Raw genomic sequence first — 144,179 nt, 5'->3', positions numbered from 1 at the left:
AAAGCATACGTTAAGTAAAGAAAGCTTTATTAAATAATCCATTTCACACTGGGTGGTGCTTGGTGTAAAGGCTGCCTCTGTGTCCAGCTGGAGGGGATTTAAGGCAAATCTGGAGCCCAAAGTCTTCCAGTTAAAACAGACAGTTCGTGGATTCCCACTTAGATGCCACTTGGATGCAGCTGAATGCTAAATTGAGATATTTATGTACAGTTGGCCTGTGTTTACATATTGTGGTGTCTGCACTTTCCAGATTTTGAACCATATTTGTCGGATCAACTAATATGTGGGTTCAAAAAATAACTTCTTGCTGGTAGCAAATAGTCGACAATTTGGAAAATGCTTTTACATGGATATATATCTGTGTCATCTAATTACAGACTGAGGCTCACTGTGAGCTAAAGAATAAATAAGCAATGATTTGACAATCTAAACTTCAAAACTAAGATACAGATATTCATGGTGCCCAGAGGATGAGTCCTAAAGACTTGTGGTTCCCCAGCTGTTACTGTAGCACCACCAGTATGTCAGACTTTTCACTTAGCTTGTGAAATATCTCAACACAACTTACCCAAATAGTGACTAGCATTATACATGCTAAACATTATGTTAGCATTTATCTCAAACCACCGCTGTGCCGAAACAGTCTCACGTTGCCACTAGTGTGGCTGTAGACTTACTGTTTTGTTGGAATAAATCTCCAAAAAAACGTATTAAACTATATTGCTGATACTCCTTCCTCCTCTCCTCTGCTGTCACACTCCATGAACTGATGTTTTAAAATTAATTAAGCTTCAATGCCTTTGGCACAATTAGGTTTTTACACTTTAACAAAGAGATTAGAATATCACACTGCTAAACTCTTTTCATCCTAGTTAAAGACCTGTATATTGCATGTTGAGATAATTATGACAATTAGCATGAGCAACTCAAGAGGATAAGATGGGATAGTTGATAACAATATTTTTGCCTGTATTTAAAGGTATAATGTGTAACATTTCTGCATTAAACTGTCTAAAAAAATCTAAAAACTCCATTTGAGAAATACATTGATGGAGAACATTGATATCATTCTTTATATGGTAAATATGAAACTATAGCCAGTAGCCGATTAGCTTAGCTTAGCATAAAGTCTGGAAACATAGGGAAACAACTAGCCTGGCTCTGTCCAAAGATGACAAAATCTACCTATCAACACCTTTGAAACTCACAAACTCATAATTTTTCTACTCCATACATCAAATAAACTTGTAAATATGACATGTTGTAGTTTTACAGGCAAAGCTAAACTGGCTGGCTGTATAGAGACATTAGAGTTGTATTGATCTTCTCATCTAACACTTTCTAATTCTTACCTCTAATATATACCCCAATCTGGCTGGCTCTGCCCTCCCTGAAGTGAAAACTAATCCAGCTGGTGTCTGATTCACGGAAATTTGGTGACTCAGACTTTTACCATGCATTCAGAAAACCCATTGAAAAAGAAAAGGATATTTTTGCCAACTGATCTCATTGACGAACTTTAAGAGTAGGTAATGTTACATAATTCGTTGAGCATATGCGTCCTCACAACACTTGACGCCATCTGGACCCGTGTCCAGAAAAAGACCACCTTTTCCCTGTGATTTCTCCTGCCAAATATGAGAGAATTAGAGAAAAAGTCACTGCTCCAGATTGTATCATCGATGTCTTTACTGTTTTTTGTTTTTTTATGGTGACTACAGCTGTTTTTGGACATGTCTCTTCCTCACAAAGGTCACCGGTGTTGAGACCACCTCTCTCTCCTACCAACCTCAATCACGGCAGCTGACGCATCCTGACATGTGAATGGAGTGCGTTTGAGAGAGCACCTGTTTTTCTTATTGATGGGCTTGTTTATACCATCAGCGTCTCCACACTTGTTGGACTGGATTTTGAGGAAAGTTCACAGACTGTGTTATTGGCACAGGGGAAATGTAACTAGGTGAGAAGTCATTCGATAGTGTGGACTCGCTACCCATCATTAGAAACACACCGCATTGCATGTAGATCTGAATGACTTTCACAGAGGCTATAAAGCTTTAAGAAGGGAAAAGAAAAATCGTCTCTCTTACATATAACACCTGGTAGTGTTTTAGGTAATGGATTTGATAATCTGCGAGTTTGCATCCGTCAAAAAGGCCACAGTGAAATATGGAAACCTCTTTTTAAATAGAAACTATTAAAGGCAAGCGTGGACATAACCCTAAATATTCCACAATCCATAATACTTAAAACTTCTTTGATCACTGGTTTTACTGGGATTGGACGACCCTAGAATGTGATTGAAAGTCGAATTGTGGTGATGAAGCTCTAACGGCGACGCCTTTCCTACCACAGACTCCCTCCATCTGGAATCACTCTGCTACTGTGTGTCTGGGGATAGAGCACTGTGGGTCAGAGGGCAGAGAAAGGTTTGTCATTACAACAGTGCTGAGAAATACCTCGGAAGGACACTGCTACTCTGCTGAACCGTGGCCCATCCAATAATAACAATAGAACTAGAGGAAGGGGTGTAATTTTAGCTGATGGGAATAGCAGTCACTGCGAACAATGTGCTAGAATAAAAACATGATCTCAGTTAACAAAAAAACAAAACAGAAGTTTTCACACCATCAAAGAACCACTGTGAAGGAGAATAGCATGCTCACCTTTAACTTAAAGGTTCCTTATGGAGCTTTCTTGTGAACAAAAACAATGTAAACCATCAGTGGTAACTTTTGGCAAGAAAGCGAATAAGCAGACAGATATTTCCCCCAAATGTCAAACTATTCCTTTAATTGCATTCATTTTACATTACATTTATTTAGCTGACACTTTTATCCAAACAATATCCAGTGAGTTTTTTGGCCACTTGGAGGCAGTGGAAACAAGTTATAACCCAACACTGACATATCGCTAGCTTTTAAGTTGATATGCCAAGCTGAGAACAGTTGCTTATTATGGTGTAACATGATCTTGACTCAAGTTGTGTTTCAATATATACTTTCGACTACCTCTGTTTTCAGTTTCTACCATCTTCTGAGGGAAATATCTGTCTCTTTAGCTGCTAAGTACTCTATTATGTTCGTTAGCTGGTTGATAACTGTGTCCATGTGCCATTTGGTGCTTTGCAGGTAGTGTACAGTTTGTTTTTAATATGAAAAGAGCTACGGACCACAATGCTGTAAAACTGAACTAAAATAATAAAGTTATGGGCCAGACTGTCTCGCTGCACAATGATAATTCCTTGTAGGTTCATCACTACGAGCAGCCATTTCATTTGAATATTAAGTCAAGTGAGGCCAAGTTTATTTGAAGCCCAACATCACATACAAAGAGGGTTTTACAGGCCAACAACTGCACCAGGGTGTGTGGTATCATCCTGGTGAAATAAACTGAAGTTGAATGAGCGCATAAGGAAAAAAAATGGAGGAAACCGAAAGAGAGGAAATTCAAAAACCTAATGTTAAAAACTTTAATAAAATACCTCCAAGGAACAGTCATTTCTTCACATCATACCAAGTCCAAGGTGCCAGGTAGGTGGGGTAGGGGTCAGAGGGAAGGGTCAGTGCACGGGGAAGCTTGGAGGATGTGCTGGGAGACTTCTGGGCAGGAAAGCTTGAAATATGGTGGAGGCCCAGCTGTTCCAGACACACACAGAGACTGGAGATGCACGGGGTTCTCTAACCTGGAGAGGAGGAGCCATCAGGGTACATGGCAGACAGGGGTAGACCAGCAGATCGCACTTCAGGACACGGCTGAACTTCACTACCTTAATGTGCATTTTATGACAGGCATTATCCTGAGGTGACGTCTAGTGTGTCCCAGCTTCATATAAAGACCATCCCCAGTAGAGTACTATATAACTGCTGGACCCTATGACTTATCCACTAAGCTTAAGTATTTCAATTCAAATACAGTAAGAGGTTATCAACATTCATATGGAAAGAATCGATATTTCAAAATATTTGCGCTTAAATTTAAACATCATACACAAACCAGCCTCCTTAACAACAGCTGGGAGTATATTCCAAGGAATAAACTCACTACTGCCTGAGGATGTTGTATGAATTCTGGCGCTACTGAGATCTTAAAGCATGAGATAAAACATGAGGTTAAGGGGGTGTTATGTACAGCAAAGTAAGATATAATATTTCATATTTACATATGCACATTAGACTTTAAAACTTTTGCGTAGATGGGACGCAGTTCAAGCTGATTTCCTCAACTTAAAGGCGGTGTTACAAAAAAAATAATGCAATACACAGTCAGAAGCAAATGTAAAGTGACTGTAAGTGTGTGTGTGTGTGTGTTGGGTGGGGCAGGGACAGTCACAGCATCAGATATCTTGATGAGCTGTGAGGACAGTTGTGGATATTTTGGCGTTGAGGGAAGGAAATCGCTGTTTCACATCTGTCAACGAAATCACCATAAGTTTTTTCTTCTTTTTTGTCATTTTTGGACAAATATCAGCTTATAAACTGACAGTCACGGTTTGATTTAATGCAGTGAAAAATGAGCATGGCTTTGAATTCTCGGCCTTTTCATATTTCATTGAACCCTATCACTGTGAAATTTCTCTCATGGAACTGACAGCTGTAGGTTTTTCAATACATTCACGCTGCTGTTCCAAGGACTACAAATTCTTCAGTTTCCTTTGCCAGCAGTCCCAGAAAGCGAAGTATCTGCAGTATAAGTTTGCTCTATTTTCATTCCTCTTGCGGCCTCAATTTCAGTCTTATATTCTGAGATGATGCTCATCTGTTTAAAGGCAATAAAAACAGACAATAAGATAAGAAAATACCTTGCACTAATTGTAACCATGTGCAGCTCGTGGGAACGCTGGCCACTTGTGCGGCAGCAGTGTCTCTTGATGAGTCTCTATAGCACTTTGATATTCAACAGGAAACAAGGACAGGAAATGTGCATTGGCTTGGGGATGCTGGGATACATCTTGCTCATTCTCTACCGACCAAACCAGAGCAGAAATCCAGCAGCTGGTTGGATTTGTTTTGGCCCTAGGCTGACGAATCCAGGGCCTAGAATATCCCAGACAAATTTCCTGGTTGATAACAAGCAATTTCTGTCAAGCAGCAGAGCATTGGGAAGACTATGAATGCTATTTAAACATTTCAGAAGGGTGTGTAAAGGAAATGTCCAACCTTAAACAGCTATGAGGAGACCATGTGAAAAAATGGATGTGACTATAACACCTTGAAGTTCTCTCACATAAACTTTGTCTCTTGATACGTCATGCATGTATAGTAAATGTTCAAATCATTGTCTTTCTATCAACATGAATGTGTTATGTGAAAGGACTCACATGTAGTTCCAAACTTTGCAGTTCCACGCAGCTCTATGGAGCGTTTCAGCATGTTTGAACTTATTATTTTGGTTTTACGGCTCACAAATTTGCAGTTTTGATTCACTCTCACTGCTCTTAACAACATTTTAATTTTCATCCGCAGCAGGGCGCTCTTTTCAGCAAAAACGGCCTGGTAAACACAGTATATTTCAGTACCTGCCCAGAACCCAACGGCAGCCAGATAATGTTAGTGACTAGCTTGTAGCTTCTTTTGTATTTTGTATAACACACAATGATATTTCAAAAAATAGTTATCGGAGCCTCCATTAATGTGATTTCACTTCACTGATATTGAAAACAAGACTGTCTAAAAATAAGTCCTGTAGGTAGAACATGAATAATTCTACAACTTGTTCACACAATAACACCTGGAATAAATGGGTCATCACTTACTGATGTCATATAGTAGTTTAAGACCATCTAAATGTGGGACTTTACTTGAACACTGATAACACACAAAGAGGTTAAATCTCTTGCCAAGCACATCAAAGGCAAAAAGTAATACATTAAGAAGTAGTGAACACATTGCGTAGGTCAGGTACAGGGCTAAATTATAGGAGCAGCTTTCAGTTATACAACAATGACGTGAAAAATAATAATGACCTCTGGATGGTCTTCCTAGTAATCTGGCTTGGTTTTCTTCAGATATGACGAACTTTGGATGTTCAGTACTACTGCAGAGAAACATGTGAATATCTGCCGCCAGTCTAACAAATAGGTCAAAAGCTGGAGAGGCTTCATAAGAAGTGAAGTAATAATGTGTTGTTTTCAAGAGTCCAAGTGATCATTTGCATACACCGCAGACTGCATGTCAGTGGAAGGGTCAGGCATCTGATAATCTATACATGTGCATGCATAGGATGATTTGAGATTGGCCCAATGCTTTCAGTTGATTAAACCTCACTCTGTGGTGTGTGAAACTATTTGGCAGATGGGATCAGCGTGACGATGAATGGGAACGCTAGAGAGAAACGAATTGGAGCGCTACCAAGCTGCAGAGAGGAGTCAAAACACTTGCTGATGCAAAGCAGGTTAAAACTACCACAACAATCCACAACAGCCAGACACACAGCCGCATATTTACGCCACATGGGTCAAAGGTTTATGGAAACAAAGAGAAAGTTTACTATGTGGAAAGATTCAACAGGATAGAGTTACAAAACATGCCTCATATGATGTAAGGGTTTGAATGAAAGTTTGACAGAGCTCATTAATATTAGAAATTTTAACCCAGGTTCAAGACGATGTTGATTATATTCTGCTGTGGTTCATACTCATGTAAACAGCAGAAATGGGACGAGAGAAAGAACCTATCTACACAAACATGACAAATGGAAGGGTTGATTGATTTTTATGAGGAAAGGAAAATACAAAATGCGATGAACTCCCATCACTCACCCGTAGACTTACAAGCTGTCAACATTCTCAGCTCTCTCGTTACTGGAGCAGCTTATTCCTCTGTGCCATAGACCTTTGTTGTTGTCCAAAAACTATTAGAAACACAGCAGTGAGCCACACTGCTGCGCTGGATGGCATGCCATCTTCATAAACGAAGAGCATGGCCACTGTAATTTATTTTGAGTCAGTTCCAAATACACGTCCAAGGGCATTGAATACTCACTAGTACCGCAAATCAGAATTAATCCACAGCAAAAAGTAATTCCTCATAAATGAACCATTTTCTCCTGTTTGAGTAGTAGAACTGCAGTGCCCAGCTTTTTTTGGGGGATATTATCCTGCCTTTTTGAAATTAAATGAACAGAATGTGTCCTCAGTGCTACAGACAGGAAAGTTGGAAAATTTGATTGATGGACTACAGCATTGGAGCAGTTGATCAGAGAGCTAGGTTGAGTAGCTCCGCTAGCTATCTATCCAGCTGCAATGAGGGAATGCAAAATGTAATATATGAATAAACGTGATTGTTTCTCACAATGAGTTAAACTACCTGGAAAACTATAGTTTGGAATTTCTGAAAACATCTCACAGGTACCACCGGATAAATGAAGCCACGTTTCTCTGTCATGGTACAATCAAACTGCAGGGACCATTACCTCTCAGTATTTGCTCCATAAAACTTGGTTTGTTTGCACTGAACCAGAAGAACCAGGCTGTAAATTCTTACGAGGGATGCCACCTGCCGCAGCGGGTTCAAGCCTCACAAAGGGGGGTGCAGTGCAAAACATCTGAGGTCACCTTGTTTGGACCAAAACAGTCTGAGAGAGAGAAAGACCAAGAGTGAGTACCAAGTCTCAAGCCACCACTAAACCCTTAAACGATTATTTTCAATGACTTATCAAATAAATACAAGACTGCGACATTTGTGTCTCCAGCACTGACCCCGAACGACAAGCGAGTTCTGGCCCAGTATTTGGGAAATATTCAATAAAGTATGAGACGCTCTGACCAGTCTCATCGACCGCAGTTGGGAAAAGTTGGGAAAACCTTGAAACAACACAAAGCCAACTGCAAGGATGACGGAGACAAGAGGCCAAAAGGGGACTCCCAGAAACCCACAGAGACTTTGCTTCATCTGAACTTAAAATCCATCACATCCATGGAACACAGTGCACAAGAAAGCTTGAGCTTTTCTGATAAGTCGGATCCAACAAAAACACTGATGTCACCATAAATACGGCCTGGGCAAGAGCCTTCTAATGACAGATGGCTGATTATTCACTCGACGTCATTGACCCAAACTCAAGTGAGATAAATACTCAAGAAGCCAGTCTGATTCTGTGCATCATACATTTCTCTTACAGTGTGATATCATATTACTCACAAATCAAATGTGAGAGGCTGTTTAAATCCCAGTGTTATTGCTGTTTTAGTACGCAGCCTTCTGAACTCTCCTTGGACTTTGAAGCTTGATTCCCAGATTTCGGTCCTCGACAAGGCCCAAATCAAGAAAGCAAACAACAACTATGGAAGAATGGCAGAAAGAGAGACAAAAACAAGAATAAAGATTTCAGTTTTTACTCTGTTTCAAGTCTAGTTGCATCTGTTTCTGTGCCAATACAACAGATTAGCACACACCCAGCAATAGTGTCTATTGGAAAAAACATTAATTCATCACACTGCACAATATTTTGAAACGTTTGGCACATCCAATAAACTCACAACATGCTTAACACAATAAAGTCTAAGCTTTAGTAACATCTTGTTGAATCTACTGCCAAATCCATAGCGCAGAAATCCACTTTTAAACTACTGTAAGATGAAGGTTTCTGTAACAATAGTGTCTACTTAGATCATGAACGGAGCAATCATGAGTGTAACAATGGTATCATTTGTGTTATTGTACTTTGTTGCATGGTTTTCTGGCAGGTAGCTGCTTGAATGGGCCCTAATAGGATCAAGGAAGAAAAGCTGACATAAAAAATAATCCAACATAACAATTTGCATATTCTTTAACGATGAATGGTACAGTTCACCAGATGTCACCGCTGCACTCTGGACGCAAATTCTGCAAGTTGCAGCCCTCGCCTGTGCTTTCCAGCCACACAAAAGCTCTTACCAGGTGCCAAGCGAGCAAGGATCAAGTCTTAAACCACCCACATAGGGATCGAGACTGAAGCTTTTCTTTCACTTTGTGATAATGGCCACTTCTTCAGGAGCAGCGGCGAAAATTTCAGTCAAGTCATAAATCCTGGGAAAAATTTGACTATAGGAAAAACAGATTTCAGAGCAGGGATCAGATGGTATCGGTATAAAGTTGTTTGTAGTAGCTTCCTCCTATTAAAGATCATCCATTGGAAGCATGTATTAGAATTACAAAGCCTGGGATGTCTCATCCTCAGAATAGTCCAGTGCATGTCTTATTTACGTCAAGGACAAGAGTCCCAAAGGCCCTGCCCTGCCCTACCCTGCCCTACCCTGCCCAAGAGAGTTCCAGCCACAGGGCGTAAGTGCCAGGGCCCAGCTCATTGCTCATCTGCTGTCTAGACTGCCTGCAGGCCTACCCAGCCACAACCTGATCCGGCCAGCAAGCATCTAACCGTCTCTTTTGCTCCCAACTAGCCAAGGCAGGTCGCAAGAAATCGACCTTTGTCAGAAGAATCAGCAACCAATCTGCAGTGGACAGGTGTGACTAGTTTGCAAGAGTGTTAAATTTGTACATGAGTGGACTGCAGGACAACTTCAAAAATACTTCTACATTTTGGACCTTTTTTTGTTTCAAAGAGTCTGTATAGGTTGCTTCGGTTTGGCAGCTCTCTCCTGAGTCCCAGGTGATATTTTTTGTTACCTGCTGTCATGAAGATACATCATAAAACGTCTCAGTTCTAACTTTAGGCCCTGCTGGATTTTTCATGTTTGCCTGTCTCTCTCTCAGCTGACACCTCTGAACCTCTTGAGAAATGTCTGTGTGTGACCACAGCCCCGTCTCTGTCCAGTCTTACAAGGCCTGAGCATCAAAGATGGTTGTAAATGTCTTATAGATGGGTGAGAATATCTGGGAGCAAAGGAATGTAACATGTCAAAAATAGATACACAAGCTGAGCAACTTATTCCTGAAGAAAAGGTCCCTCCTCTATAATCCTTCAGGTTTTTCCCACAGTCTGTTTCGGGGAAAAAGGGTGTTTAATTGTGTATGTTCTGCTGACATAATGTTTGTCAAGATTGTTTGAGGCACTTTACAGGCTCTTGCATAAAGCTGATGGTGCAGCAACTTGCTAGCATTTCTACTTCCCCTTACGTCTCATAACTTTTTCATCTTCTTCTAGGAACTATCAACTGCAGCCGAGGGAAAATTGTTCTTTGAATTCTGCTGAATCATTTTCAGTTTACTCTTCATGTTGCCTTAATGGTCTTCACTGTCTGCTTCCTTCCTGTGACCGAGGTTAGGGACAAAGTCACCTTAGATTCCAACGAGCGGCCAAACAACAGCTGGACTTGTATCTAGACAACAACAGGGGGAAAACATCCAGTCTGGAATAGATTCTCTATGGTCATGTTTGGGGAGGTCACTATTCGGTAAATACAAGGCTATGTGCCTTTGGTTTATATTGGGTGATCTGTCAGCAATAAGTACTGTAGTTACAGTACCAGCTGGCATTGTAGCCAGTCGAGTGATGTTATATTAGCACCTCGGTGTATATACAGTCTAAACACAGCAGGAATTTAATTTTGAATTAAATTGAAGCTCAGCAAGAGCTCTCTTTGATCAGAGGTCTTGGATATTTATTGACTTAATTACTGTGCTTGTTACTCTTTGGACAAGGGAGGAGTAATAATCCACTCCTGAACTTCTGACGGGGACACAGGGTTGGAGCTTTCTCACCCGCAGGTTTCTTCACTGTCAACAAGCCTTAACCCCGTTGTAAGTTAGCAGACTGTGTGAAACATACAGTATTTGCTATGTAACTGCATATGTCACTGATACAATGTTTAACAGCTGTGTGTGGAAGAAAGCAGCCTGGACAGCATGAAGTTAGAGACTGGGCTCCTTACCAATGTAAACCACTCTTGAAATGTCACTATTTCTTTTTGCCCCCCGGCCAACAAAAACCAACATCAGCCATCATGACATCACAACTTCCCAACCCCAAAGCTGCCCCAATACAACTGCCTTTCAAACAAGCAAATGCTGGCACGGCTGATTAAAAGAATGGTTTGGACAGGTTGGGAAATACGATTTGCTTTCTGGCCAAGAGGTAGATGAGAATACTAATACCTCTCCCACGTCTGTACGGTAAATATGAAGCTCCCGCCAGCATTCATTTAGCTTAGCTTAGCATAAAGACAGCAAACAGAGCTAGCCTAACTCTGTCCAAAGGAAACAAAGGCCATCTGCCAGCTCACTAATTAACACCTTATATGTGATTTATTTAATCTGTCCATAACCGATGTGTAAAAAGTGCATGTTGTGGTTTTAGGGGGGAATCCCAGAACATCATTGTCACCAGTGATGTTGCCAGGCAACCAGAGGAGAGTCCAGGAAGTGACTGCACTTGGCCAGGAAATAGTCCTGCACATGACTGAGCAAAACAAACCAAGTTAGCATCTAGTCTCTGCTGCTAGCTAAGCTGTTAGCGGTATTGATCTGTATTGATCTCATGCCTGTACACAAAATATGAAGGTGGAGCCAGATGGTGGTTAGCATAGCTTGGCTCAATAAGATGCTCCCTGTATATAACCACAATCTGTAATTTGTACGCTTGTTTGAAAAAAAGATATCCGTCCGTAATAACATGAGAGGGAAGTCAACCATCTAATCTAACTCGTAGCAAGACAGGGAATGTTTCCCAAAATGTGGAGATACTCCTTGAAATCAGCTGCATGAAGTCACAGAATAAATGCTCATCCAAATACAAATCATCACAACAGCCCTGTGAACAACTTCCTAGCTCGTCTTTCAGACTGTTTCTAAAACCTTTGGTTTTTCAAGCTGTATTAGACCCTTTTTCATCCATCCATTCACAAGCTGTCGATCTCTTAGTGACTTTCCCATGCACGGTGGATTCTGCCAGCGCAGTAACAATAGCCTTGGGTGGAGTGCACAGCAGAGCTTTGATTGCTGGACTGACTGAGGAGCCATCCTTCAGGAGATTTTGTTATTCACTGAATTGTCTAGGTCAGTACGCTATTCTCCAGACCTGGATAAAAGACTGTCCAATAACACTCATTTGCTTTAACCTGCATGAAAAACAGATGTTTGGTTGTTTTGGACACTTATTGCACCAATGTACATACCAGTCAAAACCATGTGAATTATACAAATTCAAAATCTTCCTGCACTTGAGTTTTGAATTCTTCTGCCTTGATTGGATGCAGTTAAAAACATAACCAATGCGACCCTTGTTGAGTCTGTCTATGGTCTGTAGGCTATTCCTCTTTCCTGCTTTCCCTTTTGCTCACCACTGCACCTCATTCTCTCTGCTGTACTGGCATCAACACTGGGCTTCGAGAGGCCTCTGGAGAGGGGGGAAGCATGGGGGAAACTTGGAACAATATATTGTAGGTAAATAAATGCTCTGTCTGAAAAAGAATGCCTTTCCAAAACAGACCCAAGGCCCCTCAGAGCAGCATGTGCCCCAAATAATGCCCTAATTACTCCTCTGATAATATGATAATAATGCTTCGACCTCTTTCGAAGTCACTGGGTTCACTGCGCAAACAAGTACCAGCACTCTGAGACTGAGGGAATATCATCTGGGGCCTTGAGGAGACTGCACGTGAAGAAACTGTGTGTGTGTTTGTGTGTGGGTGAGAGAGCGAGAGGGGGAGAGAGACATGCAGTGGAAGTACAGTATTCTCTTCAATCCTGGTTCCAGCTTTTCCACAATGAAACTAAACTTTTGACTCCATTGTTTAGTCTTGGATCAGAAGTCTAAGGCCAAATAAACATAAAGATAGTGTGAAATGTGGTGAAACAGGTGTGTGCTAAGCTAATCTGATGATATGGACTATAATATGGCTATAAACCTGGGGATAGGATCTCAGCGCTGTGTCGATCAGAATCTTTGGCTGGCGGGCCGTGCTGGCTGGAGAGTGGTCCGGCTATTGATACCAGATGAGAGGATGAGTCAAAATACTGAGCAGATGGGATGGTGCATAGTCATAACAGAAAAAAGAAGACAAAATCACATCATGTATCAAAATATAGTGAATGGGTCAGGTAAATATATAGGTTGTTGGGTATAGTTCTATGGAACTGGCTTGAAAATATTTGCATAAAAATCAAGTTGTATGCCCCATATTATCTTACGTTTTATTACAGGAGTTCAATCAGAGGTAGCTGATGGTCTGTTTGAGTCTATTTGAGTTTACAGTTAATGCTGCAATTTTCTTCTTTCTCAAAATGTACCAGCATTTACTTTCTCACTCTGTCAGCTGTGCTGATTTTGCTAAAAATAAATAAAGCCAGCATCACATCCCCAATCCTCCATTACCTTTAAATATTTGGAGTTTTCCCCGTTAAAGTCAAGATTAAGAAGAAGAGCTGGAAAAAGATATTTCTGCTTAGTGTCCTGGCATTAGGCAGCGCACAGGATCATATCTAGGAAGAAAAAAAAACAAGAACTAATCTGTCATGATTTATCCTCTAACTCTGACAACTTTCCATCCCAGTGGAACTTCGAGTATGTTGAGGAAGAGCAGCGGTGGGGAATAAGAGCTGAAATGTACGGATGGAGTGAAACGGTGGAGGAAATCTTTGCTGTGCACCACTCTTGAGTGATATATGCCTTCCACCAACTCCAGCACCTGAAAGATCCATCACTTCCAAGAGGATTTTTGGGAAAGCACCACTCTTCGGCAGCTAGAGAAGAGGAAGAGAGAAAGAGCGAGCAGAAAATGGGGGAGGAATATAGCTCCTGCGTCACGTTTCTTTAATTTGTTCACCAGCTGCCAATGAAAATGATGACCTGCAGAAGGTTTTTTTTTTTTTGGTTTTTTTTCTCTTGGCTCTGCATCTGCACCAGCAAACCACACAGCTGGAGCCACACACTGAACAAGTGTAATCTTTATAGTATAATGAATACGACAAAGAAGACTGATAGGACACATGGACCCAGCTCTCGCACTGATTTGACTCATAAAACTGCTGGCTTCCTCCCACCCACGAGTTTATGTGGATGTCCTGACCAGTGATCACTGGAGCATGTGGGAAGTGCAGATTTTATCACCTGCATATGGAGCTGATGTGACTGCTGTTAAACACTGTAATCAAGTCAATTCAATCATTATTGTGAGTTTTAAAATTTCAAACAATAACAAACATACATCACACCAACAACACACATGATAAAGACTTGTATCCTAATTGATCTTTTCCTTTTGAGAGCCCATAAAAAGTCATTAATTTGCTCCATTCTCCTCTGTGTACTTTATTAATCAAACACTGTCCTTCCACATCCTGCAGCTGCGCAAACCTCGAGCAGATGTCATGATGCAATCGGGCAAGATTTGCCGGGAATGAGTTAGGAGAAACCAAACACAGCGTCTCCAAATTATGCAGTGTTTCAGGTGACAAGGAGGGGCTGCGTGTCTACCTCCGAGGCAGGCGCACTTCCCGCAACCTCCACTGCAATATATAAACCCGCAAAGACGGACTTCTCACATAGTTTGCAAAGCCCTCCCTCTCTCCAATCCATTACTGAGGCTTTAGAGGTGATACAGCCTTGGCAAAGGCAGGCGCAAGGAAAGGTAGGACCAGTAGTCGTGTGAAAGAATGTCACTGTTATTTCTGTCCTGTAATGTGAAGTTTGAAGTTTAAAGCATGAGTGAATTGTACTTTTGCGCACCGCGGCAGTACTCTCACTTCGTCTTCTCACTTTCTTTTCAGATCAGTCCAAGACTCGGGATATTCTGTCTGCATTTCCCTCAAACCAAACATGAAACCTCAGTTATTTGCCGTAGACCTAATACTCCTGTGCATATCTTGCGGAGCAAGTGCATTGGCAACGACTATTCCTGCTGCGTCCACGTCTTCGCCAGTCGCCAATTTCACCAGTCTTGGCGCAGCGCACAGCTATGGAACAGACACCACGACTATTTCTAAAGCGAGGAGGAAGCGTTACATTAGTCAGAACGACATGCTTGCCATTCTTGATTACCATAACAAAGTGAGAGGGAAGGTGTTTCCCCCAGCATCCAATATGGAATACATGGTGAGTGAGAGCTTTCATTCAAACTTCATTTTTATCAAGGTGCATGTATTTCCACTGAATGTCTGATATTCCTGAAGTCATGTACTCAATATTAGATTTTTTTTTTAAAAAATGATCATATTTGTTCTGTCAGTGACCAGACTGCATGCACCAAGTCACATCATTCGTCATAATAAGTGATGAAGAATCGGATTTTAATGGATTTTAACAGATCTAGTTTAGTAAGGAAGTAAAGTGACAAATGTCTCAGCTGTTCAGCAGATTGCAGTAGACCACCAAAGTAGTCACTTCCAAGGAAAGGAAGAGGGGTCATGTATGGTACCAGTGGACTGCTGGCAGCATGATATGTGTGGTCACTTGTTAGACTTGTCACAAATTATAGCAAATTGTCCAGAAATGTCCATATCTGACTTTTAATTTTATCTATAGCTACAAAATAACAGTATTTCTAATGGATTAAGGCAGTGTAATACTCATATGAGTACTTTGTTGACATGTTTCACTTTAAAATTGGCTGCATCTCCATGCTCTATAGTTCCACAGGTAATATAATACAATGAAGGGATCTCTGAGGAAGTCTCCCCTCATTCCTCCAGTCACAATCCATTCCCAATTAACCCGTGCATGAGTGTGGCTGTTGATAAGTGTGGATGCTGGCTATCCAGCCTCCTGTCTGTTCAATGAAAGAATGACATGGGACTCCGGGTGACTAACTTACCCCGCTTATGTAAGGGATTTGATGGATGACTTTTCCATGGTAACACCTGTAACAGCACTATGAGCTCAGAAAGTGCAGACTCTTATCTCACATCTCACTGCCGAATGAAGATCTGGTTTTCCATCAGTTATGTAATGGGTCTCCATGTTCCCACCGCATCTGTGTGTGTTTAGGTGTGGGACGACACCCTGGCTAAGACGGCCGAGGACTGGGCTCATGCCTGCCTGTGGGAGCACGGGCCACCTCACCTCCTCAGGTTCCTGGGTCAAAACCTCTCCGTCAGGACAGGACGGTGGGTGACCTTTAACTCCCCTCCCCCTCCCCGACATCTGCTGCTCTCTCAGCAGTCATGGTCGTTGCCTTGCAGCTCCCTTCTTCTTTCTCCAAAGAGTTTTTGCACTGTGACCCGATGACTGCGTGAGGAATGCTCCTGTGACCCTTCAAATAAACAAAAGTTGTGTTTTCAGCCATGACCCATGAGGACAAAGGCGCATCCCTTTAGTGGGTCTTGACTTTCCATTTGGAAACACAGGGCACCTTCATATATTCCTACGCTTTTAGATTTTATTGTGGAATGACATGAGACTCAAGGGAACACAGCTTATTCTGACTTTTCCTTGTGACCCGCTGAGAGAGCTCTATAGTAAGGTTATTTTCTAAAAAAAAAACCACACTAGGCCTACAGCAAGTAGTAATACCACTCTTCTGACTCTCAGAAAACAATGCAAAGAGAGTTGACTTGCTGGAGCTCAGATGTTCAGTATTGTTCTGTGAAATACTCATATGCCACAGAAAATGAATAGTGTGCACAAATGGGCGTATATTTTTCAGATGATACAACTAAATGATTCAAGCTGTTTGTAGTGCAGAGAATGTTTGGACATCTTACAAATAAACCTGGCCATTATGAAAACAATCATGAGAATTCAGTCATTGTTAAGGATTAAAATTGTTGCTGTTTGGCTGCAAACTCTGGTTTGCGGCCAGTGTGTCACTCGTAACTGTGGTTTTGAGTGCAGACAGTGTATATTGTATTTCAGAACCGTGGGTCATTTCATTGTTATTGTGGTCAGAGCGGCTTGAAAAATGTAGCAGAATTCCACAACAACAACCCTTCATGGTAACTCTCAGTATTTGATGGCCCAGTCCACAATGTGATCAAACTTTTAGATATTCCCGTTATCTGATCTGCATTTGCTGAAACACATTTAAATGACTGGGAAATACATTTGAAGAAATATCCAATCAAATTCTCAAGGAATGCAAAAAAAGTTGGCCACAACGTACTAGATTTTAATAACTCTGGGGATGCACACAAACATGGAACTACTAATGATACACACATGTCTGCTTGATATCTGTTGTGATGAGTACAGTGTAGTTTACTGAACCTGTGTGTCTTCCGTTCACAGCTACCGATCCATTCTTCAGCTGGTGAAGCCATGGTACGATGAGGTCAAAGATTACTCTTTCCCGTACCCTCGCGACTGCAACCCTCGATGCCCTCTCAGATGCTATGGACCCATGTGTACCCATTACACACAGGTACACAGACAGCAATTAAAATTGTTATTACATGGAAAACTGTTGAAATTAACAACGGCATTAATTGGCTGCTGTTCTGTCTGTTTTGCAGATGGTGTGGGCAACATCCAACAAAGTAGGCTGTGCCGTTCACACGTGCCATAATATGAACGTATGGGGTTCAGTGTGGAAACGGGCAACTTATTTAGTCTGCAACTACTCACCTAAGTAAGTTTACTTGGTAAACTGTATGGTTTCCTTTAGACCATCCTGTGTAGTGCTAATGACATGCTGTAAGGAAGCCCGTTAATTCTAATGAACCTGTTAACCTGATGACGATAGGGTGACGACAGGCTTAATCCCGACACAGGCAGCTCTGTTCTGTGCTGAGTTGTGAAATGCCACCCATGTTGCCTGGAGATTCAGATAACCTCGATACAAGCCCGTGAACCGGTACTGCATTACTAAAGCTCCGGAGACCCACGAAACAGAAGAAAAGTTCTCTAAAAAATTCCAAGAATCAAAGCCTGTTTGGACTTGTGACTGACTTGTGACCTAGGTTCTTTAATCCCACTGGTTTGAGACATATGTAAGAGTAACAAGCTCAAGACACTGATGACCTATTTGAGCTTGCTAATTGAAAACGTGGCCTCCATTTTGGATCGTGGCAAGATAGAATTTACCTGGTTTCTAATCTAACCTTATTGTACAATGTGTCTCTGATACACATGCTGAAGTCTGATTTCTTCAGTAAGTGTGTGAGTCTCTGCTCTTGACAAGACAACCTCATGACATTTTAATCTCATCTCAAGGTCCATTTGGTAGCTGTTCTGGGGCTTTGGATCATATCACATGATCTTCATCAGCAGGAAGAGTTTGCTCAGTTGTTATGGAGTTCTAGATTTAAAGGCTTTTGGGCAAACTGGGCAAACTTTGTTTTCAGATGAACATCATGTGATATGATTCAACAACAACTACTCAACAGACATTAAGGTGACATTGCTTAGTCAACGATTACTTCCAGTGTCAAGAATGACCTTTTACCATCAATACATTCATCTTTAAATGGACAATTAACAGTTTTTCTAACATTTTCTTTGTGCATGAGAATCATGACAATCCACAGTTTCATGTTTCCTATGTGCCTGTTTGATTTCCTATCTAAATCTTTGGAAGACATTCATCTTTGTTTATGTATCTACTATCTACTATATCTTTACTTAAAAGAGGCCTTCCTGGTCACTTCTAACTCCACTGGCACTGTGCACGTTACTGTCTTCCAGGGGGAACTGGATCGGAGAGGCTCCCTACAAAGTAGGCGTACCCTGCTCCGCCTGCCCTCCCAGCTACGGGGGCTCCTGCAGCAACAACATGTGCTTCCCTGCTCTCAAGACAAACTACCTGCACTGGTTCAAATAAACACAGGTTTCCTCTCGACATAAGCTGACAACCTACAGTACCACAGAGACATTATTTTAATCCCGTAAGGATTTGCACAACAATCGTGGACCACACTATTTTGTATATATGGGCTTATTTAAAGACACAAACATACATTTGAAGGCAGCAGATGATTTAGCGTTGATGACTTGTACATAAACTGTAAATTAATTTCATTTTGTATTATCTATTTTCATTGATGAAATGTAATTTATGTGTAGAGTGGGTCCTTAAACACAGTATATACTGTATGTGGTGCTGCATATACTTTTGTTTTCACTATGTTAGTTTTACCATTGACAATGTGGTAATTAAGGACATAAGATCATCGCTGCTCATACATGCTCACTTTGGTGCTATGGGCATCACACCTTCATGTTGTGTGCTCTGCCTTCCCAGGAATGTTGTGATATAAAGATCAAAGCTTTTGACCTCAGAGGGTAAAACCTACACTGGCAGTATCAGCTGTGTTGCCGCTGAAGGTACAACAGTGTCTTGTCCTGCAATGAACTGGCAAAAAAATGATTGACAAAAGTGCACTTATTGTAAACTGAAAATATACAAGAAAAGGAATATACATTTATATATTCCAAATATACGTTATTTGAAGGCCTGTTGACACGCCTGTTGTCAAAAGCTTTGTTTCTCCATTAACACAGTGCATTTGCAGTTTTAATCGGCACTGATTAGATTGCGTTTCATTAAAGCTATTCGTACTTGGAGGCATTTGACAGGTTTCACTCATATTTCTTTTAATATTTATGCAAAAGAGAGCACATACAATAAACCTGACCCACATGTCTGTTTTATAATCATATTTGTACACGGTGTATTGGTATATTATATACCAATGTATTGATATATTGGACAAATCCATTGTTTATATTTTGCTATGATCACTGATGTAGTTTGCTTTTTTGAGTTAGGCACTCAAGTGCACCTTAATTGTTTGTAAGTTTCCGAAATACCAGGAAATTATTATTTTTTTTGTACATGTAGATAATCATTATACCTTGACTATCCTAAAACAAGTATTCTGTAAGTTATTCATTTTTATATGGGAAAAAATATTTAAATGATCGTAATTTTATATTGTTTTGTAAAAGGATTGTAAATATATCTAAGCGATTAAAAAGTACTGAATATGGTTCATTTGCATGTCAATTTTTATAATGTTGAAGGAAATTTACTATAATGTAAATTGACTTGGTACATTTCTAAGAACTACGCACTAGCATAATATTGGCAAGCGAATGCCTCAACATCATTTAGCTTGGCAAATATCACAGAATTTCTGTTCCAATCAGGACAGTTTCTCAGTACTATCCTAACACTGAGAACGGCATATCGTCAGCGTAATGGAGACATATACAAAATAAGAAGAAAAACAACAACAAAAAACACATTGATAAAACTATTAAAAATAGGAAAATAGGCAAACATTTTCCGCACTGACTCTATTTAAATCAACTTAAACAACAAGCTATTTATGCAATGAACTGCGCTTTTCCTGTTGTGTTTTGTATTTGTAATAAAATGGTCTATTTTGATTGTGTTGTTTTTTGTTTTGTACAATTGACTCCATGTCTCCCTTCTGGCCAAAACAATATCATTGTTCATTGTCTGTGTTGAGTTGTCTGAGCTCTTCCTCGTGTCTGTTATTAATTAGAGGTTCTGCCCAAAGTATTAATCCCTCTCTTTGATTCTCAGTTTTCACTTTCAATTAAAACAGTGCCATCTGCAAAGGCCTACATCCTGCGTATCAAAGGCTGAGAGGGAGAGGAGAAAACATGGTGGGGCTACATCTGAATGCTAATAAGTGAAGGTTGACTTTGGCCTCGTCTGTCCATGTCTACACAAATGAATGGACAACTGATAGGGTTTCAGGGGACCCTCTTGTTTGAGTTTGTCCAATGAAACCATTGACCTTACTGAGAGGGAGAGACAGGGAGCAGAGTGGAATGCTAGAAGCAGAAAGAGGGAAAACGTGTCACCACCAGACATAAATACATAATCAAAGAGCAGGCAAGGAAAAACACAGCGCAATCCAAAAGAAATGTATGTTTTCTTGCTTTACAGCTGTAGAATTTTGTATAGACGATGATGAAAAAGTAGGAGAGGGTTGGTCCGAGGTGGGGAGAAACAGAGCCATAAATTTTCTGATGTGTTGGGCAGATGCTGCAGCTTTTGCTCTTTTCTCCAGCTGGGACTGCAGGATATGGTTCTGCGCCAGCCTTCATCAAAGTTGTAAGATCAACAGGCTATCAAGCAAACAAATTAACAAACAAACAAGACTGTAACGTGTTTTATATTTTAGATAGACATCTGTGGCTGTGACTGGGCTGCAGAGTACTCTTTTTAACTTACTCCAGACAAATGAAGGCAGGAATTCAATGCCTCACATTTTCATGCTAAACTTTGCATAGCGTGAGGTTTTTCAAACCATTTCCTGCAGTTTATTAAGAATCATCTACGCAGCCAGCCCTAATAGACCAGCGAACTCCCTGGAACGAGCCGGCTGAGAGTTTTCGAGGAACGCATTAGTATGCATGGGAAAAATCCTTCCGTCTGAGCAAATGCCGGACTGAGAGCCAAACAGATGATTGGTGGATGTTTAAAAGGCACATCAGACGGATGAGGAGCAAGATGCTATGATGAGTTAGACAACCTGCTGCTGACATTTACCTGGCTTATCCATCAGTGGCAGAGGTTAAGCAAAGGTGAAGGAATGACTTTGGTTGAGGATGAAAGCAGTCTGTGCTGGTTCTGGGAAAAGATCACCTGCAAATGGAGTGTAAATTAGAAAGGAATAACATTACTGTATAATTCCATTATTAGTGTTCTCACCTTCAGCTATGCCTATATTCTGCTCGTATTCTTGGATTTTTATCTTTATTATCATTCCTCTGGCCACTTTTTGTGTTTTTCTTAATTTTTGAAATATCATTGTACCATTCAAATGAGTGGACGAGACATTTCAACTGCTTTCACTCATCAAATGCCGAGTGAAATTTATTTTTGTTGTTCTCCTTCAGATCCTACACTTCATATTACAACTCTTAACTCACACAATTAACACTGCTCAAACGCCATTTACCTCAACTGCTTTCAGTTAATACACTTGAACAGTCATCACTTCCACTGAAATTGTAACTTCTTTGCCACTTACACGTCAACAGCCGTTTTAACTGCTTTCATCCTGTACTCTTCAACCGACAGTTCAGCTGCTTTCCTCACATTTCATTTTAATATATGTCTCATTAATGTGCAATGTTAATGAAATTTCAAGCGTTTTCATCACCTACACTTCAGGTCTAAGCGCTTTCATCACTTTCATCACTAACACTTACACTACTTTCACCTGTTAGATGTAAATGTGACATCCCCATTGCATTCATCTCTTGGTCTCCAACTGACGTTTCAACTCCTTTCTGTGTGTACACATCAGCTGACACGTCAAGCCCTTTCAATTCTCAGTTCTTCAACTTGGACAACAACAAAACAGTTATCCAGCTCTACTAACTCACAGCCCTTTTAGATGGTTCTCTATCTATTGTTTTATGAATTAATTAATCCGAATTGTTTAAGCAATCCGGATAAAAATCTTTGCTGAGCTCACTCAAAGACCAAGAGGAGGGAGAGAGAAACACAATCAGACAGACAGAGAGAAGAAACAGAGATTTTCTGTCTCCAGTTGCTCTAGCAATAAATCCTATTCAACTGGCTTATGTTATCCAGTGCCAACACCTACTGAGGCCACGATGACGCATCTGTAAGCTCATCCGAAGGTGCGCCGCTTTCCTAATAACACACTTGAATTACTGACCTGTCAGATAAACTGTTATTGCTAAAACAGTTTCGTCTCCCTCAAGTGTGAAGGTGGTGAAACGTTTATTTGAAGAGAAGATGGAGGCTTCATATGGGCCACAGCAGGGTGATAGATTATTAACAGTGAGAGGGTGAGGCTGGGGGAGTCAGTTTCCAAAATGTGCAAGCAGCCATCCAACTCCAATAATGGTAAGAAGTATGAGAAAGAGTTTTAGTGAGCACAATACTGAAGAGGGGGGATAAATCTTATATGGCGGGAGCTTGGTAATGGTTTCGAGATTTTGCTGATGTTTGTGGTGCAGCTCCTCTCCTCTCCTCTCCTCTCCTCTCCTCTCCTCTCCTCTCCTCTCCTCTCCTCTCCTCTCTGCACTCTACAACCTCTCTGCCCTCCCTGACTTTGTGCACTGAATGGTTGAAAACTTGGCATCCCTTTGCCTCGAGGGGGAAATTGGGAGAGGCTTCGTTCTAATCCGCTGTATTTTTTCCTTCTTCTTTCCCTGTTGGAAGCACAACAACTGTGTTTATTAAGCACCCCTTGCAGCTCAGCCATCGGAAATGCAGCCTGTGCCCGGTCACTCGCTCTGTCCTCAAACCTCCCAAAAATCCACCAATGCCACAGCAGCTTGAGGCCACCAGAATGCAGCTGGAGTTAATTCTCATTGTAGAAAAATGATACACAAATGGGTTATGGATGATATCAGTATTCATGATATTAACCAGGCATAAACAGTTCAACTGAAATCGACTGTAGATGGGCCTGCAGAGGCTGTGAGTCCTAACCGCCTGTGCTCGTCCAGGCAGGAGGAATTAAATGAGACAGTCAACAGAAGCTCATTCTCAAACAAACATCTTTCTTCCTCAGGAGCAGGGAAGGCTGTCATTGCTGCACATAGCACACAAAATTATGAATCACCTTAACATAACAATCTCAACTCAAGGTCCAGTTACTCCTTGTAAAACTGTAGGTATTGAATCGTTGCATTAATTTGTGAACTTTGAGGCCTTACAGTTGACCCTGACAGTTCAATATTGATCTTGGAAACAGCAGATGACAATAAAATCTCAAACCAAGTTCCACATACTTGCTTGCTCCAGAGCTTTTGACCATTTCACACAATGTCATATGACCTAAAACCGCCTGAACAGTTACAGTCCCGTGACAGCAGAGCAAACACCATGAGCAGATGAAGATCAAGTGATTCACTCGAAAAGCTCCAGAACAAGCCATTAAGTGGACCCTGAAATTAGATTTTTTGTTTGCTGCTGTATCTGAGGTCAAGAATGCAAACTCAACACAGTAACTGCATATTTATATGATAATTGTGTGAAAGAAAAAAGGGGGATGCTTATTTACTATTATTATGTTCACATGTATATATTTAATAGGGAACAATTTTAGGAAACTGCATCAGACATACACAGTAAGCTACCTTCACTATAATCGTTTACACCTGCTGCGGCAAAACCTTCCACAGATATCTGTATTCTAACTTTTGAACTAAGACAAAGTTGCTGTATTCACATCTCTGACATGTGCACAGGTCAGACAGGACTATGTTGACATATGTGTTTCCCAGAGACTGATGTCAGCTACTTGAAGCATGTTTTGGGATCTCCTCAAATGTTGGCATGTACATGTTAAAACCCTTTTGCTACCATAAATCTCTTGGGGCAGCGGAGTTAACTGCAGGCCACGGTTTTGCACTACTCCCTCTTTTGAGTTGGATGCCCTTACTTCAAACATGGAGTAAAAAATACAGCGTTTTAGGTAGACAAATCATTTGTGGTGTCTCAGGTGTCTATTTTGGTCCATAATGCTGTTTGTTTAGGACGGTGCCGTCCTAACATGTGGAGAGATGTTTCATTTCTCCCAGGGTTTTCGCAGTTGAATTTACATGTACTCCCTACTTTAGCAACACAAGCAAGCTGTGCTGACGTTTAATTCAATCAGCCACAATGAAATAAGACACCGCCATAAGTTTTAGCTGAATGGCTTATGTTATGGTCACTTTTCTCGTCTGGTGACTTTTCCTTGGCAAAGTAAGCTCCTCACATGGTCTAGTAAAATACAAATAAAGCATATCTGGCATACCTCAGTAGAGATATTCCATTTTATGACAAAGGACATAACCTGGTGTTATATCATAAAACTGTATAGTCTATATTCACCTCATATGTGACATTTAAAGTAAATAACATGTTGTGGACCCAACATGTCAGACAGTGGCTGTAAGAATAAATCTACACTATGTCCAACCCTCAGATAGACTAGACTTGACCCCTCTGGTTCAGTCTAAGAACATAAACTGAGGCAAAGGTGGCCCGTGTTCTGTGTTTGCCCTCCATATCCTACTGTAGTCTTTGTCTTGGATGGGGCCACGGCAGCCTCTTTGCGGGGCCTAGCGGGGACTTCAGACGAGCGACGTCCTGCAGCTGCAAGATCAGGGCCAAAATCAATGTCCTCTCAGGAGCACAGTACTGGGAAAGTGCTGCATAATCAGATGGGCTTTCCTCCTCCACGCTAAACTCTCTTTTATACCTGTAGTCAACAAGCTCACAGAGGCTTTGATGCTTCTACTGGCTTATAGTGCACTGACCTCTTTGCGCTCCTGATGTATTGTAGCATTATGTGATTCCCACTAATGGGATAGTCTGCACAAAGCAAAATATGTGAATGTCTTTTATTACCTCAACTCATAAAAACAACTCTGGAAAGGTTAGGACAAAGTCAAAGAGAAAGTGTTTTGACATTCTATGTGGCAAACCAACCCACATATCAAATCCAAGAAAAAGCAGGATCGCTGCACTCTCTCCAGAAGATGATATTAGATCACATTAGATTAGACTGCATTTGGCATCATCGTGAAACTTCTTGGTCTCAACTGGTCCATGAAAGATTCAGCACAGAGGAGCAAAGCACTCCGAAACAGTATAATAGGAGTTCCTGGTGGAATTTCTTAATTGGAGGCTTCATAAAATTTGAAATAAAAGAAAGGGAATTTGGGTACCCACAATTCCCCAGCTCCTCTGCTCACCTCTACATTATCAGTTCACCCAAATTTTAGTTGTTTTGTTTGCTCAAGATCTTATTGTAACAGACTGGGAGATGGAGAAGTCAGACACTGACACCTGGTGGTTTTGTGAACAGTCCATGAGACATTTCCTGAGAAATTTCCTTGAAAGCCTCACGTTACAGTAATATCATGTGGAATCCATTAAAGACAAAGCCACTGCTGTTCAAGAGGAAAAACATGATGACACTTTGGATTGAAGTCAATGTTATCAGCTATTGAAGAAAGAATGAAAGACCCTTTTAGACTTATATCCACTGCAGCAATGATAAATTACTGGTAGATCATAGATTAAAGATTAAAGAATATTGCCTGGATATTGTTTGCTCATGCAACATAGTGTCTCTCAATTCAGGCTTATCTAGACCTTTGTTTACAACAACGTACTTAATTTATATGCAAGTCTTGTGCCCCATGTTTCTGTATATATAAAGCATATGGGGGAACATATGGAGGACGTCATGGAGGTTTTCTTCAAGTTGCGACAGACAACGCAGTGGAAAAAACACAGAATTGTACAGGCTAAAAAAGGCTGTGTTACATGAAGGGGATAATGGGTTGAAAGAAAGACATGATGCACAGCTACAAGCAAAAATGGTCCACAGAAAAACTTCTGATTCAATGCTCAGTGTTAGTGTAGCCTATTAACAGCTTACAGTCCTGTCTTTCGTTTGGAATCATTTCAATAAAAGTCCTGCATTAAGCAACTCTGCAGCAGTGCCTGAGAGCCAAACAGAGAACAACTTACAATGCGCTGTTTGCAGTGCTCACAGATGCATTGGCATCTCTTCACCACAAGGGGGTAGAGGCTGACAAACTAAGCCAAATTGACCTGAGGTGGGTATCTGAGGCAGCCTTCTGCTGAACACTGCTGATAATGTCACAAAAGCAATGATGCAGAACGTCTGCCAAATGACCTTGATGCTCTTTACTCTCATACTCACCCCGACACCGTTCCAACGCTCTGACCTCAATTCAGCTCAACCAGAACCATTAGGGAGCAATGTGCCAGATAACGTGGGCCAACAAAAAGTGTTCTTCGAGAGTGTTTGTGTGGTTGGTCGTTGTGTCCAGAGGCTACTGTTGTGTGGACGCGGGGCCTGGCACGGCTGATGCATTCTGCCAGGTTCATGGGCTTTTCTCGCAAGACCACAAGCTGAATGGAGGAGGCACCGAATGCAGCATCTGGACCCGTGGCTTAACAATGACTGTGTGGGTGAGATAGAGAGAGCAGTGGGGGAAAGCACAGCAAGAAGAGGGAGAGGAAGACAAGCGGAGGAATGGAGAGTGAATGTTTATGTGGGTGAGATGTAAAAAAATAAAAACGGAGAGAGGGTGGAGTGTGTGTGCACATGCCAGACACAAACATACAGGTGAGAGGAGGTCAGATGTGAAAGACAGGAAAAATGTGAAGAATTAAGACAGACAGCACAGCGGGAAGCAATAGAAAACAATAGATGCATTAAGAAAAAGAAGGGATGACAGAGCTGCTAACTCAAGAAGCCCAAGCATGAAATCATTTATATTGCTGTACCGCAGGCGCAAATAGTGTATATTTACTGGCAGGCATTGTAATAAACATTAATCAGAGAATGTCTTGTCTGTTACAGATGGCTTGACCTAAATTACCACACTGTAAATCATAGAAATCCCTGAGCAGTTGGTAAATATTTCCTTTATCCACACAATTTCATTTTCATAGTCGGGGTCAGAGACGTGCTCTTACAGTCAGTCTTTGTGTGTTTCAGCCATAACCCCAATGTAATATAAGTCATTTCATATCCCAGCCCTATAAAACTTATTTTGAGTGTTTAAAATAATTGCATGTTTTATGTATTGACTCATATATTTATGTTATGAAGGCATGTGTACCAACACACATGCACCCTGTCACTCCATTGCCTCCTCACCTCTCACTCTCTTACTGTCAAACAGTAACACATATACATACACACACACACACACATGCACTCTCTTCATCCCTGTCACACACACATCTAAATGTAGAGCAGCATTAATTCTATCGCAGATGAATGAGTGTTTTCGGCGGTGCTTCCCTCCTGGGAGCTGTGGGCAAAGCGAGAGCGTTGCTATTTCAGCTGCGGTGTGTGTGTATATGTGTGTGTGTGTGTGTGTGTGTGTGTGTGTATGTGTGGGGGTGTTCTGCCGGGCCTGACCGCAGAGAGAGGGCCGTTGCTGGGGCTGTGGCCGAGGCCCCTGCTTCTGACCCAGGGAGCAGACAGTAAACCCTGAGTTTATGGAAGTTCAGAATGCGGTGGGTCCCCAGTGTGAGAGCGCTTGTGTCAGATTGTGTACATATACAGAAGTAGGTTAGACAGCACAGGTGCCCTGGAGGGGGGGGTGGGGGGGTATATTCATCTATAATGTTTTCATCTGGTGCATCTTATCTAAGGGCAGTGATGGAATGTAACTGAGTACTGTTGCTTAAGTACTGCACTAGAGTATTTACAATTCATGTTACTTTATACTTGTACTTTATCTTATCTTGGAACGTAATATTGTCTATACTTGTTCATACAATTGATATTGTTTAGTTTAATTAACTGTTTGAGGGCCAAAGAGGTCAACTTATCCAATAATGTATTTAAAAAGGCAACGATCAGAGAAATTCCCCAAATATGAATCCAAATCTGTGTTGCAGAATCTATTTTTTCTTATTCCATCCCCCATCAATCATCTCACAGCCCCTCAGATTTATCTTGCAACCAAGTGGAGGGATTCCGACCACCAGGTTGGGAACCGCTGGACTAAACTAACTGTAAATAAAGTAGCTAAAACTAGCTCTACCTGGACCAGCTACCACCATAAATCATAAACAGTCTAAGGCTGTAATATATGACAATCTATCAGTCACAGGGGCCATTTATCTGTGTAGTGAGTGCCTCTGCTTTTGCTACTTTAAATACATTATGCTGTTAATTTCTCTGTATTTTTACTCATGTATGATTTTCAGTGTAGGGCTTTTACTTGTAAAACTTCTTTCAAAACTGAGGATTGTTCAGACGTAGACATTATTTTGTTTTATTGTAGCACGTCCTATCCTTCCACCCCACAATCAACCAATCCGTTTCTACCCCACTTTTCAGTGACTATGTTGGTTCTGAAATCTGACACAGATTATGAATCTTAGAAAGCTTAGAAATAATTGAGCATCACAACAGTCCCTGACTCGCCTGATTTGTGAGGGCTAAAACAAAAACATCAGGGAGTCATGGAAACAAGGACAGACAGAGCAGAATCACTGCTGGCACGTGGCTGGCCTGGCCAGGGTTTAGTTTATTATGTTTGTCAGGTAAAATACAAGACGATTGTGTCTCTTGCTGTAGAGAGTACATGAGGCAAGCGCACAGAGGCCCGGTGATTAGCTACTGTTTCCACATGTGCCACAGCTCGCAGTGAAAATGACCAGATGACAAAAGACATAACCTGCCTGTTTCCATTATGGAATTTGCTCTGTGTTGCAGCGGGAGGGGAAACAGTGACGACGAGTTCAGGGTTTGGAATTAACACAGTTAGTTTGTGTTTTTATCCCCCCAAGGAGTCACCTGCGAACAGTTCGGCTCCAGAGAAAGGGGGTTTACTGCCAGGCCCCCACAGAGGAGGCAGATCTGGTTAAAATTAATGTATTTTTGACCAAAATCAGTTACCAGATGACAGGCCTGCAGTCAGGTAACAGGTTATTAGTGCATGTTACTGTTCTGAGAAGGAATAACAGAAATCCTGTGTAAAATACACGTCATAGAAAAGTATTAGAATATTTAGATAAAAAGAAATCTACAGAGATTCTTGGAACATCACAGAGGCTTACTGAAGACCATGCACCATAACCAAAAAATACAATAATGTCACTTATAACCTACTATTGGGAATAATACATATTAAAAGCATTTGCAGAAATATTAAAAAAATCGACTGTATGCTGGAGATTAGAGGCTTTCTGTGGCTTTCCAGCTTGCAATGCACAACACTGGAGAAATAAATCTGACTGTGTACACGCACGACCCCGGACGCGCACAGAGGTCTTGGCACGGAAGAGTGGGCAGTTTCCAACCTTTTGGAGAGGCGTGGTCAGGGGCGGCACTGTCGAAGCGCAGCCAAGTTGAGGATAAAATGTGGATAAGTGATGCTTTAGCGGCTTTAGTGCAAGAATCCCGAAAGAAGAAAGAGCCACTCTCCCCCTATTTCCAAAGTGACGAAAGTGAAGCGACCACATCACATCTTTGATTTATGTCAGCAAGGGACAGCCATCCCCACCGCTCCACCTGAGCTCTGCAACTTACTTTGAAGGCGGATTTTTATTTTATTTTAATTTTTTTTTAATTTTTTCTTCTTGCTGCTGAACTTTTTTCACAGCCAGATCTCTGTCAGGATCTCAAGAAGCGGGCTCCGTTCCCATTCATTGAAGGTAAATTATTTCCAAAGTCTACATTAAATCATAACACTCCATTCCTATTTCAATGTGCATTGCTCCTCACATTTTCCATTAGGTATTGGCACATTTAATCAGCTTCTATCAGCGCTGCAGCATGCATACCAAAACTGGAAGCATATGTGCACATGCAGTATTGTGAATGCATTAGCTACATTATGCATCATTCTGTGCACTTAACCAGACTGTTTTTATTACAGCTGCACTGCTTAATGTGATTTGCAGCATTTATTATATAGGGCTCCCAAGCTGTCAGTCCCTTTTTGTTTAATCAGGAGAAAAGTAGCAAAAAGTTCATCTTCAATCCACACACACACATTAATGTCCCCCAGTCTCCCTGTTTACCCCCAGTTAAACCCCTGTGACATGGTTACCTGTTGCCCTGCACCAGACCGAGTGTCTGCAAGCCAACACAGTGTCCTCACCAAGTGCAATATTGACTCGAGTTATTCAGCTAATTTGATACAGAGCCCCAATTCTAGTTCTTCCAATAATCCTGTTTTGGTCTCTCTGCTTGGTTCCTTTGCCAGCTCACATTGTAGACTAAGAAGAGTGTTTTTCTGTGCTGGCCCGCTCCCCATTTCGCCCCATCCGTCCTGCCTGAGTTCGAGAGGATCACCGCCTTAGTTGTCTCCAGCGCTTACCAGGATGAGGCATGTATCTCCGGGCTGGCTGAGGGGCGTGCCCCTGCTCCTGCTCCTCCACACCGCCACCTCCATGGTGATGCTTCCAAACTCCACAGGCTGGGAGCGGATTCTGGACAAGTACCTGGATGAGGAGGGGGACTGGTGGGAGGCCAAGCAGAGGGGGAAGAGGGCCATAACCGACAGTGACGCTCAGCTCATCCTGGACCTTCACAACAAGCTCAGAGGCCAGGTTTACCCTCCTTCTTCCAACATGGAGTACATGGTAAGTGGATGAAGTATTCCCAGGAGCAGTGCAATGATATGTCACACAGTTTACATGTGTTAAAACGCTTTGACCCCACTCTGAACTCCCTTGTACACTTGTGGACCATATAGCTTAGTGGCCTGACCCAGTCACCAGACTGGCTGGCACTTGTCCTGCTTGGCTCACACACAAGCAGCATGCCAGAATCTAAGCACCTTCACACATGAGCCCCCCGCCCCCGCCTCCCCACACACAAGTCTGTACCCATGTGACCTTGATTGTTTTGCCGGAAGAGAAGAATTCCACCAACTTGCCAATGATCACATTACTACTGCGTTTTTCTTACTCTTGCTAAGAGATTTGTTTGACTTTATCCTTTGGCCATCACGTGTGTGTACAGCGCCAGATCACTTTTCACAGTGCAATTAGAATCAGAGCACGGCACCAGGGCTTGTTTTACCAGCTGTCTACCCCCCACTAAACACACACACACACACACACATACAGGCATGCCACACCTTCTGAAAGTCTGTGCTCCACAGATCTGGAACTTTTCCAAATACACTACATGTGTAGGCACTGCTTGACCGCCACATTGTGTTACCACCAACAGTACTCTGGAAGTTAAAAATCAATACAGTGTGCAGGAGGTAATGTGGTTTTATCTTCCTTTCATCTCTGCTTAAAGAGCTACAGAACAAAAGGCAGTATTATTCTGTGGTAAAGGCAAATAAACAGTTCCTGCTGGTGGCAATTGCTGGACTGTGTAATTGTATAATTGAGAGGTTGGACTTGAGGACCCCTTGTGTGTGTGTGTGTGTGTGTGTGTGTGTGTGTGTACGTGCGTGCGCACATGTGTGTGAAAGCACCACTCTGCCTGGCAGGCTTCTGGTTGAGGCACACTCTAGTGGAGAAATGCTGAGCCAGCAGCGCACAGCTCCTTTCTACTGTCTCCTGTTACAGTTGGCTGTTCTTTTTTTTAGCTCCAGGGGCACCCAGGGGTGAAATATGGAGAGGCATGCAACAAGAGGACGTGAGGTTAGAGGCAGAGTGAAAACTAGCAATGACTACAGTAGGTAAATATAAATAGAGGTGCAAAAATGATAGAGGAGAAGGCAAGGACAGACCCATAGAGGGAAAGACAGAGTAGCAAAAAAGTTGTTAAAATAATTGAAAATGAGACGAGGTTGAATAAGAAATGGGAAAAAGAAGGTGGGCATAGTTGGAAAGTAGAAAAGAGACAATGACTTCTTAGACTACATACTGAAATCTTATTTGCAGTTCTGTAAATGTCAATATCTTTCAGGCGAGAAACTGTTCAGGTCACATTTAAAGTGGATTTTTAGTGATTTTCTGCGCTTTACTTTGAAAGGGGCTCCATATTTCTCAGATTTTCCTCTTGTCTGTGTTGAACCGCTGTCACCTTTCAGAAACCTCACAGCTTCACTGTACTGGAAGACTTCATAGACATGCTTCCCTGCTCTCCCCACACACCCATGCATGCAGACGCACACATACACTCGCACAAAAACCTTTGTGCACATACATAGCCATTTGCCCATCAGCTCTGTTATTGTCTGCCATTGTATTAAACCATAACCCGACTGACCCTCTGTGGCAATCATCACAGAGACTCAGAGATAACATCAATCCAAATCCCTCCCATCTTTCCTCCCCCTTCATCTGTTTCCTTTTCTTGCCCTCTCCCTCTGCCTCCCTCTCCCTTATCCCTGTGGCTCCGTTCCCATTCTGTCATTATCCAACACAGAGGCCCAAAAAATTCCCCGGATAAGCATTCACACTCTGTAGCGATCCAGAAAGCTTCAGTGCTTTTTCAGTAGGGGCATGGTGGTTCTGCCTCTCACTCAAATGTTGACCCACAGGTATAAACAGAGAAGTGTCAGTGTTTGAAGTGCTGCAAGACAAACAGATGGCATCTTGGGAGAAAGGACCCCACCTGCCTTGATGTTTGACTTGGCTTTGCTGGACTGCACTCAGGTCTGAGGTGGTGGTGATGTCAGTGGTTTAAGATAAAGCTGTATTGACATTTTTCTGTGTGGGATGTATCAGAGTTTTGCTGCAAGCGTATGCCATTTTAATTTATCGTTAGATAATGTGGCTGTCCAATCAGACAATCATTAAAGTCTAGACTGCAAAATTGCCTTGAATTAACTTTACCCACTATGTTTGATTAAGGTAATGTGGGCAATGTGAAGCAGTATTTAGACAGCTTCAATGTGAGGAAAACTGGTTTAGATTGATACAAATGCCATTTGACTGCAGTGGATAAAGATTAAGCAGAAACGTCCAAAGGTTTTTTGTTTTTATCCCAGCTTGTACTGCAGACTACCTCAGAGCCTAGAGGCCCGCTAGGAGAAAGAATCTCTCCAGTGTGTCCTGGGTTTTCCCCCGGGTCTGGTCAGCTGGTTACGCCCAGAAAACCTCCAGAGAAAAAGGGAAGTCCACTGGTTTCTCTAGATGTAAAGAGCAGCGGCTGAATACCAAAGTATGAGAAAATGTAGGTCCTATGGATTCACATACTGTAGATCCTAAGAGAGGTCCAGTCCACATCCAAAGTCACGCTCCAGTGAAGCTAGAAGGACAATATCATCCCAAAATAGCAGAGATGCCATCTTAATGTCACAAAGCTGGATACTCACCTGCGCCGGCTGTATTCTGTCCACAAATATCACAAACAGGAGAGGCAACAAGGCGTACCCTTGTGGGAGTGCAGTGCCCACACTGAACATGCTTGATTTAATGCCAACAATGTAAACATACCTCTTGCTCTAAGTGCACTGAATATCTCGCAATAGCACCTTCTGCGAATACTTCAGGGAACCTGGAACTTTGTAGAATTGCAAAACAAATGTAGATCAAATGATCAAATTCCAAGACGCCCACAATTGTGTGCAAATCTTTATGCCCAAGAGGACAGTGCTGTCAATCTGAGGCTTGACACTTTCCTACTGCCTTCTTTACTTGTCCTTGTCTTACCCTCATCCCTGAAAAATACTTTCTGGTTCCAAGCTTGAAGGTGTGCCAAAGACATACCAGTGTTTGCTGTACGTCAAATCTGATGTCCTGTCCAGACGGGAATGTCATTTGGGTTTAGAAGTTCCTCAAAGTCTTGACTTTCACTAGCAAAGTGTCTCATACGTGGATTTTCACTGCAGCCCTTTTAGTCTGTTAATGACTCTCTGCTGATTCTGGAGCAGCCTGTGCCAACATGGCTCAGAAAGGACTTCCTCTCCATCTTGCCTGGATTGCAGCCACGAGAACCACTAACCACCATTATTGATCAATGAAATGTGAAAAGGAAATGTGGAAAAAAAGACTGCCTTTGTGCAGCTCTACTCAGTAGCCCAGTATTTCAGTAGCTGATTGATAATTATTTATTACTGATAATGTGACTGCTATTATTATTTCCAAGACATTATACAGCATAATATCACACCAAATAAAAAAATCAGGCTAAGCTGTTGTTTAGGCTCAATGTGTGATGCCCATTAAATGAGACAGCTTCCTCTTCAAGTATAGCCTACATTAACCAAACTATGTCCCTGTTGTAACATGATAATGGCAGACAATGGTATTCGCTGGTTGACAAAATTCAGACAATAAGCCACAGGACCTCTAATGTGAGCTGATGTGGAATGCACTGCATGAAGTCCTGTATACTCTATATTGCTGTGGGAAATTATAGTAGTTGTTTTGACAGGCAATTCAACATAAAGTCATGGGACCTAAGCACTTTTCCTTAATGTCATGTACAGTAATGATCACTTTTCCTACATTTGAGCCTGTTATTACGTCACCTCTTTGTCTCCTTCTTATCACCTCTTCTGCTCTTTTGTCTGTCGGGTTTCTTTTTCAACTTCAATTTTTTTCTCAACTTCACTGTCACCAATTCCCACATCTCTCCCCTGCTTTTTTGGTATTTCCCCACGCAGCATTGATTATGAACAGGAAACTCAAACTTGCAAAGGAAATACACCTCTGTACCTTTTGGAATGCAACCAGATGACCGAGGAAAAAAAAAAAAAAAAGACGGCCGCAAATGAAGTGTTAAGTGAAATACACAATGCCGTGTGCACAGCGCTGAAAGACCTTAGCAGGGGAGATGTTTTTCTTTACGGGCCCCCTGCAGGAGTGCGGCGAGGGTGGGTGGTAGGTGGTGGTGGTGGTGGTGGTGGGGGGGGGGTTGGTTATGAGGCCTCCCCTGCTGGGCTAACTGGGCAGACAACAGCAGCTTGACAAGCCGGCTGCACTCTGTACCAGATTCAACAGCCCAAAAATACGTGTCACTGTCGACACTTTCTGAGCCTGTTTTCCCTGCAAGTTTGCGGACGACGGGATGAGTTCCCCAGTTGGAAGAGGGCTGATTCTGTTTATTATTATTTAAGACATGCTTCATGAGCATCGCAAATAATGTCTTTGTGATAGAAACCATATTCAGCAACATTCTCCTCCAAGACACTGTGGCCAGAATGTTGGTCATTTTTGGCTTGAAAACCTATCCTGTAGTTGTGGCCACAGCTAAATGTTTTCAGACCCATAACTGTTCATTAATGGTCAAAAACATCATGTTGACCCCGCTCAAGTACAGAACATCCTTTGTGCTATGGTTTGGCACTTACCACAGCTCAATCCAGTGTGTTTCAGGCTACTTATCGGTGTAAACATTGGTTATATTTTCATGCAAGGAGGTGTCATTTGTCAAGAAAATGGAAGGGGGAGACCAAGGTTATAACTGAACAGCTTCTACTGGGGATGCCCAGGCTTGAATCTCTTCAGTGTTTTTATTTCAGCATCTTCATCTCTATTGAGATCCCCATTAGCTAACGCCTTGACAGCAGATAGCCTTCCAGGAGTAGCCATCGTAAGCTATTATAGTGGCAAAAAGGCACAACCAGGGATTACAAATAGATATGACAATACTAATATACTGACACTTAGTTGCAGCACGCTGCCAACAGAGGTAGTTTCTGTGCAGAGATAGAGTTTCAGGTAAACACATTCTCAGGCTGTTTCAGCCCTGGCTGTCAGTCATCATTTGGCCTTATTGTGCAAGACAGACCACAGGCAGCTACACATGAGGCTGTTGTAACACTGATACACTTCCTCTTCGCAGGTGTAGAGATGAATGAAACATATAATGCACACATCCAGGTGTTTATTTGCTCTGTGTAGCAGTTATGTAATGTTGCTACAAGGCTTTGTGCTGAAATATGACATAACACACAGTGCAATAACGGCAGAGTTAGGCGATATCACCTTGGTGTTGTTGATTTAAACAAATGCGTCCGCTCGACAGCCAACAGGATTCCCAGAAAGAGCTGAAAAAACTGCTCAGAGTTAAGAGTTAATTTACAGCGCTGCCAGACATCCTGTTGTTAGGTAGGCGTGTGTTTGGGGAGTAATGCAGAGAGCAGCAGTTGTTTCTGGTGGGACTGGAAGTGGGTGACGGACGATGGAGGAGGGAGGTGGTGGAAGCGGGGGAGTTATTTTAGTGTCTGTTATTGGATGAGATTTCACTGAGGGTAAGCTATAACTTCCAGGGCCCAAAGTGTGAAATGTAAAAAGTTCTGACACCTCCGCTGCTACACGGTACTAAAGCATGTGCTCACGCACAAACACACATTTATGCACACTCACATGTAAACTAATTGACTTTCTTGTAGAAACCTGTTAATATCCCACGCAGAGGGTGAAAGGGAAGGTGTGCAATTAAAGGAACATACAGCGTCCTTCAGAGGAATTACAGCTGGTGTTATTCTAACTTTTTTTGTTTATGGTAGAATGTAGGTCATCAGAGAGGAAGGACACTCTTTGCATTCCCAGAAAACCCCAGAATGGGAATATGATCCTTTAGTACCCAAGCAGAGCCAAACTTGACTGAGAGGGCAATTCAGATAGAGGTAAAGGGAAACAAAAGCCTGCGCTCAGACATCTCACCAGAGACATATGGAAGGTATTACTTAAGGAAAGACAGCTTTTGCATTTTTTGAATAACACCCAATCCTACAGGAAAACCCACCTGGGGAAAGTCAGCTGAGCAGCAATGAGAAAGTGTAAAAGCTCACATCAACATAGCTCTGCGTTTAGCTTACAGATTACTGCACTAGCCACAGCAGTTCCTAGTTTCTATGACTTATAATAACATATGATAAGTAATGCCTGTTCAGTATGTGTTTGAATGCAACCTCACATCACAGACACCACCATATATCTCATGGTCCATTAGTAGCAATATAGCAGTTTTGTGTTGCACTTGATCGCCTTATTTCCACTTCTTATGAAATGTAATGCAGAAAGTGGCTTCTTACCTTTTTTCTATCTCATCTCCTGTGCAGGTGTGGGACACGGAGCTGGAGCGCACTGCAGAGGAGTGGGCAGAGACCTGTTTGTGGGAGCACGGTCCTGCCAGTTTACTGCCACAGATCGGACAGAACCTGGGAGCACACTGGGGAAGGTAAACAATAATTCAGTACAAACAGTTTCTGTATTCATAGGCTGTAATTTTGTCAAAGCCTGAGGGTAAAAATTGCCCTGCTGAAAACATTAAAGCTGTTTAAAGTCAACATCTGCGTGTATGTTACGTGATGACAGACACCAAGCAACCCCTTGATCTTGCCTCTGTGTTGTGTTCAATTGGTTAGATGTATAGGGGCCATACAGTTGGATGGCTACAGCTGGCTCAGACCCAGTACACATAGGCACATCTTTCATGAACTAGCCAAGTTAAATGAGAATACATGAAAATATGTACGTGGGTAGGAACAGAATACAATGTACTGGTGAGTCATACAATTAGGTGGTCACGGTAGGCACAGACCATTTTTTTAAAAATAGTTACGAATTGTTAACTTCTTTTACTACATGACGTTGTTAAATACTCGATTCTGATTGGTCAATTAGAGAATTCTACAGTCTGTTATTTGCTATCTGATAGCAGAAGCAATAGAAAAGTTTTTAAATAAATAAAATCATTCTTTAATCAATATTTTGGGTCAAGTTATTGATTTCTTTACTAAGTAGTCGTGTATAAAGCAGGATAATTCTTAGCTCCATTTTACTTTATAAGACGGATTTAGCGACATACACTGCGTAAAATTCACTGTTACATTCCCCATAAAACGACAACGTTTTGTTTTTAGATTTCTATTTTTGTACAAATTAAACAAACAATGTAGAACATGTTATACAGAACACTGCTATACATGACCAATTTAGCACTGTTAAATGCATTGATTCCACTCATTATATTTGGTAGCAGCATTTAAATAAGTCCAGAAACTCACATGCTCCTATAGAGGACATAACGTGTTGCATTTGTGCAAAAGTGCATTTACATACCTTGCCTGCCCTCCTGAGCCAATAAACCTGCACACTACTGCATATATGGCAGGTGGAATCGTATGCAGTATAGACTCTGTTACATGTGTTCATTTGTTCGCTCATCTGTTCGCTCAGTCCTCCGTAAAGCACCTGAGCAACAGCGCTGCTTCACATAAGAGACTCTTGTTCCACATCTAATCATATCACTCCGCAGTCAAGATGTCCGTTTGATTTTAATCAGATTAACTAGCAGCACCTGGTGCCAAATTAGTGCCGTGATTACTGCAATTTATTGGGAGAGCGCAAATGTTTGTTCGCCAGCTTGAGGCTTAAGGGCAGTCTGAACACATGGGTTTACATTACTGTGGTTACCAATGGGGTCACATTACAGATGATATGTGTAAATTACTTTGCACTTTACTCTTTGTTTTGTATCTGATATCCTATATCAAATAAATAATTGATTTCTTGGTTTGGTATAAGCAGGTTAGTGTACAATGTTCTCTTCCATTTACATTTACAAGAGCTGCTGTTTTTGCACTAATAAAGGACAATTATTTAAATATATTCTAACACTGAAAGGTCACTTACTGTATTGGTGTGATGTATATGCATGTAGGTTCTTGAAAGAGGACTTGCAGGAAGCAGGGATCAGCTTTGATGCATAACGCCAACTCCTACACCAATAGAGACACAAGATAATAGAAATGTTTGTGAACAGTGTCATCACAGGTACACTTACTCATCTCTCCAGGTACCGTCCACCCACGTTCCATGTGCAGGCCTGGTATGATGAAGTGAAAGACTACTCCTTCCCTTACCCTCAGGAGTGCAACCCCTATTGCCCTTTCAAGTGCTCCGGCCCAGTTTGTACTCATTATACACAGGTAGCTAGGTCTGGATCATACCATTTTATCAGGTTTTTGGAGACTTTATCCCTTAGTGATTTAAGACTATACTGTATCATCAGTTTTTCATGGTCTGTCCTGTCATCCTTTTGCAGCTGGTTTGGGCCACCAGCAATCGGATTGGCTGTGCCATCAACTTGTGTTACAACATGAATGTGTGGGGACAGATTTGGGCCAAAGCCGTCTATCTTGTTTGCAACTATTCACCAAAGTAAGCACATTTGTTTTGATGTTCTTTCGCAGCTGCATGACTGATAGACAGGCTGCAAGAGAACAAGAATCTTAAATAACACATATAAGAAGTTGGAAAGCATTGTGTGTCATTAATTTTGCTTGTTCTGTTCAATAAGCCATGCTTGTTATATGACCTGAACAGGGGAAACTGGTGGGGCCATTCTCCTTACAAACATGGGACCCCATGCTCTGCCTGTCCTCCCAGCTATGGAGGAGGCTGCAAGGACAACGTCTGCTACAAAGGTATGTGTGGGGGAATATATACAATATAAAAGAGAGAGAAGAATTGGCTTACTATACCCTGTTTTTGTGACTTAACTTGAAGATGACAGCTCCAACCCTCCACAAGAGGAAACGGAAGAAAACAACTTCATTGAGCCAGAGGCCCCCCGTACTCCACAGAAGCCCCGGTCTAGGGCCTCCAAGCCCGAGCCTCCCAGTCTCCCCACCCCAGCCCCCACCAAGCCCCCCACAGAGGACGTGCAGAAGAATGAAGTGGTCAACACACAGCAGATGTGTAAGCTGCCATTTAACTGTTTATTCTGGATCTAGTTTCATCTCAAAATGCGGGGTGCAGATCTGTTTTAGGGTTGGGAGGTGCACAAAGTGGAGTATAGGATGCAATCTAAATGAAAGAAGAAACTTTGTTTTTAAAAATTGGGTCAAAACCAGAGAATTTGTGAATAGCTGTCTGCTTAGTGTTGAACAAGCAATAATGGATAACAAGCGCAAAAAATAGGCCTTGACCGGAAATGTTTTTCTTGCAATTTATCTTAAATTGCCTTGATGTTCTGTAGCCTTTATCTGTCATCCTCCTGATTAACCCTGACAGTTTCTGAAGTGTACTTAATATTGCAAGTCACTCGTAGGAGCAGGGAGGGGAGGTCTATTTTAGCATGATCCCCTGAGTGTGTGTTTGCTTTTGGCCGGCTGAAAGGGGTTGACGGGTGAGAGGGGCTCGCTGTGGTTTTTAAATGGCTTCCTCTCTGCAGTGCAAGGGGCCTGTGCTTGTAAGCTGAGACACTTCCTCCAGTATTGCTGACCACCCTGAACCTTGTTGCAGGAATTTCTCTCTTCGGTCCTTGAAGCATCACAACCTTCACTGGGGTTTCACTCAACTCAGTCTTTTAGAAACTAGTCATCTGCATCAGAGCAGCCAGCTCATGCATGCTGGTTTCTGTACGAGCGCTGAAAGGCCTTTATGTCTATGTCTTTCAGCTCAGCTTGTGACCTGTGACACTAAGCTTCGAGATCAGTGTAAAGGAACACCTTGTAATAGGTACAGTTAAGATAAAGTATAATAAAAACAACAGTACAGGAGCATACAGTACACTTCACCTTATTTTTCCTGTATTAACCTACAGGTATGAGTGTCCAGCTGGGTGCCTAGATGCCACAGGAAAAATAGTTGGAACAGTATACTATGAAATGGTGAGTACACTAGTTGATGTAGAAGTCATCAGACTGAGTTATCCAAATAATGTGTGACTGTGTGGGTTAAATTAACATATGTGTGTCCTGCCAACGTGCCCTTGAGCAAGACATTAAAGAGCTACATCCTTAAATCTGTGTCAGCAAAAGCCCTTTAATGTAGATCATAGTTGTAGTCAATGAAATGTTCTTTTTGCAGCAATCCAGCGTGTGCAGGGCTGGTCTACATGCTGGTGTCATAGATAATGATGGAGGATGGATGGATGTAACAAGACAAGGCAGAAAGGAGTTTTTCATCAAATCCAACAAGAACGGAGTCCAGTCTCTAGGGTGAGGAAATAATATTAGAAACAGTGTCGCCATGATTTTTCCCTGATGATATTTGATTGCAAGATACACTTTTACACAAAATATACTCACAAATGAAAATTATGTAGTTTCATGTCAATGCTGCGTGTTTCCTCTTGACAGAAAATATCAAAGTGCTAATGCCTTCACAGTTTCCAGAGTAGCAGGTTAGTGTGACAAAAATGCGACGCTGTAATTATAGATATGTCACATTTTGTATTAAATTACTCATTATAAGTGCTGCAAACGTAACTGTAATTATTTCTTGCAGTCAAAGCCATTACATGTGAAACCACAGTTGCACAGCTGTGTCCATACCAAAAGCCTGCTAAACATTGTCCAAGGTAAGAACCTGACTTTATGTCTGCCTGCATGTCTTTTTCATAGGTTTAGTTATCCAGTCTAATGTAAATTTAAGTCATTAACCATGTCCATCTGCTCTGTTTTTAGGTTATACTGCCCAAGAAACTGTTTAGAAGAGAACCCTCACATATCCAGAGTAATTGGCACCAGAATATACTCTGACGTAAGTCCGTATTTTTGAAGCTGATTATGTTATAAACTCATTCATCGCCAGAGTCCTCAGTGTTTTTCCTAAAATTATAGACTGAAATGAATCAACATTTATTATGTTACCTTTCCTCTTGCACACCTCTGTAGAAGTCCAGCATATGCAGAGCAGCGGTCCATGCTGGAGTAATCAGGAATGATGTGGGTGGTTACATCGATGTGATGCCAGTGGACAAGCGGAAGCACTACATTGCGTCATACCAAAATGGCATTTTCTCAGAGAGGTATGGTATGCTTAATCTACAAATTGCCAAGTGCAATTTTTAGGGAAAATACTAATATCTTTGAATTTTTAACTTTCAGAGATTAAAACCCCTCAGATTTACACAAAATCACCCCAATTGTAACAGCACTGAAGATAGTGGTAGAAACAACAGCTCTATAGATAATACCACAAAATATTCCATTTCAATTTATAAAAGATTCTAAAAAAGATATAAAAGATTATAAAAATCAAATGTAAAACACAAACTATAAAAAACATACTAACATACTGTCATAGAATTAACTGTTTAGGGAGATCTGGGTCAGCAGTCTGTCTTACAACTTGGTTGGAAAGCGAAAGGGTTAATTTGCTGGGGCTCAGAAAGACGGATGAGAAATCAATGACTCTCAGGTAGAGAGAAATTTATCCACTCTGCCCTCCCTTGTGGACCTAATCTTTTCAAGATGCAGGCAGTTTGTTACATCTCTCATGCAGTGCACATGGGAGGGTGATTAGCATGCGTCTAGTTTAAAATAATTAATTGCTTGGCAATTAGTGTAGTGAAGATGAGTGCATCTTAATGCAGTTCTGGGACGGGTTTGTTTTTTGGTAGCAATTTAAAGAGGGCAATCGGCAGACAAGGGTCTAAAGCTTAATATAGTGGCTCCGATAAAGAAAAAACAAACAAACAAGAATGCAAAGCAGTGAAAAGCCATATTATGCATGGAGGAAGAGGGATCCTGCCAACATCTAACACAAAGGGGATCAATATATGGTTACATTTTTGACGGTTTCAACTTAGTCCAACCAAAATGGTGGATAAACCAAAGCTGGACAAGGTTGTTGACAGCACATGTGGCGAAGGAATGGATTCCTCCTGTTGTTTTTTCTGAAAAGGTGCATTTCAAATCAGCCTCCCTCGACTGTCTCATCAAACATAATTGAGAATGCATACAAATGAGAAATCAGGAATATCAGCAGAATAGAGACAGTTTCTTTGCCTGGACATTATAGTCTGATGATTGTTTAGTTAGGTTGAGGAGGAAGTTAAACTGTATTAAACAGTGAACTACCTTTAAGTTATTGTCATCATTGGAAATGTGTGGAAAGATTAATCCAAGGCAGGTTAAAATGGTGATATTTGGAAGTTGAACAGCTGTAACACTGCCATACTTCTTGTTATACACAGCTTGTTACCGTAACCTTGAACAAATTATCAGCGATGGCTTTAACAGAAGGCGTGTAGGCATTGCTTCTGACCTAAAATGACCTCTAAATTGTATCCAGGAACAGTTTTTAATTGTTCTAAAACATTAAGAATTAGTCAATAGTAGTGGGGAAATGGATGCTGAGAATATTTGCAAGTAAACAAAGTACACCTATAATATAAATTATATTGTTATAGCTTTGTGAGAGATGAAAAAGATCAAATACATGTAACACATCCACCTTCACAGACATGATACAATTTTACAGGGAATATTTAATCCTTATTTAACAATGTTACACTCAAATACAGCACCAAATATACTCTCTGAATCTCAAGTAGGTTTCTAAATGGAGTGCTGCATCGTCGGCATAGAGGTAGATTTTTGCTTATATCAGCTCACATTTTTTTAATTTCTGCTCTGACAAGGAGGGGTGAGAGCAGAGAACCCTGTTTGGCATCACCCGCTGCTAACACAGTAGGAAACAGGAGACATCATTGGTTTGTACGGTGGCTATTGGAATTTTAAGAAGCTTAAACCAGGCAATAAAATAGCTACCCAATTCAAATCTATGCAGAGTGAAAAAATGTGCCTCTTTAGGAGTCTTGTATCATCATATAGCTCTTCTGCCTCAAGAAGACAGTGTGACTGAATTTTGAATTACAGAACATATTAATAATGTTCAATGCCGGTCTCTGATATTGAATAATATTATAATCCTTTGGTCTGTATTTCTGGTGAGATGGAATTAAGTTATGAGTTAATATTTTAATGACAATTTTGTCATTGTTGGGGCAAAGACAACAAGGCCCATAATTCCCACTGTCAAGCACATGGCTGTCACCATCTTCCTACATAATGGGTTCTCAGTGACTGAAAGAGAATAATTACATTTATGTGTTAACAAAGAAGGGAGCTTGTGATTGCGTAAAAAAAGACATTCTAATGCCGATGTTAATAAATTGAGTGCATGTGCCGAAGCTACGCTGTACCACTTAACAGCATTAGGGTCACAGGCCCGTACCAGCCTCTGTTTAAAGCTTAAATGACCCACATACTGTAAGGTCTGTTCTAGTTTTTTAGAGATATTAAACTGCACCAACTTTGTACTGTTCTGTCGTCAGCAGAATAGCTATTAACATGACCCGTGTAGAGAACAAGCACACACACAGTCTCATTTATCCTGTGGCCTTCCCTCTCTCTTTCTGTCCATTCCCTCTCTCCTCTTGTCTCTCTCCACCACATTTATCTTTGTCACTCTGCTGAGATGCCTGACATCTGTTAGTATCTGCCCGTCATTTATCTGTCTCCTTTAACTTCACAACATGTCTGTCTTTGTTGGATTAACACATGAAGTCCCCTGTGTTTGTGTAAAAATGGGTGGTTTATCTGTTTTCTCAGGGAGCTTCAACCTCTATCTGTTTGTGTCCTATCTGTCATCAGAGTGTCAGACAACACACTGACATGCACATTTCTCCGTGAAAACCCCAAATGTGTCTGTTTGTGTGTGTATGTCATCTGCGTCTCTCTGCAAAACGCTGGGACATGTTCTGTCTCTGACACATCCAGACTGACTCTCCCCCCCTTGTTTCTCTCTTCCCTGCAGCCTTCAAAACCCTCCTGGAGGGAAGGCGTTCCGGGTGTTCGCTGTGATTTGAGTGCCCCAGAGGGCGGCTTCACCAAACAGAAAGCGCACTTGGGCTGTTGAATAGGCGGTAATCAAGCCCTGTTGTCAAACTCAATGACTGAAATGTTTCTGGCTCTGCTACACTCCATGGGTTAGAGGTCGTCTCCATGACAGCGTAAACCCAGCAAGACAAACCTGACACGTACACAACGAGAAAGTTGTCAGTATTCACTCACACGGAGTTTTCATTTTATCATCTTTAGTGGGAAATTGTATGAACTGTAAATATCTCTGAATATTGTTGTACATATTTGTTAATAGTATTACAGGTGTTTTTGTCTTTGTGCCATTGCCTTGCCTTTTAACATATAGCTTTGTATGAATATTGTTGATTATAGAAATCCTAACATTATAATGGCACTTAAGGATGAATATCATTTTTAATGTATTAAGTCTGGCACATTTTTACTGGTGCTCTTGAGAGGTTTGTTGTCATATTTTGTACTTTTTTTTAATGATTGGGGAACAAATTGCTATGCATTTATTTTTATATGATTATGCTTTTTATCAATATGATTTATAAAGTATGCTGCTATATGTCTTTGTATTGTTATTGTAATGTGCCAGTGTGATGGGCTTTGTTTGGTTGTTTTTTTTTTCCAGATAATGTGGTTTAGTTCAAACTCCCCGCAGGTCGGGAAGTACACTCAATCCCTCACAGTTGTCGTTCTCTCAACAAAACCTATGTTTAGTACCCGACTTTATCATACATTGCATTTTACTGGAAGTCCCTACCACAATTATGTTTTCATGCCATATCTATTCATCTCCTTTTGACATTAATAAACAGAAACAATACCACACAACAGTTTTATTTCATACATTATGTAGGAGAATGGTGGTTTTAAATCAATATGTATTTGTTCGCATTGTTATCGGCTCTTAGCTTTGTTTCAGAGCTGCAATCCATATAACGCGCAATTCATTGTATTTTTGTCACTGTTTCTCTGCGCATTATATATATTTTCCTACCTCAGATTGTTAGGAAAAGTCAGTTTTGCAATAAAATATTACAACCACCACGGTTCTCTCTTGCTCAAAGTCAATGTGATATTTCTGAGATGCTTTTGCAAGTGCATTTTAAAATTTAACTGTATATACGTAAAACCTGCATGTAACTGATTATACTATTATTGGGTTTTACTATTAAAATCAATATCTAATGTTTTGCTATCAGCTTGCCTTTAAAACTAATAAATCAGTCGCGTTAGATTGCAATAAATAGTATTTGCTTTCGAGCCACAGCCCAAAAGTTCCATGAAATGTAAAATTTATCTTAGGAATTGTCTCCTTTAAACTTGTATTAGCATTGGATTCTCGACTGTAAATGTGTGGTGGCTGTGGCGATAGGGTGGTGCTCTGTGTTCCCATTCTTGAAGATTTGTTGTGAGTAACGTGATCATAACTCAGACGCAAGTTTACTTGTGCTGATTTTTCCCAGCCTCAAACACCACACTGCCTCAGATTCATTTCACCTCAAGCACGGTCAAAGATATATCTGGGATGAGTATTTTGAAGTTGCAGACTTAAACAGGAAACATTCTCTGAATCGTCTCCAAATGAAAAACCTACACATAGCATATCTAAAAATGATCAAATATTGGCACTCTGAAACTGGGAAACCATTTCCACAGAAGGCTGCTACTGGTTCTTGAACAGTTCATCTGATAATAGTCATAATACCCTCACATTAAAGCTGACAATCTGCTTCAAAAACCCCATTGGCAATGACTCGTTTCACATTTGCTCTAACCCAGTGGATAAGCATGCAGAGCCAAAACACCAAAGATAAAAGTACCTCAGGGAGTCACTGAAGTGGTAGGTTTTGTGGGTTGAATGAAGACTGAACTCAATCCCCCAGACTTCCAGATCCATTGCTCCACTTGAGGGAGAAGCCCGCACTATTCAGGTGGAAGTCTCTCAGGATGTGGCACCCTTTCCCCAATATCCATACCGGTTACTCACTCAAACCTAAGAGGGCGGGAGCATTTAAATGTCCTAGCTTTCCTCTTAGGGTTCGTCACCAGGGAGCAGACTCGTCACTCCTCATTTGCTTCTGAGGAGCAATAGAGCAAAATGACCAAACTGTAATGGCTTCCACCATATCCATGTCCGACAGTGTTATGATGTCTGGAGGGCTGCAATAGGTTGTGACTCAAGCTGCCAGTCTTTGTTATTCCCCCTACTAGTCCTAGTAAATCTTACATGATGGGCTGAGTAAACAGCTACTGCTACAGCTACCCTTTGACACCAATGTGACACAATATAAATGCAATCTTGTTAAAAGACTATTACGGGTGTACATGTGTGGAAATAGTAATTGCATATTTATCTGCATTAGCCGATTTAATTGCACATGTGGACGATACACGCTACATTTACATTGATCCTCACAACATATGGAAAACAGCTTACTGGTTGTGAGCCACGGGAAAAGGTAGATAACTGCTGTGTGTGTGTCTGCGGGGATTTGACAACTTCTATTGCTTCATTCAGACCGAACAGTTGCCCCAAACACACACACTCTGCATGAAATACATCATGTTCCAAAACGTGTGCACGTGCATGTTCACACATTCATGCGTGCGCCTCATTTACGCTCTGACACATCATTTTTGATTAAACAAAATCTCTTGTGATTGGCTGAAATCTGTGGGAGAAGGGGCTGCGGAGTGATTGATAGGCCGTCCATGTGCACCCTGGTCCTGTGAGAGAAAAGAGAAGCATACATCAGACAGGTGTCAAAATTCACAGCGGGCTGTGGTGATAGATGGTGTTCAGGGGCTCTGAAGAATGAAAGGCAGGAGGACGGGGAGGATAGTGAAAGGGAGAAACTCGGGGACACAGGAGAGGGCAGAGAGATAACCCAAAGGCTAGAGAAAACAGCGTGAAGTTTTGATTCTCTGACACCTTCATGAGTATGACTTTGGGATACCATCTGTAGAATTTCTCATCTTTTCCTAACTTTCAGAGTCATGAAAGAGTTTTGCAGGAGCACTTTTCTAACATTATTAGGCACTGTTAGTTAAACAAAATGCTGCATGACTTCAAATAATTAAGGAAGCGGTGCAACACATCAGTTGATGGTGATAGATTGTTGTGAGCCTTCTTATGCGACCCACCGGACAGACAAAGGTGCATTAGGAGCAAGCTGACAGAGCGACAGCCACAGGCCCATTAGGACCAAGGAGACTGAGTGGCGTGAAGACAGATGGGATGAAAGACAAGCTTGCAGCTAGCAGGGTCTGCATGGTGCCACCAGTGTTTTCAGACTGTCGTTTAAAATAAGGAAGGCCATTAATAACCTCCTCACTGTGCTCTGCTCAGCTGCAGTCTGGCGCTTCTTGCAGAGCTAAATGTGGCACTGCATGGCAGCAGACTGGCAGACTGTGTCAAAGAGACCATATACACCTGAGAGGGGAAAGAGAGAGAGGCAGGCAGACAGAGTTTGTATGTTCTGCTGCATTTGTTTGTGCTGTATGTGTGTATGTGTGCTGTGTATTTGGGTTTAATTGTATTTTTTTTCACTCGCTCACCTGTTTGTTTATGTGCCATGTCTGTGCCGACTATCGTACTATGGTTGGATGGGAATCAGATAGCAGTGATGCAGTCAGGGAAGCCGTCAGCACCGAGGTGAAAAGTTATGGTTGCCAGTGGTAATGACTGTGTTCCTTCTTGTCAAACCTTTACTTTGGCAGATGAACAAAACATAAAATTTGACAGGGAGTGGGTTTTTTCCCCTCATGATCCAAAAATATTACATGTACATAGCCACACTGTGAATGTGTTTTCGCAAAGATGGAGTGGGTACTTTGGTGGAGAAAAAATAAGCTTTTCCTGAGTGGCAAGGTGACTCATATAATTATTGAGTTATTTTAGGCATCTGTACTTTTAAAGCAAACCTCTGACAAATCTTAGACATTTGATTTATAATAACCATTCATTACCAGCTGGCTCTCCTACGACCAACCCACCCAACTACTTGACTTAAATTGAAAATCTTATATGATTCAAATCCACTCAGTTGGGGGATTCTACCGGAAGAAGAGATACTCAAACTGATATTTTACATACATATTTTGCACATCATGGTCTAACAACGGATGACGGAAGATTTTTTAAATGCTTTCTGTGTATGAGTTCTTGTGTGTGCTCACGTGAAGCTTGGTTCCACCTTGAAACAAATAATCCTCCCTCCAGACCCAAAATTCAAACGAATATGTTACATGGTTCCCTTATTGGACTGTTTTACTGAGGTGTGAGCAGTGTGACCTAATAGTGTCAAACCAAAGGTTACCTTCACGTGAATGGTTATGGTATGCTGGTGTAATGTGAGCCTTGGTGGTCCTCACTGAATCCGGATGCAAAATAGTGCCACTGCAGAGTGCTAAACTTAAAACAGACATACAATGTCAACAGCACAGACTTGGCCAATGTGTTGCATCAGGTTAATCGCAGGAGGATTTAACAGATGAAATACTGCTTCTCTTTTTCAGTCTAATACAAATAAATGAGGCTTTCCAAAAACAAGATTAATTTGTTTGTTGAGCTTTCGGCCCTATGAGATTATTTTGTTCACATATACTCAGGTGAGTAGAAGGCCTGGTTAAGAACAGCTGGCAAAGTTACGCCTTACAGATTATGGTAAACTCAGTAAGGTGCTTCTACAGATTTACATGTTAGCTCAATGTCTTCCTCCCTCTTGTACACAGGCTTTGCAGGCCTGCAATACCTGCAATATGCACACAGTGATGAACCTACAGTCGTTTTGCTTCTGTCATGACAGGCCCGACTGGAGCCATATTTCAGTGCTTTATTACCCAGAAAAACTGCAAATCAGATGATTTATTGTCAATAAGTTGCGCACATAAGACACTAAACCTGACATTCGTTCCTGTATAAACAGGTGTCATAGAGGCAGTTTTATGCTCTAGATGCAGATGTGGGCCACATGTTAAAGCCTTTCCTAAAACAAGCACTGTGGAGTAGGGAAAGTTGTGCTTCTTGTACCTCTCCAGGAGGGGCTGGCTGCCTCCCAGACTGCACTGCTCTTAGATCTACCCCTCAGAATAAATAATGACAAGTCCACATCATCTGGGCACTTACAGAAACCAACTTATATCTCCTCTTTGAAGGAGTGTAAGTTTTATTGCCTGAACCAAATTTTAAGCCTGTTAAAGAAGTTATCTTTGGATAATTTATCAGTGTTTCATAGCAATCGCAGTTTTGCACATTTCTACAAGTGAGAGGTCTAAATCGGAGGAGGTTTCCTGTTTATCCTCGAGATGTGGGTCAGTTGGGATTGTATTAACGATAACAATAACAACAAAACTATATCTCAGAAATGTGGCAACAATCTTCACACACAAAGCCATGGATAATGGAGGAAATGGATTGAGTTTCAAAGAACCCTGCTTACCCAGGGCGCAATCAGATGACCTGCATGTAAAACAAACACTTGTTTGCAAAAGAAAGGAAAATAAATGTTGGGAGAGAACTGGAATTGCTATAAGATGCCTGGCATGGCAACAAGGAACAGTCTGAAAAACAATACACAGCACAGCTGAGGGTCACGGCCAAACAATAAGGCCATGCATGGCAGATGGGTGCACACACTCCTTTGCATTCAGACATAATACAAGAAAAAGGAAGTGGGAGAGGTTCTGGGTCGAGGCCTCGCTGGCTCATGGGTAATGGAAGAGGAGCACAGCATGAAAATTGAAAAAAAAAAAACACATGAAAAACTACAGTTCATAGTAAACTACATCAAAGGGAATCCCAGAATAAGTTTGTTTTCAAGTTTTTGAACGAGTCAGCAAAAGTTATTCCTTTCGTAGCTGCCTGAACATGGAACAGAAGACAGACTTATAAGCAGTGGGCGATACACCAAACACAATTCTATGACAGATGTGTACTAGAGTATTTACACTGGGATCATGGTCAGTGAACACAGAGTGCAAAATATAAAGAGCTGCAACGAATCAGGCGCCGATGATGGCCCGCAAAATCACGGAGGAGGCTGTCCCTGGACTCTGACGTCATCACTGACCTTTCGTGTATTTACAGAGGAGGCTTGATTTCCACTCTTTTTCCATGCTCACACATGAGCCGTTGTGAAGCGGGCCCTGGAGGTAAAAGAGTAGCTTTGTCCCGGCCTGGACGGTGAGCGCTAGAGTCATGTGCTACTGCCAATCCCGAAGAAGGGCCCACAAGCCACGGCCATTGAAAAAAGCACAAGCATCAGCTGTTTTATATTAAATCTGTCAGATTAAATAAGGAAGCCAATAACCTGCAGCTCTCAGGGTGCAGTTTTAGCCAAATTTGACCCTCTGCTCCTCTGATCATACTTGTTTTCAAACTGAGTTAAGGGAAATTCATGAATCTGCTCCTTTTATATTAAAACCGTTGCTCTTCTCCTGTATTTCAAGCAACAAGAAACCACTGAGCATCATGGCTTCTACTTGGGTTAATGCAACTTGTGTATTTAAGATTAATATGACGAATTAATACGACTGATTCTTGTTTTTGTGCAGCAAGATAAATCTTCTGTTACACAACTTCCATGTTGCTCATTCATCACCTCGAGCAAGTGCAGCGATCTCATTATCATACAGTGGAAACATGAAGACATTTAAACAGCCCTTTCAAGGTAGTCCTCCTGACGCAGCAGACAATATTGCCCTCTACAGGGCATACATATTAGTCACGCTTGTCTGTTTCCACTCTTTCACTCATTTTTTTCATGGCTGTGATGAGTTAAAGAGACACAGCACAACATGGGTTGGTGAATGTGTGATTGCACACTGAGGAGGGAGATTCTCCACCCACCTGAACACCCTGGATTACACCCTCTTGACATTTAGCCTTGCTGCCTTTAGCATGAATCCCTACTGGCTTCATGTCCGAATCCTACGTTTGACCTGACTGTGGAGGGTGCAGGAACAGTATTCAAAAGAAGTGAAAGACTAAGGACACCTACAACAAACAAGATGCTACTCTCATAACTTTAAATTAGAATAACTAGAATAGAATAACTCCAAAGGACCTGATATGAGTTAAACCCAGAAACATGGGATCTAATTCATCAAGGGCCTCTGAGTATGAAAGACAATCAAAACGAATGAGATGGTTGCATTGGAGGACATCGTCAGCGATCCAAGAACAGCCACTCTTTCACTTACAAAGTTGAGGAATTCAGCCTCTGGTCTCCAAATTAGCTGGCATGAAAAAAGAAGAAGGGGAAGAAAAAAACAGAGTCTCATCAGTCTTGTTAGAGTGGGGGATGGCACCTATTTCATTCCTCTATCTTCCACTAGGAGCTGACTGTGATGAACAGAGGATTCAGCCTCCCCCAGTTGTTTTCTGTGAGAAATGCCAGAGCAGCAGAACAGCTACGTCTCCAGAGATCCAGCCCAGGGTTCAGCCTCACCGCGACACAAGATGGACCCCAATTTAGGACACAAAGACTGGGTCAAACCAGCAGGAGGCATAGCGTCTCCCTGAGAATGATCCATTCCTTTTCTATTCATTGTGACCAAGCTCTTGCAACTCTTCTTGCTATTTTTGTATTTTCCCCTCTGCTTCACCTTCATCTGTCTGCATCTCTTTCCTCCCCATTCACTTTCCTCACCATTCATCCTCCCCCATTACCATAATGATTATTAGTGCACCTACGTAGGTAACTTCTTAACTTCTTTCTCTGACTAATGCCCCTCACAATAACACATTTTCTCTCAACGCAAATGTACACTTTATCTCATTTTAGGTGGCCAGGAGTTTAAAACGGACAATCGCGAAAGGTAAATCTCCAAATTACAAGCAGACATGCTGCCGCAAATTAAATCTTATCCCCAGCCCTCCTGATAACATTTTTGGTTAATTCGCTAATGTGAAGAACCCTCGTAATAGGCTTATACGTTCTGCTCATACACTCATCTGTGATTGAAGCAAAAGACCCTCTTGAATCGCCCACTCTCATGACTCACCTTCTGGAGAAGGACAATGAGGCCCTCCAACCACTTCTACTTCTAACTGTTATGGAGTAAATCACAAACATGTCATGGCTTGATCCTCTGGGACTGTACACAACCTTTGCTGTCCAGCACTGTGTGACAAACCAATGTCCTCCTCAAATGGCCAAGGACCCACCGAGTCCAGAACAGCCCACATCTCTTATTCTGAGAAATAAGCTTTTTTTTTTCTCTCCCCTCTTTCCACACTAGCCCTTTTTTCCTCCAGGCATTGACATTTAATCAAACCCAAATCCCATTGTGCCTATTAACATATCAGGCTGATACGGGTTGCTGTAAAAAGCTTGAGTACAGGAACCCGGAGCAGAACATTACCATAACTCTGCCTGTGTGATCTCTATTTCCTCTCCTCCGCCCACATGTAAAAATGCTTACCTGGCAAACAACTAAGTATGGAGAGCCATCTCTCTCTCTCTCTCTCTCTCTCTCTCTCTCTCTGTCTCCCACTCTTCCACTCGTTCCCCCCTGCTTATCTTTTTAGAATGTGTTAATTATTTAGCTGCTTGTGCTCGTGTATGTTTGCCAAATAGCACTGAGACAAACTACGCATCTAATGCAAAGGCAATTTTATTATTTCACCAGACCATCAAAACCACATAAAGTTTGCTTTCCTCTCGGCTGTGACTAAATAAACGTTCCAGGGGCTACTTTTTCTCTTTTTTTAGAAATTCTTAAGTGCTTTAATGGATGGCATGGTTTCTCTGTGAGCAGCTCAGTCCTCTCAGTATTAATCATCATAGACGTGAAGGGACTTGGATACGTGATGCGGAACGTCAATGAAAAATGGTGATGATTATAAGGTCAATACCTGATAAATTGCTGTATTGGACAAGAGTTGTTTTCTACAGCTCAGCAGATATTGGCGGCTTTGCTCGTGACCTTGATGAAGGTCTCTCTGCTCTTGAGTGACTCTCAACACATCTGACCCTTTTGGCAGGCGTTCATGTATGTCAGGGCCATATGCTGGTCTGCGAGGCGGCCCGCACGCTGAGCACACAGCCTCTCTACCTGCAACCAAACTGGGGCCAAACTGGTTGTTGGACTTGCATCATGGCAGGCAATCACTTCCCCCAAACTAGGACAGCTCTTGGTAATAACAGTCACCAGAGCACAATATTTAGTGCAATGAAAAGATATTGTTGCTGTCAGCATTGTTTTCTTAGAGAGTGGATGACGAGGCAGTGGGAATGGAACGGGGCCATGTTGTACAAAGAGGATTATAAAGACAAAACAACTTAGACAAGTCTGAAATTTGAGGACACTTCCAGGGAGACATGAAGACTATCAAAGTCAAGCTGTTTGTTGGAGGGGAGGCAGCTTGCTGTTTTGTGCGCCCTTGTGATGAGCAGAACAGAAAATACAGACACTGAGTTTTACCTTTGGACTCAAAAGCTGACACTTGATGGAAACGTACTACTCAAAGTGGCAGCCCTCTACGTACACTGAACAAAGCCCCCCGCCCTCCTCCTTCCTCTCAGCGGTGCACACATTCTCTCAGTGCAACACAACAAATGAATAAATGAGTATGAGCAATAGGATAATTGTGCCGAGCAAGAGGAGGCGAGCTGCGCTGGAACATTTGTGTCCTCATTTATAAAAGGAAATCTGTTATCTGATAACTGCCACATTAATCTCTGGTGCCTTCTTCTTGTTAGATTGAAGAGTGTAAAATTAAGGTATTCTGGTGGTGAAATACTCTGATCTTAACTTAATCACAGAGTTGTTTATATAACTCTATTGCATAAGCCATCTCTCTTCTCCACGTTTTAATCAACGTAAGTAATGGCAGCCTCTCATATCAATATACCTGAGCCATCTGCTACCTAATACCAAGGATTTCACTCTCTGCGATTTGCACAACCCGAGCTACGCCTCTCACTACATCCCGATCAGGATTATAGCTTTGGCAGGGATCAAAATTTGTGTCTGTGCTTTTATTCGCAGAGCTTTTTGATTGTCAATCTGCAGCATTGTATCTACAATGTACACACTGCAGGCGGCGGATGCACGCTTTTGTGCACTGCAGTTCCCTTACAATTTATTGGATCCTTTAATAGGGCACTGGACTATCCGGTTTTATTATTCACCAAATCAAACAACATCAATTCAAGGCCACCCAATAATGACAAAACATGGTGCTCGCACACTGGCAACCTCAAATTGTATTTCCTTTTATTAGGAAAGGCTGTCTGGTGAAAAATATGGAAATGATATTCATACTTAGACAGGTAATAACCAAAAGGCAAGGAACAAAGTGTGTTGCAAATTAGTCTGAACACTAAGCCCAGTTATACATTTGCATACTTTCTTTGAACATGTTGGGGGGGGAAGGAATGCAAAACTTTGATTGGTTACTTTGGCTTTTAAAAGTGACATTAAAATTCCATTAACAAGTGGTCTTATTGAACATGTTGTGGGTTGGAAACGACAGCCCTTGATCTTGTCCTTGAGCACTTGCTTATTTATGATTTTTGCGATCAGATCAGATGAAAAGACCACAAGTGGCCAAATTAATTTGCTTGATTCATCTACAAAAATCATGACCACAAGAATTAAGTAAATACTACTATGACGGCTTGAGATAAAAAAAAAAAAAGCTAAGTAATCGTGTCAAATTGTCTCCTAATATAGCAACCTTTCCACAGGAATATAATAGTACACTTGTTTAAACTAATGGGCTAATAACCCCATTCTTCAGTGACTGATAATCATAGACTGTCTCCAACTAATTGCCTAACTAAAAAGAGTCTATAATTTCTGTGTTAAATCTGTAACTTCTAGCTTTTGCTCTAAAATGACCATTATGGGATGAAGCTAAATAAAGCTAAAGCTAAAACATGACGTCACAGTAGCAAAGATAGTCACCAAACTCACTAGCTAGTTAGCATTAGCAACATTAGCCACCGCTCATGAACTCAACTTTTCACCTGTAAGAGGAAGAATGTGTTATTTATTCCAAGCTTAAGCTACATAACGCTGCTTTTAGAGTCACAGTATATTTTTAAAACGATGTTATTTCATTAGAGATATGCGGCCATTATTCTGACTAAAATGACCACTCCTGTACAAAATGCAGTCGACCAAGACGAATAACGTCGACTAATCCACTATAGACAACTCTAATTAGTTTCCCCAATGATAATTTAAAAATAATAACGCTATCTAAAAAAATTAACTCTCCACCTGAGAGCATTTTTGTCAAATGAGATACTTAAATTAGATTAAATTAAATTCAGGAGACCCCCTCCTACCCTCCCCAGCAGCTTTCCCCCACCCCCCTCACTCTTTCGGGGATGGTGTGGTCCAGGAAGCGCGCCTCTTCCTCCTCTCCTCTCCTCTCCTCCTCTCCTCCTCTCTCCTCTCTCCGGCTCCGGTCAATCAGCTGACGAATGGTCCCTCCCTCCTCTCCCGGATGGACCGCGCCGCTGAAGCCGGGCAGCCTGAGCGCTGACACAGGAGCAGGTTGCCCACCGCCCGCTCTCCTGTCGCTGGATGTCACACCGACCGACCCTCAAGTAAAAGATTCCGCCAGCCCGAAAAGAGGTTTTCTTTGTTTCATTTTTCACCTCGGGCAGGAAGCTCCCCGCTTCCCCTCACCATGGCTTCCAACTTCAACGACATAGTCAAACAGGGATACGTGAGGATACGGAGTAAGAAACTGGGGGTGAGTACTGTTGCACTTGCTTGTCTGGCGCGGCGGAGGAGAGGAGGAGGAGGTGGAGGAGGAGGAAGAGGAGTTCCAGTTGTTTCAGTGGCGGCTGGATTAAGAAAGAGGCTTTAATTGCTCCATAGGAGCCGTCCTGCTGTGAGCTCTTCAAGAGGAAAAACAGATTAGAGCAGCACGAACAGCGGCCAAGTTTCTCTGCATTAAAAAAGAAAATACTTCTGCACACAGTGAGATGTTGGGAAAGTCTAGATGACTGACAGCTGGTGTCATGTGGCTGGAGTTGTGGATCACCCCCCCCCCAACCCATTGTCTTTAGTTTCTAGCCTGTAACTTCATTTCCATTGAGAAACTTTACATCTCATCTGCTTTTCTGACTTTGTTAGATTTTAGATCAATAACACGCCTTTTTAAACCAGAACTGTAGTTATGAAAGAGGAAGAAAAAAGTGCTCTTGAAGACAAACAAATTTAGCTGTGCTGTAAAAATATATGAACCCCACAAAGAGGTCACTTAAGATTGAGAACTACGGGCTATAAGTCTCTGTATCTTATTGCATGTGGAAAATGAACACGGTGTTTTATGGATTACAGCGCTGACGACATAATACCGTTTATCATTATACAAATTGTCATTAGCCTATTATCAGTCCTATGCTCTAACTCAGTCATGATCAATTATTCCCAGTATTGTAAAGTCTCACTGAAATCCAGCTGATTCGGTGTGACCGCAGCTCTTCACTGCCTTGATAAAGAATGTCCATTGATATCCAGGAAGGAGGGGAAAAAATGGCTCGACTGCTTAAATGGAAATTAATGATATATATTCAGCTATGAGCGCCTTATTGTCTGACTCATAAAGCCATCTGCTTTTGTTCATACTTCCAGCTCATTACGCTAACAGAGCGGGCACACTCCCTCTGCTCTGATGAAGTGTGATGATGGAGGCTAATGATGTCTGCCTCCTCACATCATCACCTGGCTTCATCAACACTATTCTACTGTTGTTTGCTTCATGGAGGCTATCTTAGATTGCTCTTTGGGAGTAAATTTTGAGTAAGAGAAGCCTTTACAGCACCTACGGGACATGCACAACACAAACCTGATATTACAAATTAAATTCATGTGCTGTTAACATGCAAATTAGCTTGCCCACAGACAGTTGGCCATGCTTATTTACTTCCTGCACATACGCATTCAGAAAAATAGGATGTGGGTGTGTGTGTGTGTGTGTGTGTGTGTGTGTGTGTGTGGAGAGCTTATGACTTTGCAAAGCAAAGTGAGGTTGCATGCTGTGTTGGCTGTGCTTGAGGTATGGATGCCATATCTCTGCCAGCTCCACATCTCATCCTGCTGTTTGTGGAGAAAAACAGTTTGTGTCCTGATCGCCCACTCCCTCAGCCCTCCACCACTCGCTGCTGTTTCATCATAGAAAAGCCATGCTGCGATGGCCTCAGAGGACCCCGGTGTGGGAAGATAGAAAGTATTTATCTGTCCACGCCGGGGTTAGTTATTCGAAGCCGATTCTCATTCCGAATCAGTCAGAGAGAAAAATTAAAACAACTAAAGGAGCAGGAGTAGGCATGTGTATGCCTGAATCAACAGGCGCTGATACAGTACATCTCTGTGATTACTCCTCCTTTTCTGTGGTGGGAAAGAGACCTCATCAGCGCTAAATGGTATAATTTCAAGTGTTTTGTGTTGTGTTTTGGGAGAGATGAAAATGTGTGACACATACACAACGCGTGGGCTGACTGGAGAGATACACATCTGGGTGGAGGGGAATGATATTTAGAGCTGGCTGAAATCCAAAAAGTGTTGTTTTGCAGCATGATCTCAAATATCACATTTTATTTTTGTGTTTTTTTTGTTTGTTTTTTTTTTTACAGTTGCTGATGACTCAACAGCTCAATAATGTTTATGGCTGTGAAGATAGTCTTGAGACATCATTATCCAGATATGATGCGTAGAGATTCAGAGCAGAAGGATGCCGGATACATTCAGACCCAGACTCAGATTTAGTAACACAGATAGGAGATAAACTGGCCTCTTTGGTTCTTATGGTCCCTCATTACCTCCATCCAATGTTTCAGTAGTCATACTAATATATAATACCTGAGTTTCATCACTGATACCAAAACAGTACCTTTACGTAGAGAAAATATTTTTTCCCCCAAGAATCCCTGTTTTTCTTTTGACAAAATAAACCAATTAGGGCCACAACTGAAGGTTAATTTCATTATCTATTAATCAATTGATTACTTTTTTAAGTAATTGCTCTCATGTTTGGTCAATAAAATGTCAGAACAAAGAGAAAATTGACTGCCACAAGTTTCCAAAGCACAGGGTGCCATCTTCAAATAGCCTGTTTTATCCAAACAGTCCAAAACAATAAAAATGTAATCATTTACAAGGCAAATCTTCACATTTGACAAGCTGGAATCAGTGTATTTTTCTTTTTACATTTTTGGATGAAATTGTTAATTGATGATCAAATTTTTCTGTGAATCCGTTAATCGGTCATAACTGACTCATCTCATCAGCTGTAAATCAGCAAAGTTCTGTCGTGCGGCTGCACAGGAATTCTGCCTAAATCAAAAACAGCCTCAAATAAGGAACCATCTCGTCAAAGGTTGAGTAAACAAGATCACAAATCTGACTAAACGTTTGATGCCAGTAGAGCTGCAACTAACAATTATTTCCATTACGGATGAATCTGCTGATTCTCTTCATGATTAATTGCTTTATAATTTTGTTTTTTCACTGTCACAATTTTTCTCAAAGCCTGATGCGGCATCTTCTAATCATTTGCTCTGTTAACAAACGGTCTAAAACCCAGAGATACTCACATGAGCTGAAGAAAAGCGCCACGACGGAGGAGCTGGATCCGGATGATGTTTGGCATCTTTGCCTGAAAATCGGCTTAAACGATTAATTGATATTGGAATTAATGGCGCATTAACTTTTGTTAACTTTCTGTTACTCAACTAATTGTTTCAGCTTCAGTCAGTTTTCTGTAATGTTTTTTTCATATATTCAGTGCTACACACACATTCCTGCTAGTACCAAAAAAAGTATTAAAGTTTGATGCCAGACCTACCTGTCAGACGATCTGGATGTACCCTCTCAGCTGGAGTTTTTAGGTCAGAAAGGTCCTGAGTGCTTTCCTCCTTGTGTGATACTTTTTTTAAATGTTTTTTTTAGTGCCTTAAAGGTCTCTTAAATATCACATATCAAGACTTTGCATCACAGTTGACCTTCTAATGCTCCCGCCTCGGTCTCTATTGTAATGCTGTGCCTTTTGAAATGTATTATACATTATTTTTCATTAGAAAGTAGTACAGTCGAATGGTTCTCTTTATGGGATATGTATTAAAGTGGCCACACAGACACTAACAGCTTCGGCTGAAGTCATCAGCATCCGTCAGTATGATTGGCTCATTTCCAAAGCCCATCATGTGTGAAGGTTGAGGCCATGAGGTCAGCTCTGTGTTCTGCCGAGTGATCTAAATCACCAAGCGGGGCACTTTCTCGTCTGTGTTTTTTTTTCATCTTTTTCCTGGGACATTTGTTTTCTTTCTCCACTGACATGAATGGCAACGATTTCCTACATTAGCCAACTTCTTTGTCTCTTTGTTGGCTGAAGAGACAACGGTACAGTGTTCCTGGATACACAAGTAGTCTCTCTCTGCTTCCCGTTCTCACATTCCCCTCCTCTTCCTCACCTCTCCACCCATTCTCTCACCTTACGCTCCCCCCGCGTCTCACCTGTACTCCCCGCACTTCACAGCGCCTCATCTCCTCTCCCCTATTTTATCTCTCTTCCTCTTTTCTTCCCCTTTATCCGGCTATCTCCCTCACCTCGTGCCCCTTTCTCTCTCACCTTTCTCTCCTTCACTGGCTTGCAGACAGCTGAGAGACTGAGCACAAAAGCATCCTATTCATCACCCCACACTGCACCCTCCATAACCCCAACAGGCTATTCCCCCTGACACAGTGCAAAGGCACACAAACACACACACACACACACACATTCGCTTGATTCAACATTGAAGAATTGGCACACACATGCACCCGACAAACAAGTAAACAGTCTGCTGCCAGTGAACAGTGTGTGGATTCTCAATTAATTTTAATCCTGTGGCTTTGTACCATACAGTATTTTTTTTTAACTACATGAAGACAAACTAAATGCGCACAAGAGCCAAAAATCAGTGGCTCTGCACAGAGAAAAACATCAAATCTGGCAGTGTGTAAGAAACAGCAGTGGTGATATTGCCGTCACCCGTGCAGTTCTTTCCTTCCCCCCTCCAGTGAGGAATGGCTGATGCTATCTGTGGGATTGACGAGCTGAATAACATGACCTTTGAGTAATTTGTGTGTCAGTCTAAGTCCAGGTACATGTTTCCCAGGTTAAGGATCGCTGTGGTAAATAGAAAAGGTCAGCCCTCGCCGTCTGTCCAACTTTTCTGCGAGTCTGAACAAAAATGGTCAAATTAAGTTTGCTGCCGGTGAGTCGGTCCGCTATTCAGTCTCTCCATTCACAAACATGTTTTGACACTTCAAAGGAGCGGTAGATCAGATGGCTCAGAGGTAGATCTGTAATATTTTAAGAGCATGCAGGGCACTGCACACATAGACTTTGCACTTCAAACTTTATTTCCCACCACAGGATTTCCTCCAAAATAAATGGTTCCCTCAGTAAACTCAACATTAACTTCTTTTACACACTAACAAATGCACAGGAAGATTACAACCATTATTACCGATGACCTATCACATTCCTTTTAGCTCTGTTTTGCATGTCCACTAACTTGTTGGTGAAATGTCTGGCTCTCTAGCTGCTAAATCCTCCTCTATGCTCACCAGCTAGTTGCTTAATTTGTCTCTCTGCCGTTCGGTGCAGAGAAGGTAGCAAACATCTTTATGAAAATGGCTGCCTGTTGTGCCCGAAACAATAAAGTTGTGAGCTGGAAATTAGAGGGAGGACAATGTTAAGCACTCTAGAGCTGAGGGAAACTGCAGAGTTGGGTGATAATTCTCTGTGGGTACGTGATAGCATGCGAAGCCATTCACATTACACGCGGCCATTTTATCGTTAACATAAACATTATGCATAATCCACTTTAAGAATATGACGACATATTTTCTAAGGCTGGACCACCTGAACGTGTACTCATGTGCCTGATTTTGTTTTGGTAGACCATATGCCCAAATTCCCCTTCCAGCTCACTGTTGTTTTTTTTCCTCTAAAAACATAAACAGTGAGCTGGAATGCCTCTTTTTCTTTTAGATTTTGAGGTGCTGTTGGGGCACATACCAGGGAGCATACTTTCATTGTGCTGGACTGCACAGTTGGTCTGACTTTTGCCTGAAGTCCTTTAAATTCCAGCTCAAAAACAAACACACTAGATTAGAACTTGAAAATATAGTACATATATAATACATATGATGAAATGGCAATGTAATTCATAGTAGCAAGAATGAAGCTGAAAGGGACAAAGTAGGACTCTACTGCCATCTAAGTGCAGTCATGAGAGCGCCTTGGCCAAACCAGAAATGTCAAAGCAGAAAACACATTAAAAATGTATTATGTCTGGTCCAGAATTATGAGGAGTGAAAATACAATCAGCCAAAAGTATGAATGTAAACAAATAATCAGTAAACCAATAATCTGGGCTGCATACTGAGAGTTTAACTTAGTCATCATCCAAACATCAGGATATCATTTGCAAAAAGATGGGCTACTCTCCTGTTTATAGATTTACAGAAGTGATTTGGGGTTTTAAAATTACTTTTTTTTTTTTTTATGAGTGAACCATTTCACAATCTTCGGTATGCATACAGCTTGTTTTGGGGTAAATAACCTCCGTAACTGAAAAAAACAACGACTGTCTCAGTACTTATTGGAATTGTGCCACCTTAAGTCTTGCAGAAAGGTTTGAGGGAAGTTTAATGTGTTGAATACAGCACTTTTGTTGTTACAGTGGCCCAAGCCACAATAGAGCAGGCTATAAGGAATAAACATTTTAAGTACATTTCATCATAGCTTTGCATTGCAGTTTCATGCAACAATAGTCAGCAACTTTCAATACCTCTGTTCCTAATTAAAGGTAATCCACCACTGAACAAAAGCCAATATTTCACAAGTGCCTTTTCAGTGATGATGCCTCAACTTGGACTCCGTCTGTTTAGAAACGTTTCATCCATAGAAAGAAGAAAATGTTACAGTGGACACTGATAAAGACATTAATGGGGCAAATGAAGCATTTTCTAGCCATTAAATATTCAGACAAAGTCTAGAGTTATTACTCCTAAAGTACTTTTCTGGACCCAGTGGCGCTGTCTACAGTTATTAACTGTTTTATTCTTTTGTCTCACTCAGCTGTTTTTGACCTACAAGTGGGTATTTGTGTTCGGTGACCAATGGCCTTTACGTGGACAGTGTGCATTGTAATGGTGCGTGGGTATGTTCCCCCTTGTTGGCGCGAAAGCGGCCGCCAAGGCAGAGGCGAAGAAGCAGAGAACAATGTGTCTATTGTCCGAGATGGCACAGCCGTTTAAGATAGGATCTTGCCACCTCTTTGCTCTCACCTATTAACAATGACAGGCCGTCCAGAGTGGTGGATGTCAGGAGATTTTTCACCCCAGGAACTGTACTTGTCAGTGGAGCGTAGAAAAGACAGTCAGCTGTGTCTTGTAGTAATTGAGACTTCCCAACAACGTGGATAAATGTGACTGGGGTTGTGTAAAGAAATCAGATTATATCAGCTGGCAAATCATTAGATTCTTATATCCAGTGGCCACAATTAGCTTTGATGGACAAACAGGAATATAAACCGTAGCGGAAGCCTACTTTTATTAATGATTTTATTTGTGCCTTGTGGCTGCATGTAGCTTATTTTCAGCTCTTCTCGTGATAGATGTATTTGGACAGGGTGCATTAATTCACAGATGTGCAGGGCTATACATTGTGTGGTCATTTCCTTTGGTTTTCATCAGCTTCCTCCATCAGACAAAGACCTGAAGACAAATTACCAGCTCTTATTGGCCCTGATGAATTGCATCTCTAGCAGGATATGGGAACAACAGCCCAACAGTCGTTATTCATGGTGAAAAATGTGCCTCTATTATATAGTCGCTTTCATAAATAAATCTCTGCCTGGACTCCACTTGAACATTTCACATCATTGATTCAGGTTGTTCCTAATTATCAAAATAGCTTTTTGTTGTGAACAGGGACAAATGTTGTTATTAGTAGTTACTATTGTCTAAAACTCAATTGATAAAGTAATGCAACATAAAAAGACTGATGGTTAATAATGCCCCAAAGTATCAACACTCTCTTTCACTTGGTGTCATGTTCTTAAAATAAGAGGCCAAGCTCTATTTTCAATCCCAGCCACTTCTTCTCCCTTCCCCTCTGTTCCTGCCTCCTCTGTCTTGCCTCTGTCCACAAACACATGTCACACCAAGCTGGCACCGTCCATAACAGCTTTGTGTTTCCATTGTTTTCTGATGAGCTGCTTTGTAAAGTGCAAAGTTCCCTAATCCCATTGGGGGAGAAGTCAGAGCTCAGTAGAAGAGGACTCTCTTCATGGCTATTTAATCTTTCCCATCCCCTGCAGACCCTGCACCCTGACAACAGACTAAACACTTGAGAAAGCAACCATATTATCCAACCACAATTTAATTTCTGTTCTCTCAGTCACTCTTTTTTATGTATTTTTTATAAGTATACAGAGAAGCTTTATAGTGACTAGCTCTTGTACATAGCTGGTGGAGACCACAAACAGAGCTAAAAGGAGAGTTAACATGAGACATGACTTGAAATAAGTGCCATTGTTACTGCAGAATGTGTAACAAAAGACAGACTTTCTGTTTTTCTGATTCACTTTCCAGTAATTTGTTTTTGTGGTGTCATTTCTGTTTAATTAATCTGGTAGTTAAATGAAAGTGCAACAATAAGCTGGTTCAAAATTAAACACAATTTCTTCTTCATAGATAAATTGCGTATCTTAGCCAAAATGAATTTAGTGTTACCACCGTCAGTCATGTCAGTGAGTGGGGATTTAGGAAAGAGAGTGTCTGTTCTGAGGCTTTTTCAATACTATCTGTGATGTGGTGTCATTGAGAGACTTTCCTCCACTTGCTTCCCTAACAATGAACTGTGGACAGATTCAGTTGACTCAGAATATTCATTCACATTGTTAAATATTACATTTCTGCAATGTGACAGTCGAACAAATTGGATCTTCCTGTACAATTGCGGTCCCTGTTGTCACGCAGGTGGTTAGCACAGGATATATCCCTCTGTAGTGTTGTACAAGAGAATCATTGTGCCGTTTTCCAGTTTTCAATAAAGTTAGTGAAATAGATTGTATTTTGAAATTGACTCTATCATGTAGCTGAAAAAACTACAGTGTTCTAATAATGTTAAGTCATCGTTAAACAAATTCCCATAATAATGTTTGCTGTGTGATTTGGAAAGGTGAATTTATTTTTGCTCCATATTCAAGTCCATCTGATCCACACATTTCACCGCCCGCACAGGGCTCGGGCTTTACAGATCTCTGTGGTACCGTATTGCTACATTGTGCAGATACACAGGAGACTCACCTATAAAACACCAGGCCTAGAGGAATCTATCATAGCTCCATTAACACTTCTGCTTCATCCTCTCCTCTTCGCCTTCCTCCCCTCATTAATCAACAGACCAACCCTCGGGGCTCTACTCTGCAGCTAAGCTTACTTTCACTGCGTGTGTCTGTGTGCGTCTGTGTGTATGTGGGCATTGTGTTTATGTAAATTTGCATATGTGTACATGCATGGGTATTTCCGTGTGTTTGTGTGTGTGCAGATATGTGTAATTTCCAGTTTCCTGGGTGGTTTTTTTTTTCGTATGAATTTGTGCAATTAGATTAAGGATGGAAAGTCTGAGAAGATCCATCAGCGATTCTCTCAATTATCAGTATGTATAGTCTTGACTGATTGCTCTCAAACAGTTCCCAAATTCAATTGTATCAAATCAGGTCTTCTGAGATGAGTTGTCACACCTGACAATCACATTTATAAGCGCTTTTTCAAAGGGAGACCAGATGAAGTTATTCTTAGAAAAGAAAAATCCCACCTTTTTATATTTGAATCACGATCTATAATGAGTTCTTCTCCTGCTGTTTCCTTTCATCAGCCTGCTTGCCAAGCACATTCAGTACAGTGCACAGCCAAAGATAGCCTCAGCTGTGTGTCTGTGTGTATTAAGGCGCTTGTCTTTGTGTCTGTGTTCTTAATTTACTCAGTGCGGCGCATAGGTAAACATTATTATGGCCTTGCTAAAAAAATTATCAAATTTTACACCTGATCTGCTTTAAATGCAAGCAAATAACCTTGTTGATTAATGTAAATTTGTACGAGTTGTCGACTAAACAAGGTTTTGTTATGTGGCACTAATTGTTAGGCCCAGGATTATTAATGTGTTGTTTAAAAAAACAAACAAACCTTGACCTTGGAAACTTGTTTAAGGGAAAAAAAAAAGCAGCCAGTTCATGTCACCCGTCTGTATCGGAGCTCTGTTTGTTTCTGTTTGTTTGGAGATGAGTTTGTACATTCCACTCTCCTTCCCTCCCTCTTTCTTTCTCAGGGGAGTTCTTTTAATAGTAAGGAGGTGACAGTTTACCTCTCACTGAGTGCTGCGATGACAGTTTGGTACCTGCCCAGTTCGGCATGAAAAGCTACAGCTGACTCGCTCACGTTGCATGCAAAGCTGGCCACTTTTTAGATTCGCACTCCATTTTAATGAGCCAAAAGTGACCCCAAGTGTAGGCCAAGGCAATCTGATCCCCTTTCTATTAAACAGCCTTTAATATTTCCCAGAGAATTATTGTTCAGGGAATGAATTTTGGATAAGGTCTGCCAAGCAAAATGGAGCACACAATAGTAGCCTTGGCAGTGGCACTTTGAGCTGATCATTTAAAGGTCATAATGGAGAAAATAATGACTCTTAAGAGTCATAAAACAACCGAAAACATGAGGTTACTGGAAAAAGTTTTGGAGTGAAATATGTGATAGATGAAAGAGGAGTTAAAGGCTTGACCCATCATGAATTGTAAGTATGCCAGCAGATTAGGGAGGGGCGTTATGACCTAAAATTAGTATCACAATATTTTTCACATTTTAGACAGTGATGATAATATATCACTGTATCACTCTTTTTCTTTTTTAATTTTGGGAGGAGTAGCTTGTGCTGTCCTTTCATAAAGTTAATTGGCCTACTTTGATAATAAAATAAGCAAAAGGAGGGTGTCGTACCATCCATAGCAAACAGACACATTGGAGAGTTTTATACATTTTCACAGCATTTGTTTTGTAAAAAACCCAAAGTATGTTAAATATATGAGTAAAGTAGTCAAAAAACAGATGCAGAACTTTTCTCCCAGAACATAAGTTCTTCTTTCCCGCTGAAGCCCTTGATTTGTATCCATTTGTAAAGTGCTGTTGTTAGAAAACCCTTTGTATAAATTCAAACTGAATCGAATTGAGAAGACCAATGCATGAAGCAGAGGAGGCAATGAATATTTAACCCCCCACCTCCGTCCGGAGGAGAGACAAAAGTCGAGTACCCAGAGGCACACAGACGACGATCAGGGCGTGGCCTCTGTGTCGCACTTGGGTTAAGGTTTGGGATGGTTGGCTAGGCCCAATGGCACTGGACAAGATCCCACTGCCTCTCCTGCAAGTGCATCCACAAGTCAAATTCTCCAGGCAGTCAGAGCATGCTGCAAGTTGGTTTGCACAGGTGGAGCAAGGGAGTTGGGGACAGAAGCGTCCGGCTTGGTCAAGATTTAAAACACGCCACCAGCAGCTCAAGGGAAACTGCCAACCCACCGGCCACAGGCTCCAGTGCAGGATGGCGGGAGGCCCATGTGAAGACGAGACACGGCGCCTCTGGAAACCCACCTGGAGAAGCGGGCAAGGAGAGAGACTGAGGGAAAAGGCTGAGCCAGTCCAGGGCAAAGGACTGGGACTGACCTCTGCTGCGTGCCCTGATGATAATCCCGGCAAGAAAACCTCAGCAGCCAATGAGAAAGGAAAGTGCGACCCGCGTCATACAGCCCTGATGTATTAGGACGAGTATTCAGACCAAATGAAATGCCTTATTTTTTCAAATAAGTATTGATTTATCACGGTGATGATAATATTATAAAATCCATGTCGCGGCACACCGCTGATCTCGCTATGACACCAGTGTACCGCCCGCCCTTACAGCAGATTTGGTTTTGACTAATTTAACAAAGGGGAGTTTGAAGTTGAGAGCACACATTGGGGTCAACATTAACTAGTGTTACCCCATTCACACACACACACACACACACACACACACCTCCCTCCCTCTTGCTACCCTCTTATGTTCCTCGTTGTTCACTCGCTTTTCAGAGAAATGTCTGTTGGGCAAAGTGATAATTGCATTCCTCGATGATTTCATGCTGAGACGCACAGTGACACTGAATCACAGTCCACTTGTTCCAAGGGAGTGTGTTTCTTTGGGAGGAAATGAGACAAAAACAACATGACCAACTCCATTGGACCCCATTCTTTGACACAGAAGTACACTTCCACATTTCCCTCCTTTGTGTACACACACACACGCACGCGCACACACACGTGTTTATGCCCCAGCGTCCTCTTTGATTTGCAGACCAAATGCGGCTGAGTCAAGTTAGTTCCAGCGAGCACAAATCTCTGCTTTCTGCTTGTGAGGGAATAGTTGTTGCAGACACAGAGTCCGCTGCTTTCCCAGCTAACCGTATCAGAGAAGCAGCCCCGAACATCAGTGAGCTAGTACCTCTTTAGAATTAATCCTCGAGGAGGGGGGAGGTGGGGAGGGGGGCGACTGCACCAATGCATGAGGATTATTGCTTTTAGGGCTTCTGATGAAATAACAAACACTTGCACAAAGTGTCCTGGAAAACACTGTGCGTTTCATAATATCCTGCTAAACATGCAAGTATTTGCTAGAACAGTGCAAAGTGGTTTGTGCCTCATTCGATTTCACAGTCTTTATTGATATGATAATCAAGTGGTCAGCTAATGGTAATTAAGCTAGTCAACTGGTGGAGTTGCATCATGGTTGTGAGCAGGAGCTCCTTTCATCCTCTCACTTTATATTGTATTCCCAGAGAGGCTAGTCGGCCAGTTCTGAGGCGTTTTATCTGGTTTCCATGTAACTGCCCCTCACCTGTTGGCCTAGATGCTAATTTTGCTCATCTGGAAGCTGCCGGCAATGCAAGCACCAACATACTAAAGTGAAAAATAAGGCTTTGCCTACATTACAGCAAGACCTAAATGGAGTTGTGAGCTTTTGTGCAAAGAGGCCGTACTCCTTTTCATTTATGGATTTAGTTCAGTTTAACATTCAGCCTGCCTTGAGGATACACAGTGGTGGACAACTCATTCCAGCCTTATAAAGAAAATAACACTGCTCTGTATTGTTGCTTCCTGTCTATGGTGGTTTCAGCATGCTTGTCGATGAGGGTATTCTGCCATAGTCAAATCCTTCTTTGTCTGCGTGTTATTGTCTGTGAACGATTCAGCCTTGTACATGGATTAAATGGAAATGGCTCCGTGTGAGTGTGTGTGTGTGTGTGTGTGTGTGTGTGCGCGCGTCTCTGTGCAGAGGATTGCTGACTAAAGCTGTAGTGCATAAAGAGGTTTGGGTGAGGGATGGTTTAAAGAGCAGGCAATTGTCATAATGATGACTTAAAGCAAAATTGCCCCACCGTAAAAATGTTTTACACATGCATGCCAGTCCTGTAGCCAACAGCGCTTGCCAACCTTCAGTGTCACTAGAATCAATAGTGACTAAAATATACGATGGAATGACTTTGCAACACTGAAGTAAGCAACATTATAAAACTGTATTGGTAGATTATGGGGTTTTGATTGCGGTGCACTCCCACATCCACTTACATTGTTTTCTTTCAGTTTGACTCGGCCCATTCCCAGAACCCCATAGTCTAAGCGGACACAAGCAATACACACACATTTCCTCCTCACTCCTCTTCGCTCCCTCACACCTGAGAGAGAAACTTCAATATTGACCTATATCTACTTCAGAATAATTTGGCTGCTATTTTTGTGCTTTGCTTAAAAAGAGATGCTCTGCTACGGTAGCTGTGATGGCTGGATCTGCAATGTGTGTGACATTTTAACTAATGTTTTCCCACTCAAGGCAGCGCTGCCCAGCCTGGGTCAAACATCTCCCTTGTCTGCCCCGCTGTAATAAGAAACAACAGTGGGAGAACATCCCCTCTGCCCAACAGTGCTATTTGCATGAGAATGGGATGTGTTGTCATGGCTGAAATTTAGGGTAGGAGGGACTGAAAGACACAGAAAAAGGTAATCATCATGACCTATGCTCAATGCCCTGACCACAAGTCCTATTTAAAATGTATCATGAAATTATCATGAATCCTGGTGCAGGGCTGAAACCAGTCGCCTCTTTGACTCGCTCTGGATTTTCAACAGCTGCTCTCACCACATCATTACCATTTTCACTTCTCTGGCCTTTCTCTTTAGCAAATTTTCTTTTGTTTGGACCTCTTTCAATTTCTTTCTTTCATACGCTCTTTTATTCATCATTCTTCTTCACTTTCTCGCGATCTCTCCATAGCGCCGGTTTATTTCCACCACTACATGGTCATTTTAATACCACCTGCCCTTGCAGTCTTTGTCATATTGGCTAGATGGACCCTTGGCTTTTGGGCAAGGAATCAGCTGGAACCTGTTGTCCTTCATATTTCATGCCACATTGTGACTGTGCTGCAGTTTTCAGCTATGTACACTCCGTATGTAATGCCACCCAGTCACAGCCCAGGCCTTAACAAGTGAAAATAAGGGTTACTAATACTATGATATTACATTTCGGGACCAGTTTGGCTCATGAATGTTTGATGAGAATGTCCAATCATGCATAGACACAAGAGACAGATGAGGAATGGGAGAGGAGAAATTTAGACGAGTGAGGGTGACGACAGAAGGGCAGGAGGAGAGACATAGACGAATCAGGGTAGGAGAGAAAGTGAGGAGGGGAAGTGTGTGTGTGTGTGTGAGTGTGTGTTTGGGATGGAGTGGGGGGCAGTGATTACTTGCTGCTGAGGTAGCACTGCATTACACACGAGGATTTGGAATGGCCCAGATAAAGTAATCTATGATTAACTGGGGTGCGGCTGGCTCGCTACCCTGCCAACAGCTGTAGTCAGGGGCGAATTATAAAATTATGGGATGTCTAAACATTTTAGATGCGGCGGGAAATATATTCAGCATGGGGGCAGGGGTTTGGTTGGATTGGATGAGAGTTATGTATCAAGTCAAAGGTGACAGCTGCCGGCCAGGGAAGAGTGTGACAGAGGGAGCAATGGTGCAATTAAGACAAACTTTTGTAGTTGTCGCATTTGGTAGAGAATTGCTGAAATGGTGGAACAGGCCTTGGAGGATTTGGGGAGGGGAGGCCGGGGTCGTGGCTGGCGGAGTGATCGCTGCAATGATTGCTGTAACAACTGTCCAACCCGATAACAAATCAAATTATAAAGATGGACACCGTGGCACAGACCCCGCCGCCATCTGAAATTGATTGCCAGCACTGGGAGCTGATACTGCCGGGTCTGGTCTGTCATAGTCCATCAGGCGTCATTATCACCGGGGGAACACTAAACCTTATGCAGAGCTGAATGAGGAAGAAGACCTCATCCACACTACTTTTAGGAGTTTGACAGAAAAACAAATATAGATAACATGTTTTTTCTGATTACAAGGTTAAAAGTCCACCTCCTTTGTTCTGAATCCTGTTGTAAAAAAGCTCTGTATTCTACATGCTAAGCACCAGCTAAATCCGGTCTGTTATCATCATGTCTGAGTGTTGCAGGACTACCTTGATTGAAGTGCTCTCATGTCTTGTATTGCCAGTGAGTGCAGCAGTAATCATCTTTAAATCATACTTTGTAGGACACATGAATCATCGAGAGGGTGCAAACCCTTCCCACATTTGTCCCCCTTTTTTTTTTATATCAAATATTCGCGGAATAATGAATGCATTTGTGCCTCTGAGGTATTATGGTTGTGTTTCAATATTCACTAGTGCTCCTGAGAATCTAACAGGCAGCTATTTTTATTCTGCCATGTGATTAGTCATTTACCTGAAGCGGGCTGTCATTGGAAATCATTTTCATGTCTTTAGACAGTTCCTCAGTTCATCCAAATGACAAGTGATTTTGCCTGCGGGGGAAATAGGGCCCATATTTTATTGAGAGGTGAGACAGTTCTTTAATAATGCCAGAAGTTTGATAATGTTCTGTGAAGTGAATAGACTAGTGTTTGAGACCACTTACAGAAAATGACTAAGGCTTCAAAGATGGCTCATTACTGAGGTCCATGAGGTGTCTGACTTCCAAAATTCTCTGTCAGACCTCTCAGTCATGGTTTTACACACTCTTTCATCTGACAGTACTACCTGTTAGGAACCCCGTGGTTAAACTTTAAGGCGTGCATTGTTACATGAAATGTCACTGCACCTTCAAGCAAGGTTATTTTAAATGTAGACAGGTGCGTTCCAAGTTTCCTTTTGAGACTTTTATAAGAGCCCATCAAACAGTCTGCTTCCGTCTGTCTGTGATCATACTTTGGCTCTAATCCTTCTTCCGGTCCCCTCCACCAACAGTCTCAGTGTGGTTGTCGTACTAGAGCTGGTGTTGATGAACTTGTGCACCTTGCCAAGTGCCTCCTGAAGTGTTTTCCTTGCCACAGACAGACCTCAGTAAAAGTGAAGGGATTGCCCTTGAAACGTTCTCTCCAGCTCGTTGCTTTTGTTGCTGCCTATTTTACACCCTGCCTTGCTATGTGTGGTGATGTTCTCATTGCTTTTTGATAGTGTGGAATCACACAGAGATGCTTTTCAGAGCTGAAGAAAGAGTTCTTATTCATATCTTGCACAATGTTGTCAAAATGTATTCAAGCCTGTTGACTTTTCTCAATTTTTTAGTGTTTTTGGTTGAATACAAAACGGACTTCTTACATTTTTAGTAACAGTCTACTCAAAATGCAATATGATGACAATTGGACAATTGGAAATTGGAAAATTTGGTTGAGCCACTCCACATTCCTTTCAGTGTTGATTTCACTCTATGCTGGGAGTCATTGTAATCGAAAGATCTTAAGCAGGTTCTCATCAACAGTTTGCCTCCATCCAGTCTTTCCTGTATCCTTACGAGTCCTCCAGTTTCTACAACTGTTGTCACCACCACTGTTCTTCATGGAAGAGAGCTTACGTGGATTATGAGCTTAGCTTTGCTTTTTCTAGATACAGAATTTTGCATGAGAATGGAAGAGTTCAGCCTTTGTTTCATCTGACCTCAAAATGGTTTGTTTTAGGAATCCTTCACACGCTTTTTTTGTAAACTCTTGGCATGTTGTCATGTGGCTTCTTTCTGACCATTCATACATACCAGCCTGGATTTGACTGATGCTTTAGTGATTGTTGTCATACCACTAACTGTATACACTGCAGCAAATTAAATTTAATCAATTGGCACAAATAAAACAAGCGGTCAAGGTTGTAATTGCCTGTTTGCTCAGTTTTGGACAATTGTTCTAGGATAATTAATAATTTATGGGGGATTTATTCCTTTACTAGACAAAATGACAGTGGACAAGGTCCCTGGCTCACCAGACTCACATCAGGGACGTTGTGGTCCCTTACGTGGTCAGCATCTTAAACCCCTGGGCCACCTGGATGCCATTTGTTTTAGGTTTTTTAATGTATTGTGTGCTTATGAGCTTTAAACATTTATATATAGTCTCTATTTCCATTTGTAAAGTAGTGTAGAGTATCGTAAAATACAGAAACCTATTGTACAGTATACTGTGGCTTGAGATGCTCTCCATAATCTACTGTTGAACACTATTAATCCTGTTATCACACCCGTCCTGGTTGACTAAGCTTATAGATTGCATGCTATATAAGTGGCGCACTTTCCAAAATTGCAATGGTTAACATAACACAGCATATGTGATGTGCAACATCCATTTAATCTGCACCGTCATGATTCAGAAAAACATGTTTTATTTTGAATTATGTCCAGTCAGTCCCAAATCATGGAGACAGCACGGACATTTTAAAGGTTTTGGATATGCTTTGATTCTCATCACTGCTAAGCACCTGAATACTGTCTTTCTGTTTTTACATTTGATTGATTGGTTAAATTTGTCAATGAAATTTGGAGTAAGGTGATGCATGTGTGACATGACACTGTTTGATGTTTGGTGTACATACACACATAACGAATACATGCAGAGCATTTTAAACCATAAAGACAAGGTAAATTGTTTTGGTTTATTTTCCTTGCCTTCATTTCTGTTTTTGGTCTGTTTACTTATTAATGAAGAGGAGAGAAATATACATGCACACACACACACACACACACACACACACACACACACACACACACACACCACACACACAATGGCAGTGGACAACTTCAGTTGAAAAAATAATTTTCTTTAATAAATCATGCTAAGATTGTGTTAATGAAGTGTTAAATTTTAATGACCCAATCTCGTTTAGATTCCAGTGGCTCGATGGGTTCATCCCACCTCCCAGAGTTTGAATGAATACACAATAAAATGACATCTCATTTTATGTGTTTTTCGGTGACCTGCTGTCCACCAAAAGTAGGCTGCCATTTTGACTAGTGGTTCAAGTTAATTATTTTTTCTTCACAAGACTTGCATATCGAGGCTATATTTGTCCTGTCATTGTGGAGAACTGCTGAGATGGTGGTGACTGTGTGAGTGTGTTTCTTAGCAGCTACGTGTTGAGTGAGGGGTGTGTGTGTGTGTGTGTAGATGAGACTCACTCATCCATCACACTCATGAGACTGAGACCTGCCAAAAAGGCCTGTGGAAAAGGTACAGACTACAGAATTCATATTTAGTCTTTAAAAAGACCCCTGCTGAGAAGGTGCTTAATTCAGGTAGACATGTGATCAAACCAGTTGCTTACTGTAATCTGTAGAGTTAAATGGTTTTATTCAGAAGTTGATGTATTATCAGACTTCTGTGAGCAAATATCAGTAAATTCACTATGAGTCCAGGTCACCAATAAGTGTAGTTTTGGCTTTTAATATGGTTGATTGTCACATTCTTTTAGATACCAAAGACTGAGTTCTAGTCTGTCTCCTACTTACCCCCCTGACAGAGAGGTCTTTTTTCAATAAAGGGTTATTTCTCAAAACACTCAGATTCTATTTTTGGACCAGTACCTCCATAGACATAACCACTGGTGGAGTTATCAGAAGACAGGGCATCTCTGTCCACATGCTGATGATGTACTGTTTTATGTGGCTGATGACACAAGTCTTCTCTCTTTTTAGATGTATATCAGTGCATAGATATCACAAAACTAACAGCTCAGCCAGATTTACAGGACAAACAGATATATTACTTATATGTTTAGAAAGAGGAACTGGCCATAAAATGTAATTCTGATAGATACCTGGTCTACAGTTCCCCAGGCCCCCAGGTTTTCCGACTAGCTGCCACTTACAGGGCTCTCCCTAGTGCTGTCAGCTACTATTATAAATTCGATTATATAATCGAATAAAAAAAAAAAAAAGAAATAAAAAACCCCAGACGTTTGATTGTGAAAAAACAGCAGCACTATCGCCACTGTCTGCCTCACAAGTTCTCACGTGGGTCAAGGCTGCTGCACTGAATGGACAGGAGAGGACGGGAATAATAATTTTGCTTTTGTTGATTCAATATGAAACGTGGGTCAAGCTGTAGCACTACGCTTCCACTGTAATCAATGAAACTGGCTACACTAGGCTTGAGAACAGTGCGTCATATGCTTTATATTGAGTGAAATAAAGATGTATTGATTGTGAGTAATGGTCAGAGTAGACATGACTTCTGAAAACAAGAAACAAACAAACTAGAATTAGTACAATTTAGAATTACAGAGGCTGTGGAAATAAGGTCGGCTGACCAGTCTCTGCACACTTCAGCAATCAAAGCCAAAGTCAACACTGCTTTTTGGTCACAAGCCTGCCTTTTTGCCTGTAAAAACATGCCAAATTCAATTTTGTTTGTAGTTTACTTATGCATGGAACAGTTTTCCCAGACTCTTAAAAAATCAGATGACAATGCAAAGCAAAAACTGGAATCATTGTATTTTTACCCAAACAACCCCCCTTATCATTACTTTGCTTTTTTTCTGGGACCTGTGAGTTGATTTTCAGTGCCAAGTAGTGTATTCTACACTGTTCTGGCATTAAATTAGTTGCACCAAACCAGCAGAGAGTCTCATTCACATCTGTGTAATTACAATCAGTGTAAGAGTGTCTCTGAATAAGACCCACCAGCAGCCAGAGAATAGAGCTGCCTTGACAAAGCATTGACAACTGTGGAACAGGCAAAATTAAGCCCTCTCCATTCATACCCCCTAGTTCTTATTATGCACAAGCTATCTCACTGAGCTTGCTTTTGTGCTGGTATAATTACTTAATCTGAGCACTCCTAGGGTGAATTACTTTGTGTGCAGCAAGCAGGGGCATTGCTTTGACTCAAGCCCCCAAAGGGGAATAGAGGCTAGCTTTAATTTTACTGTTTAAAAGTTGCAAATGTAATAATGGCCATTGTCAAAAGGGATCCACATTTGTGTGCTTGTGTTTCTGTCAAAGCTGCAGTTTTCTTTTATTTTTACAGGCATTATCATGGAAATAAATACAATATGTTACATTTTGAGCAAGATTTCATCACCCTATGTGTCTTTACTTCCTTTAAGCATTTTACGGACGGTGTGGAGAATGAATCACAGTGCATTAGTTAGTGTGTTGTGCATTATTTTGTGTTGTTTGCTGTTTATAATGGGCCTGGGCAACACTTAACTAGAATGGAGGCCCATCAAGGCAGACTGATAAGGACCTAGGGATCCACTCTAGTCAATTACTGCAAAGTGCCAAGTTCAACTCAGTGGGCCTTTTATGAAGTACACCAGCTGAGTAAACAAATTAATCGTACATCCATGGTTCCCCAACACAACCATGCGGCCCAGGGCAATCATACATCAGACAGAGTGATAGTGGCTGTCTCCACCAGGAAATAGAAGGGTCCCACTATTACAGATAGGCAACCACATAGGACTCATAAGCTATAGGCCATCACACTTATTCTGCCTCTCAACTGCACTGCTCTGTCTGTATTGGCTTTTTATACCTTGACCATGGCTTTGTAAAGAGGAGAGTTACTTTTACAAATGTAAACGATTAGTAACTATTGTGTGGTAATACAGTGGATCAGATAGAATAATATCAACAGCTCATTCTATTCAGAGACAATGCTGTCCAAAGGAAACCGTGTATCTCCAACATTGAAAGCAGAAGCAGAAGACAGGGCAGTTCTTCATATTTACATGGTTTGTGCAGGACCACTAACATCTACAGAGTTACATAGACTAATGTACATGTTCAAAGATATGTGTGCATGCATGTACGTTTTTGTATACAGTCTATCTGTGATAAGAACTAAGAAATCTTGTATTTGCTTGTGGTTTTGTATTTGTGTTAGTGGGCGGATTTGTATGTGTTCGTTTGTGTGCCCCTTTTCTCGATTTGACCTTGAAGTAGCCTGATATACAACACCTTATATTTGTGTCATCTTCAGCCGGTGGATGGGCCATGCTGTGGTCCAGTAATCAATACAATGAACAGTAATCTGCAGCCCAGGGAGAGAGAGAAAGGCAGAGTTCGTGTGTGCCTGTATGTGTGTGCGTCCACATTATGTGGCAAAAAAAGACTGTGTGCTCCACAACCTTTAATACATGGAAGCACACTGCCCCAGGATGAAACTAAGTTATAAAGTTGTTAAGCTCATAGAGCAGTTTGCTCAAAGCTCTTGGGAAAATAAGTTCTTTGGTGAATTTGAAATGTTTTGCTCTAATTTCAATTTTGGAACAATATTTGTGCATGCACATATTCTGAAATGCAGTTTAATGCCTGCAGTTGCATCCCATAGCTGCTTTATTACTTATAAATAAACGAGTCAATTCACTGAGAAATTGGAAAATAAATACATAAATAAATCTCTGAATTAATAAAATATGCAGAATTTAGGATATGAATTAATAACAAAAAAAATGTAAATAAATCAAACTCATTTTTTACTAATCTACATTTCTTCCTTGCAAAATATTTTGACGAATTAAATATCTATTACCCTCATGTACTTTTCATTTTTAATATTCCCTTTAGCATATGCTGTATGACTGCCTGTCTGTCAGTCTGTCTCTCTTTTTGCAGAGAACCATCAATCAGAAACAAGAAACACATTTTTTCCTCGACTATGTGGTTCCAGACAAATCAATTCGTAAAGCCAAGCCCATTTGCGTCTAGATCTTTGGAATTGTCCAAATGTGTTTTTTACAACTCATACACATTTCCAGCAATTGTCACCAAATTGATCCAGGGCATCTCTGGACTAAGCAGGGAAATGTTGCTATTTTGGATTGTTGACATTTCATACAGTGGTGCTTCAGCTGGTCCTCAAAGTTTGCTCAAATACAGTGGGCATGGCCTATAATACAAAAAATACCCTATCTCCAGAACATTTTGTGCTGTTGCAACCTCATTTGGTGGATGTGTAGATATGATGTCTGAGGGACCATGACAAAATTGGTGCCATTTGGCCATTATGTGACACTGTAGCAGCAGCATCAGATATAAAGGAAGGAATCTGTTCGTCTGTATATATGTGTTTATGACTGTCCGTCTGAAAACTGCTCATCCGCTTAACTTCATTGATACTGATGGGCGGGTTTTTTGCTGAGGACCCAATGGAGTACAAGTTGATCGGATGAGCACTTCTTCTCGAGAATACTAAAAGCAGCCAAACCAAACTTTTCTAAAACACTGCAAGCAGCTCTTCTGGGGGCTAAGCGATCGGCCTGCTTAGAATACACACATATAGGAGCTTACTAGTTATCTACATGCATTGATGATGAATATTATAAGAAGAAGCACGCAAATTATAACATTTGAATGAGTTGAATGATATACATTCAAAAAATATAGATTTTTGGAGACATTGCAGTAAACAACCACAGTACACTAATGTCATGAATGAACACTACACCCAATCTATATTTTTATCAATGAAAAAACATTCACAGGTACTCCAAAGTGTTCAGTTGCTTCGATGTTTGGATTGTGCAGAGGCTTGAGTCCTAGGTTGGTAGCTGGCATTGATTTCTCTGCTCTTTGCTTTGGTATAGCATGAGTTGACTTTTCTGCCCTGTTAATATGATGTCAGGTTGAGTTCTCTTGGTCCATTATTTTGTGGTTGCTGGCAGTCAAACTCTCTCGACAGTCAGTTTGTGTTTTGCTGTAGTTTATATCTCCAGTTACCTTAATGTATTTCTGTGCTCCGGGAGAGTTGTGTCTCTGTAACGGCTGCCATCGTCTTCTGTTGGTAGATTTTCCGGAGGTGTTGGCTGGTGTTCAAGAAGGCCTCCAGTAAAGGACCCCGACGGTTAGAGAAGTACCCAGACGAGAAGGCAGCGTACTTCAGGAGCTTCCACAAGGTAAACACACACACCTGAAACAAATTCAAATTCAGTCATTCAGATTTGTCTTAATTAATTGATTTACCTTTGATTTACTGTACTGTATTACAATCAACAACAGAATTACAGCTGAAAAAATTTATCAAATACAAATTATTGATAAATATCCCAATTTTTTCTCTATTAACCAATTAAATATTTCCAATGTGACATCTTAAACAAACAAAATATTAAAAACATTTGTTGCAACTCTAAACAATGTATTATGTTGTAAATCACTTTCCTCAAATTGAAGGTTCACACAATAAAGCCAAATGAAAACACCAAGAATATAAAGGCTTAAGTGTCAGGAGCTTTATGCATCATTACGGATATTTATTTCTTTGTGGAAGCAATGTCTCAGAAGGCAAAAAGGTTGCATTCAGGTCAAAGGATGCTGGTGTCAGTCAGTCCTTTGGTGATTAAGATAATGCAGCATATAGTGACCAGATTACCATGAAATTTAGAATCAATATTCATTATGTCCAATACAATCCTAATGATGTGGTAACACCCTGACCTTTGGTTTAATGCCACCATCAATCATTCCTGTTTGACAAAAATAAAGTCTGATAATGTAACTAATATATTACACCATATATTCATTCTCCTGTACATATTCATGGTCTCCAGAGGATCATGAATCTTAAAGTCTGCCTTTGTCCTCTTGAATACCACAAGGAGATTAAACCTGGCGTGTCACTCCCCAGGGAACAGTCTCTGGCCGAGTCTAAATGCTACTGACATCGGCATGCACAGCACATTCATCAGACAACAGCCAAGGGTTTCATTTTGCAATTTGGCCAACTGGTGGAATTAATTAGCTTTAGCTGATAAAATCTGACGCCAGTGGTTGCCCACCAAAAATGAGGAGGCTGGAATTGTATTTAGGCGTAAGATGTATTCTCTTAAATCAACAGTAGAAATGTATTTTTAAAATGCAGTACTTGTTGTATAAGATTAGGTTACTTGAGATGGGAGTTTTTTTACATTGTATTAACAAAGAAAGGATTTAAGCTGTTTTACACACTCCTACCAAGAACCTAGTTTTCATCTTCATATATAAAGTTCTGTCCATTGGCCACAGATGATGGAGTTAAGGATCCATTAAGACACATTTTGCAACTTTATCTTCTCCTCTGGGCCCTTCTCCCTCCCTTTTTAAAGTAATAATTCAGAATATAATATCTTGCTCTCCGCCTCTTAAGCCCTTTGAAATACTTCAATTATGGCTCATTATCATGGTGAGGGGAGATGATGTTAAAGGAGTAGCACCGTGACCAGTGTTTTATAGTAATGAGAGGAGATAACAGCGGATGATAGGGGACTTTGAAACCAGGTTTCGTACGTGGCTGTAGTCTGAGAGCTGATTAAGTATTCTGTAACAGTCTACTACCATGTATTTATGAATAAGGCTGGGGCTTTCTCAAACACGGTGGACATGTCCCACTTTAGTAGCATCCTCATCTTCCTGGAATGCATGCAAGGACAAGCTAGGTAGATGTTTTGATCCACTTTGTTAGCGTCCTTCGCTGCTACAGTATCAGCCATGTATTGTGAATGAAGCGTCTCTCTGCCCACTGTATCATGCTGTCACAAGGGGCGCCCTGTGTGGTTGTAACCCCCCTCCCAGAGGCATCTCATACACCCGGCGCTGGAGTGAGCGATGAGTGCACACATGCACCAGTGCACCTGGTAATGCATCGCCACAAAGATCAAGAAAGGTCCCGTCTGAGGGCTTCATTCAACGGTGCAGTGCTTTGGGAGGAAATAGGCTGCACTGGTGGCTGATTTACAGAATCAACACAAAGGGGATTGGCTTTCTTTCCCACTTCTTTCTTTCTCTCTCCATATCCCCTCTACTCCCACTCTCTCTCTCCCCCTGTGCCTTTTTCTCCGTCTGAGAAGTGCTGGTCCACACAGTAAAACAATCCCTGAATATTTTTAGCAGTATTTTCAGCTCTGTGAAAAGTTGTTTTTCTGTGCTACATTTCTCAAGCTCTCCTGAGCTCCTGACAGAAGCAGCCAAAGTGGGAAGATGGAGCTGTATTTAAATGTCTAAATACAGTATGTGCATATTGAAGTGGAAATAACCAATAAAGCAAAGAGAGGTGAACGGTTTTAGCCACATTGGTGCTGTCAGTGGGTTGGCCCACTTTGGTCAAGAGTAAAATATCTCAAAAACTATTGGATTGCTATTACATTTTGTACAGACATTCATAGTCCTCAGAGGAAGAAACATAATGGTGATAGCCTGATTTTTTCTCTAGTGCCACTGACAGGTTCACACTTTTGGCCTTGTAGTGACATATTTCAACAAGTGAGGCAGGGACTGATGTGACATTTGGTACAGACATTCATGCCCCCGAGAATGAGCCCATTGTAGCTTCTTTGTCTTTTGTTTATGTTGTAGGGACAGCCACACGTGCATGTTAGTGCATTTGAGCCTGTGAAAAGTTCAGTGAGTGAGTCCGTAGCACAGCGAAACTAAGCTGAAAAATGAGTCAAAGCTGCTGCCCAGCAACTAAACTAAGCCCCTAAACTAACACAGTAGCACAAAAGCTAAGAGAGGCTGTCAGTCAGTAGTTGTGTACAGAATGAACTAGAATGAATGAGAGACCTGGCCGCGGAGCTGTGGCGGTGATGGGGAGGTGCATATTTTCTTTGGTCTGACTTGTTGCAATATTGCATAAAGAACCTTTAACGTTCATCTAGCACCACCATTAGGTCAAAATTTAAATCGTCCAATACTTTGGTTGGGTCATCCGTCAATCGGAGGATCAGCGGTTCAATCCCCAGCACCTCCAGTCTGCAGGATGAAGTGTCCTTAGGCAAGACACTGAACCCCAACTTGCTCCTGAATCATAACTTCGGTGTGTGAATGAGAGTTAAAGAATAATCTCCTCCAGTTTAGATTACTCCTGGATGAAGTGAATGGAAAAGCGCTTTGAACGGTCAAAATAACTAGAAATTGCTATACAAGCACAGACAATTTACCCTTTACCATTTGGTTTACGACTACATGCTTCTTAAACTTCTGACATTTCCATCCGTCAGTTGTACTTTGTGTTTTGTGCTAATTAGGAAATACATAGGAAACATTATTCCTGCTAATCATCAGCATGTCAGCACTGTCATTAGCACATAAGTCAAATCACTGCGGTGCCCAAATACAGCCTCACTGAGCCGCTACCCTTAATGTCTCTTAAAGCAAGATTTAACTTACACCTTTGCATAAATGAGAAGAAAGAAAAAGAGAGGAGACGAGGAATACTCATCACAAATGATTCACTTTGCTCAGACTCTAGCGCCTTAGGCTGGGAATGCACCCAAACCTTTCCCTTAGACACACATGCACAGGAAGAGAGACTAAAAGATGAGAGGCTGGTGGAATTCATGGCTCAGAAATTCCCACTGTTGATGCTTGCTTTGTGTCAGTTATGTGTATGAAAAGCCTGCCCGAGGACAAAATGCATACTGTATCTTCACAGGGAAAAAAAAATCACCTCATCTCATATAAAATATTTAGATACTATCTTTGAGGGGGATAAGAAATAACAAATGAAAAATATCTGCTATCTTTCAATATCCATAGCCCCTTCTCCCTTTTCCCTTTTTTCATATTTCCTTGCTTCATCGTTGAAATACTTTTTTAAATCTCTCGGTGAGACCTGAATTCTCAGAGGAAGTAATGTTATCGCAGACAGAAATCTGTAGTCTACATACAGTATGTTGTGTGTGTTATTAAGTCTGGTCTTTTAACCTTAAACAGTAAAGCTTTACTATACGGGCAGTGAGCCCAGCTAATTCATTCCCAACAGTCTGGCAAAGGGCCCACGGTTAGCATACAATGGACTACAATAATGTAATGGGCCTTATCTCCCAGGCAGAGTGAACACAGAGAAGACTGTTGAACAAAATGGCCTGTAAATGCGGGTGATATTCAATTAAATGTAATCTTCTCTCTGTTTTTTTTCAAAAAGGAAAAAGGATCAATCTCCTGGTAAAGTGATTTAGATGCTTTTGATCGCACTTCTCCCCATTGGCTGAAAAAGCAGTTTCAAGGAGAGGCACTTGAACAGTGGATGCACAGTGTATGCACCAGGTCACATTTATTCATGAAGTACTTTTAAAATAAATAGCAACACATTGCAGCAACCACCATGGTGCAACGAGCTGAAATCGTGTTGAAAAGATCTTTTCGTAATCAGCGGAAAAATGACTATTATTTATTTATTCCTTAAGATCACCCATATTTCTAGTTTACCTCACCGTCCTTTATATGCTAAGCCACTAACTACTATTGCACTTTTAGCGAAGCAGTACAAGGTGGCAATTAAGCCTTGCTGCTGCTGCTGCTGCTGCTGCTGCTCCTGGCTGTGCTCATTCAGAGTAATGTGCTGCTGCCACTCTCTCCTTTCTCTTTAGATCACTGAGCTCCATAACGTCAAGAACATTACCCGGATGCCGCGGGAGACAAAAAAGCACGCTGTGGCGATCATCTTCTGTGACGACACATCCAAGACATTTGCCTGTGAATCAGGTAAGTGCCTTTCCCTCACCATTCAAAATTCAAATCAGTCATTCTCAGCTACAGTAGAGCAGGATTTGGAAGAAAGCATTGAATCATTTTTTGCTTTTAGTATTTGTTCGCAAAGACGTGAATGTGTGTCGGTAGGTTCTGGATGAGAATTGTGAGGGGGGGGGGGTTGCAAAAAGTTTGGCAAGAAGTGGAGGAAGACTCAGAAGTGAGAGGCAGAGAGAAAGAGGCGAAAGAAGCAGTGGAGAATTGGAGTTTAGCCAAGTGATGCTCATTTGCCGCTATATTAAGAAGTGGGAGGTTCTGTTCCGAAATATTGATTTTCATACTGCAGGTATGAAAAACGATATTGGGCATCGTTTGCAATGTGTTTCAACCCAATTATGGGCTGTAACAATAGAGATTGCCTCTAACACGTGGACAGGAAGCCAAAGAGGCACATGATCTGGACATGGCCGGTCTGTTCTGAAGCTGCAAATAAATGGAGCTGGCTATAGAGGAAGCCGGGGGCAAGATAAGGTGGATGCACCTCCATGTGCTTCCAGACAAGGATGAACATCTCAATCTTAACTCCAGCCTCATGGATGGGTGTGTAATGATCAAATGTCTGTTGATGGAGAGGAGCAGGAACCTCAGGGAAAATATTATTGAACTTTGAGCAGTGAACTCTCTTGCCTTTTACTCTGTTTCTCATGATCACTTACTCTTTCTCCCTCTCTCTCTCCATCTCCCTTGGCTCATTTCCATGCCTAGAGCCTTCCCCCTCACACCACCATATGGATGTCTCTATCACCGTGTGTCCGCTGACCTCCCATAGTCCTTCACTTCCTGAAACACCCTTACATTTACACCCCTGACTCTCCTGTGTGCATTCACATGTTGACCACATATACAGGTTGAAGAAATACACAATATTAGTGATTTTTAGATTTGACTTTTTTGTACTGTTTAAGACATCTAAGTTCTGGAAGGAATTTGACATCCTTTTTATAGTACGTTTTTTTCTGCTTTTTGAGCAAAATATATTCCAGAGTTGAATTTGCCAGGTCCATCTGAGCGTACCTACATTGGATGCTAATTTGGCAAACAGCCTCTCCATCACAGTGCAATATCGGTGGGAGTTTGGATCTGAAAATGGTACCTGGCAGCTGGAAAGCAAGCATCAAACTTATTTTAGGGCCGCCATCCAAAGAAGCCAAATAATTTTGAAGGGTTGACTGTTTTTTAATAGAAAAAAAGCGTGCAATTAGGCGCCTTGATGATCTCCTGGCGTTTTATTTTTAAAAACAACCTTTTGATGCCTCCACTCGAGCACTGCCATGTTGTTTACGTGCTGTCAATAAAACAAGGAACCGAGCAAAAGACGGTAATAGATCTTACAGTTTTTGACAGTCGTGTGCTTTGGGTGCATCTGCCAAATATGTACCACAAAGAGATAAAGCGAGTGTGACCTGCAGATTGGATAATGTGTCAACTCCTGATGTCCCACAGCGGAATTCGGCCCAAAGAAATTGCGCATACAATATTATGTATTGTATTCGTCTGCACAGCACGCTGCCGACATCAGGAAAGACAAAGGATCCTGACGGCCTCCTGATTTGATTCTCATATATTCTCTCACTCCAACCTTATTCTGTTTTTTTTTTCTTGCATCCACACACATCCACCTCCATCACACACCAACATCTCCACACACAGAGGCGTCCTCCTACCATATTTCTTCATGCGTGGCACATAGACTACGAAGGCTGCCTCTGTGCTGATGAAGTGTTTGTTTAGCTGATTTTCCACTCTGTGGCCTTAAAAGAGTGGGAGTTTAGAGGCACTTTAAGGCCAGAGTTACTCTGAATGAGGAAAGCTGCATCTGGGGAGGCATGGGCAAGGAGCTAAAGTGCAGAGCTGCTGCCTAAGTGAATGTGTGTGTGCATCTGTATTCCTGCTTTCTGTTGTGTGTGAATGAAATGCTTCAGGCAGCGGCAGACCTTTCCTTCACCCTGCAAAGTTGAGTAGATCTGTCCCAATTGGACGCCAGAGCTGATCTGACAAACAGGTTGTCAGCTATTACACAAGACAGATTGAAGTGAATGAATTGAAATTACCTCCACACACGTATTAAACAAGCATGGGCTGATTTTTGATTATTAGACAAAGAAACATTGTGCCGTTCCGGCGCCTCCACATGCGTCTCTGAACTCATCACTGGCTATAGTAACGTATCCCACAATTCCACAGGGCCTGGAGTTAGGGAGCTTCAGAAAGATACCCAACTCTGGCATTTGCCTCATTTCATACTTCAGTAACTCTCACCCAAAGCTCACACAAGACAATTGGAAATCTTCGCCATTGTAAACACATTTTTTCCTCTGAGTTAACTGGAAAGAAAATTGGTATCCACAAACAACAATCACACAGACTTCCAGATTTGAAATAATTTGTATCCAATTAAAAAGAATCAGTCACAACGAATGCCCTCCACGCTTTAAGTGCCAGCTGTTACATGTTGTAGATATGACACCCTAAACAGAGCTTGGTTCCTAAAAGCAAGACTGCTGCTTTGAAGAATCAATACTCATAACTCTCCTTGTTTAAGTCAAAATTTTGTCTTATAATGAATCCTTAAATCATTAGTTCATCATTGCTTTTTTTTCTAAAAATCTAATGAGATACCATTCTAATGTCTATATGCTGAATACTTAGATATTGCCAATAGCTGGTTAGCTAAGCTCACCCCCTTGTAAAACCCTGACATTTTGTGCTTTGTTTTTAGTATCGATTAAGCAAAGAAGCTATAATGTGTTGATTAGTGAGCAGGTAGGCAGATCTAAAAAGAGCCAGGCTCGCCATTTCACCAGGCTGTGTGCTAAGCTAAAATAACTGACTGGCCTCAGAAGTTACATACACACACGAGTGGTATCACTTTTCTCCTCTTACTTTCAACAAGTAAGAAAAGATGTGTTCCTTTAACCACCTCATTCTGTTGAAATATTCTTCATTTTGTGTCATTCATACATTTCTTCTCCAATTAACGGGCCGCAGCTAAAGCCCTCCTTCAATTTGGAAAATAGCTTATTGATTCTCTGAGTAGATGATCTCCAGTTTCAGTTGCCACTGTGGCCATATTGTTTCAGCAGAGCTACTTATATTGTGCAGCCTGGAACTGAGTATTGGCCAACGAGGGAGGAGAAACCTACCATTCATCTGTCGTCGCCTGTTGCCGAGCCCACCTCCTCTTTTTAATCTGCACCAAATCGATCACATAGATTTTTTTTTCCCCCGCGGTTACTCTTAGCTGTTCTCGTGTCCTGTACGTGCAGCATTTTATTGTGAAATTCCTTGTGTGATTTACTTGCATGTGCATGTGTAAACAAACTAAAGGCAGAACAGTTGTGGTTGTACAATCTGGACAGCATGTTTTATTTTGTCTGCAGTTTACATATGGAGGAGATGTGTGTGTGTGTGTGTGTGTGTGTGTGTGTGTGTGTGTGTGTGTGCTTGATGGTGGACATGCCTTAACACTGTACCGCTGTGTGCAGAGCTGGATGCAGAGGAATGGTGTAAGCTGCTGTGCGTGGAGTGCCTGGGCACCCGTCTCAACGACATCAGCCTGGGAGAGCCAGACCTGTTAGCAGCGGGGGTGCAGCGGGAGCAGAACGGTGAGTGCCCAATTAGTCCCTGCTAACACAGACAGCCATTCAGGGTCAATCTCTCTCACTCAGCCCACCACCATGCAGTTACCGATTGCAGTCCGGGCGTGTATGTGTTAATGCAGCTGAGCCCTCAGAGGGTTAGGGGAGCAGAACAGCCACTGTCCAATTAGGCCTGGCTAATAAGGGCCATTTTTTGTCAATACCTGATCCAAAGTCTGCTGCAACAGTCTTTGGTTACATTAGCACATGTTGGATCAACTTGATAAGTACGTTTTTCATGTGTGTGTGTGTGTGTGTGTGTGTGTGTGTGTGTGTGTGTTGAAGGAAACCTGTGTGTGTGTGAGTTAGAGCACAGGTCACAGGCTGTGGTCGGGGCTCTGTTCCAGGCCTAATGAGAAGTGCTGTGCATCACTGGGTTCCCTCATAATGAAGCTTGTCACAGAGATGGATGAGATTATGGCTCCTAAAGCCATGTGAAATAAATGTGCTTCCCCACATATTTCCACTCACAGGAAATGGAAATGGAAAAGAGAAGAGACAACAGGGCGCTGCTATCACAGTGGAGCCCATTCGCTGTGTAATTTGTAAACTCGCGGAGGAAATTGAAAAGGCAACAGGCAAAAAAGAGCAGTTTAAAGTTGTAAAAGGGCGAGTAATTGAAAAGAATCTGCCGTCATTTCAGCCCATTTCATTTCACTGCAGCTGTAAAGTGAAATTGTATTCTTCAACATAACTTGGCCCCATTTATTTAAGATATCAATACACAAGTTTTTGACCATGCTGCGGTGAGCCAACTCAACTGTAACAACACAATTCCTCTCCCTTCTCCTGTGGCAGAAGTCCTGCTGTGAGGTGCACATACAAAGTGTGTTATGGAGACAAGCTGAGCCAGCGCCTCTCTGCTGCCTGTATGAGTGAACGAAACAAGAGGCTTGGGCCTGCGACCCAATGTTTCAATTAGTAGCCCTCCCCTAGCAGCAGGGGCCGATAATTAGATCAGAGTTCATTTTCACTGTCCCTAAAAATACGCCACGCTATGACATTGCCATTTTCTATCCACTGCAGACACATGGCTTATTTTGACTCATTAAGCGTAATTAGTGAGAACTAATTTAGATTATGGAAAACTCTCTTCTCTCTCTGTCTGCCTCAGAGAGTTGGTCTAATGTGAATGGGCAGATTTTGCTCCTTGTTCTAAATCCAGTTCACCGAATGGTGAGTTAGACCCACTGTAGGTGGAGTCAGGTAAAATACTATTTAAAATCTGTTTTTCAAGAGTTTTTTTACTCTGTTTGCCACATCAGTTAAAAACACTAAGTAAAAGCAAGTAAGGGGTGAGTTAGGAAGTTAGGTAAAAGTCAATTTAGTGTATTGTTTCTATTTCTTATTGTGCCATATGGCTGTTAAAAAAGGCTGAGCCTATCAAAAATAGTGAGCCAAACCCCACTCATTTGTTTCTACATGTACAATGGTAGCCATGTTTTTCATGCCCAAAGCCTCAGAAAATAAAAACTGATGTTACCATCCCTCCAACACTCCATAACCTAGATTCACAAAGTAGAGAGTGAAGAATAATCCATCATTTAAGATAAGAACTGATCCTTCGTCTTAATCTGGCTCTCCCACAACCCCTTTTAAGATTTAAACAAAGCCACATCCCAGACTATTCAGTTTTGTGTCAACTTTAATTCATCTTTATCCCTTTGCACAAATACGTCTGAATTGTGTTTTGCACAATTTGTGAAAATCCTTGCTTCTGTAAACTCTTGTGAATACTTCTTGTTACTGTTCCAGCAGATGACTTCTGATAAACTGCAGCTGAAATATGGAATCTTTAAGGACTGATTAGGATTGTGGGTTAGGATTTGCTGTCAAACGTGGCGTCACCCCCCCTTTTTATAGCATCAAATAACAAATAACTAACCAAATTTATCAGAAAAATGAACACTTGAACATACATCAGTTTGCTAAGAAGCACTAAAACCACCGAAACCATTTCTGGGAAATAATTATTTGACATGTACCTTGATTTTTTAGTCTTTAGAAGACCCGTGTCCCATCTGCAAAAATGGAAGGGGTAGATTTTATGAACTCCAGCCGGCCACCTGGGGGTGATAGAGATGTTTGTTCATCACTTTTGGGGAGCTGTCATGTCATCCATTCATATACAGTCTACGGTCTGCACGACAAATATGAAGCTACAGCCAGGAGACAGTTAGCGTAGCTTAGCTCAGCACAGAGAATGACTGGCAGCAAGTATCCTGGTTCTGTTCAAAACTTCTGCTAACTGAGACATTCAGTAACTGTCAATGTGTCAGCTTTAGAGGTGCTAGTAGACATAATTTATTATCCTTGGAAAGGGCCAAGCTGCCTGTTTCCCCATTTCCAGTCCAGCTAAGCACAAATACATACATAGATAATTATTTAATGCACTGATTGTGGTATTTAGCCCTACAGATAGTTCTGGATAGCAGTTCCTTGACCGAGCTCTGCCCTAATTTAATTGAAACTACAACCGTATACACTGAAAGAAACAGTCAATGTCAATAATTCACTGTGTGTCCTGTTTTTCAAGTTTCAAGTTCTTCATTGTTTTATGCATAACAATTACAGTGACGCAGTCGGTGGCAATGAAATTCCTGTTCTCAGGCTCCCTTCAATAATGCTAATATAAAATGAACAAAAGAAAACTCAATCAAACTGACAGTTTAGAAAAAGTGAATGGAAGACAAAGACATAGACAGTGCGGAAGTTAGAATATGACATTGTATAATGCTGAGGTAGACTTGTGCGCAGTAGTGATAAAATGAATACAGTGTAATAGACAGTGTGTGTGTGTGTGTGTGTGTGTGTATAAGACACACATTACTACATTGCTGCTCAACCATACACACACACACACACACACACACACACACACACACACACTGTAAATATACAGAATACATATACATACACTCATATCTCTACAGATTTAAACAGGTTAACATTAAATAAAAGTGGTATAAAGGTGAAGGATTATCCAGGCTAACGGGGACAGTGTGTCTGGAAGGAAATGTTGCTTTTGAATCTTTTAAATGTCACCTTTTAATGCTGTGAGCACTGCAAATGAAATTCGGAATAGACGCATCTCGAAATGTGGAAAAATGACCGAAAACTATCTGCAAGGCTGCTGTAGATACCACTAGATGTAAGAGAGAAAATGTGTTTTACCATAATTTAAATGAACCGACCCTTTGACTCTGATTGTAAACATTTTAAAAGTGTTCAATTTCTTCGTCACCATTGTGGTCCTTTTTTTTTTTTTTAAAATAAGCTGTGTATAAATCTCTCCAGAACGTTTCAACGTGTACCTAATGCCCACCCCTAACCTGGACATCTACGGGGAGTGCACCATGCAGATCACCCATGAAAACATCTACCTGTGGGACATACACAACGCTCGCCTCAAACTCGTGATGTGGCCTCTCAGCTCCCTGCGCAGATACGGACGAGACTCCACCTGGTTCACGTTTGAGTCCGGAAGGTGTGTGCGCGTGAAGATAAGAGTTTGTGCTGTCTTGTGCGTCCGTGTGATTGAAAAGTTGGCGGTGGGGAGGGGAAAAAAAAAACAAAAACGTAGGAAATGTCATAAAAACTTGAACAAAGCAACTTTGGATATCCAAAACATCCCAGGATATCAACATTTGCCGCAGAGCCCTTCAGGCACTGATGTGACAGGCGCCTCTGTGAATGTGTGTCTTTGTTTGTGTACTGTATCTACTCGCGCATGTGTGTGTGTATGTGTGTGTGTGTTTGACTTCAGTGGGCTATTATATCAATGCGCCTCTCTGTAAGTGCACATTCAACCATGCATATTTGTAAATCAGCAATCCAAGAGTGAGCACGATCAAAGTGTGTGCACTTCTCTCAGTCTCTGTGTGTGTGTTCCTGGCGCAGGATGTGTGACACAGGAGAGGGTCTGTTCACGTTCCAGACGCGGGAGGGGGAGATGATCTACCAGCGGGTCCACTCGGCCACGCTGGCCATTGCCCAGCAGCATGAGAGGATGATGGAGGAGATGGAGAAGAGCTCCCAGGTACATTTTTACATTTTGGTTGTTTATCTGATACCCGCAGAAGCTCACAATGAGGCCAACAGTTTTATTCTAGTGCTGCCAACATTACAAACAGCTAATAATGAGTGCAAGTGTCAACACACCGTTGTTCCAGGAACACTTAATAATTAATGCATGCATAGTGTGTGTTGCCTTCATACAGGGGCTAATGTATCCCATTGGACCTCATGCGAGGAGAAGAACAGAGCTAGAAGCGTTTGTACACAGGTGCACATAAACGCATATTTTCAAAAATATGTGATTCATTTTTAAAACCCGTTTTTTTCTCTAATATTTCTGTGGGTTCTTCACTGTCAGTTTGATTTAGGCTGATCAAACATGCATGTCATCGAGGCTGTTACCAGGATTATTTTTAGAAACCACTGAACACAAAAGCAATAAATCATGATTTTCACACAAGATGTTCACACACACACACACACACACACACACACACACAAGACAAGACACACTCTTCTCTCTGCTGCCTGGTCTCCCCCCAAAGTGGAGCCTTGGACCAGGAGAACTCTGACACCCCACGGTCTTGGCCTCCGCTCCCTCCTTCCATCACAACACCCGTCCATCCCCTCCTTCCTCCCTCCTTCCTTCCTTCCTTCCTTCCTCCCCCCCCCCCCCCCCTATCATCTGTATTCTTTATTTATGTAGGCCTGCCTAGTGTTTGATGGGCCTTGACCATATGGCCATGCTCTTGGACCCCACTATTTGGGAACATTTCCAAATGCAGCTCCATAAATCACACGGATAGCTACACAAAACTGACCACTTGCAGTTGCAGAATGGGTGATTAGCACGTTTACTACTTTATGAATGCAGAGTTTGTCACCATAATATTGACATATTTCATATATTTCAAGCTGTAATCTTGCTCTCAGATGAAGCTTTTAGTTTCACACTGCAAATAAAAAACTAAAACACATCATCGAGTGGCACGGCGACATCATAATCCCAAATGAATCCTCATCTCACCCGCCAAACAGCCATTCAGAGAGGAAACATGCCAACCAGCCAGCAATATGTCGCGCTGTGCACGCTCTTTGTTTACTGACATACCCACAGCAATTTCCCCCGTTGTGAGTGAGTGACTGAGAGTGACAGGAAGTGAAAGACACTGTGAGCTTTCTGTGTCTGTTTCAGATCCACTCCAGAGAGACGCTAACCAAGTCCATCTCCCTGCCACGCAGCGCCTACTGGCAGCACATCACGCGTCAGAACAGCGTGGGAGATCTCTACAGTTACCAAGGTACAGGCATGAAGCTACTAATCATCATACACACCGCGTCGCTATTTCTTTAGCGGCTTGTGCCAGTGGCAATGTATGGAACAGGAGGACAGAGACAGAGGGAGTGTTGTACTCAGCGAAGGAGAAATTGTCACTTCACATACCTGCTAGTGTCACTACAGTCATTTATGTCAGGAATCTGCAAAACAGAGGTCAGTTTAGACAAAAGATATACAACATTATATACAGAGCACTAAATACAGGACATAGATACAACATAACTTAACACTAAGAATATAAATACTTTCACTTGATCTGTCACCCATTGCTCAAAAACAGACCATAACAGAGCTGTGGTTCTCAATATTCGCCCTGTACGTTCACTTATGTGTACGTGTGGAAAAGGTATATTTTTGAACATACACTACTCAGAAAAAGTTAGGGATATTCGACTTTCAGGTGAAATATATGGAAAATGTAAAAAGTGAATGCTACAGTGATATTATATCATGAAAGTAGGGCATTTAAGTAGAAGCATGCAATGGTAATTTTATTCATCTTAAACAATTTATTTGAAGAAAATCTAACAACAGTGGTAGGTATACCACAACAAAAAATGTTCAGTGTCTCAATAAATTGGGATGTGGCCAAAGGACGTCCACTCCTCTCCTTTCTGTGACTCTTCCAGTCTCTGTATCACTGTTACAACCTCCTGATGACACTCTGTGACCCTCTAAGCTCAGTGAACACCTCCGTCTGAGGACTTCCTGTTTGAAGCCTCCAGTGTTGAGGTGCTGCTGATCAATTGTTAGGTGTCGTCTTGGTCTCATGATGTCAGAATGTGAACAGCAGGATGAGGAGGACTGTTTAAATACCAATTCTAACTGAACCAGGAAATGTATTGGTGGATTCATGGATCAAACCTGTTGTGAATGTTGCTGTTAAGCTTCTTGTTAGAGAACAGCAACTTGTGCAAAAAGTACTGAAACACTGAACAGTTGGACATGTGCATTCAAAGGTTTAGAGAAGGTCACATTAAGTTCACCTGGAAAGGTTAGAATGCATTTTAGGTTCATCCTGAAATTTCACCTGAAAGCCGAATATCCCTAACTTTTTGTGAGTAGTAGATCTTTTTTATGGTGGATTTTTGTCCTTTACATTTCTTTTTTCTAATCCTTCACACTTCACACCCATGTGTATGTAACAGATAAATCTTCATTTCCCCTTTGTCAGGCATCTGATTCACAATATGAAACAACATCTGTCTCCTAGACTTGGACTTGAACATCTTTTATTGATAAAAATCACTTATTTTGCTTTGCCTATTTAATCTATCCTCCTCTTTTCTCTGTTTATGTGTATTGTTTGTCTCATTTTAAGGATGTTTTCTTTATCAGTAATCGATGTTGTAGAAGCTCCTCATGTTAACGATTTCATTGGCTGCTGCAGCCTGTGCCTCTCTTTCATTTTGTGAATCTGATTCCTGACAGGTCTGTGACAGAAACATTGTATTACTAATAAACTCTGTGCTGACAGTCTCCGGAAATTCAACTTTTATTTTAAATTTAAATTTTTGTTGCAAAAGGCTCAAAATTATGAAGGAAGTATGACCTTAAACATCTAATAAAAGAGCTCTAGGAGTAGTACTAACAGTTTTTGAACATTTCATCTACAAATGACTGTCACTCATACAAGAATAACATGGACTCCTCAGTGTTTTCAGTCCTGAAGTCTAGACTCGTCTCATGTTAGACCTGTGCGCCTCCTTAGCTTCAGTCTTCAGATTAATCATCAAAGAACTTGTAAAAGTGTAAAACTGAGTCACTCCAGTGTTGTTTTTCTGTTTGTAACATCTCTTTCTGTTATGACAGAGAGAGACAAACCCACAATCTAAATTAGATTTCAAGAGAGAAAATCATTTGTGTGTGTTCTTGAAAGTAAATGAGTTCATGTCTATATATCTGTGTGTGTGTGTGTGTGAGGGTTGATAGATATTGCATTGATATTGCAGCAGGTGCTCTACATCATTCAGCACTGTATGTCCTTCATGAGCACTTAATGTACACATAGAAAGGGTGTGTGTGTGTGTGTGTGTGTTAAAGTCTAGATGTAGACCGGAGGCAGAAAGGTGATTAGTGAGCTGATGAGATTACGCTCTGTCTATATGGTATTCGTTGATTAGTAGACTTATCTGAGGATTATGGGCCTTTTGGCTTCCACTGATAGAGCAAAACAGAAAGCCGGGCAAAGATGAAAGCTTCTCTGGCGTCATACTTTTCTTTTGAAAAGCTAAGGCTGGATTTTGTTTTTTTTCTCATTATCATTTAATTGTGGCCTGATAAGCTTAAAAGCAAAATATGAGTCCTCCATTCCAAACATGTTTTTTAACTCATATACACTAAACAGAGAAGCTTCCACCTCAGGGTCATTATTTATAGGCTCAGTCTCTGTAAACGCTCCTTTTTAAACTCTCCCTCTCCAAACTCTGGTGAGCAGAGGAGCTTCTCTCCCATCCATCACCCTGGCATCTCCAGTGGTCCTCCCACACTTTTTCTGCGCATCTGTCCGATTCAGAACAACCCTCCACCTTCTCCTGCTCATACACATTCAGCGCTGCCATTATCTCCCCTCCTTTCCCATGAATAAATTGAATGCATCAGTGTGTTTGAGGACGCAGCGAAAAGGTCTCGTTGGACGAGGAGGACGACAAGGTGATTCTGGGGAGTGACGGCAGTTTAAGTTCCGTCGTCACGCGGGATGTTTGGACTGTGAAAGGCACTTCAGGAGAACCTCACACACGCCAGGTGCCGACGCTGCGTTCAACATGACTGCAAGCCTTTCGTAAATGAGGAGAGCCATGTGCTGTAATTTCATTGATTCCTCTGTGGCAGAAGGTCTCCACCTGCCTGGAGCTCTCTGACATCCTCTGTTCTCTGTGCTGCACTCAAATTAGCTCAACCTTAAATGTTGCAATGATTTGAAAAAACAAAATACACGCTGCTTTTTTAGAAAAGGATTTAAAAGATTTTTCAGTATTGTTCATCGCCCATCCTCCCATCACTGATGTCTCACAGGATCTCTAGTGTCCACAGAGGACAGATACCCATTCATCTATTAATCATAGAATTTCAGATCTCAGTTTAAACTCATCAGATTTCTTCATCACCAGCAATAATCTGAGTAACATTGTATGTAGAGTGCGAACAGGAAGTAACCAAAGCAGCAAGACTTCCATAATGCACATCTGCCAAATTGTAAATAAATAGGCTATAGGACAAAAAACTTTGGGGTCTAGATGGTTTCAATATCAATATTCAGACATTCTCTGAGGTTTAGCTTCAATAACCGTTCAACAGTTTTCACTGTATTTGTTGCACAGTGGACGATGAAGCTGGCTGAGGTCTTATTTTTACATCATGATCCGACACTGAAGCCCTAGCAGGACTTGCCAGAAGAACAAAAGCTGACAAGCTGAATTTAGGGAGCGTCCTGCAAAACGCCAAGATGGCTTTTCAGGTTTTTGCCAATAGCGTTCTTATAGTTTTCATTGACACTTCAGACCAATTAAAGTACATTTTTCTGCAAGAAAAATCATGAAATATGGCCCAAAGCAATCCTGACAAGTAATTTCCTTCCATTAGAACCACCTATTTCCACCATTCATTTGCTGTCACGCAGCTTTTTTAAACTGGGGTTAAAATATAATGCCTTATTGGGCTATTTGATTAATGTAGATACATGATTACAATAATATGTAATTAAATATTATATTATGGACAGTTAAACTTATTTAACAAAGTTCAAACAGTGAAATGAGGCAGTCTAGAGGATTTCTAATGCATTACATCCTTAGTCTCTAGACACATGCATGTATCTGGTATGTTGGTCATAGCTAGAGGTTATTAACAGGGTAAAATAGCCTAAAGTAGTGGAGTTCTAGCAAATGTCATCTTTAATGAACACCTCGTGAAAAAAAACATTATGTTTCTAGTTTATAGTCGTGGGTGTTTGAGTTCAGAAATAGATACATCAAGTTATTTTTCTGTAATAATGGTTAAATTAGTATTAGGATTTGGGTCCAGATAGAGGTAAGAAATCAGGACTTTGGACCATGATGGCTGGCTGCGTTCGCTCCTTGGCTGCATCACTGCGCGCATGATGAATATCCAATCAGCACAGTCAATTTGCTGAGTCATGCTCGGGTTGCTTTCAAATACCCTGCGGGTCCGGGGGAATAATTAAAGAACACAGTTTCCTGTCCTGTTGAGGTTTATTCACCTATTTGTTTATTTCTTTGCCTCAGTTAACGGGGGACCTGGCAGTGAAGTACAGCACTGTGACTCCTTTCTATTTCTACACATTTTCACATCTGCTTCTTATTTAGCTGGAAATGTCTCAAAAATACATCCCAAAAGCCTTGTTCGATGTAATTGAAAGTAATAATTGTCAAATGTGTTTTGTTTAAAAGAAAAAGAGGGATGTGTCGTAGAACAAAAAAAGAAAAAAGAAAGAAAATAGCACTCAGCCTTGATTGTCTTGCTGTGTGGAACAAAATGCAGCCCCCAAAGTTCACCTTTTCCAAGTAAAACCTAAGATAGATGCTTTAATCTCCAGGAACTATACGCTAAGACAATGTATCTACTCTCTCCCGCGCTTCACCTCCACTCTCCTAATGTTATTCACTCTTTTGCATTTCAGTGAAACTGCTGTGTTCTCCGAGTTTGCTGATGCATACAAATAAGTGCACTTTAAAGTTTTGGAGTTGAAAAAGCAAGGAGCCATGCCTGTCGGAAATGGTTCAATTACCAACTCTAATAGTGGAATGGAAAGGGGACAAGAATACTTGTATTTTTTCTTGGACCTATTTTTATGTTGTTTTTTTTTTGCCATCTTACACACACACACACACACACTCTCTCCATCTCTCTGCATTTCATTGTGCTCCACAGTTTAATGCCGTAGCATTAGCAATTCTAATGGAACGGCGCTGTTCTTAGTTTGATCGGCTGGGAGTGATACGAGGGGATTTTACAGAGAGGGAGCAAGTATCAAAGGCACAGGGACAAGATGATAGGGGAACAGAATGATAACACTATCTTATCTGCAACAGGCGACAAGGAATACACTAGATGTAGATGCAAAAATCTGAATCCCATGAAAAATTCATTACAGCCAGGTAAAACTGAGTTCAACTGATTTGGTGTCTTTCTGGTCGGCGCTTGTAAAGTTTTTAATCTCAGTCATCAGCTTGCAAACTGAAATTAACTGACCCACTCTCCAGGCCGCGTCGGATTAATCTTTTATGCGTTCCAGTGTATTGTCGCTCCTGTGGCTGCACAGAAGACACAAAGCGGGATGTCAGCAGCCTCGCATAATCCAGAGCTTGTGGTAGACGCAGCCGCTCTTTCTCTGGTTACAGCTGTTACTAGGATGCCATCTGTGTTATCGCATCGTGAGGGAGGAAGGTGCAGACAGGTGTGTGTTTGTGTGCGCCTACATGCGCGCATGAATAGCTGCTTGTGTGTCCGGGTCCGCCACTGTATATGTCAGTGTGTGTGTGAGTGCCCTCCCTGCCTGTCCTGTCTGCTCCGGCCCAGCAGCTGCCACCCCAGGCCAGATAGGATGACATGACCTTCCCTGGTAATGAAAAGGCACTGACAAATCACTGTCTGCTTCTCATAGGGATAGGAGAGGAGGAGGAGGAGGAGGAGGAGGAGGAGGGATGCTGACACCATCTTCCCTCTGTGTTTTTATTGCTATTTTTTCTTTTTTTTTTTTGTGCAAGTGTGTCTACATTTGTGTCTCCTGTCCAACAACGGGGCTCTCGTCAGGGGTCTGGCATCACACAACAGACACCGCTGTTTATGACCGAGGAGATGATGAGATCTGCTTCGCCCTCTCTGTCTGCACTGGGCTCCCTGCCTCTTTTTTTTTCTTGCCCAAATTGGCCTTGGTTGAGGGGAGGGATTGTCTTGGCAAAGATGTGAAAAGGATATGCCTGGTTGCGCACCAGTCGTTTCAGCAATCTATTAAGTACAACAGGCAGGGGAGAGAAAGTGTCCCCCTTTTCTTAACCTGTGTTTTTTTCCTATAGAACATGGGCTGAGCCGCATTTAAAACCTTAAGCTGGATCCTTATCTCATTTTTCTTTATTGCAGGAAGTGGTAGAAGGGAAAGACTAGCAGGGAGAGGTGTGTATGCATGTGTGTATGCGTGCGTGTGTGTATGACTCACCTGTTATGACTGGTACTGTTTTGGTCTCATCCTCACACCCACACCAGCCCCTCTGTGCTTCCTCCTGCAAGCTGTTCCCTTAACTCACACAGGGAAAAAGTGCCTTTTCTTGTGATTTTCCTCATTGTCTTTCTCCACTTGTGCATCATCTCTCCTCACACACATTCCTGTTTTTAACTAGACTCCTTCTTCCATCTCTGTGGCACTGACACGCACTCACACAGCCACTTGACATTGATTGCCAGGCTGACTGGGTCATGTTTTATATTCCGTGCCGTGGTGAGTTGGCAGTGCGTCTCGCGGTCTGAGCCCGATTCCCTTTGGTGGCGACATGACTGACGCTGCTGGCTAACACACACACACACACACACACACACACACACACACAGAGGGCTGTGTGTGTATGTGTGTTTGCTCTGTCGTGAATGATTCGCATGATTCATATTTAGTAATGAGCATCGCAGCAGCACCAGCGACAGAGAAAATGATCTCTGTCAATTTTGTCAATGTGGCTGCGAAGGCTTATTGAAAACAAATTGAAAGTCAAATTTTGATTTGTTAATCGAATTTCAATTAACCTCTGCAGGTAAATTGATCTGAAATGTATTCACATGCAGCAGCTTGTCCTCGCCGGCCGTATTAGTAAGCGACGCATATGCTATAGGTTAGAGTTGATTACAGTGTTGTGTTAGGTTTTCCACCTCCTGAAATATTAATCACTGGCCACTTCCTCCTTGTTCGGTGCATGATCAGCAGCCTGCCAGCCACTTTATCCTCAACCCACCTCGCCGAGCACATCTCCAAACAGCATTCTAATATATTATTAATGGTCTCACAGTTGCACAGAACAGCCCTCCACCCACAAGTATCCATTACTTCCTCTCGGGGCAGTTAACCAATATGAACTGCAGAACAAATTGGTCCAATTAATTTGAATTAAGGTAGAGAGAGAGCGGGGATGGAGAGGAGACAGCAGACAGCAGACAGTCCTAACAGATGAGACAGAGCAGAGTCTGAAATCAAGTTGTTTCATTGAGGTGAATTTTTGATTTTCTATCACTTGCTACTATCTTGACTATTCTGCACGACATAAGAACCATCCACATTTAAAAGATCATTTTCCCAGGATTATTCTTGTAATCTTCATTTGTACATTAAAGGTATCAGCATAACATGAAGCCAAGCATCAGCTATACCCTGAATTCACAGAGAAGTTTTCATGTCAGGTCCAGTTACATGAAACAAAGTTATTTTATTCCTCTAAAAAGAAGCGCTCCTTTGACTCTACCTCCACTTTTGTCCCCCCACAGGAAGTGGCCTGACAATGACTTTCATCCCTCGAGCACAGACGTTCCCCAGCTTTCTGTCTGATGAACCAGAACAGGAGGAGAGCCAGCGCCAGGAAGAGGCGCCATCGCCCTCTAGTGGCCATGAATCCAGTTGCAGCCTGAGACCCCTTCAATGACAGAGAACTGCTCCACCAAAACTGGACAATTTCCCCACTACTGTAGAAAGGATGTAGAGATATGTATAGTGACATGTGTAATATATCATTTCCTGGTGATACAATAGTGTCAATTGTAGAGCGAGCGGTAAGTGAAAAGGAACCCGAAAAAGATGATGTCCTTTTTTTTGTATGTTGTGTGACAACAGCAGTAGCTTCAAAAATCGCACCAAAAATCCCCTAAGTGTAGTTTTAAAGTGTTTTATGTTGTTATTATGCCGTTAAAGCCAGTCGGACCCCCATTTTTTTAAACCACTGCACTACACCTTACTAGAGGGTGGAGGTACTAACGCCCCAAGTTCCACCGTAAAACGGTGTTCAAAAAGGCTTTTGTTGTGAAATTGATGAAATCACAGCAGGCTCATTCCACCAATGTGCCGCCTCAGCAACCGTTTCAAGAAGAACTCCACCATTTTTGACACCTAATCCTCCCCGTACTTACTGTACTTCGTTCCCTCACAAGAATGTGAAATTGATCAATGCCTTACACAAAAAGCGCTTGACTTTGATGACAGTGATAAATCAGCTGAAGCCCTTAATCGGTTACTACTACCAGCGAGGGGAGAAAGTCATTCAGAAATGTGCTTCAAGGATACAGGAGTGGACTGTCATGGCGGAAATGATAAAATGCAACCTTCTCACGGCCTCGACTTAAAACTGCCAACCTTACATTACACTAGCAGAGCGATTGGGTTTGAAAAGCTCCCCAGCTAATCTCCAGCTTCATATACGATAACCGGTTCATTAACAAAAGGTGACGAGCAAGATGTTGGTGACCAGATTGGGCAAATTATACAAGGCATTAGTAAATCATGGACATCGTGGGATGGGGGTTGTGGCAATAACACCACATGGTCATTTTTGCCCTGCTGGTATGTTTGTATAATATTGAAATGTAGAAAGAACATTAGCATCAATAGATTTTACTGAGAAATTTTACTGTTTCAGTAAAATACACCAACAGGAAAATGTCTTTAAAGGAACAGTTTGACATTTTGGGAAATGTTTGCTGTGGGTCAGAAGAGAAGAGTGACAGCACTGTCATGTTTGCATGATATGATAAGAAACTACAGTCAGCAGCCAGTTAGCTTAGCTTAGCACAAAGACTGGACATGGGTAAGCAGCTAACCTGGCTCTGTCAGAGGCTAAGACAGCCTACCAGCACCTGTAAAACCACAGCTTGTTGTCTGTTCCCCTACTATCTGTCTGGAAGAAATGGGATATGTCTTGCTAGTTAGTGAGCTTTGGAGGTGCTGCTGGGAGTTTTTGTGCTAAGCTAACTATACTAGCCAGCAGTTAGCAGTAGCTTTAAATTTAGCATAATGTGCAGACATCAAACTGGTATCAAACTTCTGTCAAGAAAACAAAAAAAAAAAGTGTATTTTCCAAAATGCTGAACTACTTCCAATAAAAACTAATAAAATGGCCGATCATAAGCAGAGACATTGTGATTAAAACACATTATTTCTGACCCAGTAGCCTGGCAGATACCTGATATAACATTGTTTTCCATGTCTACTAGCAACGGTGTGAACTAGAAAGAAATGGCAGAGAACCTGCAAAACACTTTCAGTGAATTCTTTCTGCAGCACGTGAGTTAAATCTGTCACTGAGTAAATGAGCGCTGTGGCGGTAATGTTCTCTGCATTGTCCTCCTCGAGTAAGAAGTGCCTTCAGACACAGACCGCAGAGTGTGAGACGCGGCCAAAGCGTCGTCTTTGGGCTTTGAGTTTACCATTGTGGGCAGAATTTCTCTCTGTACCTTCGAAACATTTTGAAACGTCTTAAGTTTCTCATAAATACTGTAGATCCCAGCTGTAAAATGCCACAGCACAGAGCAGAACCAAACCACAGCTCTTTTAGGAAGGTGAGAATAACACTTGTTGCCTGTTGGTGGCACAAATTCATCTTTTTAAATATTTGTTGTTATTTTGATTGTGCTTTTTGTTGCAGGTTTATGTTAAAGAAAGGCAAAGAAGTCTGGAATCCAGTGACAATCAGTTTGAGGCAGCAAAGCAATTCTTTAAAATCAAACTTAATCACCTGTTTTAATATATTTTTTAAATTGTTAATACTTAGAAATGTTCTTTCTTATTCTGTGTTGAAGTTTTTTGCCATCAGTCACTTTATTCTGTATTTGAAAGAGTTAAACTTTCACATTAATTTGAGCCTCAAACAAAGTCCCATGTATAAGATGTGTCGGCACCACAGAGCTGACAGTAACAGTACGTAGACAGACAGCCACACCTCTGCCCCAGTTGTTTTTAGTCTTAGCTCCAGTGTGGTTAATAAATGTATGTAAAATAATAAAAAACACTCCATCTGGACCCTTAGAGCCGTTCTAACTGAGAAGACCAGAGAAAGTTCTAGTTGACCGTGTTTAACATTCACAACTTTTGTTGTTTATTGTAGCCATTTGCTCGTTTGTAGCTATGATGTCGTCATGATTTCTGTTGTCACTATATGATTGTATTTGTGTCCATCGCGTTTTGTGTTCTGTTACTGTTGGATTATATGTTTATAGCACTTTGAATACATCGAGTGTAGGACTACAGTTTTCACTACATGTACATATGTAATGTTTTTGATGATAAAAGGGTAATAAATTGAATGTTCTATCATAATATCAGCATTTGTTTTTATGCCAACGGGACTGTCTAATGCAAGATAAGTAACAGCAGTTAAATAGAATAGTTATACATAGAAACATTTGCTTTAATAAGAAGTTACATAAGAAGACTGATGCGACTGTTAATTATGAAGCTGGAGCCAGACTGGTTAGCTGGTTAGCTTAGCTTTAGCATAAAGTCTATTAACTGGTATAGGGGCACTATGACGGCATATTAGGGCCACTGTAAGTAAAAAGAAAAAGGTTGTGGAGCTGATCAATGGGTAATATTCAGAGGAAATTACTCAATTAAAGTTGTGAATTAATGAAAAAAAGTGGGATTTTTAAAAAAATATGACATAAATATAATTATTACAAAATAATAATGTATTATTAAATTAGTTTTAATGCAGGTAATTTAATATAAAATATTAAATCAATACATTTGTGAGAAAAAAACTCATCAGAGTGAGCTTTGGGCTTACAATTAGTGATGTTACTATTTGTTGGGAAAAGAGTAGTGGAGTAAAAGTAGTTACTTTTTAAGTAAATTATTAGTTAATCATTTAGCTGTATTGGTGCGGTTACCTTCAGACAGAGCCACGTTAGCCGTTTCCTGTTTCCAGTCTTTGTGCTAAGATACGCTAACCAACTGGTAGTAGCACCTTCATATTCACCGCATGGACAAGTGAGTATCAACCATCTCACACCACTCAGAAAGTCTAAGTGTTCTAAGAGATTGTTTTGAGTTAACAGCTCAGTTATTCTTTCCTGTCAGTTTTGTCTTTGCACACCTCCACATCAGAGGAAATCAATGAGGTAGTGGTTATGATGCTGTTTTATTGGAACCACATGCAGCCATTTACATGCACACACATCAGTTTCATTATTGCTGCTCAACCGCAGTATCACAGCCAAATGTTGCAGCTTCTCCTGCTTTGCTGCGAACAGCGAGATGAGAGGATGAAGGCAAAAACTCTACATTGTCCCTTTATGTTCCACATTTCTAGCTTGGCCACATTTGTCTCGCTTCCTAGCAGGATAGCCTGCAAATCCATTACTGCCTCTGCCACTGCCTCCATGTCTATGGAGATAAATGAATCAGATTACACAGAAACAAGACACAGATTAACAGCACTACCATTAACCTTAAATATTGATTTACAAGAGCACGCTGTATAGGCAAGCTTAGAAATAAAATAAACTTAAGAGAACAACTTAGAAAAACTTGTCATGAAACCTTATCATAAAAATTATTTTGTTTTATCTAATTAGATTTTAAAATGCAGAGTAAAAAAAAAAAATCCATTCATCAATAAACAGTATAAGGAGCTAGAAACTAAAGCAGAGGATTAGCTAATTAGAGTTTAGCTTTCATAATAAGAGCGTGCTGTAACTAGAATGCAGCCATCCTAGACAGAGAGCCCTTTGGGGGGAAAGCAACAGTCTCAAGTGATGGTACAATGCTGAGTGACTGCTTTTCTTTTCCGTTAGATGATTAGACACTATTGTCAAGCTTTCAATGGAAACCAGGAGGGATGAAAGTAAAGGGAGAGCAATTACACAGGCTTTTGTCAATCGTTTCACTCGGGGGTTAGGGAAGTGAAAAGAATGATTACACAGGCCTTTGTCTGCGCGACGGTTACTGTCAAATATTGTTTTGCCCAAAACAAATATTTCCTCACCAGTAATTATGAAGTACATACTACATTTAATTAGTGGGAGCGGAGCTTGACTCAGAGAAACCTGTCAGCTTCCTGGGACTTTACACGAGCAGCAGCTTGTTAACTCATTTCAAACCACAGTCTGAATATTAATCGGTGTCAGGGTGATGCCTGCATCCCGTTAAAAGACCCAAACAAATAATTACGACCAGTGCTTGTCAATATTTAGGTTTAGCTTTGCTCATATGTACAAGAATGTGAGGAGAGCCGAGGGCGTTCTGACAGCTGTGACAGGTAAACACTCCACTTTGACATTATGCAGCGCATCATATTTATGCCTGCTCATTTACTATGAAGCTGACGTTGGGCTCTGTGTGATCGTACAGTCTGTAGGTTGGCATAGACCGGGCACTTCTTTATCTGTGTCTTCCTCCGGGGACACACAGAGATGTTCTCATAGAAGTTTGGCTGTGAATGTGGTAGACCTTATTAGTTTATGAGGTGTTAGATGAGGACGTGTGGCAGGTGATAAAGTAATGACTGACTGCACAGAAGCTTGGCAAAAAGTAATAAAGTGTCCCTCTAAATGGGCTCAATCTGCTTTGTATGATTCTATAGTTATTATATTACACTGCTATTATTACATCAAAATGGGAAATACATTCTACTCAATAAAGCTGAATTAACTATAATTGTAAAATTATTCTAAAAAATGTAATTTTTTGATTTAATAACAGAGTGGCCCATAAGAAAAAAAGAATATAACTTTAAAGAGGTTATAACTAGTTAATGTTACAGTTTCAGTTTATATGATACAACATCAGCCATTATTTTCAGCCTATTTGGCTACTTTTTGACAAGCTGCTCTTGTCACATGCAGCCATTTACATGCACTCATTTTACTATTAGTTCTTCTTAAGCAACATTAGTTAAGCATAAACACAGTGTCTCAGGGTAAATTATGGCAGGATGTGCGGCATAAAAAGATTAATAGTGAAGTGTGATGGGTTTATAATGAAGTGCATGTCTAAAGAGAAGGTAAGGGAGGGCCTTAAAAGCGTCAAGTGTAAAAACAAGAGTAGATATGATGAATAACGGGAGACTCACCTGTCTCTGAGACGGGTGCAGTTTGACTCTGTACTCCTCTCTCCTGGTCTTCTTCCTGTGGTGATTATTGGACAAAAGTAAACAGGTAACACTGGAAGTGCAACAAAAATTCACCAGCAATTTCAGATACAATTTCCTGACACTGTTCCGTGTGCAAGTTTCTTCTGAAAACACCCAAAAAAAAAATCACCGCATTTGTAGCCATGCTGGTGGCTAGTTGCTCTAATTCGGGGTTGGAAATCCCCACGTGGGAGCTGTAAGATTGATCGGAGTTCATGTGAGATGACAATGAAAGCAGAAAAAGAAGGTGTATTGAAATGATCTAATTAATTCAAGAAAAACAAAGTGCTCCTTGCTCGATGCGGTGAGAATCAGCAGACGGCGAAGATGGGTCGCAAGTAGAAGTTGCTTTGTTTTAAGGAGTCACAAAGCGTTTTAGAAGCGCTGCTCTAGCACCACCATGAGGTTGACATTTTTTAAATGGCATGTCGAACAACTATTGGATGGATTTGGTGCAGGTATCCCTCATAACTTTGGAGATGCCCTCACTTTTCATCTAGATCCATCAAAGTTTCCACTTATCCACTGAAACATCTCAATATCTCCTCGATAGATCGGCTCAGACTTTCACGGGTCCCAGAATAACTATCCTAACCACTTTGTCGGATTACTTCTCCTCTAGTGCTACCATGATGTTGATGAAATGTCCCAACAGCTGTTGGGTGGATTTCCATGAAATGTGGTGCAGATATTCATGTCCCCCTGAGGATGAATATGAATAACTAATCCCCTCACCTTTAATTTAGCACCATCATCAGGTCAAATGTTCATGTGTCACTTTAGTTTATGACAACATCCTGGTGCTAATTAGCAAAAATGAACATGCTAAACCAAGATAATGAACACGGTAAACATTAACTGCTAAACATCGTGCATGTTAGCATTGTCACTGCGAGCATGTTAGCCTGCTGAGATTAGCATGTAGCCAAAGCAGGCTGGAGACCCTGGCTGCGTCTCATTAGCAGTTCCACTTCCCCTCGATATTACATCACAGCGTACGCCGCACGGAAAACCACCTGGACAGCAGAGGGAAGGAGGGCAGGGGAGGAGGTGGGGGGGTTTAAAAGGCTAAGGTGTAAGGGTGATCATGTGATGGCAATAGCTGTCCCAAAGCTGAAGAACGATTTACCAGTAGTGCTCCACCTCTGCAGACACCTGTAGGACCTTTGTGCGTCCTTGAGGTTTGTGTCTCACTTTTTACCCCTCTGTGTTTTACATTGTCCAACTTTTTTATTGTTTATGCTTGTGCTCATGTCGGCTGCTTATTTGCTGTGTTTGTATTTTATTACTTTAATTTATTCATTCCTATTTTATTGGACAGCACTTTGATCGGCTCTGGTGGTTTTTAAATACACCTTGTATAAAAACTTGCTTAAAATGGAATGCACCTGCCCTTATACACTCCAAACTATCCAAAAAGGATTGACAAAATCTATAATTACAATGCATTGTGGGTAATACACAGGTCTAGAGTGATCATCGTTGTTCACTTGCTCCCTCAGCCCCCCCCACCGAGTGTCGATTTCACCAACTTCCCCTCAGTTTTCCAGAGAAATGGAGCGACGCTTATAACAGCGGTGGGGATTGAACGACCAATGAAACGCAGCCTCTTTGTTTTGTTGATATTAAGGTACTCACTCAATCAAATCCTATTTGATTATGTAACTCAGCCCTTTGCTTCAAACTGCAAAGATCCAAGCACTTCATGTCAGTGAACAGACAGACCCATATTTCTCAACCAAGATTAGTTTGGGAGTGTTTGCTGGAAGATTTATGAAAACACACTGTGGGATCTTACCTGTGCCTGACTGCCAGTATGACGATCACAATGACTAGAATAAGCCCAGCAGCTCCAGCCGCGATGTAAATATACATCATGTACACGGATAGACTGAATCCACCTACAATTTAGAGAAAATAATGAAAAAAAAAAAAAGACCACAACAGCCTGAAATCTGTGGGTTTCCATTGAGCAGAAGAGAGCGTATTTGAGGGAACGTACATGTCATTGTTTGCTCATGACTCACAGGCGCAAAATCACACTAAAGGATACGTGCAGACACACACCTACACAGCCCCTAGTTACAGTATTCACAGGCCCGCCACAGAACGTTGTGGTTTCAGCAGATGTGAGTCTGGGTCTACGGAATTGTTTTAGATTAACATCACAGGCATTGTTTTATTGTACTGATTATGTTTCATCAATCACCAGACTCCGTGTGACACATTTGCATCCATAAATCATTTTAAGTATGAGAAAACCATTTATTATCCAGTCATGAGGTCACATGTGTATGTTTACTGCTGCGTGATGTCTGGCTCTTTACCTGGAGGGGGGACAGTGAGCAGCACCGTGGTGGTCTGCACTCCTGCGTCTGTGCTGAAAGTGCAGCGGTAGAAGCCACCATCCTGCTGCACCACACCCGTCAGGTGCAGATTGATATCCAGGCTGTCTGTGCAGCTGACCCTGCCCGTGTCGCTGTAGTCTTCGCTCACCAGGCCCCCTTCCACCTTCTTACACACGCCAATTATGCCCCAGGGTTGGCCTTGCGGCTTCTTCTCCAAAATGACCTGGTAGACGGTGCCATTGTGCTCGTGGTTACAGCTGATGGTCAGGTTGTTGTCCTGCTCTGCCACCAGCTCTTTGTCCGTGCTGATCGGCTCTGAGGTGGGGGGCTGTGTGGCGTCGTCCTCTTCTGGGGGCTCATCTGTCAACATAAGAAGGCGGAGGACACGCAGGAAATATCTTTTCAAAGAAAGAAAGAAATGTAAATGTGGAGTGGTAAAGTATAAGGTTTCATCTCTGACATCAATTCTTTTATTAGTCATTCAGTAGAAGTGCAGTAAATCTTCAATAGCTCAAAGTTTCCACCTCGGGGTTTCCTGCCATGTCTTTTACCTAAATCTTCCACCTGAATGGTCCTCGTCCAGGGGCCTTGAGGGAAGGTCTGAACAGAGCAGTGGTAAAGCCCGATGTCCTGGTGGGTGACGTTCCTCATGGAAATACTTCCATCCATAGGCATGGTCCTCAGGAACTCTATCCTCTCCCGGTAATGGTGAGAAAAGGCCACGCCATACTCTGGATGGAAAACTGCTACCGGATCCTTGTCTGGTATTTTGGTCCAGGACACCATGCTGAGGTTGCCGGACCAGGGGCACAAACATTCGAGAACCATCCCTTCCTCCAGACGCACTGTAACAACGTCTCTCTGTTGGACAGCAACTGGACAGAGTGTGTTTGTCTGTTTATTCAACTCTTCAGACACTTGACAGAATGACTTCTATAAAGGTGCAATTTGTGAAAACAGTAAATTACATACAAAACTGGTAGTTTGTAGAACTATGACTGATTATGTGTTAATATTTTACATGTATCAAGTCAGAATCCTGAACTCTCACGAAATCACGTTTACACCTAAGAAACAAAGCAAAAAAAGCCATGCTGCCCCCCCCCCCAGTATCTTCCTCTAGTTGAAGATTACCACAGCCATTCACGGTTCCGAGGCCGTCCCTTGGGTAATGGTAATTAGGCTCATTTGAGCCAGTACACATAAACTGACAATAGCTGGTGATCAAGCGTCCAAGTTTTCAAAGCCTTTTGTTCGTGCTGAATGACAACTGATTTCAAGTCCAGCAATGCCCTTGGGAAAGTTCTGGCAGGTTTAGAATAATAATGTCTTGCAAAATGTACAATAAAAAAAAATACTTTTCTACATTCCTCTCAGCCAATTTCACTAAAAAGAAAAAAGTGTAATAAAGAAATGTTTGGTTTTAATAACTGAATAGAAGTTAAGGACTATAAATTGGTGAAATGAAAATAAAACTACTTAAATTAGACTTTTTACAGCACCCTGACAGACAAGAATGAAGGACACTTAACACTGTCCATAAAACAGTTATCATGTGACACAATGACATTCATGAAAATTAGTCTACTAAAAACTTGTAAAAAATATAAATGTATGTATAAATGTCATACCTTTAAGAAAAGGAAGAAAGATGAGTACCACAAAGTACCAGTGGTCCTTTTGTACAGCTTCCATCTCGCCCCTCCGAGGGAGAATGAAAGCTGCATTGATGAGACGAGTGGAGAGGCACCCGAGCAGCACTTCCTGCTAGCTCTCTGGCTACAGAGGAACACTTGAGCTACTGGGGCACACTTCATGGTAGCCCACTGTTAGCTTGCTCCACACAGAGGGGCACTTTATCACCAGGGGCGGGATTGGGAGGCAATCTTATGGCATAATGCTGCATGGAGGGATCCATGCTGAAGTTTTCTAAATTGTACCCACGTTGCCCTTGGTAATGTGCGTATTTACTGTATTATGTTATCCTTAATCACTTGAGTCATTCTTAAATACCACTCACAAGTTAACTTTTATTCTTGTATAAGAAGCATTTATAACAGTTATAAGAGGAGCAGCTGCATAAGGGAAGAAGTACTGAGCGGGGGAGGGGGGGGGGCACAACTGAGCGTGAGAATGCTCTCACTATTATGCAAAGAAAAGGTCGTCATGACCTCAAAACAGGAACCATAGGATTCTTATTTGGGTGAAAGATGATCAATTGTGCAGGCTTAATCAAAATACGTGACATGTGTTGTGCAAAAGATAGGATGTTTGTCTCCCTAACCGTTGAGTTTCAGGTTGCACCCGGGATGTTGCCAAAGAAACGGGGGTCAGATACTACGAGGGATCTGGAGGCCACCAACGAGAGAGGGACGACGCCCAACAGTAGCCAATCAGACAACGGGAGCGCCTTCTTGCACATTTTTGATTTCTGTATTATAAAACACTGGGTCAGGAAGAGACAGTCAGTCAGACTTCGTGAACTGACACAACTTTGTTGCTTGTCAGGGAAGTGTAGATCGGAGCCAGAGCTCTCTATGCTGTATTCTTCAATAAAACTGATTGAAGCCTAAATATCTTCTCCTATTGCTCCCTCAAATGAACGCGCTGGACGAGGCTCTCACATAGACAAAGTAAGGTAGAATGAGCAGCCCAATAGTAACCTGAAATTCTGCAAACTATATGCTTTCCATATTGTATACAACAGTTTTTGTAGTTCATTTAGGACTCTGGAGAAGTTTGTTTTAGGATTTCAAAACATAGACATTCATGCTACTTAAATTCCTTGTACTTTACTCACATTTGATTTTTTAACAGTAAAAAAATCAAATGTGTATGTAACAAATGTGCAAATGTTGGCACAGTAACTTGCTAAACTAAGATTGTGAACATAGTAAACCATCAACATGCTAGCATCTTTATTGAGCATGTAAGCAAAGTACTGACGTACGTCTTGCGGTGTCTGTGAAGGTTTTGTGACCTCGGTTATCACCAACCAACCCAAGGTGGTATAATATGGAACATCGGCCCAAAACTACCAAAACCACAGTTGAGGCGTGTTTTAAAGCCACAGCTGATTCACTGTCTGAGAAACATCATAATTTAGGGAAACACCACAACAAAGTGTGATTTCAATTAGTACTGTTCAAGTGTTCAAGTGAAATCAGACCATACAAGACTAAAGTAGTAGCTAAAATCTGCACTTTAATATCAAAATTAATTAATTGTAGACAATTGTAAAAACATGATATAAAACAATATAAATAAATTCAGTTGTTTAGTAACTGTGAAAGGTTTTCAAGGCACTTCAACAGGTAGGCACTCATAGGCTCCTGCTTGCTCTCTGCATCTGTGGTTCATGGAAAAAAAAAGCAATATATAAACAACTATAAACAATAGGACAAACTTAATGTTCCGATTCAGCGCCGGGACAGGTGCTGATTTGTAATCATAATCATCAGAGTGAAGAAAAGCATACCCTTCTTAGAGACTGCATGAGCCTCCTCAATTCTCAACCGAACAGAGGGACACTTCAAAGTAGTCTTGGCCTTAAAGGGAAAATTAAAAAGACAGACCAGGAAGAGTTGTGTTGATGAGCCGAAAACTAGGAGAGTTCATTCTTTTCACTTTCTAATCAGTAGATTAAAAAAGGTTGGTCATCTCTTCTGTATGTGAGAAGACAATGAAGCAGATTCATCTACAGGACAATACAGAGTGAAGATACCGAAGGATTTCAGTCCATATAAATCACTAGCAAGTAAATGCCCTGTCACTAAAACAATGTTTTAGTGCTTGGATGTGTATGTGTGTGTGTTTGTACCCTCTGATTGTTATGCAGCAACGCCCAAAGTGCAGAAGCTCCCATACAGCGGGGTTCCAGCTCTTTACTGTCCAGACAGCATAGCAATACCTTCATGGCTTTGTCTGGAAGAAAGATGAGCAGAAAGTCAGAGACGTTCGTCGACAGTAGATTAAAAAAAAAAAACTGTTGACCTGAATACGACATTTTGACTTGCACTTATCATCTAGGTCATTTCCTCTCTTTACCTCTTTCATGGGGAAATTTGACAATGACAGCGTATCAGTCATTACATTTGAGATCATGTTGTTTGCACAGCACATACAGGAAATGTCACCTTTCCACAGGAAACAGAAATAATGCCACATGACACCCACCAGGCCCCACAGCTCCCACCTGCTGCTTGCACTGGTCGAGGAAGGGGGGCACAAACTGTCTTTCTCTTTCTCTTTCTCTTCTCTGCAACTTCCTCTCCTTTCTCCAGCTACAAATGTTTACTCTTCATACACCTGCTGCATTCTTCCTACTTTCTTCTAAACTTAAAACTTTTAATTTATGTGAATAACATTCCACTGCAGGTGTTGTTGTTCTGGCCACTTGATGAATTTCAGTCTGTAACTCACCCCAAATTTAGTGCTCCTGTCGAGCTCGCTAGATGTTCGACTTTCTGCATCAGCCCCTTGTTTACTTTAATTGTCTATGTACCCCTGCCGCCTCATGCTCAGCAGACAGCGTACAGTCAGCTTGCCTGGTCATGTGTGCTGGAAAAGACTGCCTTCGGTTTTACATGGAAGGATTTGTGAGAGCCGTTGGGAGGAAACTATGTAGTCTACCTCTGGACAAGGGGACCAAAATAAGGTCAAAGTGCATAAAGGCAGTTAAGTGATTTAACTGTTTATTTTCTGTGAGTCTGGCAGAACTGGCAACCTTCTGACATGACACAGAGCAATTTGTTTTTAAAGGAATAAGCCAAACTAAACTAATCACTTCTTGGCTTCAGCTCCATACTAAAGAACACACACACACACACACACACACAAGAGCAGCATCGATCTTTTCATCTAACTCATGGCAAGAGGGCAAATGTGTTTCCCAAAATGTCAAACTACTTTTTAATTCCAAAACGATGAGACGAATACTGTTTCATATTTCATATTTCATGACTAGATTGTTGAGTGGCTGCTAAAACCACCAGTTGCCTGGACGTTCAACAGAAATCTTTTCTTTGATTTTGTTTATTGATGCACGTGAAACGCTGATACATCCACAAAACAAACTGCTTTTTTGCACGTCCTTTCATACTTTGTTGTTTTATCATGTTCATATCCCTCCCGTTACTCCCGTGAGATCAAGAAATTTAACCCCCGCCTCTTTTCCATACCACTGGCAATGACGTGCGGCTTGTTGGCAGGGCAGAAGCAGAGGTTGTGAAGGGTGATCAGTGCGTGCCGCCGGTGGGGTGCCAGATCTGCCAGCAGTTCCAAGGCTCCATTCACCCTCAGGATACTCTGCTGGCCGTCGTCTGCGAACGAGAGATTGACCAGCAGCCTCAGCCACAGGCCCAGTAGGCTCCCCCCACCAGACCCCACAGAAGTGGCCTTAACACCACCCCCCTTCGTCATGGGTACAGACAGGAAGGCTTGCAGGAAATTATTCTGAGAATGACAGCAAAGGAAACAGTCATGTGTCATGTGAACAGATCATTAAGTGCTGCTCCACAGTTTAGAAAATATATCCCCAGCCAGCATGTAACATTACTGTTACATTCTGTAACACTGAATATCTCACTTAAGTGAGATTTATTTAACTTGTAAATCAGTTTTTCACAACAAGTTAAAATTAACTTAAAGCTGTTGACTTGGCTCAAGAAGTTATACTTGCTGAATAATCTCTTCATATCTCACTCACTAACAAATCATAACTTAAGTCATGTATTAACGCCTTTAGCTTTTGTAGTCTATAATTTGTCCACAATCTTGTGCACACTGTGTACCAGGCTTGTACCTTTTGCAGGAGGCCTCTGCAGTCGCGGGACACGGCGAGGTTAGCCAAGAGAGAGAAAGCTAGTTTCTGGATAGTGCTGTTATCTGGGGCGACCCCTGAGGCCAGCTTCATGACAGAGTGCATTAGAGAGTTACTAAGGGTGCCTTTAGATCCTGGTGCAACACCAGGGCCACCACCACAGAGAGAACTGCATGCTGTAAGAGAGAGAAAAAAACAAAACAACCTTTTTTTTCATTTTATCAAAATTCAAGGTATCACAGGTTTCACACATACATCCAGTGTGAAATGAACTCCGCAGTAATTACATAGCACAGCAGATCAAACCTGGAGTTCTTAACTTTGTGTCTTTAATGGTAAAAAGCATTAATCAATGCATGATGCAGAATCCACAAGCGTGCTCTCTGTCCCTGAGGCAGCCAATCAAGGCCGCTGCTGATTGACATCAATAGTTTTGCATGCTGTTTACCGATATACTAACATTTTTATCACCTCTAAAGTCCAGTTCAAAGACACTGTGACACTCAGCAAAATCTTCTCTTCTTCTTCTTGTTGGAACGAGCTGCTTCTTTCTGTTTATCTTAAAGCTAGCTAACTGTCTAGCCAGCAGGACCAATAGCTGCAAAAATAAAGACTGACCCATCGGGCGGCACGGCTGTCTGCCCGCCACACCAAAACATCTCCGCACGGGTGCATGCACGGCTTGTTTTGCTTTAAAAGCTGTCTAGCCAAACGACAAAAATGCTGAAGAAGAGCGGACCTCCTGTACAACGACAGAAAAAAGCTGCACCTTAGTGGGAGCGTTAAAGATGCTGCTGCTTAGAGGCCAGTTGGAGCGTAAAGAAACCCAGAGTTTTCAGAAGGAATCCAGATTTTTGAAGCAATGAGGTCTCACATGAAGAATCAGATAGCTTTAAAATACCTCTGAAGGTTTTTTTTTTATCAGGCTTTTAATCTTTCATTCACCATGAAAGCACTGATGATGACAACCACCGTCTTCTGACTCTGGGAGGGAGGGAAATTATTCAGCCCTAGGCTATGGCTACAGTTTATTCTACCACAAGGCCATTCAGGAACATAAACACATTAGAAAACATAGAAAATAAGTGATACAAATAAAATCTCTCTTTTGGTGCATCCTTCACTTCAGTATAACTGACTAATTTCTGCTGCTGTAGATTACATACAAGATAGAGAAAATAACAAGCTAAAAACAGAGACACTGACTGATGTTGCTTATTGGAGAACATGACAGCTTGTTGGTAATGCTAATCCTGGAATGGTAACATACAGTTAGCCTGAGGTTATCTCAATACCTGTCAAGAAAGCTGGTCTATCATAGAACTGACAAGGGACCTCTGCTTTATAAAAGATCTACTTCTCTGATGTGAGTCAAAGGCGTTCCCACTGCTGCTACAAATCTCATTAAGTTTTTTTGCAACCATATAGGATTGATCCTTCTATAGAAGTCTAGAAAAAAAGACGTCTTTTTTTCCCCCACTTTGCCTCTCTGTCTGTGGGAGCAAGTTTTTGGGGCTGCTACAAAAATATCTGTGAAAATATGTGTGGCACAGATGAAAACAACAATCTGACTTGAACTAACAGTGCAAACAAAGCTTTAGATGAAGGAGGTAGACTGGAGATGAAACATTCAGTAGAAATGTAGCAGTCTCAGGAGACAAAATGGTAGCCTGAGGGTGGATGGTGTAATACTAAGCCTGGCTGCATGCAGCCTGAACACAACCTGCTGTTCAGTTAACCTTTAGGGAGATACTGTGCCCGACTTCACTGATTTCTGGTGCTTCACAGCTTGAGCATATGAGAGGTCTAAAGCGAGTGAGTTTAGATCAGAGCTTACGCGCCCACTGAGGAACCGGTGCCAATCAAACAGAGATACACATAAAGACACACACACACACACTCAGAAACGTTCATAAGTGTTGCACATGAAACTTCCTTTCCTTCACTGATGAAACTGATTTCCATTGCACAACTACACTAGTCGCACACACACACACAAACAGATCAAAAGGGACCACAAGCCGTTATTCAAAGTCAAATTTCCCAACTGTCTCCTCCCCATGAATCTCGCCTTTCCTCTACTCAAAAAGCTTTTTTCTGCGGGTCTTTCGCTGTTCTGATTTCCAAATACCCAATTCTTACATTTGCATGATGGAATACCAATATCTCAGGCAACAGAGAGACGCTCTGTGCTTCCCAACATCATCTCCCACTGGTCTGAAACCCGCTGCCATACATACAGTGCGACAGCCATGCAGCCTGATCCCAGGATCCTGACACTGTGCCCATTGTGACTGCCAGGCAAGCAGGCGCTGGTCTTATACAGTGAGACACAATGTTGTTCAGTGGTCATTGGGGAGGACAATGGGGCTCTTAGTGTAAAGTGTGTGTGACTCAGTCAGATTGCTAACCACAGACAAGAGGCGATGGGCAGGCACGGGCCAGGCACAGTGCCTGCACAAACACATAGACATACAGACAGGAACACACACACACAAACAGACCTGTGGTGCAGTTGGCCGTATAGACACACAGAAGCTCCAGCGCTGCCTCCATGGTGGGGTCATCCAATAGGAGCCAAGGCCAAAGAGCATAGAGTGCCAGTGTTAGGCGAGCATCTGTGGCCACCACCTACACACATAAAAGGATTACACACACATCACATGCACTTGCATAGGAAATGGCCCAAATACAAGCATGTACATGATTACAGACATAGCATAAATTAGAGAAACCCTGATTTTGAATAAAAGCACAAACACAGCAGGCAGTAATCAACATAAAACGCTACAATATTTTCCTAAATGTGCAGGAGAAACACAAGGGAGGAGAATAATGGTGAGGTAAACACTGCAGTAGAGCCTCCCTGGCTATTTAGTCCAAGGTAACCACCAGTGACAGAAAGGCCACAGAAAATGAAAACCAGCTAATATGCTCCATAAGTAATGCCATTACAGGGTTTAAGAAGCTGAACTTGCTGAGATGTTAGCAGGTCCGTGCACATTTAGGTGAATCTCATTTACTGGCACAGGATTGGTACTCTGAGGTTCCATTAAAAACCTATTAGCAGTGGGGAATTAAAAGGCAGGCACAGGGGCTCACTTTGCATTCATCGTTGCGGTAAAGAGCACTCCGCAGGATCTCCACAGTCAGCTTGACTTCCTTTAAATAGCCTTCTTCCTGATAACGTAGAAAGACAAAACAACAACCAATATGTTTGAATGTTCAAGTTGAAAACAGCCTTTACTGCATCTTTACTGCTGTCTAAGAGACTGCTGAGAACTACAACAGATATTCATAATATTTATTCAAAAAGTCATTCATGTTGAATTCAGATTGTTATTGTAACCAGTGGAAAAAAAACACAGGCAGCACAGAAACGCTGAGACTGGAAATTTCCAGCCAGTCCCCACTCACCTTTTTGCGGTGAGAAGCCTTGCCGGGTCGGACTGACTCCAGGTGGAGCTGGGAGTGAATTTGCTTTATTTGCTCCACACAACTGTCAATTAGACCAGCTGGGTAAAAAAAACAGTTCAGAATGGGATATAACATCATTAGCTTCACATTAAATGAATTATTTGTGTTATTCCACCATAACAGACAAAAAAAATAGCTCTTCATGATGTTATCAGAAACTGAGCCATTGGTAGAAAGAAAACTTTTCCTGTCGAGGACGAGGAAATTTTAGGTTAATGTGAAGAAACCATTTGTGTCTTATGGGGAAACACAAGACAACAAGCTGGTGACCCATTTTACGTTTTCAAAGAGTACATAACAGGTGACAGCCTAACTCTCGTCTGGGGTTTGGGGAATTACCTTTGGCTGCATGGTTTTGAGCTGTGGGACTGCAGGCTAGCAGTGTCATCAAAGCTCTGGCTGTCAGTTTCTTTAAAGGGTCCTGAAGGGTCCTCTTCTCAAAACTCTGGCATCAACAATCAAAAAAGGAGCACAATCGCACACTCGGAAAATAGCAGTAGCAAAGTTTTTGTATTCTTGAAACTTTGTCATGAGCACATACATTATTGTATTTAAAAAAAAAAGTAATCAGGCAAATACATTTTAATTCCCACTATGACCCACGGTTTAGACCAGCCCACCATGTGCCCCCGTCACCTCCACATACCTGCAGTAGCAGGTCACACAGCTGGCTGGCGGAGGGACTGCTAACAATGTCGGACAAAGCAGTAGCATGCTTAGAGGTCAAGGCTGTGACCTCCGCATCCTGGTTCTTCGTCTCCTCTGTGAAAATGGCACAGAGGAACTGCAGAGCCACTGTGGGAAGAAGTGTGTCCGCGAACTTCTCATTCACACACACTGATAATGTCCCTATAGATGGAGAGGGAAAATAAAAAGTGAGTTGACTGTAGAATATCTGTCTTTTAATGAATGGCACAGCAATACATAGTGATAAAAATGGCAAATCCATTTGCTCAAATCCCCCAACAGCTAGATGTTTGCAGACATATCCATGACTGAGGCAGTATGCACTGGTGGAGAAGACACTAATCATTTGAATGTGTATGCAGACGCCCAGATACCATAAACATGTACACAGACATAAACAGACGCACAACGGCTCAGCATTCATCTTTTACTGGACTCATCAGATTTCCCTGCTGTGCCATTAATCACAGAGGAAGTTAAGTGGTAGGGGTAGAGGTAGGATAAGGACAGGATGCAATTATCCCATCCGAGCATCTGTTCAGCGAAGTTAGTACACAGTTACAGTTCAATGAATGTGTTAATATGACAGAATTTCTTTTTTCCTAGTTACAATTACATCTAAAATGCTAATCCTGATTATTTAGTTAGTCGCTGCAATCAGCATAATTACCCTAGTCATGATTATCAGCATTCATGATTAAATAAATGATTTTTCGCTTGCTTACAACTTGATTTGAATCTTAAAATGCAAGGAATCTATTATTATTATTGTTATTATTATTATTATTATCTAGTCTGTTATTATGTAGTATTTGTTATGAATCATTATGAATTGATTCTGCTGCCTAAACCAGAATAATTAATTTTGTCACTTTTACTCACTGCCTTTGACACACACACACACACACACACACACACACACAAACACACACACACACGTATCCGTGTACCTGCAAATATCCGCCAGCATCTCCCCAGCGCAGCAGAGACAGATGGGTACACTGCTGAGCTGTCCCTCCTCACCAGAGTAGCCAGGAGCATAAACACGTCTGCCCAGCACACACAAACCGCGTCCTGGGTACCTGCATCTGATGAGGGAAAGAGTGAGTCACAAATTTTATAGCACGAGGCAGCCACGGAGCCACACACAGATCACACTGTAGCACATACAGCTGGGAGAATTGGGAAAAAAAGAATGAATAGGACTTGCATTTTTGGCATTTATATAATTTATTATAGTATACAGGTATATGAAATATGGAAAACATTTTGAAATGTTTCTGGACTGTAATTACCAACCTTATTTGCTATAAATAAGGACTTCTACTTGAATTTAACATAAGGTTCTGACCTAATCCTTTGGTATCCAGCATGAGGACCCCCACCATAGTGGTCAACAGCTGTTTCAGGAAGTCCATCTGGCCAATCAGCTCCTGGCTCACTGTGACACATGACTGCAGCAGTTTGCAGAAGCTGGACAGGAACTGAAGTAGGGTGATAAACTAGAAACATGCACGCACACACACACAGGAAGAAACTTTAACAGATTAATCACACATGCATGCAAACAGATCACACAAATTTATTGAGCAGCTGAGGTTAGAGAAGAGATGAAAATGGATGTATAGTAAGAATAAGTTATTCTATTTTAAACGCCAATTTTTCCAAACTGCAACAACGTATGCAGTGTATTCTTTGACGTTACGCTTGTTGAGTATTCCACCCACACTAAAATTTGGAGGTGCCCTCAGACAACCTAGCACTGCACTGAAGCATTATACTGTACCAACCCACGTTTTCTGTGGTAAGTCTTGATAAAAAAAAAAAAAGGTGAGAAACTCTTCAGATGTGTCACTCAAAGTGTTGCTCACCTGGCTCTTGATGTCTTCTCTCTCTGCTGATAGGACGTTGGGTGTCTTCAGCTCAGTCAGACATTTCTCGATGGGCCCGGTATCCACGAGACTGAAGAAGAAAAGAGATGTGATGGAAACTGCTTTTGTTTGCAAGAAACTAGCTAAAGGGGAGTGAGGCTGCAAATAACATTAACTCCCTGCTGAATGAAATATACAAATATTTATTTATATCAGTTCTAATTATGATTAAAAAAAGCAGAGCGCAAAGTGTGGATTTTACAAGCTTTATTTACACAGCAAAACCTCTCTGCAACCAGAAAATGTTAAATATTTCTACTGAAAACTAAAATAATCCATCAGTTATCAGAACTATAAATTATTTTTCCATGAATCAACTAACAAAAACCAGCACCAGAATGAATATAACATGTAAGGGATTTATATCGTCTTTATACTGTATATTCAAAAAGGAGATTAAAACAAAACTCTCCCTTTGAGTCTTATTCATGATTAATACATCAGAGCGGTGACTGTGTTCATGAAGTCTGAGCAGGTGGCCTCTTACCTGACCAGTGCTTGGAGGAGCTGGTTGTGTCGGATGGCAGCGAGGGTGAAATCTGGCAGGATGGCCAGCATGTTAGTCAGCAGGCCACAGTGGGCCATCATGAGGTTGGGAGTTACCACGGCAACGGCTTCCACGGCTGAGGGCTCGCCCTGTCGGGAGTCTTGGGAGGTTACTGAGTCGCTGGTGTCTGTGTCACTCTGGCCTGTGAGACATATCAATAGAAATCTAATGGAGACACATCCCTGACGGTTCACATACTGTGTGAATCACGTCTGTCTGCGAATAGAGAGGTAAAACACCAGAGAACAATGTTTTACTTCTTAAAATGTATATGTAAGATAGAAACATAAATACACAAAAGTGGGTTTTAGTTTATAATTATCACTGACCATGATGTGGTTCACTGCTTGTAAAGGAAAATAAAGTGAAGGTTTATATGGTATGAAGAACTAAACAATGATATGCTACTATTACTGTAAATGCACGTGTGCACACACTCGTGCACAAAGACACACTCTTTTTCTTTCTGTTGTACCTTGAGCCATCAGTCTGCTGGCAGGGGTATCTTCTGTGACGCTCAACGGGGAGGGACCCTTAGGGCTGTGTGGCCCTGAGCCTCTAATCTGCAATGGACAACATGAAGATGTGATGATCCACTTGACTTAATGCAGCTGTTTATTTTTGCCATGTTAGTATGTGTCTGAAGGTACAAGAGCATTGCTGACCACGGTGCTGGAAGTGGAGAGAGAGCTAGAAGGTCTGCTAGAGCTGAGAATAGGTGCAGGTGGGTCGTATCTCCAAAACCACAGAGAATTCTCAGAATCTAGATATATAAACACATAAGCATATGTAATGCAAGCAACATAATGACACATACATGCTGGAAACAAGTGCAAAAAAGCCATCACATAAAAATAAAACCTACCCAGTGAACTGGTCTCCTCCTGAAGTCCACTGGTAGCGTCGGCACGAGGTAGCAGGTGTAAAGTATACCTGCCTCGGTAACATTTGGAGGCGGAAAGAGCCACATGTTGGAAGTACTGACAGTGGTAAAGCAGAGCCTGGAGCGCTGGAAGACCCACCAAAGATACACCAGACACCTCATCATGGACACATGGGTGCTGAAGAGGAGAGTTAATGTGGGGGAGATGCAGAGAGATGAGTGTGCATGAAATTGTTATGCTGTCCACGGACTTTTTAAAGGGCAAAAGAGGAAAAGGACTAAATACTGAACGGCTGAAGGTTACATCTGGCTGAAATTAACTTTGTTTGAATCTCACTTGATCTCTTTTTCAGTGTCTAATATTTAACTGAAATCAATCTACTTTGTTAAGTTTAGTTGTGGCACTGATTCAAGGATTTCATTTCACATTTTTAATAAAAGCCCCTGCAAGGCACTCACTAAGTTTTTTTGTTTTTACGTGGTCTAATTTGTGCCAATTAGTACATTAGTCTTGAAATACTTCTTTTGGCAATTACTACAAGATCAGACTTTGAAAACAAGCCTTGCTTTTAGAAGATGAGAATAAATATTCATCTTTCTTTCACCTCTGACTTACAGTTCCCTTCACCAGTAATGACCAATTGAAAACACAACAGCATGCTGGTGTTTTGACAGAGATTTAAACCTAATTATTTTGGATATGAGCGCCTGAGGCCTTCGCCCCAGCAGAATTTCAATTCTAGCAGCACCTCTGGTCTGAATCCTGCAGGGCTCAACAAGAGGAGGGTTGGGAATGGGAGGCGGGGGGACAGAGAGGGGATCAAAATAAAGAAACTGAAAGAGAGGGAGAGAGAAAACAGTTCATGGTCTATAAAAGCTTTTTAACTGGCTGGCAGAGCTGCTGACCTGCCAGTGGGAGTCCTTGGCCTCTTCTGCGTTGGCAGGCATGGGCATCACCAGCAAGTTCTGCAGGATGAATGCAGCCTGGACACACAAACCAAAGAAAAAGACGAATGCACACACGCAACAGTGCCATCTGCCTGTATTTGGCTGGTAATACATAAAAGTCTGGCCACATTTTCTGACCATTGATAGGATAAAAGTGTGTGTAAATAATTCCAGGACAAAGAGATAACTGTTCTGTAGTTTGGCCCAGGACTCAAAAGACAAAAATCTTTCTTGGTTGTGCAGACAGAAGAGCAGAGTTAGAGTTCTAGCATCATACCTCTCTGCGGACCATGCTGCTCTCCTGCTGATCCAGGAGGATGTTGAGCAACGTGCCCCACAGACCTCCACTGATGTTCTGGCAGCTGGCACACAGAGCCTGGCAACCGCTGGGCACCGAGGACAGAGCTGCTCCTAAACCCAAACTGGCAATCCTCACCTGACATGAGAGGGGGCACAAGGATTTGGGTGGAAGTTTAAAGAAAAACAAAAAATGGGTAAAGAAAGACAGAGTAAGTACACCCACAGACTAACAGTACAAAATCTCCAATAATGTAGTTGCTGCTTATGTTATAGGACACCTATATATAGCCATATTTAATGGGCTGGTGATTCATAACACAAGATTAGCATTTAAACTGATGATGGCAAAGACAGTCAACCTTGTCAAGGGAGCCTGTTAGACTGACTTGAGTGGGAACTTATTTTTGGAGACAGACAGAAAATTTGGTACGACTAGCTGTCATGGGCTTCTTTTTGTCTGAGTTCTTGTGCTGCTCTTATGGGTTTCATTTAGTCCCTGAAGTCAAGCATCTAGAAACTTCATTTTATGACAGAAAGAGTTTATGAAGTGGAGCTGAAGAATGAATAGCGAACAGAGAGAGATATATATATACATATATATATACACACGTGTGTGTGTGTGTGTGTGTGTGTGTGTGTGTATGTATATATGTATATATATGTATGTGTGTGTGTGTGTGTGTGTGTGTGTGTGTTTATATTTATATGTGTGTGTATATATGAAGCCAGAGACTGTCCATACATCTTGATCTCGGTCAACCCATAGTGGGATGAGCCAGGCCAAACCGAGCTGGGAAGCAGTAGCCTCCTCAGCAGCTGCCTCATTCCCCAAAGACCACTGGGATATGAAGTCCTGACAACAAAATAGGAAGAAAAACATGTTTTCAGCTGCATTCCAAAACGTTTTAATACTGTGTAATATGATGCATGGCTGTTGAGGGTGAGTACTCAAATATATTCACAAATTTCTTGATTTCCTCTCACAGCAGTATAAACATTGTCGCCTCTTGCCTTGTCCTTGTTCTCGGCCATCATCTCATGGGAGAGGTGAAGCAAGCAGATGACTGCATTCTTGGTCACGCCTTTCCCCATGAAAGACAGGGAGTTGCCACCCCACTCTACATAAAATGAGGAGATCACCTGTAGAGGACACAGATTATATTGGAAATATTTAATTAAAAGAGTGTTTCATTCAAATCTAGTCAAACAGTCCAGATTTCCGGACATAGCTAACCAAACGGCCTGTTGAACTGAACAAAGAGTGCTTGTTTCTGAGTTATCATTACATGCTTGTCATGCAACCTACTGCATCCAAAGGAAAGCTAAATACAGCTGAGACTAATTAGTTTGCTTTGATGTGCCATCAGGATGTGGGACTGCACTGAAGAGCAGATGAAGACATAGGAGCCCAAGGCCCGCTGAGCTTTAAGGCCCTACAGTGCCAGGAGTATCAGGTGAGAGGTGGGTCACAGGGTTGAGATGACAGGGCTCAAAAAGTTTGGTATCTATCAGTGTGATGGAAGTATCCACCAGAGATATGGACTGAAAAGGAAATGAGCCTTCAATCTTTATCTAATTTTAATTCAAGTTTATGAAGAGTGCCCATTAAAAAAAAACCAAATTAACAAAGATATGTATTCTGTAAGCAGAATTTCATAGGGGGCTTCATTCCCAATCAAAAATAAAAGTTTAGACACCTCTGTGCTGAGGACTGCTGCACAAGCAGATAGACGCTGTGAAATGCTATTGTTTTCTGGGCTGTTGAACAACTGAACAGATGGAATAGGCAAGGTTGATTAATCTCATCAGCATCTTCACAATATGGCATATCTAATCAATGAGATTTGTACCTGCTGCAATTCATGTCCCGTAACCATATTTTACTTAATTTTAATTAATTCCTCAGAAAGTATTGTGCTTTTCCTTTTATTGATTTCTGTAGGCAGTCTCAACTCTGACGGAGAGAGCAGGAGGCTTGCATATACCCATGCAACACATGAACATATGCAGACACTGAATTTCACACGCATGCCACATATAAAACACACACACTCACACACCTCTAATAGCCCGCTAAGGTACTTGGAGCACAGGGAGATGGGCTCCAGGTCAGGGCAGTGGGAGCTCCAGCCAGGCAGGGCAGTCAGGCTCACCATGCCCTGCAGTGTCCTCTCTAGGCTGGGAAGTCCATAGAAGCGCGGGGCGTCAGACACCCGCAGGCTCTGAAGCAAACGGACTGCCAGCTGGCTCTTGAAGGGTCCTGCTAATGCCAGACATAGCCTGGACAGACAGGAAAGGACAGAGTGAGAAAGAGTGAGAAACAAACAAACCAGACAGACAGGAGGGTAGATAAAAGGCAGAGAAGAGAGGAAAAAAAAAAAGACAAGATAATATTGACAATTAGTATACCAGTTCTTTATCATAAGCCTCGGCTTTTTACATGTTTGTTATTCATTTTAATGATCTAAATGACTTAGCTAATAGAATTTCCACCATAAATGAACAGAAATAAACACTTCTCCTGCAGTGGAAGTACACTTCAGGATCTTTTTTTCCTCCTGATGATATTAATCAATTTTCTAACCCTACAAGAAGGCTGAATTGCATTACATGAGGGTGCATATACCTTTCCAATACACTAACAGAGAAATAATTAGTTTTTCATTAGAGATTCATTGGAAATGTAAAAAAATATTGTGGCTTATTGCTAGCAGACATACAGAAAGTCGGCTGTGCCTCTGTGGCCCTGAGCTATGCATGTAGTTAATGCAGAATTGAGTGTTTTACTGTATGTTTGATAAGCAGACAAAACCAGCATTTTATAATGTAAGAAATGAAATTATTGTTCAGAATGATTAACAATGTATACAAAAGTGTTGAATTTAAAACATTACGACTAATATTTAAATTGCAATAAAAGATATGAAAATAGACCTGAAACCGTCCCACCTGTCAGTGGTGTATGTAAGTCGGAGCAGTAAGATGTTAAAGAAGCTGGTGAGTTCCCTCTGCAGTCTCTGGCTGACATGGTTCTTCAGTTCCTCTGGCTGCCCATGGCTCTGAGTTGAGGTCTGCGTCTCCACACCAAGCAGCAAATTAAGAAGAGATTCTGTCTCCTGGATGATTGACAGATGAAAGGACACAATAATTTTTTCATTTCTTAATTTCACCAGGTATTTTTTCTTTTTCTTTCTATGCCCTCTTGTACTCTATTAACTTCATAAACATCTTAAAAATACATCACCCGGTTCAGAGGGATTATTAACTTTAGTGGATTATGTGCAAATACTAATAACAACAAAATTGTTAACTGCCAACCTTTCTAAATTCAGGCTAACTGAGCCACTGAGGGAAGATGCAGGGGAGGCTGACAGGTGTAACACCATCCATTTTTCCCTGCAAAATTCAGATCTAGGAATGCCAAACATGCTGAATTTCTTATTGAGCAGTGCGCACAGAATAGAGAGTAAATGCAAGTGTAGAGAGCGACAGATGTTCCTGAAACAGCTCAGTAATTACAGAAAAGCCGGAGCAGTGCAGAGCTGCTCACCCCTACCAGGCATTCAATCTGAGTCTGCTTTAGCTGCCAGGGGAGGGCTTATTGTTTACACACACATTAATGAGAAAACCAAGGTGAGACTGATTAAATCCTAAAAGTAGCTCTCACCCTAAAACAGTGTGGTTATTCTTCTCCTTGAGCAAAAATATGACTCCAGCGTTGTGTTAAGAGCTCAGGAAATAATCTGAGCCGCAGGTCTGAGGTGGTACGCTGTGATACTATTTTTCTGTTGTTATGAGAGAGTAATACGTTTGGCTTGTCTGACGGTGTGTGATTTATTCAAGCTTTGATTACAGGTGTATAACCCTCTGTGTTGGAGACGAGAGCCTAACTAGATTACTAGCTAAAAGAGATGCACTCACACATAGTTTTCAAGCGCATACACACACATCAAAGGCAAGGCACACATTAATAGGAGTATATTGATAAAATGCCTGACTGCAGGATCCATAGGTTTGACATCAATACATCGACACCACAACCATAAAGTAACTTATAGCAGTTTGAGTTCATTTTTTTTAAAGTCAAAACCTTACAGGACTTCATTTGTGAGGTTTTACTTTCCAGCTTGCCCAGAAAGTGTGAATTATTTGTACCTGGTTGAGAAGCAGCTCCAGTATCCAGCGCAGGTCCTTGTCCTCTGGGTCACACACAGACTCTGTGTGCATCTGTTTGAAGTAGGCATTCAAAAATGCAACAATGCCCACTAGCAACCTCTCATCCTCAACACAGGCAGGACGCACCTGGAGAAACCTGCAGGGAGGAAGGGACCATGGCAATAAGAGGAAAGGCAACATGATTGAAAAATACTCAGTAATAATTTTATATTCATTATTTTTCTAATTAGCATACTATACTGCCACAGTAAATGCCTAAGACCTTTGGCAGAAGGGTGGTAATAAACTGATGGAATTAGCTGTAATGACTTGACATATCTGAATGAACTTTGTGGGGGCTTGCTTCTCTTTTCTTCATTATTAGTGAAGCATACCATTTGAATCTTTTACATTTTGGGGTTTAGCTTTAGGATTAGAGTAGTTAGAGGAAACGCACATACATTTAAAAATAGCTGCTATAAAGAATAAAGATTGATTGATTGATTGTAAAGATTGTGTCCAGCTCAACTTCTTTGTCAATGATATCATAAGTTGGTCATACTTCCTCAGGGAAGCTTTAATCAGGCATTGTAATAAAAAAAAAAGAACTGCTATTGATTCACATCAATTCTTCAAAAGAAGACAAAAAGACAAAGCCTTTATATGCTCACTGGGCCATGGAAAAACACTTGATTACCAGCAAGTTACTGTTGGCAACAGCTTCTATTTCTATTTTCTTTGTATTTTTCATTACTTTTTATCTCTAATTTCTATTTTTATTTCCTTTATTGTTAGTTTCCATACTGGGTTGGCTAGTTTCAGTTTAGTTTTTATTGTCAAAAATGTTTAGTTTTAGTTTTATGTAAGTATTAGTTTTCAATCTTTTTATTATTATAACATGGGGGCATTTGTATTGTCTGTCAGGGAATGCCTTCAACCCTTCCATTATTTGCTTCATTTAGAAATCTTATTGCATTTGTATGCAGTGTACCTGGTCACTGCCGTCTGCCAACTGAGGGAGTGAAGAGTGTCTCTGCAGCTGTGGGTGGGAATGTGAGGAAGGGCCAATCTGTCTATCATTAAATAGAGGCTCAGCCTGCAGAGGGCAGAGGTCACTGAACTGTGTCCTGCTGCTGTGACGATGGCCTGGATGCAATCCTGCAGCGCAGTGGGAAGGTGCATCGCCTGCAGCGACAGAACTTGTGCTTCTGACAGCTTTAAGTCAGGATGAAATCTGTGGGGAACAAAATGTAAATGGTTAAAAAAATACATTTCAAAGCAGAATACATGACTATTGACAAGTGTGTTGCATAAGCAGCGACCTCAGAAGCATACTAATGTCTGCATTATGAAACATATTTGATCAGTCATCCAAAGGGAGACTTTTCTGAGAATTACTGAATCAAGCACAGATATGGCAGGCATCATACCAGCCACTATCAACAACAAAACTGTCAAAATTATGTCAAAACAATGTGGGAAGATTTTAAACTTTGTAAGAAAGAAAAAATACCCTTCAAATCAAAAATTTCAGTGATTAATCCAACTTAAACAAACACTCCTCTTCCAATCAAAGCACTGTATAAAATGTAGTTTCTGGTGGATTGATCCATCTATGGTGTGGTTTAAATGTCTTTTCTGTAATCAAGCTGTTTAAAACTGTGTGAGAGACATTCTCATCTGTTTGAATTAGGTCACATTAGAAGTAAATGAAGACAGATGAAACACTAGGTGCCAACCCCCTGAAACTCATTCTTTGCTGCAATTCTCCACTAGAGAGAACATTGTTGAAGTGTGATGTGTTGCAGGATTATTCTTTGATTGAAATATCCTGCTATGGAATTATTCTCCCGGTCAGTTTCTCCTACATCCAACATTTCATTCCTCTGATCAAAACAAACTGTTGCAAAAATGCTCCTCCAACAAACATGAAGACTTAACAAATAAATGAATAAACTGTATATGAACACATAACTATAACTCGTAAGCCTATTTCTTTCTATAATGAAGGACAACTCCGGTTCTCTTGATACATCAAGGCTCTTACTCTGAGACATCGGTAGAGACCCCATGCAGCTCTTCAAGGAGGCTGTCTATCCCAGAATGCCATGCAGTATTCCAAGCTACCTGCAGGGCCTGGCGTGCGGGTGCCAGGGTCAGGAGGTCAGAGGACGGGGGCAGGACACAGCAGTACGGGCTGACAGCGTGGTGAGTCGCTGCCTGGAATGGGATATTGTACCTGGAAGACAATTTGGGGAGAAGAGTAAACAGATGTCAGTATTGCTTGTGGAGGTGAGGAGACAAACGGACATTAAAAGAAAACCAAGTACGACATTAATGATCTTCACAAATGTACCGACCGGCTTACCTGCGTGTTACTGACAGCGGTAGGGAGAACGGGGTAAGGGTCACATCTGTGTTGGATTTGTCCGACCTGATGTGACACAAAAAACAGGTAGTACAAAAAAATATTAAATGGATGCACATTTATGTTAGAGGTATGGAAAGCTCAAACAAACTCACCACATTTCAATGCTGGCAATTTCATCAAACAGCAGTAAGCTCATCAGGACAGCGATCTCACTTCCACTGCCTTTGTTCTCCTTTAATATCAAGGATGCTGTAATGAAAACACAACATATGCAATTTACATAATAACCACATCCTAAACTTTATCACTCAACCTCATAAATACCTTTAGAAGAATTTAAAATTCCATTAGAGGGAGAAACACTTAAGCTGGAGTTGGAAACCCCCAATGTATAAAAAACCTGGCACATATTTTTGCACAAAACCTTCAAATAACACTCCAAAAAGTACATTTCTTTCTAAATCAGACTGTGCAATAACAACCTATAAATACACAGGAAGTCATAACCTAGATGTTATCCTTTAAATTTCATTCTGCATATGAAACGAGTAACTGTCACATTAGCTACAAATTATGCAACACACATGTGAGTTGCTGTATATATTACCAACTACAGCATTGCAGATAATGAGCTGGTCTCCGTAGCAACATGTTGCATCATACTAATATGCCACTTACTACAGTGTGACAACATGGTTAAAAGGTATGCATCAACGGATGACTTGTCATCTTTTTTTTTTTGAGAATGTGCCCCCGGGCTACAAAACACGGCGCGTGTATAGCTGTTACTTAATGAGTTGTCTTGTGAACGTACCCCTGAGCAGAGTGAGGAGCAGGAGGTTGCGCTGTGCCAGGCTGTGCCTCAGAGATGGATCAGCATACACCAGCTTCCTTAGGATACATACACACGGCTCCAGCAGGCAATCTAAGCTCTGGGGAGAACAGCAACATACGCAGTCAGTGTTTAATTGCAGGGAAAACACAAACCAACACACATATTCTCTTTCATTCTGCTCTGTGTCTCTCACATACAAAAGCGCAGGGTCTCTTTACTGTCTCTTCACATAAGCTTAAACCAAATTCTGTGATTGTACTGGTTGCAGGCAATAGACGGTTAGGACAAACACAACCTGCAGGCATCCCTCTTATATACACTTGTTAGCTTAGACAAGTCATTCTCTGTGGCCGTGTTCCTCCGACTCCATGTACTCAGACATGCTGGACGATTACCCCTGTCAGCAGCTTCTCATTCAAGGCCTGGGAATGATCAGCAGACTGCAGTAACTAGAGGGCAAAACTCACTGTTGACCAGGGCCTGTCTGACACTATTAACACAGGCCATTTCATCCTTCTATCATGCACGGCTCAGTGGGTTTCCTCCACATCCGCTGGCAACATATGTACTCACATGAGCACATATAAAAGAGGACATGCACACAAACGGGAGCGCGTGGAACGGCATTTATGAGGGAGAGAGAGATTGTTTTATTTGGCTTCAACAGCAATTCGTTCGGTACACATCTATTTATCACTTTGCCAGAGCAGGTTTGTTTTTACCTTGTTGCCGTTTACACACGCCGCAATGAAAGAAATGACTTTGTCTGTTATTCCAAGACTCTTCAGCACTGGGTGCATTGTTGTGTCTGCGGGGAAGTAAGAGAACAATTCAATATACTGACAATAAACATTTGCATAATCCTCAACTATTTGCTTTTCATGCTTGCCTAAAACATATGGTGGTGGGAAGGCGCAAACTCTGCTGCATTCATTTCAAGTTGTAGTTTTCGCAGGTGGAGTGCTCTCACTCACACACAAACTTTTAAAGTAGTTTTCAAATCAAGCACATAACATTTCATCGAGAATGTTGTTTAGGCATTTCAGCATTCTTTTTCTGTGGTTGATAATTCAGGCAATGTACTTCATCATGGAATATTAAGCTCAATATCCCTCTCAAATGAACTATTACAGGGATGCGAATTGTTAGCAAATGTATGCTGCTTGTACAGATTGCTGATACTTGTGTGAAACAACTAAGATAAAATAAAGAGGATGTTTGGAACCAATTTAAAAATACAGGAGTTGGAAGGGGCCCAAAGTATAACCAGTCAGTGTGTTTCACATTCACATGTGCCTCTACATGTGCACTCTGATCTAAAAGGACTCAGCCATTAGAGAGAAATGCAGGCAGAATTAAAGAGTGGTTTAAAAGTATTAGCCTGTCATACTGATATAATACAATAGCTGCGTTCATAAGAAATTACTGTATATCAGTTAACATCTTTTATAGACAACTCACCTTGTAGCACTACAGACAGCTGCTCTGCTGCCGATCTCTTCAGTGAGATGTCAACCGTGTCTGAGGACAGGATACAAAACAGCTTCTCCACGGACTCCACCTAGCCATCATTAAGCACATTAAGTGAGCACTTATATCGGCCAGTGGAGAAGTGAATCCAAGTGTGCTGGTCTATCTGTGTATGTTGATTTATACCTTAAGGACAGACTTGTTGCTAGTGTCCAGCGTGATGTCTAAAGGGTGTCTGAGGCAGTAGAGATTGGGGAGTGAGGAGATCATGGGTTGATCCAGGTCTGGTCTGGCTGTGTTAGCATTGTCGTCGCTGGTTAGGTGGGGTAGGATTTGTTGCACTGCTGCTATTCTCACACTGGCAATAATGAGCATTGAGATAATGAGATAATAATGACATTTTATGCAACATTTGGACTGAAATAGTTAGATTAAAAACTACCAAGAACATTTATATCTGGGGGATAAAACTATCTATCGTTAGAGCACTACTGCAGCGTTGAATATGTTATCTTCCTTTTTATTTATTTATTTATTTTCTTTTAAACACACCCAAATGCTGATTGATTGTCAGAAAATGGCTGGCAAAGTAGACAAATCTATTAGCGGTTGCCAAAATGTACCAGGGCTCATCTCCTGGCTGGTGCCTGGTGTTAATTTCCGTCTCGATCAATATTCATAGACTGGGACTGGATAGCTGTTTTACACAGGCCTCACAGAGTATTTAGATGACTTGATGAGCACATCAGCTGACAGCAGCAGACAATGCTAATATGTCCATCACATTATGTGTTGTAGAGCAGCATATCCAGACTCTCAGGAGTTTGTCTGGCTCACAAAAAAAAACAAAAAAAAAAACACTCAAAGTTTTTTTCTCAAGTCAACGTCAAACAACTTCACGAAAGCAAAGACACAGAAGAAGCATACCGTCACCGACATATACACACACCTCTGTGTGCACACATCTGGGCAGGCACGTAACACCCAAACAGTCACAGACACAGGCACAAATACAAACACTGACAATAGAAAGATCCAGAGCCCAGACTCACGTGGGTTGTTTAGTGAAAAGGAGTCGGAGTGCTGCTTTTAGCATGGCAGTGCTTGGAAACACGTTGTCTCTAGCCACGTCCGACATGTCACTTATCAGCAAGACACAGTTTCCCAGTGACTCCTCAGTGCTGGCGTAACCCTGCCACATACGCACACACAGAAACACACAATTCTAAGACTGCCTTGGCAGACAATGGAGTGAACAATGGGGAATTCCAGCTAGACATCACAACAGTAAATAAAATATGCATCGCTTTGATTACGGTTGGTTTCATTTCATCTCTTGTTGACATGGCGGGCTCATCTCTGAATGGCCTCCTTGAATTAAATCACACTTGACAGCCTAGTCAAAATCTCATGTATATTCATGAAGAATTTCTAGGCTTTCTGTTGCCTGAAACTGAACAATTAATAAAAGCTTGTTTTTTTTTCATCCAAAAAGGAAACAATATAGCAGAGAATATGTAAATGAGAGAATAACTAAATTCTTCTCACTGGCAGCTCAATATGCAGTCCTTTGTGGTCCAAGAGTGCTAAAATTGCACTTCTGATCATAGTTGTTTTGATTGAACATACACCGCTTCCCCTCGCTCTATAAATATAATGTAATAAGTTTCAAATATGATACAGCTTTATGAGCTCTGCTGTACAAATACAACACAGCCACTACAGAGAGCACAACACCTGTAATATGGGCATGACCGGGTAAAGTGCCTCATTGAATCTGTCCCAGGTTGATGCTGTCATCATCAATCGTCCCTTGAGCAGGAATAGCAGAATATCCTTGGCAGCAGCATTCACCTATAGATCACAGGTAAACTGCTGAATTCACAAATGCACTGCTGATATAAAATTTACTAGCAAGTACTGCAAGTGGCACAAGTGAACCCTGATAGCGTAGCATGACCTTAAGGTAATGTGCAACACCTTTAAAAACACATGCAATACAAAAATATCCCTGTCCTCTTATTCTTATGAGTGTCGATTACATTATTTCTTCAAAGTCTTACCTAAACCTGCATATTGAACGGGCCAGGACAGCCTCACTTAAAAGGTCAAAAAGTCAAATTGGTTCTAATATAAATACAGGACGTAAACACATGCGTTTGCTGACCTTCTCTGCAGAATCCTGGAGTCCAAAAGCACTTATTTCATAGAGCACCCTGTGGTGGAGAAGGAAGTTAACTCCTCCGCAGGCTCCTGGTTCCTGTCGTGAAACATTCTGGATGCCAATGCAGTCCTGGGGGTGTATGTATCACACAGAAGCACATCATAAATTATCGTTATCCTCTCACATCTGCTCGCACACACTAGCCATGTACCTTGGTTACCAAAATGAAAAGGAAGTCTAATTTCAAATGTCAAGTGGGTTTGTTTTTATAGCACACTGTCAGAGATCTGCAATTCATCCATCTTCATCCTACTTATCTACATATGGGTGCACCACCAAGCAGGCCAACATTATGGCTATAGCAGCCATAAACTCAGCCATGAACCTGCGCACTCTAATTTAAACACTGAGTCTATGTAAGATGGCTTGCTCTGACCTTGACTAGGTTTAAAGTGCGTTCGTATGTTTCCGTCTTGACAGGCAGTAAGGGATGTGACAGCAGCTTGAGGAGAACTTTCTGGCTCTCTGTTTGGAGGAGGGGGCTTGGCTGATCAAACTTCCACCTGGTGATGGACAGCAAAGGAATTTAAACAAGCACATAGCCGCTTAATTCATAAATGCTAAATGCAGCAGAAAAAGTAACTTCATATTGCAAGACAGTATGATTTTCATCTTACAGGTATGAGCAGATGTGAACACATTCCTTGACAATGGGTAAGTGCTGATGAAACGGGAGGCCGTCTATGGATTGGTTTGCCAGCTCCAGTAACTCAAACCAGTTCTTTTCTCCCTTGATGAAGAAGTGAATCAATAAATGAATAGAGGAAGCTGTAAAACATGACTGACCTCATATTGCACACTGCAGAGCTACTAGCACTATTGGCTTACTGGAATTGTGTGATGCACAGCTCATACCTCAGCTTGTGCCTCCTTGAGGAAGTTGCAAGTGGATTCCATGCAGAGGACAGCGCGGGTCACTCTCCTGTAGAGGTCATGGCTGTCGGAGTTGACCTGTTCCAAGTAGGCCACTGCTGTCTCTTGCATGCTGGGTAATAAACTCCCCAATGATGTGTCCAAGCATAGGTGAAAAATAGCAGTTGCTGTGTTTTCTGGGAGATTGTCACTAGCCTGTGTGAGGTTAAGAAACCTTAAATTTCTACTATTTTTGGAGTTCAAGTAAAATAATCAGAAAACCATCAAGAAAGTATTGATTGATTCGTCACACAAGCACACACACACCTTCTCAGGAGGGAGGATGGTCTGTAGGAGTTTAATGGTGAATATAGCAGTGCCTGTGTAAGCCATTCTGTGATGAACATGAGAGCTGCGGGGAATGTCTACTGAATAGCTCTGATGGTAGCTCAGGATATCCCCCAGCAGTTCCATGCAGGCTTGCAGCTTCTCCTTCTAAAATAAACACAGACAGAAATGTAGACAAAAGCACACATGCCACACAAAGACAGAGACACACGTACATGTACTCGCATCACGTGCGTGTTCACATACATAGACACACACCGACGCACAGCCACTGGCTGGGAGCCAAGAGAAAAATTGTTCGTTCCAGGGGTTAGGAATTGAATGTAATCAGATTTCAGGGTTATTTTGGGACGAGATACAGATCCACCCTATCTCAGTATGAATAAATTGGAACAATCTATTCTCAGCCACTTTGTTCTGGGACTAGAAATTGAACAATAGAAGATAAATACCAGCAGGGGGCAGTACATGCCCTGTGCATTGCTGTGGCTGGCAGGAACAGTTCGGCCCATTCCCATAGGAAAAACCTAGAGGTCTGGCACACAAAAGCTGCTCTCCACATAAAGATGACAAAACAGTTCTCGGGCTGCAAGGCTCTGGGCATGTATTAAACAGCAGAGGGCCAGAGGGGCCTAGGCTTGACAAGTGTATAAGTCCCCCTGCATTGGAACATACTCTTTTAACCATCCTGATGGCATAACAAATTATTCTGCATGGTAAAAAAAAAAAAAAAAAAAAACACAGCACTTTAACACAATCCATTGTATGTACTTAATACACATAATAAATGAAGACATTTACTGAGCCAACAATTCTGTGCTTGGATAAACCCACGGGTACAGACAAGAGGTGTGCATGTATGTGCTCAAAGCTCTTTGTAACCAGCAGAAAGCCTTTGTAACCTTATATAATTCATTCAGCTCAATCACATGCCTACATTTCTTCTTGACAGTTGAGTACCGTATGCTTGTGTGTGTGTAAATTGTCTGGTGGCCAACTCAGTTCCCCTTTTCAGTGAAGTGTATCCATTCATCTACATAAGAGGCTGTCATGAGTTGTGTTTTGACTTGCCAGCTCCATCCCCACCAGGCTGCGATCGTCCCAGACCAGCTCACAAACACTGTCCCCAAGCAGGAGGATGGCATCGCACAGCAGCTCCAGAACACGATGGAACAAATGCGAACCCTCTGAGAAAGAAGAGGGAGAGAGAAACGGAACAAGAGCAGGGGAGATGTTTTGACAGGATCAAATGATGATAGAATACAGTCAATGTAGTGAAACAGGTGAGGGGATATTTCAAATATCTGATCTTTACTCAGGTAACAAAAACAGACAGTGATAATTGATTTATATCATTTAAAAAGATCTTTCTCCTACCCCCCCTCCTACCTGTCTTAAGCAATGGTATGGCATATTCCATGGTGGCAACAGTGAACTGAGCCAAAGTGAGCTGCTGTAACTGCAGCTCCAGGACATCTTCTACACCCAGGTCAGGAAGCGCCAAATGGGCCACATCTGCAGGTGACTGGGGTGTTTGCCTGGGGGCCTGAACTGCTGCTCCACCTCTGTGCGAGCTGCCACTGGATGAATCACAGACGAGAGGAAGGCAACTGTAAATTCAAGGTTTGTACTTGGACCTCTCAAATACACGAGGTGACGTATGAGCTGTATAGGGATGGATCACAAAAAAAAAAAAGAAAAAATGGATATGCCATCACGGGAATCTGAACTGATTTTTAAACACTGTATATCAGCCGCTAGAGGGCTCCTTGTGCAATTCATTTTTAAGAAGAATAAAATCCTTCACAGTCTTTCTCACATCGTTTTATCTTTATGTGCTGGGTTGCTGGTGTCACTAGCAATTTTGTTATTATCAAAGCCACAAAAAATCCTACTGTGTGTGCACAAAGTTCTAAAAAGGTAGAAGACAGTCTTGTTAAGTCTGATGAACAGAATTGACAACAATGCTGAATCATATCAAAAGGTTATTTCTACAAGCAATGAAGACTGACTAACATAATACAATTTATGCCTCAGAAGTGTGACAGAAGCCAGACGGAGTAAATCTCTGCTCTCACTGCTAATGTGATTGCTAAAGACATGCATAGAAGTGATGCCTTTGACGGCAAGAATTGATTTACAGAAAGTGACGCAGTTTTTCATCTATCATCTCTTTTAGCCTTTAAAATGCAGTTGCACATAAACTTAAGAGTGCGCATATGCACACACCTGTTGGAAGCTGCATCTCCGTCTTGGCCATCTCCCCTGGCTCTCTGGCCAGTGCGTCCCACCACAGAGGGCCGAGGAGAGCACTCCGCCCCCGGAGATGAGGCCTGGGAACGCTGGGTCCGCACATCCTGGGAGTAGGAAAAGGATGAGTTCTGGGACACTGGATCTACAAAAACATCAACAAAAAAAGAATATATTTACCCATTAGTTGCACATGGACCCTGTATGAGAAAGCTAAGAGAAGATTAAGGTAGTGGTGGCACAAATTCCCCCGTATAAGAAATTCATTAGTAGGATTAGGTAGCAATAGTTTTTAATTCATTTTAATTCATTTAAATTAAATTAGTCTGAATTTGAAAAACTTGTTTTTTTTTTTTAATTATACTTAAATTAATAGTTCAGAATGGTTTAATATTGAATGAAATATAAAACACTGTGGCATGCTTTAGGAATTGGTTATGTTAAGTATATGATTCAAAACTGACTTCGACATTGCAACCAGATAATAAACTAAAATGTTATCTAAAGATGTCATTTTAACAGAAATCAACTGAATAAGCATGTAAAACCATTAATCAAGAGGTAGTGGTTTCTACTACTATTAGCATTTAAATACAGCTGTACAAGGGTCTGTGCATCAGGCTAACTCAGGCATGCTACCTTGCTTTGTAGAGTAGCAGCTTGGATCTTGTTGAAAGCGTAGTTTCCTCCTCAGTCCCACACACAGCTGCCGCAGGCAGGAAAGAGCCTGCAAGTGGAGGTGGCTTGCCTCACCCTTACCTGAACCCAGCTTCAACAGGGACAGAAGGTTCTGAACACAGAAGGGGATATCAGAGCAGTATTATTAATGTGAAGCTGAGTTAGGGAAAGGTTTTCTAAAGACGATAGCCCCTCTATTTTTAAACATGGACTTAATTTGCACATATATATGGGTTTAATATGACAAAAACTTTTGGAACTGGTCCAGTAGCTCACCTCTACAGGCAGCCAGGAATTATTATAGCAATGGCTATAATGTAATCCTTCAAGGAAATGGTGTCAGATCAAAGTTCATGTAAGTGCTTGTTTTTGCCACTGACCGACTGTTATTTTAAGTATATAACACTGTCACGGAACGGATCCCTACAGACATAAATCTTTCTGTCAAACCAAAAATAGCCATAGGGTTGTGCTATTTACACCAGCCAGATTATACTGACAAATAGTAATTTTACCTCGCAGAATACAGGAGTCCTTGGTTTACCACTGCCTTATCGGGTGCTACACAAATATTGTGTTGGTATCGAACTAAGCCTTTAGAACGCTAAAGTCACACTATAACACAAATAAACTAACCGATCAAAACAGCAGCAGACCAGCAGCTATGGTGTAAAAGTACTGTTTTTGTCAATGGAGTCAGGCGCCTGTCAGTAGTAAGAAGAGCAGAAGGATTACACTGCAGCCATTGGGCCCAATCACTGCCCATTCCTGGCTACAGGTGGAGGCAATCTACTGGACCAGTTCCAAAACCCAAAATATCTAAAAATAGGAGCCATGTTTAAAAATACCAGAGTTATTCTTTAACAACCAGCAATATCCAATGAGGATATAATTGTAATTGGGCAAATAAATTGGCTTCTTTCTCTGTTTGCAAACAGACAAAACAGAGCCCCAAGCTGAGACAAACAATGTACAAAGACTGTGTAAAAAAACAGGACTTAAACTCAGACAGTGATAGAAAAGTTGTAATAAAGTTTGCTAAATAAAAAAGGCGAGAGGAATTGAATTATTGAAGTAGCAATTTGTTCCAAGTTCAGATTCCCTGCCCTCTGTTGCTAATGATGTCATGCCTCTAAATCCAAGTCTTTTAATTTAGTTTAATAGCTCTAGTAACTCAAAGGAGGGCCAAGCAAAGCCACAAGAAGAAAAGTACTTTCCCATAATGATTTCTTTTTGATGATGAGACTGCTGGGTGACACTATGCTAATACTGCCTTGAGACCGATGTAATATAATGCACCACTTTATTAACAAAACAGTAATGTTCGCAGTGGCTCATCAGGGCAAAATGATGCTTCCGCCAACACTGTCTATGCCAATGAAATAAAGAGTTCAGATAACAGATGGACTTTGTTGATGACATGATGCTGGTGGATACATCAAAAAGCTGAGGACACTATTTAAAGAGATGGGGACAGAGAGAAAAAAATAAAAAGATGGCGCTTGTATTAATTTCAGGGTTATGACTGACCCAGTGCATCAGTCAGCTCCACATGAATTCAAGTAGAGTACACACTAACTCTTGACACAAGCACATTGTCCTTCTCATTTGCAACATGGGGACAGCTGAGATCCTCTCAAAGCCTACAAGACCAGGATGAAGGCAGTTCGAGCACCTGCGGACAACTAGCACCTGTTTTTGAGAATTTCTGATATTAAAGGCGGCTTTAGAGGACCGAAACATTCCACCAAGGGGCTTTTCCACCCTACGAGAGGTACATCATGACCAAACTATATCCTCACAGCAATCTAGTGCCTGCTCAAGCAAAGTAAGACTCCAGAGGCCTCCTCTTACAAGATCAGGGACACAGAATTATAAATTGGTGTTTTGTTCAAGGACAGTATTTGACAGGTTATTATATTGACAGCTGCTTGAGTGACCATGCCATAAATTTCATTATGGGATGGCCACACTAGCCTCTCAAAACAATACACTTCATCTAACTGACATGAATAAACATGCATATTAAATATCATGAGCCACGGGCCGAACAAGCAGAAAATAAACAAACCCTGGAATTCTTCAGTCATGTCTTTAATTTTGTCTCTTTGGACACCCATATTGAATCAAGCGCTGAGAGATTTTAGGGTTAACAATAAGCCGCCAAAATATAAATAAATATATAAATATAAAAAATGACAACCCTGCTTCTGATTACACCCATGACTGCTAATAATGAGAAGTACTGCAACCACTGCAGCTTTCGTTTGGTATAGTTTTAGGTTTAAACTTTGAAATTTCTAAAATACACCAGGACACATAAGAGTGAATGTATGCGCATTTACAGAACTGTTGTCAGTGCCAGAACATTATGTATTATGTAACGATACCTTTACAATATTGGGCCTTTGCAGAAAGATCTCATCAGGAAAGTCTTGCATAATGACGTCAAACAGAAGTTCACATGTGGTCCGCACCAAGCTGGGGTTGCTGCTCCTTAGAGAACTGTTTCAAAAGAATTAAGACAGATATATTTAGCACTCAATAATGTCACATCAGTGAATGCTCCTGTGAAATTAAATCCAAGAAGTTTTTAAAAAGGAAAACAGCTAAATAAAATCTGTCCTGCAATGCAGAGTTTGGCATCATACCCACATCTTTTTTTTAACTCCAAAACTGTTAAATACCAAAAGCTGGCACAGAATGTTTTGTAAAATTTAGTCTGGTTAACTTCTTTGATAAATTCTTCCAAGAATTAAAACAGAGACTTAATAAGGCTTATATTATTTATTATATACATGCTTTGTCTCTCACCTCTCATTGGATGAGAGAATGTGTCTGTCTGTGTTTGTCAGAGTCAGCCATGGAAACACAGAAAACTTCAGACATCTCACAGACTCATGCACTGTGCAACAAAACAGGGAGACAAGTCATTTATAGAAAAAAATATATCATGTGCTGCCTTTATATGCATGTATGGGCAAAATACAGGTAGTAAAAATACTGGTACCTGCTATCTTTTTCGGTGGTACAGCTGTATGGCTTGGCATACTCTTGTGGAAATAGCCCATTTTAGGAAAACACTCCTCAGGTGGAACAGCTGAAGGCTCTACAGCGGAGACACCAGATTTGTAAATATTCTCTCACGTCCTGTAGGCATGTGATCGAACTAAAAGAAGCAAAAGGACAACCCACACCACTCTCTCCCACCTCTCGTATACATAAGACTATGAAGTACTTTGTAGGAGAAAGAATGAAATCTACCAATTATCTGTCTTTCATTTGTAACACCTGTTGGAGTTGTAGTACGCTGTCCATGCGAGTAGACCATAGCATGACAAGGGAGTAGCTCAGGTAGCAGGAACAGCTGGTCCAGGGTTTCATCGATGACAGCTCGCAGTCTGGGCTCTACATTAGGAGACAGTTGGGTGAGGAAATCCACCGCCCCAACGTCTCTTAGCATCTGGGCTGCACTTGGGTGCTTGGAAGACAAAATGACAAAATAAAATGAAATGAGAAATCTTAGCATTGGAGTTGCTATTAAAATGTCACTTGATTTTTGCATACAATGTATACTGTGTATGAAGAGGTGATCACTCCTACTTCAAGTAACAGGCTTAAGTTTGGTAATCCTTAAAAATAGGTTGAAGTCAAGGGCAAATTTACACTAAACGCTGATCAGTGTAATGCATTCATCATCTAGCTCTGCATCTACCTTTGATAGAGTGGAGAGCAACTCAAGGACCTCTTCCTGCATCGGCACCTCGGGAAAGTTGAACCATTCAAGAAGATACACGAACAGCATCTTTTCTTGGACGATGTCAGAGACGGAAATCAGGGAATGGTCCAGTTTACATATGATGCTCTTCAATGCTCGAACTCGTATCTCCACCAAAGAGTGCCCTAAGGTTTTCAGAAAAATCAAACTATTACGCTGAGAAGAGACATTTGACATTAATCAGAAACAGTGACGTTTTGTTTTTAGCTCGTCAACAGCTATGTTAGCTAACGCTGGGTGGAAGTTCAGAAAAGTTTTACTGACTTGACTTCTTAGCTAACGTTAGCGCTGACATGAGCTACAACTCTGCACACCAGAGTGTCGTAACACCAAAATAAATAAAGTAAAAGTACAGTCCACCTAGAGAAGGTTTCCATTATTAGCTAACGTTAGCATGCAAGCGGCTAATATTAGGCAAATAACAGGTTCTGTTAACATCACTTCATGTCGAGCTCCAAAGCTACATTTGCTTAGCTAGTAAGTTAGCCTACCTATTTTCTTTATAAGGGGAGATAAATCCATGTTCAGTGTCTCTCTATGTAAAAAAACAGGTGAAAAAGCTTCATCGGTGACTGACAGCGACTCAGTTCAGAGAGTGTTTGTCTGCCGGTGTCACGTCAACAACGTCTGCCCGGGTCTGTTTTCAACAAACGCGCCAACGTCACTCACTTCCTGTAGAGGACCATGCTGCGTTCAGGGAGTACAACCGTGTAGGATACACCACATGCAGACATAAAATATAGAGACAATAGGTGTATTGTAACCACCTGAAGGAAAGTATTCGTATATAAATTCATCATATTTATAAACAGTGTAGCATTTTATTTAGAGAGATCTGATAAGCACTGTAAAAACCAACATGTGCCAGTGCCAGTCAAAAGTTTTCTTTTTTTATTATTTTCTACATTGTAGGTTAATATTGAAGACATCACAACTATGTAGGAACACATATGGAAGTATGTAGTAAACAAAAAAAACAACAAAAAAAACCCAATATGTTTTATATTTTAGATTCTTCAAAATAGCCACCTTTTGCTTTAATGACAGCTTTGCACACTCTTGGTATTCTCTCAGTCAGCTTCATGAGGTCACCTGGATGGTTTTCCAACAGTTCCTGAAGGAGTTCCTAGAGGTTGGCTGCTTTTCCTTCACTCTGCGGTCTAATCCATGCCAAACCATCTCAGTTGGGTTTAGGTCAGATTGTGGAGACCTGGTCATCTGACCAGGTTTTCTTTTTGGTCAAATAGCCCTTACACAGCCTGGAGGTATGTTTGGGCTCATTGTCCTGTTGAAAAACAAATGCTGGTCCCACTAAGTACAAACCAGATGGGATGCCGCTGCAGCGTGCTGTGGTAGCCATGTTGGATAAGTGTGCCTTGAATTTTGAATAAATCACCAACAGTGTCACCAGCAAAGCCCCTCCACACCGTCACACCTCCTCCTCCATGCTTCACAGTGGGAACCACACATGTAGAAAGCATCCGCTCACCTTTTCTGTGTCTCACAAAGACAAAGACATGGCAGGTGGAACCAAAAGTCTCAAATATGGACTAATCAAACCAAAGTGCACATTTCCACAGGTCTAATGTCGATTCCTTGTGTTTCTTGGCCCAAGCAGTTCTCTTCTTTATGTTGTTCTTCCTCAGTAGTGGCTTCTTTGCAGCAATTCAACCATGAAGGCCTGATTCACTCAGTCTCCTCTGAACAGCTGATGTTAAGCTGTGTCATAGCATGTGATGGTTTTCGAGACTGCACTTGAGGATACATTTAAAGTTCATGAAATTTTTTCCGATTGACTGACCTTCATGTCTAAAAGTAGTGACGGACTGTTGTTTCTCTTTACTTAGTTGAGTGGTTTTTGCCATAATATGAATTAGAACAGTAGTTGAACAGGCCTACTCACTGTATAGAACTGTGTACCAACCCTACCGCTGCACCACATGACTGATGGTCTTATATACATTGAGAAAGCAAGAAATTTCACACACTAACTCTTGACAAGGCACATGTGTTAATTGAAAACCATTCCAGGTGACTAGGTGGTTTAACACTTTCATATATAACTCCATGTGTTCCCTCATAGTTTTGATGTCTTCAATATTAATCTACAGCAGCTGCAAAACCTGGCAGAAGGGATGTGATCGCTATAAGGACTGATCCTGGCGCATCAATTCGCATTTGTAGCTGTGCAAGATACAAAACTTGGGGTGTGTTATTTTCTATTAGTTTGTTATTTTGTCTGCCACCTTTACTCCACCGGCAATGACACAAGCAGTCCTCAAATGTTTTTAGAGCAAGGACTTAATATCTCTTTGGCGAGGACTCTCTATCATGAGCAGCAGATCACAACCGATCAAATTATGTCCCAAGAAATTCTGTCAGTGGGTGGGTCATCCTGTCAGCAGTGTTTG

General features: G+C 41.5%; 5 protein-coding genes across 5 annotated transcripts; 3 read left to right on the top strand and 2 right to left on the bottom strand.

Moving 5' to 3' along the window:
- Nucleotides 1-14,337: 14,337 nt before the first annotated feature.
- Nucleotides 14,338-20,069, top strand: pi15a (peptidase inhibitor 15a). Its single transcript, XM_070853056.1, has 6 exons — nt 14,338-14,506; nt 14,646-14,970; nt 15,862-15,980; nt 17,101-17,233; nt 17,325-17,440; nt 18,496-20,069. Exons 2-6 carry the CDS (start codon nt 14,695-14,697, stop codon nt 18,629-18,631), a joined length of 780 nt encoding a protein of 259 aa, XP_070709157.1. The 5' UTR covers nt 14,338-14,506; nt 14,646-14,694; the 3' UTR covers nt 18,632-20,069.
- Nucleotides 20,070-30,649: 10,580 nt separating this feature from the next.
- On the top strand, nt 30,650-44,809 carry crispld1a (cysteine-rich secretory protein LCCL domain containing 1a). The gene is made up of 14 exons (XM_070852968.1): nt 30,650-30,910; nt 37,249-37,367; nt 38,988-39,120; nt 39,237-39,352; nt 39,518-39,618; nt 39,701-39,892; nt 40,594-40,654; nt 40,740-40,806; nt 41,006-41,136; nt 41,278-41,321; nt 41,426-41,498; nt 41,605-41,680; nt 41,815-41,948; nt 44,744-44,809. Exons 1-14 carry the CDS (start codon nt 30,650-30,652, stop codon nt 44,793-44,795), a joined length of 1,560 nt encoding a protein of 519 aa, XP_070709069.1. The 3' UTR covers nt 44,796-44,809.
- An 11,560-nt stretch (nt 44,810-56,369) lies between these two features.
- On the top strand, nt 56,370-100,387 carry dok6 (docking protein 6). The gene is made up of 9 exons (XM_070853019.1): nt 56,370-56,518; nt 79,037-79,144; nt 83,594-83,708; nt 87,239-87,358; nt 90,689-90,878; nt 91,292-91,430; nt 92,604-92,709; nt 98,847-98,879; nt 100,233-100,387. Exons 1-9 carry the CDS (start codon nt 56,453-56,455, stop codon nt 100,385-100,387), a joined length of 1,032 nt encoding a protein of 343 aa, XP_070709120.1. The 5' UTR covers nt 56,370-56,452.
- A 3,892-nt stretch (nt 100,388-104,279) lies between these two features.
- cd226 (CD226 molecule) lies at nt 104,280-109,933 on the bottom strand. The gene is made up of 6 exons (XM_070853018.1): nt 109,845-109,933; nt 108,765-109,088; nt 108,193-108,573; nt 107,664-107,766; nt 105,806-105,860; nt 104,280-105,166 (listed from the first exon to the last, which is right to left on the bottom strand). The coding sequence occupies exons 1-6, from the start codon at nt 109,906-109,908 to the stop codon at nt 105,041-105,043; spliced, it is 1,053 nt and encodes a 350-aa protein (XP_070709119.1). The 5' UTR covers nt 109,909-109,933; the 3' UTR covers nt 104,280-105,040.
- A 1,464-nt stretch (nt 109,934-111,397) lies between these two features.
- On the bottom strand, nt 111,398-142,399 carry rttn (rotatin). Its single transcript, XM_070852706.1, has 49 exons — nt 142,260-142,399; nt 141,706-141,893; nt 141,282-141,471; nt 141,001-141,099; nt 140,805-140,895; nt 140,381-140,495; nt 137,952-138,102; nt 137,292-137,457; nt 136,452-136,642; nt 136,134-136,249; nt 135,042-135,209; nt 134,718-134,930; nt 134,480-134,592; nt 134,239-134,365; nt 133,806-133,931; nt 133,376-133,492; nt 132,691-132,830; nt 131,825-131,996; nt 131,630-131,729; nt 130,891-130,976; nt 130,148-130,265; nt 129,486-129,582; nt 129,331-129,396; nt 129,010-129,201; nt 127,954-128,196; nt 126,963-127,119; nt 125,757-125,923; nt 124,868-125,087; nt 123,819-123,947; nt 123,550-123,660; nt 122,785-122,943; nt 122,466-122,543; nt 121,542-121,737; nt 121,342-121,439; nt 121,152-121,239; nt 120,617-120,818; nt 120,070-120,160; nt 119,550-119,700; nt 119,149-119,286; nt 118,158-118,360; nt 117,851-117,956; nt 117,452-117,549; nt 117,137-117,214; nt 116,539-116,665; nt 114,017-114,210; nt 113,394-113,667; nt 112,034-112,137; nt 111,692-111,761; nt 111,398-111,562 (listed from the first exon to the last, which is right to left on the bottom strand). The coding sequence occupies exons 1-49, from the start codon at nt 142,288-142,290 to the stop codon at nt 111,483-111,485; spliced, it is 6,735 nt and encodes a 2,244-aa protein (XP_070708807.1). The 5' UTR covers nt 142,291-142,399; the 3' UTR covers nt 111,398-111,482.
- Nucleotides 142,400-144,179: the final 1,780 nt, after the last annotated feature.

This window comes from Pempheris klunzingeri, chromosome 21 (assembly GCF_042242105.1).
Source record: "Pempheris klunzingeri isolate RE-2024b chromosome 21, fPemKlu1.hap1, whole genome shotgun sequence".
Taxonomy (NCBI): domain Eukaryota; kingdom Metazoa; phylum Chordata; class Actinopteri; order Acropomatiformes; family Pempheridae; genus Pempheris; species Pempheris klunzingeri.
This window is presented reverse-complemented; position numbering and strand designations above follow the sequence as displayed.

Coding starts and splice junctions, on each gene's coding strand:
- cd226 (XM_070853018.1), bottom strand. CDS start 109,908: ATGGAAGCTGTACAAAAGGACCACTGGTACTTTGTGGTACTCATCTTT. Junction 107,767..108,192: donor GCTCACTGTCCCCCCTCCAG/GTAAAGAGCCAG, acceptor TCTAAATTGTAG/GTGGATTCAGTCTATCCGTG. Junction 105,167..105,805: donor TGCACCCGTCTCAGAGACAG/GTGAGTCTCCCG, acceptor CCACATTCACAG/CCAAACTTCTATGAGAACAT.
- pi15a (XM_070853056.1), top strand. CDS start 14,695: ATGAAACCTCAGTTATTTGCCGTAGACCTAATACTCCTGTGCATATCT. Junction 14,971..15,861: donor CATCCAATATGGAATACATG/GTGAGTGAGAGC, acceptor GTGTGTGTTTAG/GTGTGGGACGACACCCTGGC. Junction 17,441..18,495: donor GTCTGCAACTACTCACCTAA/GTAAGTTTACTT, acceptor ACTGTCTTCCAG/GGGGAACTGGATCGGAGAGG.
- rttn (XM_070852706.1), bottom strand. CDS start 142,290: ATGGATTTATCTCCCCTTATAAAGAAAATAG. Junction 131,730..131,824: donor GCAACAAGTCTGTCCTTAAG/GTATAAATCAAC, acceptor AATGATGGCTAG/GTGGAGTCCGTGGAGAAGCT. Junction 129,202..129,330: donor CCGCTGTCAGTAACACGCAG/GTAAGCCGGTCG, acceptor ATTGTCTTCCAG/GTACAATATCCCATTCCAGG.
- dok6 (XM_070853019.1), top strand. CDS start 56,453: ATGGCTTCCAACTTCAACGACATAGTCAAACAGGGATACGTGAGGATA. Junction 87,359..90,688: donor GGTGCAGCGGGAGCAGAACG/GTGAGTGCCCAA, acceptor AAATCTCTCCAG/AACGTTTCAACGTGTACCTA. Junction 90,879..91,291: donor TTCACGTTTGAGTCCGGAAG/GTGTGTGCGCGT, acceptor TTCCTGGCGCAG/GATGTGTGACACAGGAGAGG.
- crispld1a (XM_070852968.1), top strand. CDS start 30,650: ATGAGGCATGTATCTCCGGGCTGGCTGAGGGGCGTGCCCCTGCTCCTG. Junction 41,137..41,277: donor AACGGAGTCCAGTCTCTAGG/GTGAGGAAATAA, acceptor TCCTCTTGACAG/AAAATATCAAAGTGCTAATG. Junction 41,499..41,604: donor CCTGCTAAACATTGTCCAAG/GTAAGAACCTGA, acceptor CTCTGTTTTTAG/GTTATACTGCCCAAGAAACT.